The sequence below is a fragment of the Venturia canescens genome, chromosome 10 (genome assembly GCF_019457755.1).
Source record: "Venturia canescens isolate UGA chromosome 10, ASM1945775v1, whole genome shotgun sequence".
NCBI lineage: Eukaryota > Metazoa > Arthropoda > Insecta > Hymenoptera > Ichneumonidae > Venturia > Venturia canescens.
The window spans coordinates 16,456,767-16,600,945 of NC_057430.1; the positions used below are offsets into that span (position 1 = coordinate 16,456,767).

At 48.1% G+C, this 144,179-nt stretch overlaps 1 protein-coding gene across 5 annotated transcripts; it reads right to left on the reverse strand.

Moving 5' to 3' along the window:
- Positions 1 to 7,825: 7,825 nt before the first annotated feature.
- On the reverse strand, positions 7,826 to 86,912 carry LOC122417176 (T-box transcription factor bifid). 5 transcript variants are annotated; one of them, XM_043430497.1, is made up of 7 exons: positions 84,256 to 86,912; positions 78,320 to 78,647; positions 54,631 to 54,744; positions 53,749 to 53,902; positions 19,092 to 19,238; positions 18,036 to 18,112; positions 7,826 to 11,871 (listed from the first exon to the last, which is right to left on the reverse strand). In XM_043430497.1, exons 1-7 carry the CDS (start codon positions 85,124 to 85,126, stop codon positions 11,055 to 11,057), a joined length of 2,508 nt encoding a protein of 835 aa, XP_043286432.1. In that variant the 5' UTR covers positions 85,127 to 86,912; the 3' UTR covers positions 7,826 to 11,054. The 5 variants fall into 5 exon arrangements, with proteins under 5 accessions (XP_043286432.1, XP_043286428.1, XP_043286431.1 ...); XM_043430493.1 differs by having other exon boundaries at positions 53,740 to 53,902; XM_043430496.1 differs by lacking the exon at positions 54,631 to 54,744 and adding an exon at positions 55,121 to 55,234.
- Positions 86,913 to 144,179: the final 57,267 nt, after the last annotated feature.

The window sequence follows — 144,179 nt, forward strand, 5'->3', positions numbered from 1 at the left end:
GATCGACGCGAGAGATACGTACCGCCTGAATAATCACGAGAACAATAATAATAATAATAATAATAATGATGGAAGAGGAGAGGGAGAAGTAGCGTGGAAACTGAGAAAGGGCCTTGGGGCCCGAAACCAGCGAGTTTTACGCCGCGGGGGGCCTCTACTCTCGCCTATACTCAGACCTTTTCGTAGGATGTATAAACGCGTGAGGAGGCGCGCGCGCCCCGCGTCGCGACCATCACCGTTTGCGAGCACACATTCAAGCCCGAAAAACCAACATCGCTGCCGACAAATAACTACCCATATTATCCGATCTTGCAGGCTACCATCTCACCGGGACTCCTTTGTGCGAGGGACTCTCTTCTCGTTTTCTCCGTTCTCGCTCTCTCGCACTCTTCGCCTCTCCTTTTTCATGCTACACGTGAGTATCCGACGAATCTGAGCAGAGAGGGTTGCGCAGACTCGCGAATGGAGATCATTCGAGTGCTGCTGGCGTTTGGAAATAAAGTCGGAAAAATAGCCTCGTTAAAGTCTCGAAAAATCAGCAGCTTTTCTCTCGAGTCAACCAGCTACTTCGTACCGCGACAAATCACTCGATCATCGAAAACAAAATCCCAGGAAGATGGCCGAGTCGAAATTTCGAGCCTGCTTTTATGCTCTTCTGGTATATAAAATAATGTGAAACGAACTAAAAAAGCAACGGAACTTTTTTGCTCTATTCACGATCCAAGGAACGATTAAAATTTATTCTTGCAATTATTCAAATAATGCGTAACTCATTTTTTGAGATTGATCAATTTTTAATATTATGATAGCGGTTTAAGGAAGTTGAGGCTGTACAGTCATTTTTTTTACCCAAAAGTTATGACCTGTACCTTTCAAAAGTTAGGCCAGTTTACAGTTTGGCAATGTTGCATACACTTTAAAGAAAAGTTGGGGGAAAAAAGACGAAAAACTGGTGAAAGCTCAGTCGAAAACACGAACGGTGACGATCCTAGCCTCAAAAAACTGCACGGAAAACAGATTATTATTAATATAATCTCAGAAATTCTCCTAATAAATATGAAAAAATTGACATTGTTCAGCAAGCCTTGCTCACGTTGCCCAAAAAATTTCATATTTTTAGCATCATTTTTAACGGAGATATCACTGAATGTGTCTTGACTTCCATAAGATTACATGTTATTTGGCCCAAATTGTTATTGATTTTTCTCAGCAACAACGCTCCTAAACTGTTTGAAAATTTAACTGATTTTTTTTTACACTTCACTTTATAAGATGCAATCGGTTTAAAAGCGATGACATCAGTTTCATTCTAATGCCTCAACTTCCTTAAATACTTTCGTAGTGAAATCGTCAAGCGAAATGTGACAACAGCCATTTGCTGTTTATATGCGTATGCATATCTATATTTTAAACCAGCTGGCTCGTGGTGTTGTCAAATCTTCCACCGTTTGTGTCGTTATTACTCGTTAACCTCAAATAAGTGTTTTTCTTTTTCCACTCCCAAGTCATCTTCACCGGTAACAAGGCTTTTTCAAGACATCATTCATATCTAAAAACATTTTATTTTATTCTCGTTTTCGGCTCTTTAAAGTTGGGAGGATCCTACTTCAAATCCAAATCGTCGCACGGGAAGTGTGCACGCCATAAGAGCCTGTGTATAACCCTTCAAAAAGCGTGATTTTCATTAATTGTTTTTTCGACAACTATTCTAGCATATTTCCAAATTTCAACTCTTAAAATTGGAATTTTCGATTTCCATTAGATTCGCGTGAACTTCCTTAATTTGCCCCCTTAATACGGGGACAAATATCACTTTTCTCCACTTTCAGGCGCTAAATAGACAACACCACACATCAGTGGAGCCATTTATTAATAATGTGTTTTTATGATGACCGTTGAATTTTATACAATCTCAAACTCGACCTCCGAGCTCGGATACTCTCGTCCGGTTTGTGTGCAACTGGTACTCAGCATTTCTTTATCGTAACGCAATCGGGGCCTCGCAAAAGCGTACTTCGATGAAAAAATGTTGCTTCAGTTGATTTTTGCCACACCAAAATTGCAAAAAATTCCGAATGGAAAAAAATGGCTTGGATTTCAGTCTTAATCGAGTTCTCGTTTCAGAGTACATTTTTCAAACCTAAAACTCGTTCCATCCTCACCGAATGAATAATATACGAATAACCAAGAATTGCAGTGTTTCATAGGAAACGCAACGACAGTGTATAGTACCTTAAAATATATAAAATCGATGCCAAGCGTTGTCCCAGCTCCCCAGCCTCCTGAGCCCGCTCTCAGTGAACGCTTGTCGAATTTTCGTGTCTCTCTGTCTCTCAAATAAAAGTGGAAGACTCGACTGATGCAGGGGATGTCGTAGAGCCTGCGATCTCTCTCGGCCCTGACGGATTTTCGCATTCGCGATCAAACGAGCTGCAATTAACGTTGCGTATTGGCGATGCGTTTGCACAAGTACGAATCCGTGTGTGAGTGTGTGCACGTACAAAGGAGTTTGAAAGGTAATGCGCGTGCGGATGGTGACAAGACGATTAGAGAGACACGTGACGGATGCGCGCATCCACCTTGCGGAATAACTGTTAGCCGTGGCAGCATTTCTGCTCTCGGGTCCCGGTGATACGACGCTGACAAGAGAGGCTATACAACGCGGACTTTTCTCTTAACGAGGCCGCGGCGCGCGGCCGATCTCTCCTCCGCGGAGCGATGCTCGCGCGTGTGCTACGCGCGCATCCCGGTCCTCTTGGTGCTCGGTTGCATTTATAAATGCTACGACACAGGGGCCTCTTCGATGCTTGCGCGTAAGCATATCGGAGGCGTTTTTTTCGACGAAATTTTTACATCGAATGCCGCGAACGGAGGAGCGTAACTGATGCAATTTAGTGGATAAAGTCCGCGGGATTGCGCAATCGCGCTGCTTCCCCAGGACGTGTAAGCATCTCAGCGTGAAAGTACGCTCTTTCCCTTTCATCGTATTCTACTGTGGCGGGTGGACCGATGCGCTCGTGGGTTGATGATTCGTGCGGAGAACGTCGGACGAGCAGGACGAAGCGTCGTCGAGCGAGGAGATCGCGGAATGCCGCGCCAACCCATCGCCGTCGAGGAGTATTGTACTTTGTAGCCAACTAGCGCAGACGGCGGCTCCGCACGTACACGCATCTCGTGAGTAAAGAGCTAAGAGCTTGAGAAAAGATCGCGAGAGGAGAAGATGCTCGCTGCGCTGTGCGCGCAGCTCGCGATTGTAAATCAGGGCAAATTGATCGCAAATCAGTTGGCCTCTCGTGCTCGTCGGCTTTCGCTCGATCCTCCCACACATCTCTACCTGGACACGGGCGAACGTGCCGCTACGTATGCGCATCGGCGCCAGCACTTGTTTGGATTTAGCTTCGCCCTCTTGCTCAGATTTTGTGCAGCTTCGGAGCAGCCTCTCCGGCGCGCACCGGGACCGGAAGATGCTCCGTTTTTGAGCGAACCTCGTCGAACGGGCTCGCAGAAGAACGGAAGATCCTCGCAGTCCCAGGAATTCCGAACTTTTCGAGCTCCCGAGACGCTTCTGGGCCGAGGACGGTCCTCGAGGTTGAGTTTTTCCTCTAAATCATCGTTCGATTTAACCTCACATCAGGAATTATTGAATTAACGCTCGCCTGCTCGGTTAAAGCACTTACGGTAACGACTCTTCTTGTAAAACTTGCTTAGCCGAAGGAGAAGGATTGAGAGAGAGAGAACGAGAGGAGTCTACACCTCGAGGCGGCGGCGTCGGCCCCACAAACGTGCCGACAAACGCTGTCTCACTAGAAATCCCCCCCTCCTCGACTCTCGTACTCTTCCTCCTCCACTCTTCTTCGTACTCCAGCTCTCGCATCTTCCTTTCGTGTTCTTTCTCCACTTCGTCTCCTTCCCGTCGTTCGCCTTCTCTCTCGCTCTCTCCCTTATCTCGTAAAGCTGTGGCTCATTGCAGCTGGGCGTGTGCGATCGCGTCTCATGCTATTATACTTCCCGTCTCAGAATTATGGGCTTTGTAAATATTTCCCTCTCGCTATTTACCTCGATTCATTAGCCGAACACGTCGGACGTGCTATCGACAAAAAATCATTTATTCTACAAACACTTCATTATTGATTTATAACCTTCCATTAAGATGTTCCTTCATCGAGATACACCTGGGGAATCTTCGATGAGGCTCGCTCGAATCGAGCTTCCTACTGCCATAGAAAAGTTTCTTTCCAAATGGATTTTCTGCCGTCGACGCTCACAGCTGTAAGGTTATGCGAATCACTTGAGCGTCCAATGATCCAGGCTCAATCGATCCGCTCAATCGACTCGAAGGGATTTTTTCGTCTTTTTCTAAAAGCGCACAATCGCAGTTTTTTTAATGATCGATTCCACAGCCGAGGGAATTCACAGCTGGATCCGTAGTTTCTGCACAGTCGTAAGTAGAATCAGCCCAACTACGGTCAGACGCGTCGAGCCGTTGGGGTGAGAAGAATTTGGGTAATCGAATGCTCGTGATCCGGACTCGTGTGAATTTTCATTATCCCGGGAGTAAGGAATCTCCGGGAGGTACGAGAGGCTCGGAGAGACGGCGAAGGGAGGACGTGTCAGCGGGCAGGGGGTTATAATAGAAACAGCGCTACTGGTTTAAAGTCCTGGTCGCGATGCTTTCGCGGATATGTATTGCCTCCGAAGTTTCGCATACACGGGGCTCTCGCCCTCGGCGGAGGAGAATATCCGGCTTCCCGGAATGCTAAAGTCGCATGTCCCACTGTTGGCAATGGACGAAGCTCGGAGAGGGAGGCCTTCTGACATTGAGAAGTCGATACAGTCCCCCCGGTGTCCAGAGATGGACAAGGACAGGTCCGCATTGTATTCCACTGCCAGTAAATCCTCACGCGCGCCTGTAAAAGAGGAAGGTGTGCTCCTGGAGCTGAGTGTAAATGAGAGCTCTTTTTCGCTCCTTTCCTTTTCTCACTTTTTTCATGCACGCTCTCGCCCTCTCTGTCGCTTCCTCGCACTCGTTTTTCCCCGAGTTTTTTTTTATCTTCAGCAGTTTGGTGGCACGAGCTAAAAGACGACGAAATCCAGAAGCTGTATTCACCAACGATCTCACCGAGCTTCTGGAGCTTTTAAGCAACGCCGCTTTCCAACATTCTCTCTCAGCATCTTCCTACTCTCTCGCTCTCTTTCTTTCCCGATGTGCTCGATCCTCTCGCCGTGTTGTGGCGCTCACGCCAGCCTGCTCACGAGCGAATCACCGAAAGAGAGAAAGAGAGATTTATCTCTCGGAGACGATAGCACAGCCCTTTGTCGCAAAACCGCTCGGCGAGAACTCGGCATTTTTTCGCATTTTCTTTCTTTTTCTTTTGCTCTTTTTTCCTCTCTCTCTCTCTCGCGTTCTCGCAGTCTCACTCTCTAGCCTCCTATCTGCGTGGCCTCCTGCAGCGAAACACCAGCTTCGTGAAACCTGATCCTTTTTCCTTCCTTTTTTCACTCTCCTCAATCGGTAAATTATTTTTTCGAATTAGTCTCTCGAAATTCACGAGATTTGCTTTTTTCAACGGACTACTCAGCCCCAATGAACATTGAGGCCAAATGAATTACCCTCGATTCCGTTTCCTATCCAATCGATTATACTCCAACATTTTTCCATCCTTTTTCTCACACGACTGTGCGCGAATCGTCCTCGATTCCATCCCCCCTTTCGCTTTATCTTTCCTCTCTTTTCCTCACAATATTTATTGCTTCGACGTAGCCATTTAAAAATCCTTTTTATCTACCAATATCCCCTTATTTCACGAAACTACATTTCCAGAAAACTAAACTTAAACCACGTTCCGCGTTATTCCAATTTTCTCGTCATAATTTCATGGCTTTACCTCCATTCGCTCGACTTCGTCGATTTTTCCGTAGCTAGGATCGATAAAAAATCCATTAGAAAGAAAAGAAAAAATCGAGTCCACATAATTGTGGCCCGAAGCCTGAATTTTCGATGTTCGAGAGCAACGATTTCCACTTAATCTCTAAATTGACCATCGACTCCGATCGAGTTGGAGCCCGGGCTCCAATGATTAGTGAAGCAGCAAAAAAAGGATCGATTTCGAGAGGAATAGTATCGCCTCGAGCTGGACGAACGATTGACTCATTTTTTAATCTCATTGAAACGGTTTGCTGTATTTTGAAAAAAGTGTCGTTCCAAAGTTTCTTTTTAACTCGCGGTCAAGACGTTCTCGGTAGTTTCGAGTGGAAGAATAAGCCGAAGAGGCTAAAGTAGTCGGTCAAGAGAAGCGAGCGTTGGTCGTAGCATTCGTCGTCCACTTTGCATAGTTTAGTGCGACGACACCTACCGGTGTCAATTAAATCCTCGTTCCAATCCTCTTGAGTGTGTCTCGAACGATCCACGCCTCGATGCTCCGAGTCTCCTTTTCCGAAGAGAGACCGCAGCTCCTCTCTCTCCCTCTTTCGATCTTTCTCTCTGTTCCATTCGTGCCATCACCGGAACGAGAGATCTCTCGGGTCGCGTTCAAAGAAAGCCCACGCATTCCTCCAGGAGTTGTAAGTCCTAACGTCAAACTTTCAAAGGGCTTTAACGCCTTTGACCTCTCCAATTTTGCGTCGACTCGTAATTGCCCCAAAGTCTGATTCCTCGTCGGTTAATCAACCGAATTTCACTTACCGATGGCGGTGCAAAAATCATTTCGTTTCATACTATTTCCCATGAACTTGCGTGAGCAGCGCCAGCAGTTTCAGATCGAATCGATATAATAAATCAATCAAAATATCAATCGAATCTCCGAGGAATTGCATTAAAAACCGATTCGGAGTATCGACGCCTGTCATCCTGCCTCGCGATTCATTATTTTCAAATGAATGTTTATATCAAAACGGCGTGAATATCCTTCGCAATAATTTTCCTCTCGATTATAAATTCTCCCGGATTAATGCGACTATTTACGAACAAGTTTATCTCCCGTTTCGATATAACGAATCGAACGATTGAACCAACGGATTTGTATTTATGAAAAACAGTTTGAAAAGCGAAGTCACAGAGGCAAAAGAAAACGAAAAAAATTGGAAATTAGCAGGAAGAAATGAAACAAAAAAGTCGAGGCCCAATTGCTCGCTTCTAATATCGACGGCTCGTGTATTTCGCCTCGTAAGATACCGTTATGCCGCGTGTGCTGCCAACGACGGGTATATAAAAAGAAGAGAAAATGGGAGAAAAAAAACAGTAAGAGAACGAGCTCGAGTGTGTTCATCGCCATAATTATGAGCTCGTTCTTCCGAGGGAACGATCCTACGGACACGTTTCTCAACCACGACGACGAATTGTCTGCCTAATCATTGGAATTAAGCAGCCAACTATTTCCGAGCAGCAAAATAATAAATAAGAAAATAGGCTCGAAAAAATGGGAATTTTGAAATCCGGCGAGCAGTAAAAAATACCGCGTCGACTATTCCACTCGCTCACTGAAAGAGCCTCCGAATCTTCAAACTTTTCATGTTTTCGTTCAGCCTTTCAAAATGAAATAACAAATTCAGCAATAATTTTCATGCTCCCTTCTCTCGATCGAATTAGCAGGCCTTCAACGGTTTTTCATTAGCGTTGCAATCGACGCACTTTCTCGTAAATATAAAGGTCACTTTAGTGGTCGATTGTAAAAGTGATAGTCGACCTCGGACGACGGTTTTCTTCCTTTTTTTAACTGGGACTCCGGGAAGGGAACTGAGGGGGAAAGTCTTAAGAGTTAGCGAATAAATAAAACAATCGATTTTGTATATTTTTAAATTAATATATAATTTTTAGTCGTGTGGGTCATTTTCTTCAAAGGGTGATTTCGATTTTTCTTCTTTTCGTATTTTTTTTTTCTTCTCGAGGACTCGTGGATTGAGAGGAAACGGGGATTCGAAGGAGTCAAGATTTTCTCAGGGGGTGTGTAGTACAATATACAATACAAGCCGTACGCAGGAGGAATTATAATTCACGGAAATGATAAGGCCGCCCAGGGCCGTTTATTGCTTTCTGCTTCTCGTCATATATCGGTCTCGTTTTTATTCGAAATAATTTTCACGTATTTTCTCTTCAATTACTATTTTCTCGACGGACTGATTAATTCGCAGAACGACGGGACTGTTTCGCTTTTCGCGTCGGTTCATCGAGAGCTCGAGGTCGAGGCTTCCCTGATTCATCATTTTTTTTCTACTCTTCACATACACACACTCGACGAGTTGAGCAAAAATTTTCGCGTCCCAGTAACGCGGATAACGAACCGCCACGTCCCCGGGACGCTCTCGATTCTCCGCGAATTTCGATCAATATTTTTCTCACATTTGTCGAAATTTTTTCCCGCGATTCCACGAGGGCTCCTTCCTCCAATTTCATGAAAAAGAGAGTGCAAAATTTGCCATAAAAAACGAGTCGACAGCCTCGAAAAAGAGGCGGAAAAAATGTTGAAATTTCGAGTTTTTGGGATAACTTTTTGTTCCAATTTTTCAAAGGAGCCCTCGCCGATGTTTCCGAAATGACTCGGTAGCCGTATAATGTGACAGTCACGCCGTTGGCTCGTTTCCTCCAGTCAAAAAGACTCCAGCGAGACAAAAATGGTTTGACAATAATTTTTGTTCCCCTGACAGTTTGAAAAAAACTTTCATCTTCGAGATTCTCCGTATTAAATCGCTAATATTTATCTACATAAATTTCTACGGTTTATACAATTCGTTAAAATCGATTTTAACCATAAATCTCATCATACCATTCCATTTTGTCACGTGGTCAAAGGAGCTTCGGCATTTCGATAATTGAGAGAGTGAAATTCGTCCAAGTGTCGCGAATGTGCCGAGCCCCGAGCTCGTTCAACGAGCCAAAATCAGAAACAAAAACAGGAACAAAATGAGAAATTCATGAGTTTTCTTATCTCTCTCGAGGTATCGAAGTATAGCGAGGACAAAAATGTTGAAGAAAACGTGATTCGTAGCAGGAAGGAGTACCGGGAGATTTCCCTTGTTTAAAGAGAAGAGAGAGGATTTCGTATCACGGGAAGGAAACGAGTGAGAGAGTTGAGAAAAAAAAGTGAGCGAAAGTTAAAACTTTACAATAATATTGCGATCAATCGTAACAATTCTTATCACAAAAATCGAGGCTCTGAACAAAAAATAAACAGGAATAAAACAATAATAAAAAATAATAAAACTCGATTTTTACTCCTTTAAATAATTTAATAATTTAGTGTCACGTTGTCGATCGACGATAATACGAAGTTAAATAAAAAGAGAGCAGCGTCCGACGCGAGCGTGCTACGATTCTCATTCGTTCCTTCCTTTCTTGTCTTCCCCCCTTCTTCCCAATCCTCACTTTCTTCATACTTAACATACTTTGGACGAAAAATACTCGATCGAAACGAAATCCTTGCAGATTCGCCAGTCTCGTCGTTCTCGTCGTCTAAACCATCCGAATAATCAGTTTCCTTCACTTTTCCTTTTTTACTTCTCTTTCCATATATTTTCATCCCCTAATGACTCACGGAGAACAAACGCCCTCGGAGGGGCTACGAGAAGCTTGTTTTTCATTCACCACTCCATTTCTTCCTCGACTCTCATTCTTAATCTCTCACTCTCTCACTCTCACGACTCTAATAATCAATTATTATAATTAATATAGTCAATAATTAATACAGAAGGGGGAGGATACTTGTATTTATAAGTATGTATATATTTATATATATTATTATGAATATACATATATATTAATCGATATATATGTATATACACAATATTTATATGATAATAATATTAATATCATTTATGAGTAGGGTACATATTTACAGTTTTCAGGGTCCTGGAGAAAAAATGGGCCACTGGGACCAGGGAAACGACGATTAAAAGCAAAGAAGTGCTGCTTCCGTTTGTTTTTTTTTTTTTTTTTTTTTTTTTTCCTTGGTTTCGGAGTATATTGCAATGTTTCATTGATGAAAATTATGCTGAAATAGAGTTGTTGTTTCATTTGTTTTGTTGTTTCATCGTAAAGCGTTAAAATACGTCGTAGGCGAAAGAAAAAGAAAAAGTAAAACAGTGAGGCTCTCAGCTCGATATATCTGTGGCCACTTTATCACTGTATTCATCGTTGGAGTAATACTCGTGCAATTTACAGGGGAAGGGGATGCACCGACACTTATTCCATGAATTTTTCTTCGTAGCTTCGTGAGAATAATCCAGTTTTTCTCGTGGTTTTAATTTTTCGTCGCTTTTTCTTCAAGTTTTGTTGGTGACTTATTCGCTCTTACCGATTTTGGTCGCTGTGGACGGAGCGAAGGATCTCGGCCGCTCGAAAATCCGAATGGGCACATCGCGTCATCGTTCCCCCCTGTCGAAACAATCGACTTTATGCTCGCATTTTGAACTCTGATTCGTTAAAACCACGCGCACAATTATCTATTTACACGCACGTTTAATTTGGAGATTTAAAATGATCGATCGTTCGCTGTCTCGCGTCGTTCGAACCGCTTTTACGTTTCGTCCGTCTCAATTGTTTTGAGTAATTTTTTAAATTGCACTTTGTAGTTCGGGCGCGTCGGGGGCGCCCGGTTTTCACGAGTCGCTCCAGGAGAAATGCGCTCAGGGCGGGACCGTCGGCCGGATTTTTCAAATCTCGGAGCGACGGGTCTGCGCCCACCCGAGCGGAAAACTTGGTGAGCGTTGACGCCGTTTTCGTTAACGCCACCGAGGTCAACGAGCGAGCTCGTTCGCCATTTTGGTAAAGCTCGCAAACGCCATTTTGGTTTAACGCGCAAGTGTTGGTGGAAGGTTTCGTTTGTCGAGACTCTTCCAGCTTCGTTCTCATGAGAAATGGTTTCTCTGTTGTCTCGTTGTCGCTACTGTTCGGTACGCGCTCCCAAAGATGGGGTCTGGTGGCAGGCCTTCGGCTACGACGGTTCGGAGGTCGAGTCCGGAACGAACTCGCGTTCGTCGATGAGCGACTCCTCGTCGGTGGTCACATCGAGATCCTCGTCTTCGGGATCCTCCTTGGTGCTGGTTACGGGCTCGTTCTCCTGTCACGGACTCACGCCGCCAGCATCGGCCTCGTTGTTTCTATGAGCGGGGGTCAAGCTGGGGCTTCTTCTCCTCTTGATGCCGCGCCTTTCCTGGAGGCCGTTGACCATGTTCTCGATCGATTTGAGCTCGCCGGTCGAGGAGGCGTTCACCGGAGCGCCGCTGCTCGAGTTGAGGGCTCCGCCGATCGGCGTCGGCGAACCAGTCGGCGGCCTCGGAGGGGGCGACCTTGGACTGAGCGTCCGACTTCCCGGGGTGACCGTCTCGAAGGCCGAGCCGTGCGACGGCGCCGGCAGGCTGTAAGGCGCGAACCGGTGTCCCTTCAGCTGATGCAACGGACTCGAAAGCGGATGGGGATAGTGAGCGAACAGCGCCGGATGCTGGGACGCGGCCAACGCGAGCTGCGCGTTCAGGATCATCCCCGGCACCCCGGCGTGCAAGCCCAACGGGCTCGGCGGTATCAGCGGACCCGGACCCGAATACAATCCAGGCACGGACGGATAAAAATATGGTAACAACGGCGGATGCAGCACCGGAGGTCCCACCGATACGTCCGGCCTCGGCCCCTCCGAGCCCGGAGGACCCGCCGATATCCCGCCGCTCTCCGAGCCCGAAGACTCGCTCCCTTCGCCCCGCTCGCTCATCCTGTCGTCCCGATGCGCCGGATGCGGCGTGTCCGGACCAACCACGTCCAGCAGCTTGTCCTCGTCGTCCATCATGTCGTTCACCGAATTCGACGATCTACGCTTCTCCGGCGAAGCTGGCGCACCTGAACTCAGACGGGAACCACCTCCGGACACGGTCAACAGCGCCTGCCTTCTGCAACAACGGCTGTGTGTTAACAATTGTGAAAACTCCTTATTTTTATCAACTATTCCAACATCCAAACTTTCGTCTACTTTGCTTCTTCGTTACTTTCATATCCAAGACCTCGATCCTCCGTCGAATCATCGAAGATTCGACACCAACCCCAAATAAATTCCACCCTTTATTCGAAATCAAGAGAAATTCATCGAAATCAAGGGAATTCGTCAAAAATATTCAATCGAACGAGTACTGCCACCACCCGAACAATGTGGAGCGAGATTTTCGCCGAAACCCACCAAAATTTGAAGCTTCCTTTTCTAACGTTCGTAGCTAAGAACCTCAATTCCCTGTCCCGAGACATCGATTGCTCACAACTGAGCCGTGACTGTTGATTTCGACCACAAGTTCAAGAATATCGTGGCTCATGTCGCAGAACATAAAAATAGGGATGTTCGCCGCAGTCCGCTCGGGGGGTTTGCGTATTTCCCTGGCGTCCGTCTACCGCCGTCGATCGTTGAATCGAGCGTGAGGTATCAAGCCCCAGAACAATAAATACCGAGGAACGAGCTAGAAAAATGTGGTTTTTCCTAATACGAGTGCGACACGATAGGAGAGGAGACGAATAAGCGGGGGCATTTCGCGTGTCAAATATTTTTTACGATAATGTTGTAATATACGGTGCTCGTAGCTTTCCCCGCAATTGACTAATGAAGCTGTTAAACGCCGGGACAGTTACAGGCGAGTTATCGGGACGGTAGGAAAAAAGAGAGCGACAAAAAGCGCGCACAGAGACAGACGTGAGCGCGTGGGGAAAAAAAAGCGGAGGAGAGACGCAGTCGTCGTAGCTGGCGAGCGCGCCAAGACGTCAAAAGCGCTTAAACCTAATTCAGCGATTCATGTACGCACGCAGAAAGAGGAAAGAGCCGACACACACGAGATCGTTTCTCAAGCGTTACTGTCTTTCATAACTCGGACTATCGGGCAACCTGTCCGCACCAATAATAACTCGACATACTTCATTTGCCCTGCTGTTCCCTCTGCTTAGAGCAACTATAGACACGAGAATTTATAAATATTTAGATGCCAAAGTAATAACGATTGCCCCACGGGAGGGCGCCAAGTTATTAAATAAATTACATTAATGCCATGCACATATTCTTCACTTTATTATCGAACGTCTATCCGAGCCCATCCTGCTCGCGCTCTCTCGGCCTTTCTACGTATCAATTCGAACGTTTGCCGCCTGTTTGTCGCTACAAATCTATCGAATTGACTTGGATGAGTCGCCGTTACTTTATTCCGCGAGTATACTCAATAATTGAATCGCATTAATTCTGAGCTCGAGCAATCATTGACTTACAATTCATTTACTGCACGTAGGAATTACAGTTTATCAATTCATTTTATCGATTCTCTCCTTTTGCCACTGTTTTTCATACGGTTTCCTTTACTTTGCTGACAGTTTGTTAATCCTCGTTCTCGAGTGTATCAATTTTCGGAGTTTCTCAAAGATTTTTATCTCCAAAGTACGAAGCTTGACTCAGGCTCGCTCCGGATCGACATTTTTTTCGAATTTTCTGTCCATTTCAGCAATGAATCTCGCGTCGCGCTCATAATCAGCTGGGAGGAGAGCGACGAGCGAAGATTTTTCGTTCGGTTCCATCAGCGAAGGGGCATTCCATTCTGGCAGAGCACAAAGTTTCTCCGACTGTTTGACTCGAGATGATCCCTCCGCCGTCACGAATAGCGGGGGTTTCCGTCGTTATGGAAGATCCACCCTCATCAAAGCCTGGGATTCATCCCCTTCGTGTGGCTGACAAACGCGCGCGTGAGTATGTGTACGCATTCTCGTTTGCATTTGAGGCGTTAAGACCCTGCTAAATCCCTGTGGCCAAAAGCCCTTTCACTATCCTTCTAATCGCGATTTCGCACCTTTCTGTCCATCCTTCCCTGGCGGGGGAGACGCAGCAAAACATGACAAATTGGAGAGTAGTCGTGACGCGTGACGGATACACAAACGATCCTTTCCCCGGCAGCTCGAGCCTTTGTAAACCCGCGTTTTTTTTACTTTTTACTCTCTTCTCCCACTCGCCTCGTCCTCCCTGCCACACAGCCGAATTCACGATCGAAAAAGCGGAGGAAACGAGAACGATACTGTCAAAAGCACGAGCAAAAAACAGAGGTGTTAATCCCAAGCGTTTTTCAACGTCAACGTGGACAACGTAAGCTCCATGTAAGTCTCTTCCTTGCCAGCATCGTCAACGCGATCGAATTCGCGACTATTATAAATATACACTTGTGTATATTTACGGCCTCGTGGAGCTGCCAGACTCGAAGTACATGCAGAAACTCTCGGCTCGCTCGACCGCTGCCTGCCTAGAAGGAGCTTAGCGTTTCCCTAATGCCTTGTAATGCGATCAGTGTGAACCGTTGCACGCGTAGACACTGCCTCTACTTTCTTCCGCGCTTATATCGACGCTCAGTCATACTCCTATCTTTATTTCGTGCTCAATGCTCTCTACGGATTCATACGAAGAGGCGCGAGCATCCATATTTAGCGGTATACCTTTCAAACAGTTTGCTACTTTTATAGCTTTTCGTGTAATTAACTTACACTGTGTCTCATTTTTTCTTCGCTCGATCCCTCAAATCATATGTTCCATAAGTATACCGCAACTTTTCTATTTTTGCATCGGTCGAACCTGCATTCCGGTTTTTTTTTTTTTATCGATCGACACACGCTTTCACGGTTTTGGTGGGGAACATGTGAGTCATTGGCGACTGTCAAAATGCAGCTCCAAAAGTGAAACTCTGTATGCCAAAACTATCGCCTCTTTTTGAGGTGCAATCCTCGATTTCATTTTGTCGGGAGTTTTATCGTTGGAACGATGATGATTTATTGAAAAGGACAAACGAAAGATTTTCCATTGAGGAATTTGGGTTCAACCATTTTTTTTCGTCTCTCGATGCATGAAAAATATTTGGTTATCAAAAGTTTCTTTCTGACAGCAATTTCTGACAAAACGCCAACAGAATTCAGTGAAGAATTATTCGACGAGGAATTCCTGCACAAAAGTGTAACGAAACATTGGCCAGCGATTAAACGTGCTGAGTTTGGAATAAGCGAGTGCAAGTCGAGGAAGTTGAACTAGTTTAATCCTGAGAATGAGGTAGGAAATACGAGTTTGTCCTAAAATCGGCTTAGTTCGGAAACGTGCATACTCTCGTAAACAAGTAACACAGTTCGTACTATAAATATAGACTTCGATAAGAAGCTTCGTGGGCAACATGAGGTAACGACGACAAATCAATAGTTGCACTTCGTGAGCATCGCTCACGAGCACACGAGGGTTCTTGCACTTTCCATTCGGCTTCGTCAACGTTGAATTCCCGTAGGTATGAGTCCCTGGCTATGAGGTTTCGATAACAAGAGCCATGGTCAGTATTCACCGAAGAGTTTTCCGCCTCGTCGTTACTCTTCGCGCAAATCCTCTGTTTCTCATTCATTTTAAGCTCCCCCGAGGGGATATGCAGAGACGAATTTTTGTCTCTTACGTTGACAGTGAATCGAGAACATTTCAAAAAAATTTCGGGAACGAAGGAGCCTTTTCATCTCATCGTCCGAGTCGAAAATTGACTTTTTCGATAGACGCTCATTTCATTTTGAAATTTTTAAATTATATTCTCGGAAATTCTTATCCCGGTGCTGATCCTTCCACAGGAAAGTGAAGTTCGCGTCGAAAATTTCGTGACAACAGTCCGAATGTGAATTTTACAACAAAAGTAGGATTCGAGAGAGTCCCAAAGACGCTCAGAGGTTTGATCTTTTTCTCTCGCTCTCTGCGGGTTCGTGTGCACAAGTTTCGAGTCGAGACTGGTGAGTTAACCTGGTTACATCAAAGTCTTCGTGGACGAAGTGCGCTCGAGGTAGCCCTCTGCCGGGGACCGAATCCCGCAAAGTTCCGTGGCAGGCTACAGTAATAGTTCGCAGTGTATTTCGGTGGGGTTCTCTTCTGCTGGTTAAATCTTCTCTTTGACTCCGGCAGGCTGTTGCTCTCAACGACGAGTTCTTTCGCGAGTGCTCGTTTCGTAGGAGTGTGTTGGCACGACGAGTATGGGAAGCGATTGAGTGATTTCGATGAAGAATAAAAGTGAGGCTGTGCGAGAGCTTGCTCAAGTTCAATCTCGAGAGTAATCCAGCGAGCTGCCCTTGCGTCGTTGGGCAATATTTTTCGCGTGTTTTGCACACGGTTCCCGAGAGTTGCGAGCCGGGAGAGCAACCTATCGGTGGAGATGGGGCCTGATTTTTTCGCCACTGGAGTAAAGGATCGTTTGCCACCGGGGATGCGGCACAAGCTTATTTCGTACCCACAACATTAAAAAGTATAGTAAATAACCGTCGATCTCAAAGCCGTACCGCCAGGAGTTTCTACCGGGAAGCTCCCTGTTTCTTTCTCTCTTTTCTCCGTCCTCTACCACGAGGACTCTTGGTGCTTAAGGAAAGAGAAAGAGAGAAAGAAAAAAGTGGCACCCTCAACATTAGCGATGGCACCGCCCCTGCGCATCAGTATGCTAATCCGATGATTGGCTATGTTCAAACCTCATCCCTTCGAAGTTTCTCCGTCTCTCTTATCTTCACGTTTTCGCTTTTATGGCACTTCTCAGCTCCGCAGGCTTTACACGCGTACAACAAACAAGCGCGCGCACACAGCCACTGAAAAACGCACGCTCACGTTGCCGTGCTTCCGATCCCGTTCGGTCCCGCTCTCTCAACCCTTGTAATCGTAACCGTAAGCCAGAAGCAACCCTCCCTCGCTAATTAGGCGGACTCCTCGACTGCTCCCGTCTCTATCTCTTCTTGGCTTTTACTTCTTCGCCTTCGCTTTAGCCCTCCCCAGCGCAGTCCACATAATGAAATACCCTCCGCGTGGGGTGTCGATCGAATGATTCGCTTTAAAACACGCCGCTGTGTCCCCCCGCCGCGCCCCCGTACCCGTTTCACTCTCGATCCTAACGCGCCGCATCTGCATCATCGTGGCAACGCTGCTCATCGCTCGGAATATCAATTCGCTCAAGGTTAACTCCCGCGATTGATGGACGGCGAGGAGAAAAAATACAGAAATAATGTTACCAACCAGGTTTGTATAGGCTCGTTCCACCTACCGGGTGAGCCCCTCAAATTTTCTTCGCTCCCGATATCCGGAAAATAATCTCCGAGCTAAAATCTTTTTCGTCATTCGATCGTTTATTACAAATCCGACAAATTTACCATCGAGCATTGTCCAATCGCGTCGGAAGGTGAGAAAAATCGATCATTTCTGATTCCCCGGTGATTTTAGAATCATTAGATGACTCGTTGCTTTTATAAATGCGATTTCATCCCGAGGAGGGGAATAATGTTGGTGCAATTGATCGAGTGGTTTCCGTAGCACGAAATTTCTCAGGTGATTTTTTGAGTTTACTCGCTCGTGTGTCGGGCCACCTCAGTAAACAGCCTCACCCTGTATATAAACACGTAAGTGATATATTACGGTGGTATAAGAGTTGAGTATCCGGACATTCGCTCGCTCCAGGGTTTCTATGCATAGGAACTTAACGTCATCAAAATCCACTTGAGCCGTGGCACCCCTGAGCCGGCGAGCTCGGGCGGCCCCACCGCCGTTTTTCCCAAATTGAAATGGGTTTGATCGCGTCGAGCCCGGGCCAACAATGCCGAAAGCCCGAGGGTCCTGCGCCATAAGCCCATAAACTTGCAATATTGAATACAAATGGGAAGCTCGCGCGAGAAGCGACCGCCCTAAAAAAGCCGAAGGCCCTGCGCGCGCGCTCCGATTCCCCTCGGGTCATTCTCCACGGTGCGAATGAGATCCTGATCTCGTTTATACAAAATTAATAAACTCTTCGCGGCTGCGGCGCAGGGTTTAACAAGAGTTTAAAAGGGCGGAATCGAAGCTTTTCGCTCGGGCTATGAAGCCATGCGGGGAAGAGATCGATCGAACGAGGATGATTGGGATTTAAAGTATCACGAAATTATAGCAGCTTCAGGACAAAACGAGAAACTGAATTGATCCTTGGATTCTTTTGAAATTTGGCTCAGCGACGAGTCAGCAAAGTACACAATTCCATTTTCCCCTCAATAATCGATAATCGAGTGAAATTTTGAAAGCGACACTTACTTTTTCTCTCGCTTGCCAGCCCCCGTGTCCCGGAATCCTTTGGCGAATGGATTGTTGTCGATCTTCAGCTGCGTTATCTGCGGACCAAAATAATCGTGCGTGTCAACTTTGTTTATCAGTTTTTTCTTCACTTTTTTCAATCGTTAATTCATTTTATTCATGCAAGTGGTGAGACGACGAAGGGGGAGGGGGGGGGGGGGCGTTACTGGACGCTAATTTCGAAAGACTCCTTTCATGAGATAGCTTTGTAATCTGCCTCGTAACTCAGTCAGGAGTGATATGAACTTTTAATGTCATGCTCGAAAAACAAGAATGTGAAAGAGCCGAGCTGAGGGGAGAGAAAAGTCTCGGGAGATAATCGAAGCCTCTGACAGGAGAATTTATATTGATTGGTGGCAAATAGCTGACATTTTACCCTCGTAAAATCTTATCGATGTTTGTAATCCCCTAATTGGTCTGCGCCAATCGAGAACGACGATTCTGAACAAGTTTTCTTAAAATTGTTGCTAATTAATAGATCATTTCGACATGTCGAGACTAAAAAGAGCGTGGAAAATGAAATTTCTTTGAAAATTTATCGAAATAGTTGAAAAGAAATTTTGGTGTGATGGCAGTCGCGCGATTAGCGAGTTTCATCCTCTCGGTTGATCTGAAACCGATTAGCTCAATTCGAAAAAAGTGCAACGAAAGGAAAAGGCTCTGGAGAAAAGAAAAGATGGAATTTCGGTGGAGTGCTCCATGTTAAAATGGCGTATGCGCTGGGGAACAAGCCCTTGGAACGGGTCCAAGGTGTCTCGTAAAACTTGAGCCCTGCTCTCGAGCGTATCTGTCTCTCTCAGCATTTTATTTTTCTTCATTTTCCTCTTTTATCCTTATCCTCAGGGTGTTTGACTCTTGCCGACAGGTCAATATTGGATTCTACTTGGAGCGTTAAGAGGAAGAGGAAGAAAAAAGGGAGGCTGGCTCTCTTTTTCGCTCTCGCTTATTGCTCGCTCCTGGTGGTTTAAAAGGAAGGCACACACGTCGGCGAGTACGGAGACTCACGGCTCGACTCACCTTCTCGTTTTGATAGGCCGTAACTGCGATGAATTCCGTTTCTTTGAATACGTAACTTCTGAACGTCGAGTAGGGAAGCTTGAGAACGTCGTTGGCCCTGACGAGATGAAACCTCGGCTGGTATTTGTGCATCGAGTTCAATATCGTCTGAAAATATATAAAATCGAGCATATTTCGGACAGACTGTTTCACACTGCTTCGGATATTAAGGGATCCCGACGTACGTTTGTCACCAGTGACGGACGTACGTCAAACATAAAACACGTGCAATTGTAAGACACCAAGAAAAATTCATACTATTCATGAGGAAAATTAAAGAAAAAAGCAAAGAATGAGGAATAAAAAAAAGTGTGGCAGCGAAATGAATTTCTCTGAAGCGTCGACAGCAGTTGCATGCGTCGATAAAATAATCGCGTATATTCCACCGCAGCGACCGATTTCTCGTGGCGTTTTTATTAATGAGAACATTCGATAAAACTGAATCCACTCGCGATTGAGAGTTGCCGGATTCATTCCCATCGAATTTAGCATTTGATTGTCAATAATTCACTCGCTTTATTTCCGACGATTCGATCCAGCTTGTATACGAGATTTTTAAATAACTGTACGCGATAGCGCACGTTTCCACTGCGCAAATACTTTTTAATTGCACGACACATTTGTCCATGCGTCACATCTTAATTGGACTCAATTCGTTTCGACGGTTATTGCTAAATTTCATGGCGAAGCGGATCAACGCGCATTCGAATGGAGCGACGCTCCGCGATCGAATGAATTCACTTCGCTTAGCGTTTCCTATGATCCCCAACGCCAAATCGGATCAAAATTTCGAGCGTATTTCGGTCTGCGACCGACCCCAAGCTCGAATTTTAATATTTCATGAGGCAAAATGCCATAGCTCCGATTCGCTTTCGAAAAAACCTTTATTTCCTGAATCATCGAACAAAATACAAATTCCCCGCAGTCATTTGACATCGTCGGAGCGAAGAATGTCGTTTGATATCGAAATTGCCTTGAAAATATTTCTATTTAATGGCTAAAAATATGCGGCTCGATTTCGATCGATTATCCATCGAATAACCGACCAATTTCCGGCCAATAATTCGCCTCCGAGTTCTTCACGGGTTGGCAAGTCTGAAATGTATAGATCCGAGTATGAAAGGTACGATTGGCACGCGATGAATGCGGAGAATCGTTCGTTTTTGTAGTTCGTTTTTATTCCGATTTTTTGCGGCATCCTTCGTGGCTCTCTCGCAGTTCTTCGGGATTTTTCCCACCCTCGCTATTTCCTTTTTGCCGCATGCAGATACAGTATGCAGTCTCGCTAACAAGATTGCTTCTCGCGACGCATTCTCGCGCGCGCTCCTTCTTCTCCCGCGGCGCGCGTTCTTCCGATAAATCTGTTTATTTGCTACCGTTTCTATATGCCGCGAGGAGAATAGGTTTGTCTCCGTTTCCATCTCGCTCCTGTCCCCTCCGCGCTCGCTCCAGCTTGTTCGTAATTGCCCGCGAGACTCGCTCGCATCTATATTTATTATCACGAGTAAAGTTATTTACTGGCTTCAACCGATTGCTGAAAGCCTGCGTGGAATTGTTCGCTCGCGAGTGATATAAAGTAAATAATAAGAAAATCTTTGTGCGAAAGTATATACACGGGAGGGGGAAAAGGGGGGCAGGAAAAGAGAAAGGTCGACAAAGAAACGGCGCGATATTTGCATTTGTTTTTCAAGCGTAATGTACGCCTCTGTGGATTCGCGTACGGGGAATTCGATGCGGAGTGGCCGAGAGGTCGAGTCGCGTCGATTTATCGACGGGATTTCCGCGGGCATTCGAGCGCATTTTAGGCGATAATAAAAAGTTGCCGGAAAACTCGAAGGAAGTGGGGAGGGGGGCGCGTTTGGGCGGTGGCGGCGGACTCGAAAAAATGGTGGAAAACTTCGTCAATGGGATCGAGAGGCTCGTACGTTGGTCACGACGAAATGTGGAAGGGACGAGACGTCGGGCGGGGAGAGAAATCAACGTCGTATAATATTGAGAGATAAAAATGGAATAAAAAAAGAGTAAAAAACAGAGGAAGGAAAAAATAACGAGGAGCAATAAATATAAAATATAGCGTCGCCATTTGCGCGCGGGTCTCCCTTTCTCCGGGGAGCGTATACGCGCCAAAAGCAGCGGCGGCGGCGGCGGCGGCGGCACTACACAAAGGGGAAATAATTAGTCCCGAGCAGATAGGACTAATCTACGCGTTTGTCATTAGCCTATCGAAGCCGAATGCCCTCCTCCCTGGGCCTCCTCCTCGATCTCGTTCCCCACTCCCGTTCCGTCGGTTTGTTCTCTCGGACGTCGCGGTTTCTTCGTAATATCCCACGAGTGACCTTCCCCCGGCGCGGCTCCTCTGCCGCGCGTATCGGAGCGCGGCTCTCTTTCCAGAATCGCGAAAACTTGTCCGAGGCTTCCCCGTGGCGCAGATGTGGCTCGCGGAATATGCGAGTGCGCTTCGAGCAATTAGTATTTCCTGGGAGAGGGAAAGAGACGGAAGCGATCTTTACATCTCCTCGACCCGGCCTCTCCTTATTTCCTTTTTTTCGCCGCCTCTCTCGCTTCTCCTTATTCTCATCGTCGAAGCGCGAGCCCAAAGAAATCTTAATATCGCATTTCTTCGCTCCGCTCCCCGCGCTCCGGACTCGGAGGTCAACTCGCTCGACGACGGAGCGACCGAGAAAATCTCGGGAGAAATGCTCCCCGGAATATGCAAAGAAGGAAGAGGAAAACTGGGCGTTCGCGACTCCGCTCCGCTCCCCGACGAGCGAGATCCCACCTCGGCTCCAGGGGGAAAAAAAACAAGACATACGAAAACAGCGCGGAGAAGCTGCGGATAATTCATGCCCTCCTCCCGATGCCCACAAACCAACCGCTTTCTCTCTCTCTCACACACACGGAGTCACGGAGACACTCGCATGTGTGCAGAGACACAGAAGCCGACGCGGCTAATGACTCTGTCCGAGGTAATCTCGGGGTGTTATCTGTCCTGCTGGCTACCTGGCGGCCCACCTACTTCGAATCACGAGGAAGAAGCCGAGGCGAGCCGCGAGGAGCGGCGTCCTTCTGCACGGAGCCTTCCGGAGGCTTTTCTCAGCCGCGATTCCTCGATATTCCGATAATCTTTCACGCTCTTTTTACGTTTTCACGAGTCGCCGAAATCTCTCCGATAATAACGAGGCGGTTCTCAATTGGGAATGAAACTCAAGAAAAGTGGCAGAAGCGGCAGGGTCAGTCCGGATAAATAAAAAAAGCTCGCGCGTGTGTCTTTCGAAGACACACGCGCGGAGACAGGTTTTCTGGAGCGAATGCAAGCATATATTGAAGAGCTCGTCTCAGCGAGACGAATAACCTGAAAATCCACGATATCATCCTCGTAAGAAAAGTAGGGAACGTTTCTTCATGGCGATTCAATTAAGGCGGGACATAAAAATAGGATAAACATGAGGAGGCTATCAATAAGTAGCATAAAAGAATACTTGTTCGAGGAGGGAGAGTCATCATCGTTAAACCGTTGGCGAAGGCACCTCCGATCTTGCCAAAGCTTATAATTCCCATTAATAGTGTTATTTTAATACGTCTCGTTCCTTTTGCTCCTTTCGATCGCGATAATTCTTCCCAATTATCGTATTACGGAGGCTAGAGAACCTGCTTGAGAATTCCGAGATAATGAGCGCGAGTGCAAATGCGAGCGAGGAATGAAACGTAAACGCGAGGACGAGAGGACTGCTGGCGCGATGGAAGAGCTTTCGCGGAATAAACTCATCGGGTGGTCGCGCGATTCGCGACTCTTTTTTCCGCGCGTCGGCCCATCGGAAGAGAGAAATTTCACGATACGCGTGTATGCGTAAGATATGGCGAGACATTTGTGTTGGGCGGATCTCGTCACGCGTCGCGACAAACACCATCGGCACGTGGAGGAGTCGCTTGTCTTTTGATCGCTTTTAATGGCTTTAGCACTGAGAGGAGAGATGCGGTGTGCGTTTGCGTTTGTATGTACACACGGAAGAATGTATTCTCGCTCGAGAATAACGCGCGCTCTTGCATATTAATTGGCGAAGTGTACGCTCCGTCTTGAAATACGTACGTTGCGGAGGAAAAAGCCCATAAAACGGGGAAGAAAAAGCAGCATTGAGGTTCGCTGGGACTGCTGTTCCAGCGGGCAGATTCCTTCCCTCAAGAATCATTATACAAAGTCTATGCAGCGCGTGTCTCTTCGCGGTGTTGGCACATGCTTGACGGACAAGAGTTTAAAACTGCGAAGAAAAGCGCTGGGGGAAGAGGAGGAATCTCTCGTGGCTCCGTAAGACACACAGCGAGAACAAAAACTCGGGCTCATCGCGTAGTTTTCAACGTGAGGGCGCATGTACACACGAGACACACGAGCAGAGTGTAGTGTCTCTCCATAGAAGAGGATGGCTTCCGAGCAAGCCAGCTAAAGAGACAACGCTTCTCTCTCCGGCCCGGTATCGCGTTCGAGCTTGAAAAAGTCTGCGAGTTTTCTCCCAGCAGGAAGGGGCTGGCTGCTCTTTTCATCGTTATACTTTTCAGAGTTAAGAAGAGTTGGTTGAACGGTCAAGAAAAGAATCGGGGAGCTCGTGCGGGCGTATAGCAGCAGCTTCGAGACTCTGTTTTCTCACACCGCGTGAGCACACATCAATCTCAGTGTCTCGTCCGCGAGCAAAAGACCAGTCTACTTTCTATGAGCGGAGGATGAGATTGAGGCTGGAGGGAAAGCGGAGGGGAGGCTGGAACGGGGCATGGAAAGCCGAGGCTCCTGAGGCGAGGCGCGCTCCGACGATCGGAAGATCGTCGGAGACTCCCGAGCTCTCGGCGATGGTCGACGACTCGGAGAAGAAGGTTGCTCCGGGAACGACGCCGGAGGTGGCGCCCCCGCTGCGAACAACGTCTGAGCCGTGAAACTCGAAACGAATCCCCTCCTTCAGCGCCGAACGGGCGGCCAACCCTCTCCGGACTTATCAGCACCCTCCACATTCATCTGTGCACACGTAAGCGCGTGTGTGACCGCTTGTATCTCCACGTATTTGCTACTCTCGAGATAGACTCGCGCGTGTGTATGCTGCACACGGAGGATATGCGCCAGGGAAAGAAGAAAAGGCGAGGCGAAGGCCGCGTGCGCCCTCGAGAAACTCCTGCGAACGTCGAAGTAGAAGTGGCAAAAGCAGCACGCGCGTGCGAGAAAAGCGTCTCGGTATCGACCGAGGCCGAAAAAGGGGTGGATTGTCCGGCCGCCACCGCGTCTCCGACACCCACCGCACCGACCAGGGAAAAAGAAATACTTACGCGGGAGCAACGAGGAGCGACGAACGAACGGTGTGTCTCTGCACCTTTTTCTTGCTCCGCTTTCTCTCTCTCAGACTCTCTTTGCCTCTATTTTTTACTTTCTCTCTTCTTGAAGGAAGAAAAATAGCCTAGTAGACTTCGGCATGACTCGATACGGTGACGCCAGAGTCTGGAGTGGCTGGGGGTGCAAAATTCGCGGGATCTGCTCGAGCTTTTTGTTCGGAAAATTAGTGGAGTTCACTTAATTTTGACTATTTCGAGGGTGGGGATTGAAAGGAGCGGAAACGAAGCTTTGGAAGTGGGGAAAGTTTGCTCGTATTTTCGTGAGTTTTCTATTTCAGCGGGTTTTAGGACTGGCAAAGGGATTTGGGATTGTAAATAGAGGCACAAAGGTGCTCGCTCGCACGGGAAAACCGAGGTAATATTTTAATCGCGAGGTGCTCCAACTGAATTTAATTGACTCGAAAATTGTATTCAAGGCCAAGAACGAAAGTCGCTTCGGGGTCGCGGATCGTTTTTTATCGCTCAAGAGAGAAGATCTTGTTTACCGGATGGTTTCGGCACTTTGAAAAGCGGAGAAAAAGAGGCGACCAGCGGCGTATGGAAAAAGGGAAAAACGAGTCGAGAACGCTTTTCTCGATTTTCCCTTCCGCAAAGGGGGCAACTCGCTCTCTCAGTGAAAAGGAAATGTTAAACGGAAATCAGCCTGCTTACATCACGACTCGCTGTGCCGCGGCACAAAGGCTCTCCTCTTTTTTCCTCTCTCTCTCTCTCTCTCACTCCTTGCGGTCTCCCTCGCTTACTTTTCCTCGAGGGAAACTCTTTGAGGCACAGGCCACGCTGCGCGCCCTCTTATTTTCCATACACCCACACACCGGACTGTATGAATATATATTTGCGTGCATGGATAGCGCTCGGGGCGAGAAAAATTAAGTATACACGAGCTGGAAAAGATATTCGAGAGTGTGAAATTGATGCGCGGCAGAGAGGAAATAATTTCGACGACGAGAACCGGAAATGGCTCGTTTTGCCGCAAAAGTGATATAAAAGTGAGTTAAAAACTATGATGAAGGTAAATGCGACGGAGAATTCAACGGATTCGAAGATTATAACGCGCATCGCGTGTTCGTCCAACCTTGGCGATGAGGCGATTCGACGAGATCGCAAATATTTGAACGACCGTAAAATCATAAACGCCAATACTTTTACGATTTTATGATAATTTTTCCATCTCTTCTCGTCGGAATCGTAAAAAAGTGTAGCCCGGTAAGAGGCGATGTAACAGCACCGTTTCCTGGGTCGTTTGAACAAGTTTTTCGATCGCTGTAGCCGAGCGACGATGAATTATCGATCACCCCGCGGCCGACAATGGTCCTGCTGATTGAAGGCGATCCGCTCAACATTTTCATGGCTTTTTTTCCCTTTCAGCATCGCCCGTATTCTTAACGCGAGCCTGGGAGGCCTGACACCCGTCGATCGCACGCTCGGAGCGTCGCGACCCCGTAATTTAGCGACCGCGGGTCAAACGTAAAAAGAGAACGGAGGAGAAAATAAGAGGCGCGCAGCCCTCGACGTCGAACCGCGTCAAAAAATCAGCCCCCGCGCTGCCTAATCTCCCGTACAAATGCCCCGTGGACACGCCGATAAATATTCCTTTTTCCGAGTCCGTTCACGTTTTTTCGAAGCGATTGGCTCTTTTTGTCTTGCAAATTTCGATATTACGACGTCGGACGACTTTCAATCGCAGCATCTCCCACAAGAAACAACGAAAGTAGCCCAAACGAGTTTTTCTAAGATCGCAACGTCCATAAAATCGTTCATTTCGATGTAATTCACGATGAGGAACGAATCGTCGGAGTGTGAAAAAACGAGGAAAATCCTCGTCCAACCTCCAGAAAAAGCTTCCACAGAAATCGCCCCGGAGCTCTTCCCAGCGCTCGACGATACACATAAAAGATAATTTACGTACAGAGACGATTCTATTTTCTCAGCACTCGCTCTTATCGCCCAAACGTCTGTCCCTCTCTTCCCCACTCTCGTTTGCACCGGATCTCACCAGATACAGTTTCACGACGTGACGACGTTTCGTTAGCCAGCCACGGGGAGAATATTTATAAAGCATGAGCCCTCGACCGATAACCCCGAAGTTCGAAGCGTTCTGTCACAATCTGTCTCGCGGACTCGCTCGACTGATGAGCCATCTCGTCTACCCGTTAACCTCCTGAGACCGGGAGACGCAATTAACCGTGACGTTGTACATTTTCTTCCTCGGCTCCGCGAGGAGTCCCGGCGCATCCGAAGCCACTGATTCGTGTGCATATTTATGGGCGATGCGAGAACCCTGACGCGAGTCACCGTCTCCGCCCTTGCGCACCATTTCGCTCGTCTACCTCGACAAAAAACCGAAAATTCCCGATCGATTCGAAGAGGAACAAAAGCATGGGAAAACCGCAGTTTTTACTGTTCGTATCGAACCCTCGTTAATTTGCTGTTCGATTATCGCTTTCATAAAATCATCTGGCCAGAGAAAATTTACGTGAAAAGCAGTGTCCGAGGCGCGTGTGTACGATTAACAACGTTCGCGTTTTTATCGAAAATGCGAATGTTTTATGATCGATTAACTCGCGCACGCGTCCGGAGACCTTTATTAAAGTTAATTGGCCGAGATAATCGCGAGAATGAAGCACTCGAATGAAGAATTGTTAATTTAAAAGAACAAGAGAAAAAAAAAAAGGAAAATAGACATCTTCGTGACGAGCGAGTCGCGTATTTTGTTAGGTTGAGCAATGGAAAAGCCCTCTAATTAGGAGCGTAAGTCGGGACACGAATGCTCGGGATCTTCGGGCCCATCAGCGCCTCGTTAACTGCATGTAAAGTCGATGTTGATGAGTGGAAAAATAATGTTAAAGATCGAGGTGTGCGTTGCGTGTGCGCGATAGGCTGTATATAATCGAGGTGCGATTTACGGAAGTTCTGCCACGATCAGATAACACTGAAATAATAGCTAATCACATCGCGCAGAAGGAAAATAATCTCGGCGAGAAAAACGCGGCGTTATCGTCGAGATTAAATCGGTCTCTAAATGCTCTCGACAGCTCAATATTTCGCGAGGTTTTAATCGGCCGTTAAGAACTTGAGAAAAATGTGAAAAAATCGTCGAAATTTCAGTCGACAAAAAATCCTCATTTTTTCCCATTTTCTGACGTTTCCTACCGCAAGGCGAACCTCGTATTGACAGCTGAAGAGAAAAGACCAATTTCGTAGCGAACAAAAGGCTTTGTTGACGTCCTGAAAACCTAAACTCAGTTTTTATTTCGAGGAAAGTCGTCGAGAAGGAGATAAATTAGTAAAAATAGGTATTTCGAGGCTCGAAAAGGAAGTGAAAGGAATAAGCTCCCGCTGCTGTCGGGGCACCTACAGCGACAGCGCGCAAGGCGGTGGGAAATGTATATTCGTGTGTGTATTTATCCGATGTGCAAATAAAGAGAGCATCGGGGTTTGGTCCTCTGTGTCACCATACAGACAGAGGCAGTAAGTAAGTTGGTTAAACAGAGGTCCTAAAACATTCAAACGACAAACAGTAAAAGGATCGGGAGAGTGAGAGTGAGAGAGCGAGCGGGAATTCAGTCTCGCGTCGAGATTTTTCGTTTTTTTTTTAATTCTTTGGTTAAGAGAGTGTGAGAAAGAGAAGGAGCCGCGAGAGCGTTTCGACGTATATCCCTTTTCGCCTTTTCAACGTGTGTCTTCTCGGTCTCTCGAGGCTCGCGCGCGCGTTTCACTGATGTCCATTAGCGGAGTTTGCGCGGCGGCCTCTCTGATCTTTCTCGGATCACATACACACACGCACACACACACGCACACACACACACGAGGAGGACAGAAACGAGAAACGAGACGAGGCTCGTACACGAAGCAAATAAGCGCTTACCAATTTTTCCTCTCTCACCAGGTTTCCCGCAGGTTCCAACTCCTCTGTGCACATACTCGTGACATAACACTACGAAAATACACGTTCGCATTTACCCAAAGATTTTTGCGGACAGGAATGAATTATCGGATTAATCGGTTCCCAGACCCTCGGGATTTCAGGGAACCATCAAATCGTTCGCGGATTTCGAGCTCTAGTTTCACGCGCATTGTCTCGAGCCCCCGCGAATTCGAGACCGGATGAAAATGACGGGAATAGCTAGGAATTCATCCCAATGTATGGGGACACTCGAAAGTGTGCGTTGCTCCTTGTGGGATCTTCAGACGCGAGCGCCAATCATACGAGTGCCCATTAAACCGAGCTCGTTCGAGGGAGAGCACGCGATTATCGAGGCGGCGTTACTTCGATTCGAAGGCAATCGCGATTCACCTACGAGCTAATTATCACTATTCCCAAGAGCTATAAATAGCGACCTCAATAATAATAGAGTTATCCGTAAAACTGGTCGCAATTAAAATCCGATTATCGATCGATATTTCTTCCAATGAAAAACGAAGCTTCGAGACAGTATTCTGTCACACAACCCCAGCCATCGTTCGAAAAATAGATGAAAAATCTAGCCGAAAATTGGGAATTGAGAAGCGTTCGAAAAAAATGATTCTCATTATTCTGTTCCATGTCAACGATAATCCTCATTTGGTTTGACACACTCAATCGTTTCTACCGGAGCTTCGTATACGCGATGATGAAAAAAAACAGACACACGTGGCTCTCTCTCTCTCTAATTTTCTCGGTAACGTCGGACCACAGGAAGTGAGCAATTTTTTTATTCTCCTTCTCCATCGTCCATTACCACACCGAGAGTGTTATGGCAGCAAATACGAAACACGTGTTAACTCTATATATAGTTTTACGTGGTCATCAGCTCATAATGCACCACGGACGTGTACCAGCCTCGCGTCTATTCTCGCCGAAGCTCCTTCGCGTCGACTCGATCAGAATATCGTCGCTCCACTCGCTTTTCTACCTGCCCAGCAGCCATTCTCGTACATTCGTCTGCTCCACGCACACTCGCATTCTCACAAGCGTATAATATCGCCTTCTGAGTTACATAATCAAGGGTCATTCGTATCGGAATAATCGTTCACTCCTCAAACTCCACACATTATAACGGCGGATGTCGAGGCAATAAAAAACAGCCTGGTGATATCGAATTATAGTGTCTCGCATCACGCAACTTTTGCTCGCTTACACGTCTCTTCTCGCGCTTCCTGTTTATCAACTTTCTTATCGATCCTCGATCTCCCATATATTTCATTGCTTCTTTCTCATGATTTCGAGCCGTGAAAATTTCATTTATTTCATTCATTGGTTGGTGGGAAAAGAAATTAAGGTCACGGTACCGCAGCATCGATGACGTTCGTCCTGGTTGAAAGTCTTCTTGCGCTTTCGATGGGAAGTTACTTGAAGTTACACGTCCGTTGTACGTGATTTTCTTGTGGATTGAAATGCGTGCGTTTTTAAGAATTTATCAACTGTATCCATCTCTATAATTTTGGGGAGGGAAGAGATCGGCGAGCGGGCACAGAAATCCCGAGAAATTGGTGAAGACGAAAGACGGAGAAGGCGAAAAAAGCGGAATTTAAAGAGATCGGCGCTCTTTCATCTCGATATAAAAGAGCCATGCGCAGGACCAGGAAGAGAGAGAAAGGAAGAGAGTTCGAGAGAGCGAAGGGACGCGAGAGGAAACGAGAAGGAGCGGCGGGAGGGATTAAAAAGCCGGAAATCCAGGAAAGCAGCACGAATTCCGTGTAGCAAGGCTTATTCCCGTGGCGCCATGCGCCAGCACCAGAAAAGCTGCTTGCAGCCCTGAGATAAAGAGACGAAAAGCGAGAGCGGAATAAAGAAGGGAGAAGAGTTTCGCTGCGCTGGCGCTTGGCCGCAAACGCAAAGCCGCCGGGCAAGCGAGAGGAGAATAAATATAAGAAGATGAAGAGTCGTTCGGTGCAGGAGAAAAAGAAAACTGGAGAAAGGCGAAACTGGAGGGCAAAAGAGTGAGAGAGAGAGGGGACTGTAAAACATAAGGGATTCCGGGGGTGTCTTGCGACGACTGAATCGCGAAAAAGAAAGATTAAGAGAGACAGAGAGAGAGAGAGAGAGAGTGGGCTCATTATGTTTCGGTAATTAGCCGAATCCAACGGGTGTTTTCAATTTACTCAAAGACGCCGCTTGTACCAACGTTTTGTGCGTATAATGCGATTTCTTTTCCCGCTCTCTCTGTCTTTTTCTCTTGTGCTCTTTCTTTCGAAAGTATGTGTGCGTGTGCATGCACGGATCCCGTAGCGCCAGCGGAACTTTTCTCTCTTCCGCGACTCTCGCCCTTTTTCTCTTTCTCTTGAAGCGTTTCTTTATTTTTCACGTTTTTTCCTCAACTTGTCTCGAGGTTACGAGATTCTCCCATCGTCACGGGCCAAGATAAAGAAATTCAATGTACGTGTTTAAATGTGCGTGTCACTCTAAATATCCTCGCATGCATAACTGTAATAAAAGACGCTGTGGAGGATTGAGAGTAGAAGTCTCGAGCCTCTCTCGTTTTACGCGCGGTTGGGCCAGTTGAAAAGAGGAAGACGTGCGAAAAGAGCTTTCCTCGGTGTCATTTTTTCCTCGCACTAAAGTCCTCAAGAGTCTCTTTTCCTCGAGCTTCTTGTCTGTCTTCAGATATTTGTCGTTCCGCAGCTATGGACTTTGTTGCAGAATCTCAGTAGAAAAGAAGCTCGTGAAATAAAGTGGACGTTCGATTCTTTATCGAAAAATCATGAAAACTCGACGAGTCAAAGAAAAATTAAGCAGCTCCCGAGTAAACTCTCACCCCGAATGGAGTTGGATTCAGGCCAATTTAAAATCTCCCAAAAAAACTAAAATTCACAGTAAAACGCTGATTATTAAAACGGCATTCGTTATCAAGAGGTCTCGCGATAACGTTTGCGTCCACGTTGGTCATTTTTGGGCGTATAAATTCATGCGTCGACCGAGGTTCGAGGGCGTCGGTGAGAGACAAAGAGCGTCCGGCGGGCGGCGGGGGGGGTGGGGGTGGGGGGGGGGGGATTATTAGAGTGGCCCAATGGGACGATTGTCCTCTGGGCACTATCGTCACCCGGAGGTGGCTCTGATAGAAATTATGATTGGTTAGATTGATCGTGCTTGTGAATTGGCCCGGGCGGCCTTCCGAGGGGCTCCACAACGAAGCGCGAGTGTTGTGTCGGGTGTGTCGAGCGTGAATGTGTGCATATCTGTGCGTACGTTGATATTAAAGCTCGAGTGGCAAAGAGATATGGCGACGGTCGCGCGGAGTAACGAGAGAATGAGCGAGGCGAGAGAGCGGACGTGGCGAGTGGTCCGGCGTTAAGCAGGAAGCCGTCCCGACGAAGCGAACCCATTAGCATCCCTTCTTGGACCCGCTCGTCTCTCGTTCTCTCTCCCCCCTCGGACAGCCCGGCTCGGTCGATTGCTCACGCGCATTACGCGCGTTTTATCATTTCAATTCATTTTTCAATATGGCTCTCGAGCCAGCGTCTCTCTCGTTCTCTAGCCTCGTTAATCTCTCGCAAATATTACGATCATTGGCGTCATTAGCCGGGAGATAAATAGAGAGAGTAGTCAGCAAATTGCGAGCAGCACACACCGCACCAGCATCCTCGGAATACTCTTTAATTGCTCGTGATTGCTTCACGAGCAGCGAAGAGAGGCCCCAAGAGAGAATAAAATTACTGCACAGTATTGTCGGGCGTCGAAGGATAATAGAAAGAAATTTGCCTTTCGAACTTGTTCCCTCGACTCGCTCCAGAGTTCATCAACACTTTCCCATCGACCGAAAACCCAAGGAAACTCTCAATAACAACGTTCGATCATCATTCCCCCTTTTTTCTAAGCCCTGAAACAATCCTCGATGCTTTATCTCCCGAGTTTCTCATTGCCGAGGATCATCCGAGCTGCGTCATCTCTTTCTTCGTCTCTCCTGATGCCTATTCAGTATACAGATATATCGTAAGACGAGCGTATCGAAATGACGAGGATGGCGAAGCGCGGAGGTCTCGTAACGCGTACAAGGCCCGCGGCAGCTCGCAAAATACATGCGCCATGGGAAGAAATACATAGATATGTGCTTGCAGCAGCAGGTACAAGAAGAGAGAGAGAGAGAGAGGGAAGAAAAATCGGAGGACTCTGGTAGTTGGGCGAGAGCCTGCGCGAGTTTCGTTGGCTCTCTCTCTCTCTCTCTCCTTCTCGGGGCAATCGTGGGGCAGCGGATATAATGTAGCCAGCTGTATAGGCAGAACGGTAATCACATGTTTGTTTAAACTCCAAAACCCCTCATCCGCAACGAGGCTCCATTTCTCCTTCTCTCTCGCTCGTGGCCTCTCGCTTTTTTCCCTCGTACCTTTCCCCTTTGCCACCCTCGATGGCCGCTGGCCACCGACCACCCCGAGCACTCAGAACTCACGAAACAAAGATACATTCGCGTCTGTGTGTATATGTTTGCGTGTTATTATTCCCACTCTCGTTTTCTCTCTCTCTCTCTCGCGTTCGTTTATTCTCATTCACGTCCCCCTGAGCCTTCCTTCCTTTTGCACTCATAGTCTCTCGTTGCGAGCGTGAGGTGATGGATGACCCGGACCAGGCCGAAAAACCGACTGCACACGCCGGGACGGGACATATTAATGGAGCGAGGAGATTTTACGCGCTTTAAACTCCCATAAAATCTCCGTATTTCACGCATCCCCTTCGCCCCCTCTCTTTTTCTCTCCCATGCACGCTCTCGTTCACGTAACCCATTCATACGTCATCCCGCCGATCTTTTTTCCCCTCTAAAGAATCTTCCGGGCCACAGACTGTTTGAGCGAATGATTATCTCGCATTAACTCCGAGAATAATTGATTACGAAGGAATTCGATCGGGCTCGAGTGCCCGGGGAGGAGAGCTTCGTCGATTTTTCAAACGAGGCTCCTTCTTCGTGCCCGCGGAATCACGAGAACGTCGATGGTCGATGACCCCGAGGAATCCCGGTTATAATTTTCGAGTCGAGCCTCGACGGATGTTCGTTCCCTCGGAGCTCGTATATCGAGCGAGTTTGATTGAACAATTAGTATAAATATTTGTTGTTGCTTCGTCGCAGGGGAGTTTGGACGGTCGAAAAAGCAGCGAGCAGCTTTTACACCACTTTGTTGCACGTATGCGCGCGTGCGCGAGTTTTATGGGGAGAGATCCCAGGGCCATGGTCACTACTGGACACGATACAGAGTTCGTGAGAGTCCGCGGGGTGAGAGGAACTCGAGTAAGGACGAAAGAGGTGAAGAGAGAGAGAGAGAGAGAGAGAGGAGGAGAGAAAGGCGGAGCACCGTGGCGCCATGTCGCGGGGGGTCCGGGTGCCCGACCGGGAGAAACGATCGTCCGCACCAAGACACATCCCCGCGCCAGAGAGCCGTAAGGAAGCTGATGGCTCATCCGAACTCATACATATACATAAATTCTCGTACATTTATAAGCCTCTCGGTGAAGCATTATGGTATCTCCCGTCGAAAGACCGGCTGAGATCGCCCGTGTTCCTGGCACGCTATTCCCTCCACGATTATTAACATCCACAGAGGGATCTCTCTCCTCGAGCCCTTTCTTTCCCTCGCTCGGCTTTCCTGCTCTTCTCCATCTCTCGGATTGCCCAAGGTGTGTCGATCGCGAGCAGGGGCTCCGAAGAGATTTGTGATTTAGATGAGAGACCACGTTATATTTGTATTATATACACGACGATCATTCTCAGGCCGTTTGAGCTACTTTAGAGACGTCGAGCATTTAGAAAGGAAGAAACGTAGAGCCTGCTGGCTGGCCGGGCTTTGTTTTCTCGCAGAAAATCCTCCAGGTCACTGCAAAAACTGGCTCCGTTTCGATTTTTTTGAATTTCCAGTGGATTTAAATCGTCGAAATGATAAATTGGGGGACACCGAGCTCGGGTCGATCGGTTGCTCGAGCCACGGACGACGTGAGATTTTCTTCTGTCGCGCGTACAGTCGTGCACTCTCGACGGATCCTCGTTTATCCGTTCGTTATGGAAGCTAACGAGGAGGAGAGGGACTCGAAGCGATGAATACGAGGTCAAAAATGGCCGAGAAATATGTGACGTCGCTCGAGAATTCGAAGAGATTTATCTCTCGCCGAGGATATGCTGGCTGCAGGATCGAGTCTTTGTTTCAAAGTATCAGAACCCTTCGATCCCAGTTTCCTTCGGTCTGATGGACAGCGAGACAGAATGGAAGGGAGCGGGGAGAGGGGAGGGGGGGGGGGGGGAGGCAAGATGGAAACAGACCTTGGGTCCAGGTACGCATATACGTGTGTATATTTATCCACACAGATGTAGATACAGCGAGCGAGTCTAGAGAGGAAGGCGAGTAGAACATGGAAGTCTCGTCAAACCCCCCGGTCGGGGTCCTAAACGAGGGATCCCTCAACCTTCGTGAATTCCTTCCGTCTGAATTGATTCGTCGTGGGCCAAGCGAAGAGCCACCACCGCATTCTGGAATCGCACGTATCTCATCGAAACATCTTTTAGTGGAGAGATAGAGCGGCGCGGTAGAGGCAGAAGATGGAAGGAACGAAAGCAACGAAATAAAGCGAAAGAGAGGCGAAGACGGAGAGAGCGAGAGGGAGGGCAAAGGCTAGAGCAAAGGCGAATCGAATCAGGCTCCTCGCTAAGAAGGAGAAGCAATCCGCGGCTTCTACTCGGCTCCAGCTACCTCATTTTACGGTAGCCTGTGTACCTTCACGAATCCAGCAACAGTAGTGGATCCACGTACACGAACAGTGTTCTCTCAACGATCACGGAGGTATAAGAAGAACCGAGGTATCTTGGAAAGATAGCGAAGAAAGAGTGGAACGAGACTCCAGCGGAGGCTCTAAAATAGTAGCTAAAGACTGTTGCTGCCAGTGCGGAGATAAGATGGGAGAAAGAGGCATTTAAAAGGTGTCTTTTAGGAGCTACCGATCTCAGGTGACCGTTCCTCCTTCAAGTTCATCTTTCTTTTCCCGAAAGCTGGCAGCGAGCACGCCGGAGTGAGGCACCTGGACGATTAAAACACACGCGCGTCTTACCGTCCCTACCGCGGCTCGAGCTGGACCGACGTCTTCGCTTTGAGCGTCGATCCACGCACTGAGAAACCTCAGAAAACTTGTCAGCGGGGGGAGCCCCGCTATATAAAAGCGATTCGATCGCGGTAGCTCTCTCGCTCTGCTCTCGCGACGAACCAACATAAATAAGATCTATCTCCGTGCTACATGAGAATCCTTTAGCACACTTGTGTGTGTGTGTGTGTGTATGTGTGTTGATGCAAAGTGGAAGATCCCAATATCGTCAGGGTATACGCATCTCTGAGCTCATTGTGGATAAGCCCAGCATCCGTGCTGGAAGATTCCTTTCATGCTCGCCGCGCGACAACGAGATAGATAATGCTCTCTAAATTCACTGTGCGTCCCGCGCGCGCGCGCGCGCGCGGTGACAGAATAGCCACCATCGTCGCTCCCCCCTTAATTCTCGTAATAAATTTATCCACACATTTATATATTCCTGTGTTTGCGTATATTTATGTGGGGCTTCTCGCTTCGATTCGTTTTAGCGACTAAACTTTGTTCTCGAGACATTGATACCAACTCGAGAAAAAATCGATTCGTTCGCGTCGAGATAAACGGACTTGGAGATAATCGTGCAGTCTTGTTATTCTCAGCTCGTTCCTCATCCTCGTTCCAAAGAAATTCTCTGACACTCAGGGGTTTGCAATATTTCCTAATGTCCGAAAGGTTTCTTTCTTTTCGTCGTTTTGTTTCGCAAAATCATTGCGGAAGCATCGTCGATGTTTTCGTTTAAATATTTAAACTCAATTCCAATAGCTATTGAGGCAGACGATCGGAAAAATTGTAATCGCACTAATCTTGTGACAAATCGTCAGATTTTTTCGCACCGGACTCGAGGGAATAAAAAGCGGAATAAAATCTTGAAAAAACGCGTCGAAAGTGTTCCCCAAGTCATTTGAAAGTTTCTCAAATCGATAGCGATACGAAGGTAGATTGGAATGTACGAAAAGAAAATGGTAAAATGTAGTAATGGAGGCGACAGCTCGTTAGTTCGTCGTCAGCATTTATTAGAGGTCATTACGAAAGATCACCGGGGTAGAGAGTAAGATTTAATTTAGTTCCCACGTAGCGTATACATTAGTAAGTAGTGTGGTCGTTGTTCGATCGCCACCCACGGCGAGGTGACTCCGCGCGAGAGGTTGGGATGGGCTCAGGAGGGAATGCGAGGGAGAGGCGAGGGGAGAGCAAGATGGCGTCTGCGAGCCGCGAGAGGTCCAGCAGCAGGAAGGTGAGAGACGTCGCGAGGACGTGTCGGAGACAAGAGCGTTATTCTCTCCAGGTATCCGGGCGCAACTCTGTATCCATGACATTGATATTAGTCGAAGTATGCATAAAACGAGTGCCTTGTTCTCACGAGAGGCTAAGCCCACGCCGGCTTCGGGATCGTTAGAGTTACGCCCCTTTGCGAGTTTAAATTAATCGCTGGAGTAGCTCTTCGGAAGGATTTGGAATCTTGGCACGGTGCTGGGAAGGACGTAAGAAGTCTCAGCGTCTGTCAAAGCGTCGGCTCGAGGTTGCGGCTCGATATATCGCCTCTAAGAACACACGAGGATATCACCGTCTTCGTATTCCGAGGAGCGAGAGAGAGGGAGGGGAGAGTCGTTATGGAAATATGCCGAAGCATAATGACCCCGGCTAATGGGAGTAGTCGGGTGAGGAGGCGCTTGTTAGACTGCGAGGTCTCCACCTATAAGCATATTCCTGCATGCACGAGCGTTTCGAGGTGGTGTATTTGTGTCGGGGAAGGCTAGACGCGAGGCTAGGAGGTCCTGGAACTCTCGCGCGCACTCCGTCCGGGGCGAACCTCGATCGGGCTTCCGAGCGTTAGACTCTGATGTGCGGTGAGAGGAAGCGATCGAAACGTTAACGAGAGTGTACTTCGTACGGCGTCGCTCACGTGTGTGCGGCTTTCTCCGCGCGCGCGTGTCCGTGTGCCGGCTTAATATATGCCCACAGGACCTTCATCGAGGCTCTCCCGTCAGCGGAGTATCGCGAATTCGCGAACAAACGCGCGCGCGAGCAATGGCGGGAGCGCGCGAGCACACGCAAAGCCCCCCGTCTTTGGTCGAGAGAGAGGCGAATATGGAGCGATCGATCGCGCGGGTGCGCGCTCCCGACGCACACACTCACGCGACGAGGACCAGAAGAGCGGTATGTTCCAGCGTGGCCGGGCCGACGTACCGTCCGTACGAACCAATGAAATCATTAAAAATTGGCAAAAACAAACGGAAAACGAGTTTTCCTGACTATTAAACTCAGCCGGGCGGCGCGAATCGTTCGTCTCGAGCGGTTCAAATACCGGTCCTACTATCCGAGACCGCGTCACACCACGCTCAGATAATAAAATCCTTAAAACGACACCGTGGGATACTTATTAATTATCCGAGGAGCAGCACGAGCATAACGCAACGAAGGCACAGCGGGCTACGTTATTAAGACAAAGTCGTTTCGACCTCCATTCCAATTATATTCATCTTCGATACTTTTATTTTCCCAGTTTTTAATTAGATTGAAAATATTAGTACGTTTAATTAACAGCTTATCGCGATCGTCAGTTGTTCGTCGAACGAGTAATACACTCGAGTTTTTATCATTTTTCCTCGATCACCGAGTGCCCTTATCTTGTTAATCGGAATATGTCCTCATTCCAATATATCCATCCCGCCTGATGATTACCGCGACGAAATTCAACATCAATTATCGCATTTGCCCCCCCACGAGAGTGAGAACAAATCTTTCGTCGTACGATTCTACCACGTTCTCCCAATTGGCTCATAAAGTTATTATCCCCTCGAACTACGAGCGTCCCGACAAAGATTCCTAATCGCTGGCCTTCATGCAGAAATAAATATGTGGAACGCGTTCGTAAATGAGCGTTTGAAACTGCGTTAACGTAACGAATTGACTTATAAAAATGCACCTTGACTGCGTGTATAAATTGCGATGATCTCGATCTTCGAATCCATCTATCGGCTCCTCGCACGAGCAGTTGATGCACGTACAATATACGGCTACGTGCGTGAAGAGAAAAGACAGAGAAAGAGACAAAGAGAGAGAGAGAGAGGAGGCTTCGCAGAAGATTGAGACGTCGCTCGCACACCTTTGGTGGTGTGCGCGCGTGAAGGTATGCCGAACGCAGCCTCGCTCTTCTTTCCAACGTTTTGCCACTGCCCGATATATATATATATACGCGTCGAGAGGATCGCTTCTGTTGCCTTAGCTGACTTGTACGACTGCGAGAGTCTCGGAATCATTCCGCGAATGTATTATCCTCGAACTGCTATCATCAATCTGCTGCGATTCCTTCTCCTTTGATCCCCTTAATCAGAGATTTCGTAACCCGAGAGAATACACTTTTGCGGATTACGTAATGCAGTGGCGATGCGGAGAAGGGATAAAAATGTCGAACGATTCCCCGAATCATCCGCTTCCTCCGTGCGTCCATGTACTCGAGTGGGACTAACACGCATCTTCGCCACCCCTCGCGGAACCCCTCGAGCTCTCATGGACCTTAATCCTACCAGGATCGGGAGCGTGGGGATCTAGTCTTAGTGGTTTTTGTATCGCTGCGCGGTACAACGTTTGTTGGGCACGAGTCGCAGCGTTTGTAATCGCGCTCTTCATCTGTGGAGAATACTCGGTGATGAATTTCGGGTTTCAATCAATGGCGGAAGCTTTTTTCGAGGCTTTAGTCGCCGTGGACGACTGGAAGCGTCCGGCAGCTTGACCGGGATCGTTTTTAGTGTCGCGGGAAAAATCATTTTCGAAGTTGCGAATTCGATGGTCAGGTTTTATTTCCGCAACAATTTTACTGTCCGGACTCACAATCGCGATGAACTTTCGACCCTTTATTGCCACATTATGAGAAACTCTGTCTATAAAATGAACTCGTTCGAGATCCCGGGGGCGAGATATAAAAAAAGGGGAAAAGCCTGAAAGTTTTGACGGGCCACAATTCTCGTGGAGAATTGATGAACGCAGCAGCAGCGCGCGGAGGATTATTTTCTGTCCCAAAGTGCAGATAATTTCTGAAGGACCGAGCAGCATGTGAAACGCTTGCCGAAAAATCTACCTGAGCCGGCTTACGACGGAGGTTGGTCAGAAAAAAAAGAGGCGGAGATACGTCATCGTCGTTTCGACCGCGACGAATAAGTCACGGGGAACTGACCGGGACGAAAAGGCCCTTTTCGAAACGTCAAAATACGAAATCGAGCCACAATTTTCCATGAAATTGATGACTCGCCCTGGCGCCAGCGAGCCAAAAATAACCGGGCTTTAAACGCTGCCCTTCTATATAGGAAAACAACGAGAATGGAAGGGTTTTCTCTAGGTTATGAATCTCGCTTCTGGGCCTTCGATATTTTCGTTTTCAATTGCTGGTCTCGCACCCAGAAAAATTCAAACAAATGAAAAAGTATTTTTAAAACCTACGAGCAACTGCCAACTTTTCTGATTCTTCAAATCCCACTGCATACAAACTCCAAACTCTTCGGCACCAATTATTCTTTCGTTCCAGCACACATCGAAGAACCAATAAAGCAGAAGAACTCGTAGGGAAGACCGGGGCTAGTTGGCCAGCGGGGCAAGTTTACTAATAAACGATAACATCCAAACTATTTATGAAGAATTTTCATAAATCCAGTTACAAAACCAAATTTTTACCTCAATCTTATCTTGCTGCTTTGAATTTTTTTCCAATTACTACAATAATCCTCTCCATGAAAATTCACACATTGAACAATTCATTGTGCATAGTATTTTTTCTCAATTATCACTGTAATTGAGAAGAAGGTAGAACGTTTTGTTGGTTAAAAAGTTGGTCGACACCGTCGACGTACACGCGTACTCTAAAAATGAACCCACTCAAGGTGTGTCAGTCAAAACGTAATATTTTATGTGTGTAGAAACTGTATTTCTGATTATGATGACAAGGATGAGAATCGAATATTCTTTTTTCTCACACTTACGAACAAAAATAATCTTAACATTAAATATCAAATCATCAAATAAATAATATTGGTAACTATCCGTTTTTATCAATTTGACTAATACGTAGTCGATTATCAGGTAAAAATGGTACCTCAGTCATCTTGCCTCAATGCTTGTGCCAACTTGAGCCGATCGTGGGGTCGGTTGACACAAAAGCGGCTCGTCAAAAAAGCGATTCAATAGCCCATTTCGTTGTACATTTAAAAATTCAAATTTTTATATCTGTGATAGAGTTGCTTCTATTCGAAACGACCATTTGGTTTTTGAAATCGTTTTTAGTTTCTTGTTTACGAATAATAGTTTGGAGAGTTGGCCGACCAGGCTCAGTCTCCCCTAAAACTTGGAAATTCGCTGAAATAACGAAGAAGGTGAACGACCCCGTGCAGGTCAGAAGCTCGTGATTCGTTTATGCAACTGCGGTTAATTGACGGAACGATCGCGTTTTGGAGTCTTGTGCCGTCTGGAAGAACGGCTGGCGTCTTGCGGTACGATAAACACAGCAAGTTTTCCCATTTGGAAGGAACGAAGTAGGCGAGGAGGCGCGCAGTTGTCCATCTCCAGCGGGAGGGCTTTCGGGTGCCTCTTGGAAAAGCAGCGAACACATGTTTCTCGAACCGTCTAGTTTGCTTGTAACTCCAGTGGCGAGAAATATATCGCGACACGCGTGGCGGGACCACGAACTGTTAGCGGGTCACGCGACCAAGCGACAACTACATGCTTCGTATATTGCAACCTACTCGACTTTACGACCCCAATATAAATACGTGCGCGAACGTATATTCGCACAGTTTATTCCAACGAGGGCCAACGACCATTCGAGGCTAATTCGTAAGCATAAATCGTAGACTTTAATTTATATGGAATGCTTTCTCTCTCTCTCTCTCTTCCATTCTCCGAAACCAGAAAGAGAAATGAACTTTCCAAGTGAGCGAAGTTCCGAGACAATCCCACTGAAGTCGCTGCATCGTTTCGTCGTAATTGGAGTACTTTTTCATCGCTGATGTCACTTAGTTTTTTATCGAAATTCATGAAAAAAGTGAAAACGATTTGGGATTGTTATTTTATCATTATTTCACTCAAACTTCCTTATCCAATTTGACGTCTGTGACAAAAAAACGATTTTACGAACGACTGGATCTTGATTTTAGAATCAAAGTGTTTTTTTTTTTTTAAATGATTTTTTGAAGAGTTTTTTTTTTTTAGTGAGACTCTGATAATCGTATTTTGGATAAAAGTTGGTGAAGCTCGATGGGGAAAGGTAAGCGCGCGATTGCACATATGGAACGGTTCGAAGGAAGGTCCACAGCGAGTTTCTGAGATGTCGCGCCGGGTTAGCAAGAACAAACGACGAATGAGATAGCGAGAGACGGCGCGGTCTTGTCAGTCTCACGCTTCGCTTGGTGAGCCACGTCGATCCAAAGCACACATCACTGTGGGCTTTTATCCATAATAATACCGGCGCGTACCTTTCTCACTTGGCTATATACGCGCGAGCATCGTCTCGTTTCGTCTCGCTCGAACACCCAAAACTGATTTTATTCCTCGCTCTTTACTCCTCGCTCTTCACATCCTTTAATTCATATCGCTGCTTCGATAAGTGACGACTGAACAGCCCCGCGAAATCGCGTCGGGTTAAGCAAACAGACTCGCCGAAATGATTCAACGATGAAAAATGGCGGTGAAGCCAAAGCGATTTAGTCAGAATTATTCATTTTCAAAAAAATTAATAAATAAAACGGACTTTTTGTTCTTCTGTTTTGATGAGAGATTTCAGTAAATGATTGGAATCATTTTTGGGTGTCCGAAGTCACCAAAATGCCGATATTTTGTTCAATTTTTCTTTCAATCTCTTAGATTTTTTAGAATTATAGAAAATGGAATTTTTCCGTTTCAAAGTTTGTTCCGAGGACTTTTTATACTTCGCTTATTTTGTATCGATTCTTCAATGCTCATTCGGAGTAGGATCGAGTAGTTGAAAATTTAGACGAGAGTTTTCATTCTCAGTTTGTAAAAAGGTCGAGCCCTGGCTGATTTACAGCGAGACGAACGATCGTTAAAACACGTTAACGGAGCCGTGAATGGTCGAGGGGAGAGCGCGTGTTTTCGCCCATTTATACTTCTGCATTTATACATTTACGTGTTCGTCGATGCGGTAGGCATTCCTGCGTCGACGTTCGTTGTCCACGCACACCTTCCGAGGCTCGCTGAGTACGCGGTTGATATTATTCCATCGATAAAAAACCTCGACGCGATAATTTTCGTCCAAAGTAGGTGCAAACGATGAGACGAAACGAGCCGGAAGGAGGGCGATGATTGACCAAAAAGTTGGCCGCAATTTCCAGCTCGTTCGATTCCTCCGCTGCTCGATCAAGAGCCAACAATCGATCGAACGAAACTCTAGCCCTTTGGATGAAAAAAAAGAACCCAAAAGCAGGCCAGTGAGGGGTGGCTTGGGCAGGAGGAGGCGAGAGAAAAAAAATGGTGGCGTGCGATCGCGTATATCGAGCGGTCTGGTTCGGCCATATGTACAAAAACACGTAGTTTCGGGAGGGCCGGTATGGCGGGGTATTGAATTATTCGTGAGTGTGGTAGAGCGTTGTGGGTGTACAAAGGTATACGAAAAGTGGGTTGGGGGTGTGTGCGGGTGGGTTTTCTCGCCCCTGAAATCCTCGAAGGTGTGACTGGACTCGGGGAAATGTGTTTATTCGCGTTAACGCCGTTTGGAGCGACGTGCTCCGCCGTCGCTCTGGCACAGTTACCAAACGCGAAAGGCAAACCAACGGGCCGATGGGGGTGGCGGCTCGGGCTTTCGGAGCTTTTGCCGCGCACGCTGCGTCGGTAGAAAACAAACTTCTCTACAGGCTCCGGTGTGTTTGTGCATATAAACATGTTCGCACGTGTTTCGAGCGCGCGTGTGTGCAAAGGGGTAGCATCGGAGCTTGCAGAAACGAAATGAACGCGCCGGCTAATTAATATTTACCCACCGACAACATCACACCGCCATGTTGCCGGCTCCGGAGCAGTTCGCCGTGCAGAGCACACACACACAACGAGAGAAACACGCCGAGGGGGAGAAAGAGGCGCGAAAAGCGCAGGTCGAAATGCCGAGCCGCTGTGGCGGCTGCGGCTGCATTAGGGAGAAGCAATTTTTTTCATCCCCCGAACGCTGCTTTATCCGTTATCGAAATTGTCTGTTCACCGATCCTCTGACGGCTCGCGAGTGCCAGCGATTATTCCAGAATCGTCGATAATCGCGCAGAGTTTTTCTTTCGATGGAAGTTCGTTCGGACCGTGCTCTCTTTTAAGCGGGTTTTCAGGCTTCGACACTTCTTTCGACGGCCCTTGCTCTTTTTCCCTCGCGCGTTCCCAAACGAAATGCCACTTATTTGTTCGGAGATCCCGTAGTCGAGTTCGAATCTGAGGCGAGATAATCGTTTTTTATGAAAAGTGGAAGCAGAAAACTCGTCGATTCGAGTTCCCTCCGTTCCTGGAGGACTGCAGACACGGATGTTGGTCCAAGAAACTTGACCGGACTGCTCGAGAAATAGTGAAAACTATTTCAAAATAATGAACAAGGAGAACAAAACCCTCGGAAATGAAGGAGCACGAAGGAACGAAGAAAGTGAAAAAGAGTGGAGGAAGGAGGGGAGGGAACGAACGAATAAAAATAAGATCGGCGAGTTGGCCCTGCAGGGGAGTCCGATTTCACCGCGCCTACGACGACGCTGAGAAAAATAAATAAAAAAGAGAACCTGAAGGAGCGTATACCGAGCAGAAAAAGATAAAAAAAAACAAAAAACAAAAAACCAGAGAAAAAGTCCGGAGAGCAACGCACACGAAACTTGGTCACAAGATTTATTTTTTTCATCAAGAAATAACGAGAGCTCAGCACCACCGCAGCGTCCTCGCCGTCTCGTCTTGTGCTGTGTGTCGCGAGAACGCGACCGAATGCATAATCATCCCCACCAACGTGGCCAGCGACGTTCATACTTCTCTCTCTCTCCCTTCTTCGTACATCTCCTTCCTCCGTTTCCCCACATCTAGTATAAAAACCTCCATACCCAAATATATCTGTACTTATATATTTGTGAATTGAATGTACGTCGAAATATACATGTATCTATGGTGGACGGTATTAGCTCTATATCTCCAGAGCTCCACCACTTTATGCGCATTTTGTACGGCAAGCAGTGGGGGAGAGACGACCGCCTCCAGAAACGCCCTTCGGCTGAGCTTCCCCTTCGATGCATACACGTATATATTCAATATCGAGAGTGATGAACGGTATAGATATACACCGAGAGTTGAGCCGTGCACACTCACGCATCTGTGTGAAGTAGTAAAAACGAAAGGGGCTCGCATCCCGGCGCAATTGAGCACGAGAAACACCCCGGATACGCCCTTCTCACTTTTCCCTGGATTTTCCATCTTCGATAACTCGCTTCGCGACAGCGGGCAACGTCTCTCCCTCTGTCCTTAGCCTCACACGCCCGAGAGCACGTGTGTTCACCTTTCCTGTCTGTGTTTCACCAGCGCTTCCTTTCACACTTGTATATTTTTATATTTATCGCGGCTCTTGTCGTTGCTCGGCTCTTCACCCCTTTTTTCCCGCTTTTTTTAATGCCAAAAGAGAAATGGAGACCCACGTCAACGTGCGCGCCTGCTACGTACTCCCCGCCAGCCCCTCTGCACACCTTATCGAGCTCGCGGTGTGTACATGGCTCGTATAACCGCGTCGTGTCGTCGACGGCTACGACGAACGAGCACGTCGTGAACCGAGAAACCCGCGCGCGCGCGCGCGCGATAATGTCGTCGTGATTTTTCTCTTTTTTCATACGCTACCCTCACGAGGGTTGATATTCATGAGGAAATCATGCACGGCGGCTCCGCGTAAGGGGATTAAAATCATCAATTTTTAATGATTTCTTGTCGTTTTTATGCTCGTTCTCGTGACTTTGATCGGTTGGTGATTAAATTGCGTTTGGAAGGATTGGATTTTTGAGATTTTGGGGATTTGTCTGGGGATTCGATGATTGTTCGTTGGGTTCTGATGGATCGTGGAAAGCAGCGAACGAATGTTTTTCTCGTGTTTTGACTGACTCTGCTGTGGGGTTTTTGGGAATCGTTACGAACGTTGAGTTTCTTCATATACGTTCATGAAGCATCTCGGCGTGTGGAGCTTCGGGAGAATTCCGGACTCGGATTTTGCTTTTGAAACTATTCGAGAGAAGCGAGCGCGAGTTGATGGGGTTTCATGGGAATTTTCAATTTTTCGTTCCGTTCGACGGTAGCATGATCCAATCTGGCTATTTCGACATTCGCGGAAATCGAGTGGCTCGAGGGCCGGGAGGCTGCGACGGACGAGAGGAAAGAAATTATTCTCGTGCGCCCAATTTTTCCGTTCGCTACTCGCCTCAAGGGACTTGAACGTGAATTCGTCCGTTAGCAATTTGCAGTTTTGATAATTCTCACCGACTGATAGTCGAGCGGAAATCGCCGAGACGAGCCAGCCTGTTGTTCTTCCGCATTCGCTTCATAATTCTCCGCGCCCAAAAGCACGAAAAACAGTTTCCCCCTCGATCCATTCCCGTTCCCCAACGGATTCTAACCCGAAGTAAGAATCTGCAAAAAAAAACTCTGCGAGGAGGGAAATTCCGCCATCACTTATTGAGATCGAGTGCGCGGTTGGTGAGCAACCGAGCAGGAATCCATTACTTTCGGGGTGAAAGACGTTCGCCATCCCTCGAACTTGTGTACACATCGAAGCAACGCTTGTATACACGTTTCGCTTTTATTTAGTGTGCGTGTGTGTGGGTTTTTTTTTCATGTTGCAGAACGCACACGCGATATGGCGAGAGCCTCGTACAGGGGCTGTTTATAAATGTTCGAGGGAGTCGTCGGATCAAGCATGTACAGGGCGATGCGCGGAGGCACAAAAGAGGGAGGAGGATCTCAATTGGACCGTTCAGGAGTGAAAGATAGATCGTCCGGGATCGCCTTACGTACGTGTACGACGACGGCTGTTCGATTCTATTAAGGCGAGCGCAGTTAGGTAAGCAGTCGTAGGACAAGTTCTCCTGCCCAATCCCCTCTATCAACCCCTATAAATAAATATATATAGAGCGACGAGCGCGTGGTATAACAGCCCAAGGGCCAAACCCCAAAAGAGGCTTTTCCCATGATCTTCTAACGTTTCTACGGGCTCCTTCTCTTTCTCTCCCTCCCCTGGCCATTTGTTCACGTTTTCATCCCTGTCTCGCTCTTTCCACGATCTTGCGCGACGAGCTCCCTCGCTCTCGTGGTGTCGCGTACACTCGAATTACAGAATGGGCAAATCCTCGTCGGGGTTTCCACAGCTTTTTTCCTTAATGGACTCATCATACAAATGGAATAAAAAATCACGTCGCCACATTGATTCAGGGGGATGGAGAGCAGCGAATCAACATCACGTTGATCGAGTCGAGTGGGTTCGGTTGCGAGGATCCAATGGAGCAGGGAAATCGAGGCGCTTTTGTATCGATTTTTTTTCGAGGAGCCCGCGCACCGCCTCGGGAAAAAATGTGTCCGAGCGATTCTCAACGACGCTACAATTTATTAAAGCCCAATAAAATTTGTGGCGCCATAAAACGCGACTTGCGGAGCTAATAAAATCGGCGAGCGAACGAAAATAGTTTGGGCAGGTCTTTTTTCCGCGCTGCTTCCTCCTCCGGGAATCATCGATCATTGATCAGAGTGCAAACGGCAGAGGACGAGGACGGACACGGCTCGCGTTAACGAGGCATATTTATTGTTCGAAAAATGCGAATTCTCCCCGCGTCCGCGTCTCCGGGAGTCGAGGAATTCGGCGCTTTTGATCATTCAATTAGAAGTTTGAGGCAAGAAGTGCGCGCGAGCACGTGGTCGTCTGTGTCCCTCCCGAAATCTTCCGCGTCTCGGAGATAAACGAAAGAGAGAAAGGGACGGAACGACGGAGAAGGAAGGCTGCGATTAATTAGCCGATGAAATATATTTCTGGGAGAGTTTACTCGCACCGTCGCAGCAACGCGTCCACCATTCGCACGTACACACGCAAGCGCGCGAGTGAATATACCGGTTGAAATAAATAAAATATGATACACGGCGGTGAGAAGGGAGATCTCGCGTCGGCGATCTTCCCGGGGATCAAAGAACCGTCAACGTATCGCTGAAGAGCGCGATGATTCTGGTTTCGCGGGATGCGATTTCGACGTCTCGGGGACGCGACAAACACGCGCGGAAAGGAACGTTTTATTTTTTCTTATTTATTTCAGCATTTCATCCTGCTTTTTTCTCCCCCGGGGCCCCGAGATTGCTTTTTTTCTTACCTCGAGCGATATGATTTATGAAAGGATTCTCCTTCGTAAATTATCTCACGCTAAATACCGTCAAATTTCCGATTTCTCGGGCGCTCCTTCTCGAGATGATAACCGCTCGACAGAAATCGTCGTACCCGCTCAAACACTATCTCAATCTCCTCTCAACTCGCGCACGCGATTAGCTTATAAAAGCTTTCGACTGTCTCGGATTTTATGCACGTCGGACTTTGTTGTGAGAGTCACCAGTTTCGGGGAAACGATTCATTTATATATGGGCTACGATAAATCCATGAAGAGAGTCTCTTATTTCGATCGGGGAGTGAGAAAAATTGTGAGAAAAGTCACGTTTTTATATTTCTCGTTCACAAGTCCGCTGAAGTATGATTATGACGTTAAATTCCGTTACGAGGTTCATTACTTTCCTTGAAAATCGTGGCGTTTCGGTGCGTCGAATCACTTCTCGCGAACGGTCGTGTGAACTTTCGAGTCCGATGGATCTTTTCGAAATAAATTTTCATCCCAAGCTCAATTTCTAGTCTACAGCCTTTTACACCGTTTGGGAATACCAATTCAATTCGTTCGTAGCGATTCCTCGGGGGGGTTTTGCGTCTAGCTGAGGTTCGTTCGATTTGATCGCTCGGTACAAATTTTCAAATCGTTCGACTCGTTCAAGCGGCATGGAGAAAGCTTCAGACCGAATATTTACAGATTTATATTTTTTTATTTACAGAATTAATGTGCCAACAGTGTCAGGATCGTTAAGCATTTTCGCCCTTCAAAATGTTGGTAGTAAAAAAGCTCGGAAGCAGCGAGAATCGAGCGAATACTTCGAACCAAAACGGCGATGTTTCAGCATCGGAAATGTCCCAGAAAAATATTCATTCGAAGCTATTTCTTTGTATCGATATCCAAATAGCTGCAGCTCCAAATTTTCGCTATTAGAGGACACCAAACGTTCATTTTTAATAATGTGGGACTGGGAGTCTAGCAGAGATCTACCAAAGTTACTTCTAACTACAAAAACCATCATTTCTATCTCGAGTTGCGCGTCTATTCGACCCTGAGGATCTCCCAAAACTTAAAAAGCAACATCGACCGTGTGCTCCAATCGCAATTTCAAAGGATCAACTCACCAAAATGATCAACTCCCAAAAATCAACGATTTTCCAGTATTTATTTTTCGGAATCATTTCGTCCCCGTGCGAAGTCTACTTTCTCGAAAAATCACAAAAAATCATAAATTCCACGATTTCTAGAGAATTTTAAAGCCTGTGAAGCCTCCCGTCGTAAGAGACCTTCAGAAGCAGGGTTTAAACGGCAACAAAGTTGTTAACACTCCTCATATTCTCGAGCATGAAGTACAAGTTGCGTAAAGGTAGACGAGGTTATCTCTTTCGCACCTTTTTCTCGGGGCCCGTACTCGTTATGAGTAGCAATGTGAAGCAGGCTTCCCTGTCGGTATAGAAAGGCTGGTTTCCCGTTCGCTAGGATGTCGGACACGATGATGTCTTGATAGGGAGCTCATCGTTAATCGAGCTTTTAATCCCGAAGCATAATATAGCGTGCGCGACGACCACGCCATGATACTCTTCCGTGTAATATTCACGCACGTACGTAAAGGCAGACACGTATGATAAAAATGGAGAGAGAGAGAGAGAGAGAGAGAGAGAGAGAGAGAGAGAGAGGGATAGCGAGATGAATATGGACAAAGTGACTCGGATGTGTTAGGCCATCACACACGCTCACGTGTGCGACGCCCTCACGCGAGGTAGCGCGAAAGAGAGATGATAATCGAGGATACTCGGGATCGGGAGCAGCGGCGAAAACTCGTTAGTCCCCGACACAAGTCCGCATTAACGTGTACGTTGGTACGTGCACGAAGCAAACTCGCGATTATCTCTAAACGTCGATGCTGTCCGTTCCGAGACGTATATTATTATATTATACATAATTTTTGCTCATACAGCCACTCTGTAACGCGTACACACGTCGGCCAGAGGGATTAAACAAAAAGGAAAGAAGGAAAAGTCCTTGCCGAGACTGGAAACGATCGTAAAACGTGTGAATCTCGTTCGCAGCCGGAAGTCTTCGGGCAAAATGGACCCTCCGCGACGCACATCCAGAATCAAGCCTATAAAACGCCTTTTTCACCTCGTTTCTATTCTTTTTTCGGCGGACGAGTTTAGAGAGTGGTAATTCCGTGTTTGACGTCTCGCTCGGGTGCTCCGGCGAACGCTTTCCATTTATCGAGTGCGGTTTACCATTTTTTTCAGCCGCACGACCGATGGAGAGTCAGGCTCGATTGGGAGCGGAGGGAAAATTTGTTGGGGACGAGCCTGTGCGAGATTTTTCAATGGATTTCATAATTGAGATGCGAGCTTGAGGTTCGCTCGAAAGTTTTTCCTGGTGAATTTATCCCTCGAGCAGGGGATTCCCGGAGTGCGTTAATAAAGGAGAGACGCGTTGGTGTAAGAAAATGGGCCGCAGGAAGCGAAAAAGGGGCCGGTTTCGGGTGGCTCTCGGAGCGATATTTGCCCAAGTTTAGTCGGGGTTTGCCCCGGAGGGGATGTTTTTTGGAGATGTAATCCAGGCCGAGTCGACTCAAGTGGTGGTTTGTCTTACGACAAAAAGGGACGCGGCGGGTCAATACTATTTAGAAATTCCCCCAAGAATTAGCAGCAAAATGGATGAAACGTCGAGGAATTTCTTGCTGAGAGGAAATCGATGAAGAGGGAAGAAAATAAACAGAGAACGAGAGAGAGAGAGAGAAACGACGGAGGGACGAAGAGTCCGATGTTTGAGGGTGCAACGAAAGTGGCGCCTCGGCGGTCTCGCCGTCGTACGAGGATCGAGGAAGCCGAGGCCCGCTCTCGTGTGCGCGTTATTCTCACATTCGAGGAGCTCCAGTTCGAATTGGCGATGCTGTAGGGAAGCGGGGGAGGCGGAGAGGGGCACGAGGGAAAGAAAAATAGAGCGAAGGGCAGGAAGGGTGGGGGGCGAAGGGGAGGCTTTTTCTCGTAGGTGACCTTTTTCCAAAGGGGAGCAGCTGTACTTGTTTTTTTGCCTTCCTTTTATTTTTTCATCTCTTTCTCGACGCGCGGCATTCTTCTTCCTTCGGTATTTGCTCGTTACTATATCCCGGTCGGTCGTCCGTTGGACGGGCACGAGGCACGATTCCCCGAGCCAACCTCCAAGTTGAACTACCCTCGAAACTGCACTCTGCGGCCCCCGAGCCTACGCTACACTTCTCCTTCCCGTTCGCTCGTCCTCCACGCCACTTTTTACCTCTTTCACATTCCAAGTTTGAGAATGGGCGCGAGTGTGTTTGTCGTCCTCGACCCATCCTCGATCTCCGTGTTTGTACCTCGAGTGTGTTTACCAACCTGCTGCAAGCCGAGTGCGCTTCCCAAGCTTTCCTCGGACAAGTTTAACGCGGAATTATCGACCTCGCTAGCTCGGGCTCTATAGTTTCACCTATCGAGCAATTTGCCTCTCGTCTCTCGTTGTGTATAGCGTAGCTTCAGCGTCGGATCGTGGCACGTCGAATGAAAAAAAAAAAAAAAAAGGAAAAAAAAAAAGAAGCAACTCTCTCGAGGAAGCTAACAGGAATCAATTACCGCGACGGGAAAAGATACAAAATCGTTTACACCGATCCTCCGATTGTGCAATGACTGCAGCCGAGTGCGCATTTGAGGGATTTTCTACCAGGAATCCGAGCGAGGATGTCGCCCTAGGGAAGAGCGATCATGAAAGCCCGTCTTGACTCGAGTACTCGAGTTTTCCATGATTCTTCATTCATTTTCGGCAAGATTTAATCTCTCCGGGTTAAGATCATCGGGAGATAGAGTTGCGGTTGAGACTTGAACTTGAGAAGAGAGAGAGAGAGAGAGAGCAAGCAAGATCTCAGAGGGATAAGCACCGATGCGAGATAATAAAGAGAGTCTTTGCTCATGAATGGATCCATTGCGCCAGTGAGCCTCCCTAATACGATCTTCCCCGTGGATGTATTACCTTTCTGAAAGTAGGTTCATGGTCGCCGAAAAAACATAGAGACGGGAGAGAAGGAGAGGAGGAGGCCAGGTGAAGAAAAAAAGCGGAGAAACGTGTCTCGGGCAAACGCGTCGATTAGCCGGCAGAAGGGTTTTTGTCGAGGCACTCGTTGGACATTTTCTGGGCTCGTGAGCAGCCTCGATCGAGGTACGAATAAGGGGCCAAGAGGCGAAAGATTTTTCGACGGTGTGCATGTAGGTTAGTTTATTGGAGAGGAGGCCCTTGAATACGGGATCGGGAGGGGGCGAGGAGCTCGTGCGGATCGAAGAAGACTGCTCTTGCTTGTCTCGACGGGCATTTCGCGTTCGGGAGGAGGCTGATCGTTCGAAATGTGAGCGTCGACATTATCGTTTGCAAAGTGAGCCACGAGTCGGGCGAGGTTTTCAATAAAGAGGAGGCCGCATGAGGAAGAAGGAGAAAGAGAGAAAGGGAAGTGGCTGCGAGCTAGTACAGCTAAAAGGGAAATGCGCAAGGGAGTTTCGAGAGAGGAATGGCAGGGAAAAATAGAGCACGAGACGACGAGGCGACCACAACGGAACCTCTTCTGTGGCCGAGGGAATAATCGTCGAGGAAGACGAAAAGGGAACGAGGAAGGAGCCGATGCGCGTGGGAGCGAGAGAGAGCAGGTAACTCTTGTGAGTTGAAGCTACTGGGCCAAAGGGAACTCAAGCCAGGGCTCTGGGACCGCGCCCGCTAGTGCGCGCTTGTATTCGTATAGAACCTAAGAAAAAGAGAGTGGCCTGACAAAGGTCGAGCTGCTGCCACGCACACATACCGTTCCACAACAGCCACCAAGCAGCAGCAGCAGCAGCAGCCAGCCATTGACATCGAGGCTGAAGCAAAGGAGGACTAGATTTCACGAGCCAGCGGTGCAGGATCCATCAAAGGACGCCGACCGGGCCGCAAAAGGGATTCGCGGGGACCCAGAAGAGAAAGAGAGCCCCCCGAGAGAAAGAGCAAGAGCGAGGCAGAGGGTTAACCGTGAGCAGGGAGGTTTGTACCGGAGCTCAAAATCTCTCGCGGGGTTGACGTGGATCCCGGCATATCGCGCAATGGGGGTGGGTTATTCCGCCGACTCTGCGAGCGAGTGAATCGAGACTCGGGCACAGACGTCTCCTGATGGCGATAGAAAGACCCCTTAACCGAGAACACTCGGGGCCTAAAAAATCAACAACAAAACACACACACACACACACACACCATTCTTCTCAAGGAGCCTAATAAAGTAAGGAAATAAGGGAAAAAAAAAACACAAGCTCGACGAGCATCCTAATATACTCCTTCATGGAATAACATTTAGTGCGACCGATCCAAGCGAATATCTTCGTACAGCTTTTGTACACTCAATATCCTTGTCGGAGGCATACAAGCCGCCGCGGCAATTCCTCTCGTTTAATTACTTCCTGTCATCCTCGCCGCGACTGCTCCATCAATTTTTACTACTTCTGTCCACTCTCGCTTCGATCGAATGCCTTTTTTCATCTACACTGTTGTCCGTTTTTTTCTGTTTTCTGACATTTTTCAAAACTGAATACCGAGCACTTTTAACGATCTTCGAGTCCGGACCGTTGGAGCAAAACGAAATGACTTTTTAAGCCACGCGAGCTCGGGACCGAGCTGCAACTTTTGACGTTAAAATAGCCACGAAAATATCATCGACGCGACAACTGCTGCGCGGCCATTCAAACATTTAGAAATTGAAAGTATCGATCGATCGAGATTTCTAAAGGTTAAAATATTGTTAATATTTCATAAAAAGCCAGGAAAATGAGAAACACACGACAAAGACTTAAGAGCTAAGTAGTAAGTGATTGTTTGGTTTTGCGTTACGTACAGTACTTACATAGCCGTGCTTGTCGCTCATGTTGTTGGTGAGTTTGAGCTTGTGAAAGCTGACGACTTTCTGCATCCACTGTTCGCCGCTGCTGGGTGAGTCCGGATGGATGTACATTCTTTTGGGCATTTCAGGGTCCGCTTTACCGGCGACCATCCACCTACTACGAGCCGATGGAACAGAAAACGTTGTCAAGTTTAGTGAGGCCGTATGATCGCGTGGAGTTTGGCGTCTTCTGTTTTGTTTTTTGGTTTCTTTTGTTTTTTTTTTTTTGTTTTTTTGTTTTTTCAAGCGAAGAGTGAAGGCTTGCGATGCCCCATACAAGTCGAAATAATTGATCCTCGGATGATCGCGAGGAGATAACGAGCCGACCGAGAGGAGAGGCACCTCGCGTCCTGGCAGCGACAAACCGAAGGAGTTGACTCAAAGTATTTCCGAGCGAGAGAGAGAGCCCACCGGAACGAGCGCTCGGGCAAACGAATTCGCGACAAAAAGATTTTACGAGCTTGCGTTATCCTCCTCGCTCCCCCCCCTCGACGCAGTCCCTGTCTTTCATCGTCTTTGTGAAAAATGATTAAACAAATGGATTCTGCGAGGAGAATCGCGAGCCTCTTCCGACCCCGCGGATCGAGACTCCTCGAAATTCGTCTCTCCTCTCCTCTCGCGGTCCGATCGCTCCGCGACGTAAACTTTCGTGTGCTTCGTACCCGAATCGACAAAAGATGATTAATTATTTCGACGAGTATGAGGAATTGTTCGCAGCGCACGCTCCACACTTTTATTTCAGAGATGGCAAAAGGATCGAGGCGGAAAGAGAGAACGGCGAGAGCTCACCGCCCCCTCCTCCCACCTGCCTCACGTGTGCTTAACCAAATTCGTCAGGATAATCACCTGTTGTGAAACTTATATCGGTAATCGTCCGTTGCCGCGATGTCCATGAGCAGTATGTAGCTAGCCTGTCTGTCTAACCCGGACACCCTCACTTTATAAGCGGGGAACATGCGTCTGCGAACAATTTGCAACAGCAAGGGCAAAACACAGCCGATTAGTTCATTACTTTCGTTCACAGCCTCGTGTCTCGTTCGATCATTTTCATCAACGCTTTAACCACTTAATCATAGTCGCATATTCAAAGGACAGCAATAACCCATCAACTCGACATTCGTCTCGGCCTTGTGTACGAAACGAACTGTGTGTCCCGCCACTATATACATGGAAAGATGGAAAAACCGAGATAAATTTTCCCTCAAAATCGTACATGTTTGCTGAGACTTCTTCACTCTTTGCTCTCCCACTTCCTCTCATCCTCAAACCTCTGCGACTGAGAGTCTGAGAGGAAAGAAAAACGAGAAGATCCTCCCTGAAACTTTTTCTTTTCTACCTGTTGTGAAACTTGTATCTGTAGTCGTCAGCCGCAACGATGTCCAGCAGAAGAATATACTTCGCCTTGGCGTCCAGACCGGAAACCCGAAATTTCATCTGAGGAAACATCTGCCTAGACCCCCCCGATCAACATTAACATACCCATTAGATCGTTGTTTTGCTTTCACAGCCGTCGATATAATGCCATTTATAATCCGCACTATCCGCAGGCTCTACTAATGAGCCTCAACGTACAATATACCACGTGAAACATAATCAAACGCACTTTTTCACAGCCACAGACGTTCACCGCTCCATACTCATGCACACGGAAGCTTCTAGTCATTTATTCGCTTGTTACGAGCTACTTGGCATTGATTAATATTCTCTCTACAACGATTTATCGATTAATACGTTACGCTCGTCAATGTCAGAACTGATAAAGATCGTAAATCACGCGAGATTATCGAGTACGAAGGGCTTGCTCAAGGTTTCGTCGCAGTTTTGTTCTATCAAAGTAAACACTCTTCCTGCTTTCTTTTTTTTCGGGATTCCGAAGAACTGGGATGGAGAATTGTAAAAGGCGACTTCGAGGGGGATCGGGAAAATTTGAGGTTCGATGGAATGTAAATGCACTTGAAAACGTTGCGAAGTACAATCAAGTTCGGAGGTTCGTTTTCGACTTCTTTGACGTATTTATGTTGGGGTCTCAATGTGGATTCGGCGGAAATCGTCACTCGGGGTTTATTGTACTTTCGAATTTTATAGGATTACGGAGGCTCTCGTATTCGGGAAGACCGTAAAGTAATAAAAGACAGTTGCGAGACTCAATGGCTCTCGGAATTTGAGATGTTGATCATAATTAGTAATAAAAATGAAATTTTCACGCTCGTCCCTATTCCGAGAGTAGGCGCGCAGAGTATTTTTCCTAGTTTATCGTTTCTACGGATGGCGGGAGAAAGTTGGAGTGGTTCGAATGACGCGGATTTGACGGTGAGTGACCTCCTCCGCGGTATTTTCAATCGATCGGGATTTAACACTTGGAGTAAAAGATTTGGAGTGTACGGAGCATCTGCCTACTGTGCATTCGTCGATGCTCTACATATTTCGATGTAGAATAATGGGCAGAAGCGTTAGAGGGATCGTTCGCACGATCTCTCTCGTGGCTCAGTGTCCGCGAAACGTTACTTTTTCTCGAGTGTATTCATCATGCGCTTCGGGGAGTCTCGAGGATCTTTAAGCCGGATTATCCGGTGTATCGCTGTCTGCGAGTCGGCAAAGGAAGAAGAATGAGGAGGAAAGGAAAAAAAATGGAAAACAGCGTTTACGAAACTTTGGCTCAGGTGTTGGAGCGCGTCGGTCGAAGGAATCGACGTCGACGGGGATGAGGAAAGCCGATGGGAGAAGGCCGCTTCCTTGCTCGCGACGTAGAATTCCGTAATTCGTTAAAACACCCGCAGCGAGTTTTTATTCTTCGTGCCTCTTATCTAAGGGCCAATTGCCTCGACCGTATAATTATACCGACAGTGTAAACGTGTGAGAAAAATAAAAGATCGTTTCGGGCCGAGCGCCGTAATTCCTCGTGAAAAAAAGTCGTTTTTTCCGGCTTTTTTTCTCCGTCTCATTTTCTTCCACTTATTAGAAAATCATAAACCGCTCAACGGGGCTCTTCGGCTTCGTGTCGTATCGTAGTTTTATGAGCACGCGCGCGCTCGCTACAGCAGCGGTTCTCGAGGATCTCGGGGGAACGGAGAGGCGCCGGGACATCACATAAGATCGGCCATATAAGGCTCTCCCTTCGCCTGCCTTTCGATCTCTGTGCCAGCGTCGCCCTTTTTTCTCTCTGCATACCGAACGTTCCATTCCCAGAGCTCACGCGCTTCTTCTTTTAATGGCTCGAGGCGCGCGCAGATTAGGAGGGCGCGATATGACGAAAAACTCATCCGAGATATGTTCTCGCTCTCTTGCTCGCGATGAAAAAGGAAATTTTGAAATAGACCCAATTGCCTCGAACGGTCGCGGTCGCTCGAGCGTCCTTCGACTCCTCCTTCTTTATTAGCTCGATTATTATTCTCACTCCTCTCAAAAGCGCGTCTCTGTTATAAGTGCGATCGTAAATATAATCTCCCTCCGAGTTTAATATTTAATAAGTGCAGCGATAAAAGCGTGGTGGAGCTTGGAAAACGGTTCATTTGATTCGGTCATTAAAGTAGAATTTAATCTCCTGTCCGATTACATTGTTGAACGACTTCTTTGTGCTCAATATCCTGCTCGAGGAGCCGGGGCTTTACGAGTGATTTTTAAATAATTATCGCATCGCTCGCGGTCCGATGAAACTTCCTGGAAGCTCGGGGACGTTGATTGAAACACAGAAATCTTCTGAAGACTCCTAGAAACGGGGATCGAAGAATTATCGCGCGCGAGGCATGGGAAAAAGTATTAAAAATGGGTAAAAATTGGGCACGTTGCTCTTCGGAGAAGCTAAACGTTTGAGGAGAGTCGCGTTGGGAATTCGAACGTCGTCGTTCGTCGAGCCGCACTTCCGGGACACCCCGTACGGATTCCACACACATAAGACGCTTCTCATGGCTGCTCGATGAGTCTTAGAACTTGAGGTTTCGTACAGGCTGGTGCGTTGCGCCGTTGGCAGGTGAAAGAAAGATCGCTTCCACGAAACTCGTCGGTTTTTCGTTCAGTTTCTTCGTTCCCGATCGCGCGGTGTCGCGGTAGCCGAAGTTTTCAAGCGAATTGATAATCGCTTGCGATTGATAAAGCGCTGGGGTTTTTGTCCCGGTGCAAACTTTTCTCCGATTCGTCCTTACGTCACGATTTTTAAGTCCCGAGTCCCTCTGATTTCCATATTTGTGGAATCCAGCGGGGAATAGAGAGAGGCGCGCGAGAGCGTGTTTTTCGCCGAGTCAGTATGACGATCTCGTTGCGATTATTGGCCGAGGGTACACACGAGCATAGAGCACGCGGAAGAGGGAATGAAACAAGGCCCGAGCGAGCCCCCATCAGCCGCGAGTTTTATGTCCGGGAGCCGCGCGGCGCGGGAGTTTAAAGCAAGAGCGTTAAAATCAGCGTCTCTCCGCGCGGACAATGCGGTTTATGCGGTACAAAGATAGCGCTCGTATATACATAGTTGCGCTCTAGAAGTGAAGGATATAATATATAAACGAGTGGAGAGCGAAAGCCGCCAGAAGAGTACGCGACCAAGACGTTGCGCCCGCGAGAGATCGACGATCGTTTCTCCACGTCGGAGCGCCAACTTTGCCGATAAATCGAAGCCTGCTCGTTATTTACGGCGCGTCATTAAGTATCGAGAAACAGAGAGAAACGAGAAAGAGAGAAACGAGGTGACCACGAGGCTGAGTAAAGAATTCCGCAACCCGGTAGCATCGCGGCTTAATTTATTTTATCGCCCCGTGCGCGAGCTCTCGTATTTGCTTCTCGATGTAACCTTCCACCATTTCCTCTCCTCTGACCCCCCCGCTCGCACTGTCTCGTTCGATGCGTGTGCAGGATAGACCAGCCTCGTTTTATATCCGACATATTTTACGTCACATATCTCGAGCCTCGACACATTCGATTGTTTACCAGAGAAACTCATGTTCTTTCACGATAAATGATAAATTTACGTTCGAAGAATTCATTGCTCTTTGGATTGAGTAGACGAAAAATTTTGCCGAAGAATCACGATTTCGAATGGTTTCGTAAGGAAGATCCATCTGCCGGGAATTTTTGGGGAAAAAGTGAAAAAGGCGAACTTGGCTCGCACGGGCACAGATTTCTACAAGGATAAATCGTCAAGTTTTCGGGGGACGAAATTCGGGGTTTGCGAATTAGAAGATCGAAGCTTCGTCGAAGTACGCGACGAGACATAATCGTCGTAACTTTGGCACCTCGAATCGAGGAAATTGAGGGCTTTTATAAATGAGGAAGCGAATAAACGGATGCTAAGGTGTGTGTAAATAGTGGGGAAAGAGGGAACGAAAAGTTGAGGGCGAAGAGAGAAGAAATGGGCGCGCGTTTCTTTCGCCCTTCGCCCTTCTCTCGGCTGGCCGGTCGCTCGCTCGGCGGACTCTTGTCGAACAAATCGGTACAAACGATCGTCGTAAAGCAGTTAAGGCCTTCAGTTTATATGCGGCTTTAGTTTCTCTCGCTCTTTCTTCCTTTCTTTCTCTTTCTGCTGCCTCGTGTGCTACTCGTAAAAAGGAGAGGATGCAGCGGACATGTGTGCGAGCGTGTGTTCGAGAGGGGCCCAACGACGAGGTCCCGAGGAGAGATGAGCAAGCTGATAGGGAAACCGATAGCCGCAACGCGCGCTCGCGCGTCTTTCTCCTCTCAAACGTTTCTCTTTCTATTCTCCGCTGCTTTCGCGATTCTCTACCGTTTTCTTTCGTTTCTTCATCTGTCTCTCGCAAATCTCCTTCTCTGCTCCCCCTCGAATATATATTTTTTGTTTTATCGTACCGAAAGTTCTCCGTGTCGCGTCGTGGACCCCCGCAGCGAGAGTGGCTCCGCAATCGTTGAACGCGCGGAATTCTCAAAGTCTTTTGCCCTCTCGCTCTTTCTCTTTGGCTCCGATCCTCGCGCCTTTTCGTCACGACAGTTTTCCCTCTCGTCGTTTCGCGTTTCGTTTCAAAACTTTTTGCTTTCCTCTTCCCCCCTGGCCCCGGCCGATTTTTTGTCCCCGTTCTCTTGGGAGACTCTCGAGCAGCGATACTTTTCTCTTCGTTTTTCTCTTTATTTTCTTTTTCCCCCCATCGTGCTTTCGTGTTTTCGCTCGTGCGTACCTCATCACCGCGGACTCTTCTTTTCACTCTTCTTACCACACACACGTTTTTTGCCTCTTTCCCTTTCCGCTAAGACGTTAGCGCGCGAGCACGCGGCGTCTCTTTGTTGCGGAAGATGGTCTCAAGCGACGAGGCTGTACGTGCGAAAGAAGAGACTCTCCGCGTACGTACACAGCCAAGGGACTCTCTCCTCGCGCATGCGAGAAACGATTTAATCTCGCGAGCTGCTCCGCTTCAATGTAAACGCGGGGTGGACAGCTCGCGGACAGTTGTCTCGTTGTTAAACTCGGTCAGCGGGGCCAAAGAAACTTGGGGAAAAAAGGGTGCTCAGCACCGGCGGAGAGTTACGAGAGTGTTAGACAGCGTCGTTTAACGCGAGAATGAGTAATCGTAAGAGCATGCAAGGAGCTCACTTTAACGGCGCTCCCGGGAGCGGCACGGTATTAATTATCAATTACGAAAACACTTGATATTGTTGATGAATTTCTCGCGGGCGCGAATGTTCAAAAGTTTTTTTACATCGTATCCAAGGTCGAAAATGCTCTCCAACGATAATCGACTGAAAAAAGAGGCTCCCAGGAACGCCCTGGGAAAATGGAAAGTCGAGGAAAAGCGACGGGCGATCCGCTCGTCGCGAGAGCAGGTAGCTACAAATTTCGTAACAGCTATTTCACGAGCTTGCACACTTGTCGTCTCGTGGACGATTTGGTCAAGTACTAACGAGCTTCACAGTCCTCCGCAATTAGTGGGTCAGGTATAAGACGGATATTCCGTGACCGGAGTTACGAAAACTCGTAGGTTTTTGAGAAAAAAGAATAAAAAAGGTCTTCCATGTATAGTACACAGATACGTCGAGGGCCGAGCTCTCTCGACGTGTCTCAAGACCGGAGAAGCCTCAGAGTTCCTCATCCCGCGGGCTGCTCTCTTTTTATTTTCTCTTGCACATTTCTTCAGCACGATTTTCGCGGGGCGATGTACTAGTGCGGCGAAGCAGAGTGTCACGTACGTGGCACGAACGGCCACGACTTGGAATCCGCCTTGGAGTCGTTACAATTACGTAGCTATACGGCATCGTCCACGACGAATGCTACGAAACACACGTGGCAGTACTGCACCTCTTTTTCTATATTTCTCTACCTTTCTCTCGGCCTGCGCGAATTCACACACGGTTAAGTTACCGGTCGTTAATGCCAGGAGCACGAAACAGACTGCGCAGACTCGAGTATATGAGCTCGCGTTATTGTTTTCCATGGTGAATTCACGGAAATCGTGTTCCCTCGAGACAACGGCTAGAGAACAAACTACGTACTTGGCTATCTCGAGCATACTTTATCTGCGAATAATCGAGCAAAAAGTGCCCAATGCCCTTCCTCGTTCCATCCACTTTTCTTTCGAATCGATTCTCATACGCCAACGGAAATTGAAATCTTGTTAAGTGTTACGCCGCGCGTTTATATGAGACCCTTTATCAGGCCAGCAGTCGCTAATATATTAAGGCACTCGTAACGGGCCAATAGCGGAACTGTCAGACCACTGGAAATTAAAGGGTTGCGACGACCAAGAGCGGAATTCCGACGACGCACTCGAGATCGGAATTTCGTAATTTTCCAGACGAAATCCGATCGACGAGTTCCGAACGTTTCCAAGTTAAATTCGATGCTTTCTGCGATCCAGCAAAACTGGAAATTTTCCCCTCGATTCTGGACAATCCTCTGGAATTTCGACTCCTGATAAAAGTCACTCAACAAAACAGAGGACTTCCCAGTGTATCGAAGTCGCGACGCGAACGAGCCTGGAACCGTGGCTCGCCATCAGCGTTCATCAAGTTCATTAATTGGTTGGATGAGCGTCGAAGAATTTGTTCCGCCACACGTAAGAATCTGATGCAAGTTAACTAGAAAGCCTTTGTAGACGAAATTCTCCGGTCGATTTTTCTTGCAGTCGCAGAGTCCCTTAACGGAATATAATATTTGAATAATCATGCATCGGTGGAGGAGAGCGAGCGATTAATCAGTCCAGAAGAGAATTTTAATAGGCGGGTATAAACACAAGTGTACAAAACTCGTGTACGTACGTGGACGCGAGCGGGTTGTATGTGTTTGACCATCTGCCAGAGGCAGCACGCCCAGAGTTGCCCAACCATGAGACCGTGTAATCGCGGCCTGTGTATCCTTCATTCCGGATTAATTAAAAATCTATATGCGTCCTACGACGACGTGTGTATGTGCGCGTACACAGCGACGATCGCGTCCGAGTATTTTTATTCCTCGAGAAGTTCGCTCTTATGCGGAGGGGCCACCCGGTATACGTGTAAAATGATTGCCGGTTGTTTGTATCGCGGGTTCTCGAGCGAGAGGGCTTAATATTGTGGTTTCTCACACCTTTATTCAGCTCGCGAAGTCTGCGGACGTTAAGGATATTAATTTTGAACGGAAAAGCGTGCAGAAAGGATGAAAGTTTTTGAGATTCGAATCGCTGGAACGCGGCTAAATTTCGAGAAAATTCGGCTCTCGCTTTAAGGGGGAAATAAGCTGTCGACGGTCGAAGGGAACGAGGCCACGAAAAAATTGGGCTCGAATCTTGCTTTGCGAGTGTGTAAATGTGATGATGATGATTCGATGGGTTAAAAAGATTGAAAAAAGTTGCAGTAAGGAGGAAACGTGCACGGTTTTTTCACAGCTGGCTCAAAGACATGCATGCTTCCTCGGCGGTATTGGTGCAGGGGGGAATAAAGTCGTGTTAAGGTATTGGAGAAACGCCATAACGCAACACACACCCGCGGTGGAGCGAAGTTTGGCTGGCGCCACTCGTTATTTATACGAGCATTGGACAGGGGCCGGGGATCGGTCCGAGGATCGTGAAGACGTGAGAGGGCTGCTGCGAGAGGAAGAGCAAGAGGGACGGAGAGATTGAGCCTGAAGGGGGTGGCGAGAGACGCCGAGACGCCCACTAAATTATTATTTGTTCTTGGCGAGCCATAAACGCCTAAATTATAGCGTGGCTACCTTCGGAGAGGCCCGGAGGGCCCCGCAGCGCCGGAGAGGATCCGGCCACGGTTGTTCTCTTTTCCTCTCTGTCCCGCTCTCTCCTCTCCGTGTTTCGAGGGTGCCTCAGGTGCCCCGAAGTATTATTCCTCTCTCGAGTATCCTCGCGCGACAAAATGCGGTTTGTTAAGGCGAGGAAAATTAGTCGAACGCGTGATCGAGTGCTCGATTGTGTTTTGACTCTCGGAGGATTGAGATTAAAAGAATATTCAGAGTCCTTAATAGAAAGCTTCGGATCCGGTTCCGCAGCCGTGAAAAACCGATATCGGAAGGTTTCTTCTTCCTTTATTACAACGCCGAGTATCGATGGAGTATCGAGGGCTCTTTGAAGCAAGAATCCCTCGCCTTGACATCTCACCTCGCGCGAGCGTAAACACCGCTGAAAGCTCGGCAAAGAAACTCATTTTTTTTTCGTCGAAATAAGAAAGAGAGAAAATTCTGCGGAGTGAGAAAAGCGAGGAGAGTGGGAAAAAAAGCACTCGCGTTGTAGACACAGGGAGGGTAGCCTCGTTCTCGTCGGAGTGAATGAAAACGTTCGCGGACTCGAATGAATGCTCGCGCGTCGAAATAGCCGGGCAGCATTCTGCACGTGTATAGATCTCATACCGACTACTCGGCTTCTCTCGGCTTCTCACGTCTGGCATAATAAGTCCATAGACTCGGTACACTCATCCTCAACCAAGAGGACAACACCTCTCCGCATATCTCTATATATCTTTACACTTTCTCTCTATCTCCCGCGCTATTTCTCGGGCATTTCGCATTGAATTCACGTTTATTCCTCCGCGGCGGCTCTTACACAGACCCGGGTTTCTCCGGATGCTGCGGGCGCCGGGCGAGAGGGGTTGGGCCACCGTTTGTCAATGTGTACTTTTCACCGTGAAGTAAGCACTGACTGAGACAGAAATACGTATGCGCGCATCCATGGGAACTTCCTATAATGAAAATCCTCAGCATCCTCGGCCGAATTTCGTCCTGGGGAGCCGAGAATATTGAGAGGCCGGAAACTCTTGTGTTTTGCTGCTCGATCGAACAACTCTGGATCGAAAAACAATTACGTTGGCATCATCATTCGAATTCGAGAAGAAAAAAAGGATCAGAGGGAGGTCATCAAATGAGGGGATCGAATCGAATTAATCGATTTCTTAATCCTCGGCGCTCCCTTCACCAGAGAACAGAGTTCATCTCTCCTCCAGAAAAGCTCGAAAATAGTGCAAAAGTCTTGAAACTTCGAGTTAAAAAACGGAGCGTCGCGAGTGCGCCAGTCGATTCGTTATGAAATGCCTCGTGCACTCGAAAACGGTGTGCAAAAGCCCGAGCCATGGATATGCCACAGTGTGCAAGGTTTACCCGAGTGATGTTATCTATCCAGCGCGCTGGTTCTCCCAGCGATCTCGTAGGAGAGTGTGCAAGGGCGAAAACGCGAGAGGGTGGAAGCGCGAGAGCGTGCACGTATTTATTTGTCTGTGTGTGCGCGTACTTTGCGTACAAAGGTGGGAGTCTGTTGAATATGATAAGAGAAAGAGAGAGAGAGAGAGAGGAAGAAGAGGAAGGGGGGGGGGGGGCGAGTAGAAGGAGATCTCTGGCGTAACAGCTTTCTATTTGCATACTACCCCCTTTTCAGCCTCGCCCTTCGACACCAACGGTATTTGCATTGAGAAATTGGCCGCCAACTACGCCACGGCTACCTCGCTTTGCTCGCCTCCTCGTTTTCCCTCCATCTTTTCCTCGCGTTCACCATCTCCTCCATTTCGACTGATTTTATCCGTAGACGAATATATCGCAGTGAAAATGAACACTAAACTCCCAGCACGAGGGTTTCTTCTCACTTTCTTACACCTTTCGAGTCTGACTCGTACAAAAAGACGAGCTTTTTCTCGATCATTTTGGACTCCCGGTCACAGAGGCTGAGGAACCGGAATTTCGAAGCACCGGAAAATCTGGATTGCTTGGGAATTTCCTTGCCAGAAATTCGAAGCAACTTGACCTTCGTCACCTGGGATATTTCCATGGTGAGTACGCAGACAAGATGCTGAAAATGCAGGCTGCAACGAACGTGCGAGTGTCGATGAATTTGCTCTCGGGCCAAAGGCTTATTTGCGCGCATACGCAGCGAGAGAGCGAGAGGGATAGACGCGGATGCATGCCCATAAGCGGTAGCCACACGGAGGTAAGTCGCGGTGGGAGCGCGGAGGAAGGAAGAGAACGAAGAGGGATTAAGTGCATGCCTGCGAGAGATAGGAGAGAAAAGAAAGGAAAGGGTGAAGAAGGGATTCTCGTTGGAGGAAGGAGCTCGCGTATGAATACACATAGAGGTGTACGGATTGGGGGTTAAGGGGGGTGCGAGAGAAAGGATGGAAGATGGAGCGAGAGAGGCGAAGAGAGAAAAGAAAAGAGCTGGGCGAGCGGAGGCGCACACGAAGGAGGAAGAAGAGGGGCCCTGCTGGCAGCGTGCAGCAACCCTTTGATTATCACACTCACACGACGACTAGCTGCTGTTCGTCTCTCCTTTTCTCTCCTCCCTTCTTTCCTCGCGTTTTCTCTCTCCGCGCTCGACAACACGGGCATTGAATAAAAGAGGAGCGGAGAAGCTCACGACGTCACGTCTTCATCGCGTCCGTTCGAGTTCACCAGCGTTTCTGGCCCACCGAAAAACGCACGCAGACCTTTTTTCTCCCTCGCTCTCGCTCCTTTTCTCCCAGCAACGTGTTATTTCGATGCTCCGTACACAACGAGATTTGCCTCCCGATAATCAGCCGAAATTAGCCTGCGCTGGGCAGCCTGGGCTTGATCGATTAATCAAATCCAGTGTCGCTAGCATTTTCTTCATCTTCCAATCCCGGAAATAATGAATCGGCTTTTGCGGATCCGGGATCGCGAACCCCCTTGATGGATTCCCCTCGAAAAATCAGCGACCGCAATCGCCGCGACTAAAACCCATTCGTCCATTCGAATGTTGCAAGCAGCTCCACGGACGTGCCCCTGGGAAGAAGCGCTTCGATCTCGCTCAAATGACCCCCGCGCTGCGCGCGCGACCACAATCATTTTTTCGATTTCGTGCGCGTGTGTCCCCGCGGCTCGCGCAGTTCCCATCGTTCGTGCCAAAAAGCATTGCTGGGAGCCCTTCGATACAAAATGATACGAAAAGCGTAAACGAAACTGGCAGCTCTCTCGCACTCGCCTGTGCGTGCGTGCTCTCTCTCTTCTATATAGCCAATTTTCGTAACGATCCAATTGCACGCTCTTTTCTATTTCGATACACAAGGATCGCTCGCATTTAATACACCAGGCCAGACAGAGCGGGCAAAACATACGTTTATGAATATAGTATTCACGTGTGCGTGCGAGCCTCCGAGTATTTTCACGAGTGTGAATACGTGTGTGGTTGAAAACTGACCAGATAGATGGTGAGCTCGTAATCGGTCATTATCTATTCACGCCAGTGGCACACACCAATATAAATGCTAAGTGGCAGCCGTCGTACGTGCTTGATAGGTGGTCGCTTCGACTCCGTGCATGCGGAGGCAAGAAAAAATACACGAGACGTTTTCATCGACGGAGAATTTCATAAAAAGGGTGTCTACCGGCCTCGATCCTCGGGATGGATCGTGAAGCTTCTCTGGCCGGCCCTCGTCAGGAAAAATGCCACATCGCGATTCCATATGCTTTTTATACGTGAAAAATACCGTTTTTTCGAGAATAAAAATGTATCAGCGACGCTTATACTTGCAACGAACGATATCGGGGCGTTTGATAATAGCTTTTTACTCGACGGCCACTTTTTTACATAATGGATCTGTTGGACATCGAAAACTGCCTTTGAAAAAGGTGTACATATGTATTACGCGCTCTCCGGCTCGTACATCACGCCTCTCTTATCTTCGGGCTCCGATTATCGGTGCGAAGGAACATGTGCGTTAACGAATTGCGGAGAAACTGGTCTGAGGATTACTGTATTCGTGCGGGGACTCCGATGAGTCTTTGGTCGATCGGCGATCGAATTTTATCATTTTGTTTTCTGTTTTTTTCTTGTTCAGGAAAAGTCGATTGGTTTATTGGCTTTTTTTTTGAGGTGACTCGTGAAAATTTGGACTCGCGCACGCGCTCGACTCTCTCCGAAGGCTAACGAATTCATTGGCGTTTCGTGTCCGGAACTCGATCTCGATTAACGAGGGACAGAGGAAGAGAAAAGGCCTGAAGTGGGCCGAGCTCATGCACCATTCTTTTTCTTCGACTCTCCTTCCCTCCCGCAAGAGTTGCTCGATCATCCGGAGCTCCTCTCGCCCTCCGGGATCTCCCGCGGTCCCCAATTTCGATCGAAACTCTACGAAGAGACAGAGACTTTGCGAGAGCGCAAAAAATTTGCTCTGGGATTTTTCGATCCTAAGAATCGAGGGGGAGTGAAACTTATAAAGGAACCGAGACGAAGGACAAAACGAAAAAAAAATTTGAATATGAAAACTTCGACGATTTGCTGCGATACGAACTTGCACAAATTCATCGTGCAACGAGAAGAGAGAGGGTCGAACGTCATCTCGTGACGATCGATCCACGAGCGTCCACGCCCGGTTGTTGAGCGCTTCTCTCTTTTTGTTCTGCCTCCTCCCTCTCTTTCCCTCCCGACGAAGAGAGTCGAGCCAAACGCCTATTGCCACTTTTGGTGCAGCTTGTTCGAGTAAAATTATGAATACAGATATATCGGTGCGGGCCTCTGTACATTGCATTTATGGACGAGGAACGAGAGCAAGCAATTGCATGCATGAAACGCCAAGCAACTTCGCAAATAACGCCCCACGATCTCACACCTTGTTCTCTCACTCCTTCGTACCTCGTTCTCGTCCCTCTCTCTCTCTCTCTCTCTCCTTCTCTCTTCCTCTACCATCTCGCATACACAAGTATCGGAATTACATATCCGCGCGATCAGTTAAGCACAGTGAAGAAGAGCCCACCAAACATACACGTGTCTCTCCTTAATAATACCAGCAGAAAGTATTAATAATAGGTGCGTCGTAACCGTCAGTTCGAACAAACTGCTCCGATAAATACGTTTGGAAATATCGCAAATAAACAAACAGAAAACGTACGAGAAATGCGACGAGTTTGAACGAAGTGGCAGGGGGGAAAGAGTCCGAAAAGTGCGATGGAAAGAGCTGCGATTATTCAACGATTCGTCAAAATGTGTTTATGCATCGAGGATGAATAGACGTTTCGAAAAAGCACGTACAGAATAACAGATTCTCGAGCGTGTTTATACCGATAAATTGTCACTTGAGCGTGAGAAAAATGTGGAAAAAGTCTCGATGATGTAATAATTTAATGACGGTAATGAAATAGCCAGTGACAAGGGATAATGTGAATCGGAAATATTTGATATTTTATCAGTTTTTCATTCTATTATATAAAACAGAGCGCGACAAAAGAACGTAATGAATTTGCCTCGAAAGCCGCATCTGTAAATCGCGTGTGCATTGTACGTATAATCGAACGACTGGTAGGTGTCGTACCCCGCGACTATAGAACATAAAGAAATATTGAAACACTCGTGTGTATGTCCGGAAGAGCTGGTTCATCGTATAATTAATTGCCGCACCGGAGCTCACCGGTGTCCGCAATAATTAGCACCCCATTATTTACTTCACGCACTCGCTGAACACGTGGCTCGAGTACATTGCGTTGAGAATCTATTTATACAGCGCAGCTTTACGATACAACGAACAAATGAATAACGAGTAGTTATATTTCCATGAAAATATCATTTTTCAACAAATTTACATCGACTTTCGATCTTCTTTTTGTTTTTCGTTTAAAACTAATGTCATTGAACTTGCATGTTTTCCAACGATAGAAACGGGTACTTTTTCAGTACTTTTTCGATCGCAGCGTTTCGTTAAGGTACGACGAGCGACGATGAATGAGAGATTGACAGCTGGTTCTCATTCTTTTTATTTCATTTCACATTTCAACTAATTTACTTTCGATCTGCTTTTTGTTTTTCGCTTTAAACGAACGTCATTGAACTTCTTTATTCAAAGATAATTTGATATTTACAATCGAAAGGTTCATTGGAAAAAATACTTTCGGTGCTTTCTCGATCGCAGGGAGCGAAGAACACGCGGTTTGAGGAAGGTACAACGAGCGATGATAAACGAGAGATTGATACTCGGTTCTCAAGGCACGAGAAGGCATACACGCACAAAGGAAAAGCGTGTACAGGGCGTTGTTGAATATAAACATTGAGAGGCTTATTCGCGGGTGTGCACAAGCTCGTGTTACGTATTACTCGCGTTCGTCTACTCGAGACACGACGCGAGAGAAGCCTTTACTTGGCTACTGGTCGACGAGCGCTCACGGATTACTCGAGCGGCTCGCGCACATACGATAATTTTCTACGTACGTGTACGCGGGGCGAGGAGCGAGGCGGACGGACATGTGTGGGGAGGAGAGAGAAAAAGCGAGCGGCGAGTCTCGTGGATGTCGTGAGTGGTGCGCGGGGGGTTAACGAGTATTGGGTGAGAATGAATTAAAAGGCGTTCAGGGATAAAGAGTACACGATAGGACGTGATGTGCAGGTTTGATTTGCAGCGGGTTGACGATAGCTTAATGCACGCTTATTGCGTATGAGAAGTGAAAGGCCATTTGAAAGCGTCGTCGAGAATTTTTATTCGATTAAAAACAGCCCTTGTGTTTCGAAGGATTCGCCACATATTATAATCTCGAGCTAATCGACGGAGAGACGTAAACCGCGCAACACCTTAAGCTCGACGAGTCCGATTCCCGCCCTTCTCATCCTCGGAGATCGATTCGTTCGTATATGAATTCGTTATGCTCTCGCGTGCTCCGAAACGCTGATAGTAAAACACACACACGCGCGCGCGCGCGCGCGCGCGGCCTTGTCTGCACCCGGGAACGATCCATGGAACGGAAAAAATGGGGAGCCCCAAGAAGGAGGATAAAAAAGGAGAGCGAACGAGGGACGGAGAAAACGTTGTGGACAGCAGGAGCATTCGGTGTGTGTCTACTTTGTACCTATCACTCTCGAAAGTCCGATGCGCTCCGGCTCGAAAGAAAAACTTATCGTACGTGTGCACATTTATTTATGTATATACACACGGGATGTGAGCGCCTGATGGGCTGGGCGAGAGCGCCTTGCGTGCGACTCGGATCCGATGCGCTATCTCGTAATCGCGTGCGAGTGCAATTTTTTCATTTTTTTCCGTAGCCTTGGACGCGTGTAGTATATTTTTCGATGCATGCATTTTTTCACGTATATAAATACGGGCTCGAGCCCGTATTTATATTCAGGGGGATTATGCGGTTTGTGTAGGTGGAAGGGCGCCCAAAAAGCGCTGCTGCGGGGAGAGAGATTCGCAGCTCTGGTGGTTCGTGCGCGAGCAATGAAAATTTCGACGCGAAACACAGCCAACGAACTTATTAAAGCGCGGTGAAAGTGAGGAAAATTAGTGACGCACCCGAAGAAGAGTAACGAGAACGTTGCACTCTCGAAACTTGCCAGTTCCAACGAAACATTGCACGTTCCAAGCGATAAGGAATCCCGGGATGATTTTTAGAACGCGGCGTCGTTACGCAAGAGCGAAGCAGACTTCGAACTGGGTAAAACGTCGGCTGATGATACGTGAGATCTCGATCATGTTTTTACCTGCGACGATATTAATCGTCTTTTTAATGACGATGTGTACCAAGAAAAATATGATTAATCAACGAAAATGCAGATAAGAAGCTTTTTCAGAGTGTCTCGAGCACTCGTTCGCCGTGGCGAAAATGAGGTATCGCGATAATGTCACTTCCTGAGTAGAATCGTGAAGTTTAACACGAGCAAAGAAAATAGTAGAGTGTCCGCGCGCGCGCGCGTGTGTGTGTGTGTGTGCTACGACACGCGTATTATAACAGGAGGGAAAAGAAGTTTTCTCGCGAAAAGCATTAGCTGACGACGCTGAGAACGGAGCTGTTGGGCTCCGGGGCGAGAAAACCTTCAAGAGAGGAAGCAAAAAGAAAGAGGTGAAGGAGGTGGCGATGGAGAGTCGCGAGAAGAAAAGTAAGAGTTCAAGAGAGAGAGAGAAAGACAGAGAAGGGGCAGGGGAGAGAGAAAAAAGTGATGCTTGTATGTGATATGCCGAGAGAAGCGAAAAGAATGTGAGAAGCAGAAGTCGTCGACGAGAGACGTTCTTCTGAATCTCCGCGCGCGGTGTCGAACCCGAGAGATGCGGTCGTGTGGTTGTGTTTGCGTGCTTTTCTGGATGCTGGCTTTGAAAGCCTCGAATCTCGGGTGCTCTCTCACCCGTCTTTCTTCTCTCTTGCTCTTCCTCGTCGTAAAATCCTACCAATACTATTACGAAACTTGAAAACGGATGGAATACGCGAAGCTCTCTGTGCGTCGACGCTGTAAGAACGTGGACTGGTTGGATTTAAGCAGGAGGGAGGGAGAGAAAGAATGAGAAAGGAGGAGAGAGAGAGAGAGGAAGGAGGAAGAGTGACGTGTATATGCGAATGTACTACAATCGCAAAACGCGATTTTCAGAATCACACGCGCGTGCACAGAGAGCAAGGGCGAGGGTTAAAGTTGTGGGGTGAAATCTAGAGGGCCGCGCGTATACGTATATGATGCGGAGGGAGGGAGAGAGAAAAGGCGCTGGAAAAATGAAGAAGTTTTGCGGTGTGATAACGACGGAGAGAGAAAAGGAGAGGAGAAATGGAAAGAGAGAAAAAAGGGAGTTTGACGGAGGAGGCGTACGGCACTACAGCTAATTACCGTACCCGGGACACCACATACCTCTCTCCTCGACCCTGGGGAACTCGTCGAGCGCGACAGAGAGCCGAGAATTTATATTCTATACATCTATACAAACGTCCATGTGGTTTTTCTCTGTAAAGCAACGAAAAAAACGCGCGCGTGTGAGCCAAGTAGCGAAAGAAGAGAACAAGGGTCGTTGGATGCATATGCATCGCGCCCGAGGACATTAAGGGCGCAAGCGACGTCATTGAAGCTTTGGAATAATGGAACTCGCGACTTTTTCGTTACGAGCATTCCAATTTTCGATCTACGTGCATTCTTACAGTGGCAAAAACGTTGAAGGGGCGACTGGGGTTATTCGAGGTAATTTTCACACTTTTTTCCTTTCGTAGCTCCCCCCCCCCCCCCCCCCACCCGCCCGCCGAGCTTTCTTTTTCTCTCGAAGGCAGAAAATTAATCGAAGACTCTGCACTAAAAATCACCGATTGTTTCAGTCCACCGAAAACTTCGATTCGATCACGTTTCTACGACACTCGATGCTTTTCTTAAGCTTCGATTTTTTATGAGCCAAGTTTATTGCCACTGTGTGAAACAACCCCTGCGACAAATAACCCCAATCTTTCTTACATTTGCCCCGGATGAGATTGGCTCGCGAGTGCGAGCGAGATGACGCGATATGACCGCGCACATAATGCGCTCGGTGCACACCGCCTGCGCCTGTGTGCAGCATGCCGAGGGTGGTTTTCTCGCTCCCATCGTCAGCGGAGCAAAAGTAAGAGGAAGGGAACCGCAGAGGAAGACAGAGAGAAGGGAAAATTGGCAGATTCATCGCACTCCCTGCACGGCCAGCGAGCACGTGGTGGATGCTGATGCTGCTGGTGTGATGCTCTCCACGACGAGGGGAACGTGGGAGGGAGTGTGCGAGCTGAGGCGGTATAGAGTAACGTACTCGGCCGCCTGAACTCTCAAGAGCCTCAAAGAAATAAAGGCGAAGGAAAAAAGCAATATGGAAAAGTATAACAGCGAATAAAAAAATTACTTTGCGGGGACACGCACCCCCCTCGATCCTCTCCACTCGAACTTGACAAATATTACGTGCGCTATTAGTATTTTTGAAACATTCTACCAAAAGCGTGAGCTTGACGAGAGGATTTTCTTCAAGATGCTGCTGGAGTCGTCCAGGAGATAAAAAAATACTTCGAGCTTCCTCGGTGTTTTTGTTTTGCACCCAAAGCTGATGCCACGGCTTTCTGAACTCTTGTGCATCCGAAAATGTCGTTCCGACTCCCCTGGTTGATCGAGTATTTAAAAAAATCCGGAATTTTACCGCGGTAACGAAAAATATGAAAATTTGATAAATATGACAGAATTGAAGTTAAACAAGTAGGAAATCTCCAAAGTTACACGCGCAGCGAATGACAACTCGTTGATCTTAAGATGTGGACGAAAACTAGTTTGCTCGGGGGATCCAGCTTGTTTCACACATTGTGTGGGTCGAGAGAAACTGCGGGCGCGTGTTTTACGATTTGTTTGCTCGCGGCCTATCTGCGTCGATCTCTCGGTCTCTCTGATGTGTATGTTGGATGTTTGATTTGAGAATCAGAGGCGAGTGAAGTGAGCGAGGAGCTTCTGGAAGGTTTTAGAGAGTGACGAGCCCCCGCAACTTGGTGTGGGCTCTTTATTGGTTTGCTCGCGTGACGCAAAGTGGATTGTCACAGAGATAGAACGAGCAGCTACCGGAGTCAGTGGGTTTTATTTTCGAATGGATTTCACGATCTTGATTTCGTATTTTTGTCCTCGAGATTTATTATTCCGGGGAAATAACAATGAGCCGTGTATATCGACGCGGTCGTCGTTACAAAAGGTGTTGGAAAAACAGTATTTTTTCGCTCTTCCAAAGTAGAACAAGTAATTTGAAAAGTTTAGCGTGTTCCTACCCGGAAAACGAAGTTTCCAAGTACGAAAGCAACTTTTTCAATGACTCCCGTTTAGTTATAGCCATCGAGAGTTCCTCGTACATATACCTGCGCGTCCGCGGCGCGTTCGATGCGTAAATCCGTGCAGTTCCCCCATTACAAATATGAATATATAACCAGCGAGGAAAATTCTAGTGAAACTCGTAAAGTACAAGCGACTAAGAATAATTTTCGAGCGGTAGTAATTTGGTGGTATGCCACCCAAGCGGTCGCGGCGCGGTGCCGATTATGTGAGTTGCGGAATAGCGAGAACGAGAAATTCCGGATAGTCGCATAAAAAATGTTTGGGTACGAGTCACGCGAAAGAGAGCGATCGGGTAGTGAATTCGGAGCGGAGTAAGTGCGCGCGAATGAGAAAAATGATGGATAAGAATCCGGAGAGTTTAGTCGGTGGCTCGAGCTAGGCCGTGAATGAAAATCGGTGAGCGTCGCCGGTTCCCGGCGCGTTGTATATTTTGCGTTAACGTTCGCGCGCTTCAGCGATATCCCCGTGCCCGTCGGAGCCGTCGACGGGAAGATGTGGGTGCCCCGAGGGCCCCGCGGGGGTCCGTGAATGGCCGGGCAATTTGAGATGCAGCTGAGAGGAGAGGAGCGAGGATGCTGGGCCGCGCGGGGAGCTGAGCGAGGGAGCGACGATGATTGTGCGGAATGAGGGTGTAAGAGAGCGCGAGAAGGCGGGGGGAAGCCTGTGGCTCGCACGGAAGGAAGGGGAGCGAGCAATTTTGGGCCCAAGGCCCTCGATCTCTCCCCCTCCCTCCCCGGCCTTCTATCGTGAGCACGAAACGGAGGAGTCTCGCGGCTGACGCCAGCAGGACCAGCTCTTTCGTGAACAGAGTTGCAGACCGAGAGATCCACCAACAAAGCTTCACACGTACGCATCGACACACGCAGGAGAATTGGAGTGTGCGCACGTGTATATTCGTACGAAGATGTATTTCGTGCACAAGCTTACCGGATGATGGCGCGAGGGAGAGGAGAGGAAGAAGGCCAATATAGGAGACGAGCGCGCGGGGCGATGACGAGAGAGGAAAGGACGAACGTGTATAGATGCGATATATACACAGATATAAATGTTTGCATGAAATATACGAAGAGGCTTGGAGAGAGGCTCCGAGCCTCGGTCTCTCTCTCTCTCTCTCTCTCCTCCTCCTTCCTCCGGTATAATATCTCGTTTAGAAAGATTACAGGTTCGAAGAGGCTGCCAATGTATAAAACAAACATCGTTAACCAAGGCCTATACTTAAGATCTCTCGGTGTGTATATATATATATAGTTTAACTTCTTGAGATATAGCTATAGGTCTATCGACACGATTTTCTTTCTTTTTCTTCGATCCTCCGGGTCCATCTCGCTCGCATTATTTGCTCTCTTCTACGCGTGTATAGAGTTCTCTTGCTCCGTGGCGCGAGTTCGTCTCCTCGTCTCAGTTCTGTCTCGTCATTCTCGCGTCCATCTCCCTTCTTCTTCTTCTTCTTCTTCTTCGCGAGGATGATGCTCGGTCACTTTTACTACGTGGAGTATACAGAGACGAAATTTACAACTGGAGCGCTCTGGAAGCGCGAGGGGAGCGCGGGAGCCAGAAAATATAAGTTTTTATCACTCATTCTTCGAGGCTGCTCGACGGGGAGGGAGGACTCGAGGGGGGGAAGGAGCCAAGAGTTTTCGCGTGGACCCCGTTTCCATCCCCGGAGGTCCGATTGCCTCCTTCGCGGTTTCTTCTTCTTCTTTTTCTCCCTCCCTTTCTTCTCCTCTCTCTCTCTCGTCCGTAATACTCTACGAGGCGGGCGATCCAGCCGAGATATGCATTTAGCAACATCCTCGTGTGGGATAGCTCGAGAAACGTGTACGTACAAATGTACGTACGAACGTATACACGGACAAATGTATCGTGAGATTCCTCACGTGTTCTCGAGCTCGTTTCAGGTGGACCAACTCTCGTTTCTCTCTCTCTCTCTCGTTCTTACACCGAAGAAGCAGAGCCGAGGGCCAGGAGTGTTTGTAATTCGTGTGCCTCGAGGAATACGCGCTTGTAAACACATGCACAAAGTTGTTGCATCTCCTCTCCTCCATACGTATATTCACTCGGCGTATGTGTGCGCTCGAACAAATGTTTGAGTGCGAAAGGGCTGTTTGAGAATGTATTCGCCACATGATGATCGTCGAGAGCGCAGAGGGGCAAGTATCTCTCGGCTCTCGCGTATTGAGACGTATAAAGACCACACGACGGGCCTTTCTCGCCCTTCCCTTTCTCTCTCTCTCTCTCTCTCTCTCTCTTTCTCGCTCTCGAGGATGCGGACACACCGGTCCTCGGCCGATCTCTCGCCAGGTTTCGCGTAATTTCCAACCTGTGTAATTATCGACCACCGCGTTTGTTTTACGTTCGCAGCAGCACAACTCTCTTTTATATATACGCTGCACACTTTCAATGTGTGTGCTCATCGCTCTATCTCTGTGTTTAGCCACGTACACGTACTTTGGATTTTAGCGTAGTGTGAGAAATCGAGAGCTGCTACGAAAGCAAGAAAGTATCGTGTATCCGCGTTGCAGCTCGCTCTCTCTCTCTCTCTCTCTCTCTCTCTCTATCTATCTATTTCACGAGGATTTAACCACCGTTCTGCTCCTGCTGGCTCTATTGGCCCAGGCTCCGGGCTCTGAATTCTCGTGCTCTTTCCCTCTCTCTTTCTTCTTTCTCTAGGTAGATATTAGCTTATAGTCGTAAAATGACGTGCTGCATCGCGCTCGCGTGTGCTACAACAGCGGAGCAAAAGAAAGAGCGAGTGAGGGATCGAACGATTTATCGATGCAGATTGATTTAGAGCGAACCTCAGAGTGCCCAGATCTCGGAGAGATTATTGCGCCAACGAGGCGACATCGAGATCGGATAAACGCGTCGTTGACGAGCGATAAATTTGCCGCGTTCTTTTTTTTATGGTTTCGATTCGTGAACTCGAGTGGCCCGTAATTTAAGGCGGAAAATTTCGATAACGTTCGTTCGGTTCGGAGGAGAAATTTATTTGAATATCTTACTCGATAGGAACAATTGAAATTAATTTTTAACTTAATTCATCACAGATAACAAGTTTTGGCCTGAAAATCTACATTTCAAAGATCCGTGGAAGGAAAATTTGGAGGACAAATTCGGGGTAGATAAAAATAGTAAGCAAGCAATTGTCGAGCTCGAATATAAGCGAGAGAAAAGAAAAGCGCGACGGCGATTCACGATTGTCCACTCGAGTAATACGCACCTGTCTTTTGTACACGTTAAATATTCAATGCTCGTGCGAAAGCGCTCGCTTCGTGTATAATACTCGCGCTTCAACGAAGCCCCACCATTATCGCTTATCCCTTCTCCATATTTGCACGCTAATCTGAGATACGCCATAGCATTTCCTTGCTTTTTATAAAACAAATATCTTCAATATCATTATTAATTTATTCCGAATTGCTTCACTTTTTCCCAATTATCTCAATCCCATTTCAATCGAGCCTTCACGAGTTTTTATCGAAAGAAAGAACAATAATGAACGTCGCTCATTGAATTCGAATGTATTCGAATCCAGCTAAAATCATTGCTGCAATTCGAGGAAAAGGGAGAAGAAAATAATTGAAAATCACTTGAAAACGATCTTCGCGCGTACATTGAATTCTCGATATTCAACTGATATTAATGCAGCCCCGAATACTCGAGTATCGTTGCCCCGAACACCTGCGTGTGCACAGGAAAAGCTGTCTCGCCCTTGTTGCGCGACACCCACCCACACACAGAGAGAGAGCGTTGAAGCTTCGACAAAAGACTTGCCTTATTCGAGTAAATTATAGAGAAAGAGGCACGACTAGGAGTTGCTGGCGTTCTCGTTCGCCACCTACGGAAGACTATAGTCGGGAGGGGAGCGAGGCGGAGCGGGGGGGGGGGGGCGGGGGTGTGAGAAACGTGTTGATAAAAAAGAAAATTTGCAAAGCTTTGGCGTTGCGTGGGTCTCCGTGTTCGTTTTGCCATATTTCTTTAGTTCCTTACTCGTTTGTTTTGGCTCGACGAATTGGTCGTGCTTCGATCGCGGTGGACGGGAGAGGGCCGCGGAGGAAAGCAACAGCGGCTGCACGGTGGAGAAGTACAAGTGTGTAACGAGCGAACGGGTTGCTCGCGGTGGGCTCTGACACCGAATGAATAATAGAACGGTATCGAAGCACACATAAGACCTCGAGTGCGCCGCGCGAGTTCGGTTTGGGTTTGTTGTAAACTCATGTGAGGATTCGCGCGCGATACGAGAGAAAGAGGAAATGAAAAGAAACGGAGAAAGGGAGAGGGGCTTAACTGAGGGAATGCATAACGAGGCTCGAGAGCGTAGTTCGGGGGCGACACGCGAAATTGGCTGCCAAATGTGTTTGATTAAATGGGCCGAGCGCGACGGGGCGAATTCGCGGATCTCAAGCCCCGGGGATCGGGCGATGATTATATTTTCGCCTTACTCTCAACGACGAGCCTCCGCAACCTCGGCTTTGTTTGAAGCGAAGGTGCGACGAAACCATTGAGCCTTGTGAACCCGATTATCTCGCTTGTTCTGACATTCAGGAACGAACTGATGACAGTCGAATCGATGGAAAAATCATCGTTTTTATAGAGTCAGGAAACTGTGATTAATCATGCAATCTTACCGTCCGCTCTTCGTGATCACCATCTCCGTTCCAAGCTTGTGAAACTTTTCCCACAACTCTTTACCCTCCAACGTCACCTTCGGATCGTCCACCACCCCATCCTCCTCCGGATGATGAGGTGGCACGAGATGATGCGACGTCGCCAGGGGATGATGCGGCGCCATCGGCAATGGCGACGAATGCATCATCCCCGGTGGCAATGGAAGCCTCAACGGTCGCATCCCCGGACCACCAGGCCCGCCCTGGTGATGGTGGTGGAGTGCCGCCGCTGCTGCTGCCAGCACGGCAGCGTTCGCCTCCTCCGGCGTGTGAGGACCGAGTCCCAACCCTTGAAAACAAACAGGAAACGACAGATTTCCTTCGGTTAATTACATCGATTAAATATTCCAGTTTTTATTTCATTTACAGATCCGTCGTCAAAGTTATCGACGTTTCAATACACTTGGTTGGCATTACGTTTAGAAATTTTTGTTTTGTTTTGTTTTGTTTTTCACAGTAAAAATATCATTGAGAAAGGCAAAAATAATGCAAATTACAAACAACCGATAATCGATTAATTCGACATGGATGAATCGATTTTACTTTCCAAGAAACTTTGAATTCTGCTTGTCCGGGAAATAAGTTTTCTATAGGCTGACGGATAAATGTCAAGAGAAGCGAGAAAAAGTGCAGATAAAATTTATGTTCCGGTGCAACGTTAAACTCGATTAGATTGCACTGCTGTTGAGAAAAAATGTGATGCGTTAAGGGCCGATGAAAGAGCAAAATCTTTTGCATGCGGAAACCGTTTGATGGAACGAACGAAAGTTTGGAGTTGAGTTTGTTGAACTCCGTCCGGTGAAAAAAGCTGCATTACTCAAACACCCGATGAACCATCGAAATGAATTTTCGCAGAGTGTGAAACCGAGAAAAAATTCAAATGAAAAGTTCAAATAAAAAAGAAGGATGCGGAAAAGTAGAAAACTCGAATAACCGACGCCTAACTCGTGCCCCCCCGCCTCCTCGTTAGCCCATTGAACTTCTTTGGGAAGCAACAAGTAGAGAACTTCACGAAATGCTAAAAAAAGGAATTATTCAGGGGGGAAAAATGGTTGGATTACACACAACCGCGAAAAGCACCCAAGATATTGAGGCACGAATTTTTTTCCTCTTCACTCGAACCTCATCGTCGAATATTGTATACGTAACTGGTAAAGCAGCGTTTTACACGGAGTAAACACGAGGCTCTGGCGATCCTTCTTGCAGGAGAAGAGCTCGCGCGAGCGGTTATCAATTTTATGAGAACGAACGCAGGGTGACGTGAAATCAAAAAAGGGAGAAAAAGAGAGAGAAGCAAGCTCGCATTTTTCTCGTTGACGTAAAACACCGAGTTACAACTACGATTTTTTCCTTTCACAATATTTTCTTTCCCTTTCTGTCCTACACTCTGAGAAAATGAGAAAATGATATTTCACCGAGTTGTCCGGTGGCTCAGGGCTATACATAGAATCGAGCCGGTACTTACACACCGAAGGGCACAATCATCTCTGTAAAGTATGGAGAAACAAAACCAATAGGGACAAATACATCGACGGGGGCCGGGCACGAGTGTCCACGTCGAGCATAATCGCACTCCCGCGCGCCTATAAGTATGTAAAACTTTTTCGCTCTACACACAAAACGAGATTAGCATTCCACGGGCTCGCGATTTCTTCGATCGGGACGCGAGAAAACGCTTTTTTCATTGCATTTTTTTACCGATACTATAATAAGAATCTCGAAATGAATTTCTCATTAATTGTTTTCCAATAATTAATCGTGACGCCTCCCATGACATTTTTATGGACAAACAAAAATCGAAGCGATCGATAGCAAGTACAAATTAATGGCTCGAACAGCAGCGAGGTTTTTTTCAAATATTTTTATTTTTCTCTCGACATATGCACACAAGATCGCAGGGTCCTTCGATCGGCATCGTTCATCATGTTTATCGATGTAATATGCTCGATTCGAGGAGCGAATGTTCGTCAAGTTTAATAAACGATGACAACGAGACACACTCAATCGAGCGATAATCGTTTATCGGAAAATAAAATGAAATCAATTAAGCGGTTGCTCAAGCGCGAAATAAACGGAACGTACTAATGGCTTTCGTCATATTCCCGGGGACATTATATTTTAACTCGCGGTTTGCTGAATTTGTGCTCTCTCGCGATGACGTTTATGAAACTGATTTGCTTAACGCCTCGCGCTTCTCTTGTTTCGCTGCTTTCGTTTTTATTCCCGGCGCTCGTCCCGCTCTCTCGCTCGCGATTCACGCTCTTCTGTCGATAACCGCTGCGCGCCTCGTTGCGCAATTCGTATACGAAAACATACGTTTTTTCTAGCACGCTAATATTCGAGGATGTGGCTCGAGAGCGCGGAGAACGCGAGAAAGAAAACGTCGATCTGTGCAGACGTCGAATTAAGGGCAAACGAGTCACGAGGACGTGCCAATACACACTCGCAGAAATGATGCATTCAAGAACCAACTACGAATATGTGAAACGTCGCATATCTTTTGATCTACTCGTTATTTTATTGCACGATCGAACCCCTCCCCACTCTTCTTCGTGATCCACTGAATTATCTTCGATTCCAAAGACACTCGAAAACGATAAACAAATAGGAGGATGAATAAAATTCTACGAGAATGAGAAGGCATCGTTTGCACTGGGTACGAGCCTCTTGTCACGGAAGCCTCAATTCGCCAATCCAAAATGACCGCCAACACAAATATCCGGACAAGTGGAATTTCGTACTGCGGATTGATCAACAGAATTCACTTTTTTTCACTTCCACCAGCCTGCGGTTGGGTTTTAAATCAATGGCAATTCGTTCGATTATAAATTCGATGAAATTCGATATTTTCGTATTATTGAGGCTCGAAAAACAAAAATCATTTTGATCCGTTCCTCGAACGTTCTTTTTTTTCCGGATATTAGAGAAAAAAAAATGGAAAGTTGTGAAACGAGCGACGATCGCGTTTGACAATTGCAAGAATTTAGCTAAGATTCTGCAGTCAATTGTGGACAAAGCGACGTGAAATGTTCTCTCAAAGCAGTTATTTGTGTGAGCTTGCTTTGTCCGATGGTGGCTCGATTCGTACGATTTTGTTTCAATATTTCCCAAGGCGTAGTACGTCATCATTTCTCAAGCGCGATTACGCGAGTACGAAATTTCGAATGCAAGCGGCGTGAGCCCAGAGTGCCCTTGGCAAAGATTAATCACCGGAGAGTAAAGACGGAACAGCGTCGTGGACGAGACGACTGTCATGAGAGGAGGAAGACGAAGACGAGGGCGAATGCGAGAGAGAGAGAGAGAGAGAGAGAGAGAGAGAGAAGAGAAGGAAAGATAAATAAGCGAGTATCTTTTGGCTACGATTCTATCTGAGCGCGTTACGCGTCGCTCGACAAAATTAATATCCCGCATAGCTCCTGAGCAAGTGAAATATCGTTGATTCTCCTGTTTTCCTCCTTCTTTTTGTATTCCGTCTTTGGCCTCGCTCATCGGATGATTCGTGTTTGAAGATGATATTCTCTCGTGACAGGCGAATGCAAGGCGACCTCTATTACAGCGAATTAAGGAGTCCGAGAGACAGAATCATCGGGTCGTCGGGAAGGCAGGTAAAAACGCATGCACGGAAAAGGTGAAGCGACTTTTTCCTTTATTATTTTCCTGCGATTTAACACTCAACCATTTTTCGAGTCCCGTTAAACCCTCTTTGGGTCTCGAACAACGAAAAGAATCTCGGAAATGCAGAGAGTGTGGTTTCCGGGAAGAAAACGAGCAGCAAAGTGCGAACAAGTTTTACACTCGTTTCGAGTTTTGCTCGGGGCAACGAAGATCGCGTGCAAATTTTCTGACAAGTTGTTCTCTCTTTTCTTGTACGTACAGCAGTACACAATAATTCCTATCAAGCTGTCCGTGGGTCTCGAGCCGAGGGAGAGCAGCATTGTAAACCAACGCTCTTAAAACTCCTGCTGAATTCCTTATCCCCGAAATAATGAATTCGAAAAAGCTGCTCATTTCATTGACCTCGCGAATAGAGCGAATTTCTCACGTAACGTAAAAAAACAGCAGAAAAATAAAAAAAACACTTTTGCCCACAACTTTCATCGACGATGGAAAAATTTGAGGGAATTTCATCATTCCTCAATGAAAGCCCTGACGCAGACTCAATAAAGCAACCACGATGATGAATCTAATGAATTTTAATGCTCATCCTATTATGAAGCTAGAAACGAGCACTAACTTTGATTTACTGCAGAAAAAGGTACTTTTACCCTCTCATCGATATCGAGAAGGCTGCACATCGACAGTGGTCATATCGTTCACGATATTACTATGAGATATGGAGACTCCTTTGCTCGATGCATGAGAGGGGCGTCGACGTCGTAAAGAACGTCTAGACTCGTCGAGGCACCACGAAGCCTCTCGGCACCTCGCAACACCCTGAGTATTCCATCGCGTCACACATACAGAGAAAGGAGGCCCATAATTCGCATTTCACGAAGAAACAAAACATGCACGTATTTGACTTACGTGCAGCTTATGTGTGGCTAATGTACACGAAACGAATGTTGATGGTGTAAAAAAGGTACGGAGCCGAATAAAAAGAAACGAGAGTTTAAACACGAAAGAGAAAACCGAGTGCGAAAACTTTTCGTTTAACTCTTACGTCGTCGACTCTGTTACATTTTATTTGTGTGTTGTCTGATGCTAATTTGTTCTCGTGTATAAAACTGAGGTCACGAAGGTGCTTCAGGCCTAGACGCAGAAATCCTTAGCCTCGGTTATTAAATATTTCAAGTAAACGCAACAGCCCCTGGGCCTAAAGTCCACTACGACGAAAAAGCGCCCAGAGCAATTGACATTTTTTGGCGTCATTAAAACTTTGCGTCTCGCTTGATTTTTAAGTGTCCGAGCAGTACTCCCGTACTCGTTGAGCGATTAGTTATTTTTGTGGAGTGGCAAAAAATTGGTATTTCTTCAGCAGGCTCTGCTCGATCGAAGAATATTTTTTGGTTGATGGAAGCTAACGAGCAATGAAGTTTTGAGGAGCGACCTTCCAAAGGATGGAAATATTTTTATTTTCAATATAACTAAAATACTCTGGGATCCAGTTACAGAAAAATCACTTCCCCTGTGTCAAAATAAGATGCGAGAAATAATTGTGCTCGATATTTTCAAAGCAGAGTCTAAAATAAATCATCGATTTTGATGAACGACCGCTCGTCCGGTGGTTTTGTGGAATGATGCGCCACGGTGAGCCTGTCAGACATTCATCATAATACGAATCCTTTACAAATTACGCTCATTTGTTCACCGAGCAATATTTAAAACGTCAAAATCATCGTAACGGATTTTCTAATTGAAGAGCTAAACGAAGAATGCTACTTCGGGTACTCGCGGAGACTCATCGTTTCTCCAACGAAACGAGGTGTCACTTACCGTAGAAAAAAAACCCGAGATTTTATTGTGAAAAAAAAAAACAACACCAGACGAAGAATGATTAGCGAATAATTAGCAAAAACGAGCTCTTTTTACCGTGTCAATCGTTATCACGAAATGGAGTTGTGACTTTGCGACTCAATTCCGTCATAAATTCGAATCGAATCCTCACAAAATAACAATTTAGAAGTGAGAGCCTCGAACGAGGCTTCAGCAGTCTCGTTTGTCGAATTCCGAATGTGTTTAGTCCATCAACATCGATCGTAGCATGGACCGGACTACGAGCAATTGAGCAGGTTTTCCAAGATGATGATTTCTGCGTAAATAAGTGAAACTGACAGCCCCGATTCGACGGTTTTCTCCGCGGAAGTCCTTAAAACTAATATAATACCCGGGAGATCACTGCGAGAACTGATAGAAAGAAGAAAGGAAGCGATGAGGAGCCAGCAATAAAATCGGCTCACCTTGTGGCGTGAGGCCGTGTAGATTAAACTGCGGATGATGATGAGGGCTGGTGAGTATGCTTTTGGCCTGTAGATGATGAGCGTTGGGTGAGCTGTTGGGTGGCAAATGTCCGCCGGGATTGCAAAATCCAGCAACGGCAAGAGCGTTGAAATAATTAGCGGCGGCAGCTTCGGCGGAGGAGGGATGCGAGAGTTCGCGCTGATTGTTCAAAGGTGGTGGAGTTTCTGGTGCAGCTGCCGGACTGCCAGGACCACCGGGGGGTGGCGAGGCGCTACCCTGAGAAGAGGAGCCACCGAGGAGAGGTGGGTGCGTGTTTGCGGCGGTGAGCAACGAAGATACGCTAAAATCAGTTGGCCGAGGAGCCGCCGGAGCTGGCAAATGACTGCCGGCTAAGTGACTGTTACCGTTGCCTGTGCCACCGGAACCGGAGGTATTGTTAGCGCTGATGCTCGAGAATGGCGAGTGCTGATTGAGAGCGGCTGCTGGAGCGGGGTACGCCATCCCAGGCCCCCCCGCCACCCCCCTCAGCCCCGTTTTGGCACCCTCGATATCGCTTATCTCGGACTCCCCGTTTCCTGGATTTTGGTTCAAATTGTGCGGATAATGATGATGCAGCTGATGGCAGAGGTCGGGGTAACGCCTCGACGAAGCCGCCCCGTGGCTGTTGAAAAAGCTGTGATTGTTGTTTATGTTTATGCTGTTGTTGTTCCTCTTGGACAAACTATCCTCCCCCTCGACCTCCTCCTCCTGATCTTCCTCCCTTTTGCTCGGCCTCGCACGCTCCTCCGCTACTGTCGCTGCTGCTGGAGCCGGTAATGGAGTGCTGGCGCAGTGGGTACCCCTGCACGACAAGTCTTGTTCGAATCTCATCGAGATTTAGCGATTTTACCGAGTCGCGCGAGATTACTCTTCGAGTGACTCAATACACGCGCCTTGCCTCGAATTCTCCTCGCGTCTCTTCCTCCAGTCTCACCGGAGATACGCCTCTTCGCTTATGCCACTTTTGCCAAGATTATCAACTGCCTTAAACAAACAGCCCGCGGGCTCTTGCCCGTCTAATATTCTCCTTCAGACTCAAACGACGATTTCTCACGAGATTTAATCCTTTTCTCTTGCTGCTTCTCTCGAATGTGCCTCGCGCACGTATCACGTTATCATCCTCGAACTTGAACGCCGACTTCTCAGGACTCGAGACACCTTCTTTTGGTACGCTGTCGCGACTGTCCGCGCAGCGATATCTCGATCTTTCTACCGCGAATCGGTGAAGATCTTAAGCCCGGAAAATTCGACATGTTTCCTCCAGCCTGCCAGATCGACGACTCGTTGTCGCGCGAGCCGGCGATTTCGACTACGTTTCGCACCGGTCTTTATCGTAATTAGTCACTTTACGATCGATCTTGCTGATTCTTGCGTTTATCTATTTATCACAAATCGACGAATCCTCGAAACAAACACTTATTCCGGGTTACACGATATTTCACTGGTTTATTTGTCGCGTTGGATCGGCCGCGTTTGCGGGATCGTCGATCATTGATTCTCTCAGAGGGTTCAACTGTCAGAAGTAACGCGTGAAAAGAGCGTCGATATTTTTCACTCAACGCGATCACCGGATTCGAGTCAGCAGAGCACTGCTGTTAACAACACTCGAGAATAAAACGGCACTCGGCGCAGAGTTAAAGATCGAAGGAAAAGGAAATTGGCACTCGCGGCTGAGGACTCCGGCTGGTAAATCACTGATCACGAAAGTCGTTGGGGCAGTTTGTGTTGCCGTAATCCGGTGAATCGTCGCGGGATCCTTCTCGACGTAGGAGCGAGAGCGGACTAACGAGAGGCTCCGAAAGTCGTCGAAGAGCGGCGAAAGAGTGACGGAAAATCATGAGGGACTCCTCTCGAAGGGTTCGAGTTGTGTAAAAGAGAAGGAAAAGGTAAGAGGCAGCGAGGAAGAGCGGCCTCCGTTTCGTCCTCGTCTCTTTTCTCTCTTTCCCTGGCAACGTGCCGGCTGAACACGTTTGCCGACGGCCGGCAGACCGAGCAGTCAATCTCGTCGGCGCAGCTCGACCTCTCGCACCTTCATTCTTCGCCTTATTTATTTCGCTCCGTTTTTAATATTCTGCGCTCGTTTTTAAAACTTGTCTCGATACGAGGCAACGAAACAGCCGCGATGGGAGGCTCACACATAAACCACAGGCACAGATACACATAGGCACGCTTACGTCAAATGTACACTTGTTTGTCGGAGCAAAATAACCGACGACGAGTAGCGTTTGAGCTGAAAGAACTTGAGCTTTAACGAGCACTGTAATGCGGCACTTGAGTTGACGACGAGGCTGCTTCTTTCGTCGTTTAATTCAGGGAAAAAAAAAGGAAAATTATCGTAGCGATGTGAAATGAAAAATCGTCGTCTCTCGCGATCGTTCGTCGGAGACCGTGCCGCAGCGAGATCAGCGGAACTGTTACTGAGAATCTGCGGCTCGCCGAGAGACCGAGGTAACTCGAAAAAAACTGAATTCGCCACAGTTATTTGTTTTTATTGAGCGGATCGTGAGATCCGGGGATATATCGCGCGCGCGAGTGTGCCAAGCTTATTCTCATTCGGCGGATGAGGCTTTTCAGCGTGTGTGCCCGCTAGTAGAGAGCAAGGTGTTACTTGGGTGGCGCCGCGATGGTCACTGAGCAGCGCTAGGATTGACACCTCCTCCGGGGCTCACCCCCACACCTCCCGCGCGCTCTCGCACCGAGGTGTTGGTGTGCTAAAGTCCCTGGCGCGGGGCGACTATAGCGTTATATCGAACGTCAAGTAAGAGGGAGAAGAGACAAGTTGGAAGTAGCGACGCCCCAGTGGGGGATGAAGAAAAAAGAAGCCGGACGAGGAGACCGAGCGAGCGTGGGAAAGAGAGAGAGGCGAAAAGATTAAGGGAGAAGTCCCCGTTGGAGCGAGTGGGAAGAGGAATCCTCGAGAGAGAAAGAGAGCCAGGAGCGCGGCAAAGTGAATAAGAGAGAGAGAAAGGGAGCCGGCTTCGAAACGCGGTAGGCGTGAATGCTGGAGGGCAGCAACGCGAAGACTGAGATCACGCGGGGCTCCTCCTCTCCTTTCCCCTGTTGCCAGATCGCGCCGTCGACCGGTTTACTGCCTACAACAACGAGCGCACAACTACTAAGGGACCGGAGCACGAGAGTGCTCGTTTGGCTTCATCGCCATCTATCCCCGAGGTGGCGGGAGTCGTATCCCAGCGTTGAGCAATGTTCCGCGATCTCGCGTGGAGGGGTGGGGGGGGGGGGGGGGAGGCAAACTCGGCGTTGTAGTGTTGGAGATGCGCGGGGTCCCCTGTCCCATATCCTCGGACGATCGAGGTTCGTGGTGGGAGAGCAGAGTTGCTCGGTGGAGCGACGGCGAGGAAGGGGAATTCGGAGCGCGACGGCGAGGCCTTCGGGTCGACACTCTTCCGCGCTCTCCCTACCCCCGGGTAAAGCTTCGGTTGGGCGATAATGAGAAACTCGCCTCCCGGATTGGCGACGGAACGCCAATCCGGGTGGCGTTGAACGCGACGCCTTTTCCGACGCTCCGACTCACTCTCCCCCCACCAAATATTCCCTTCTCCCTTCAACCCCCCGCTTCCTCCGGCGCTCGCCTCTTTCTCATTTTTTCCCTCCCTCGCCGCCGCTCCCGCTCATCCGACAAACTCCACTCTCCGTATAACCTGTACAAACGGCTTCGCACTCCCCCACCATCCAACACTCGCAGCTCCAAGGGTGTTAACCGCGAGTACGCCCATTAACACCACCAGCCACCCACCGTTGTTAATCCTCGACCTCCCCCCCCCCCCCATCTCATCAGCTTACGCGCTTGCCCCGTTTACACTCCGTCGAATCCAGGCTTACGGGGAGAGCGAACAGTATCGCACGGCCTTTCGTCATCTCCGAAACTCCTTCCGATTACCAATCCCAATGACATCGAGCCCAAAACGAGATTCTATTTTGCCCTGTTTTTAATCCTTTTTCACAACGAAATATTGTTGACTCTAGAAAGTGGAGAATGTGGAAACTTTCTTAGCAGAGCGTTGACGTTTTTTGCGCTAAGATTCCTCCGCGCGGACAAGTTTCTTCGTCCCCAAACGAACGCCACCCTGAAACAGCGTATAGGCAGTACGATTCCGAGGAGCGCTCGATCGCAGCGGATTCGAGGAGGGTGAGAAAGCATCGTCTGTCCTCCGGAAGGTTTATCGGTCATGGTGTACGTGGCTGTACACTCGAGCCAAGGGCGAGAGGGGCACGGGTTCGTACGGCAAAAGTAGACGGTAAACTTTCCGGGCGATTCGTGGCAAAATTCGCGCTTCGAGGCGACAGGGCTTCTCTCCCTCTCGCGCTTTGACGCGCCGCGGTTTGCTCTCCTCGCGGAATAGCGCCGTAGGGGAAGCCGCTCGTGGAAGAGCCGCCGCCGCCGCCGCCGCCGCGGCCGCACACTCGCCGCTTTTCTCTCCTCCAAACTCCGCCCATCGGCCGATCCCCACTTCGTCAGCCTCGCACCACCTCCTCCACCCCGGAGACCTGTGGCGACCTCACGATCCCTCCCTTCCAGCCTCCCCCACTCCCACGAACACCCACTCGCAGCCGCTACCCCGCGCTCGCGAGTACACTTCCAACACGTCCCGACGTCCGTGTGCACATCCACCCTCGAATCCTTGCGCGCCTCTCTCTCTCTCTCGCTCTCTTTATACCAACTCGCTCGTCCTTCGCGCCGATAGTGTCACTACAACGCCCCGGAGCGTCCGTGCGAGCTGAGAGCGAGAGGCACGCGCGCGCGTGTCTCTCTTCCATCATAAGTGCACTTTTTTTCTCTCCCTCTTTTCCTCCGCATCCCTATCTTTTCCCGAATTAACTGCATCGGGCTTTCCACACTATCGCACATCGCGACTTTTCATACTCAACGTTTCGCACCGATTCGCTGCTTTTACTTTGCAATAATTGGACCTAAATTACCTCTACGGACGTTGAGACGCTCGAGGGAAACTGTCCGATTCCACGAATCCTTGTTGATTCCGAATTAGTGCTTTTTCATCGGGATTCCTCGGGGGAATGAATTTCTGTTTTTATTCTGATGTGAAGAATCATATAAATTTTTCGGACCCCTCGATTTCCTCGAGTCTAAATATCATTTTGGGGAAAAATCGACTCCGATTATGTCAGAATTTTGCTAGGGAATCGGAGAAGCAACGCCGATTCTTTCTGTGCGATTATGCAACGTAGCCAGTGGAGTTAGTGCGTCCAATGCGAAAGTTTTGTGCTTTGGATTTTTCTGTACATTCGATCCTATGAAGAGACTGAGTAAAATGTGAAATTGATCAATTATGAGGTCGAAATTTACTTTCCGCTTTGTTGATTCGTGTCTTGTTCTCCTCCGCGTATTTGCTCGAGTATTTCATCAACGCATTCCCCCGCGTATTCAACAATCTACGTAAAACTGATTATACACGTTAATTCTCGTTCGGCTGACCATTAGAATATTTTAATGAACGATTAATCCGAAATGCGAATGGAGTCCGGAGCATTTGGAATACTACAACTAATTTTAAATACAAAGCTTTCTCGTTTACAGATTCCAAGCGACCTGCAATATTCCAAATATCCTTTACTTTCAGCTCGACGATTGCTAACCCCACAAATGCAAATCCCGACTGAATCTAGTTTTATCATGATATAAATTACAGTGGATTTACATTGAACAATGAAATTCCACGAAATTCGGCGCTGGGATGCAGATCGAGGGAGATAATTGAACTGTAAATTAACATCAAAAGCTTCGGAGCTTTCGTGTGATGCGGGGTTGAAATAGTCAAAAAAATTGAATGAAATTCGAAACGATCGTGAACTCAGCCAAGGTCAGAGGTCACAAAAAGTTGCTACTTTTCACGTTGTTTTCACGATGAATGAAAAGAAGCGAAAAAAGTGACGGAGGACGTGAGAACTGAGAAAAACTGAGGACCCAATGGGCATGAGTGGAGAGTTCGATCGATGGGAAAGATCGAGAGCAAGAGGAAAAAAGGTGTTCCATAGGAGTACGTGGGCTATCGAGGTTGGCAGGAGAGGCGAGGAAAGCGGATGAAAAAAGTGAAAAGCCATTGGAGAAGGGGAGAAAGAGTGAAAAAAGAGGCTTCGCCAACGCACGAGATGCAGAGGCAGCTGAAGCCAGCAGGCCGTGCAGGAGCCCGGAGCGACGGGATGAAGCGCGAGAGCAAACGGAACGAAGAAACGGCGGAGCGGGTGGAAAGGCGCAGCGGAAGGACGCGAAGAAAGAGTAGGAGTAGGCAAGGGGGAGCAAAAAATATGAGGCGAAGAGGTAAAAAAGTGGAGAGACGAGTACGAGGAACGAGAGGAGAGAAGAGCGAGACGGAGACGAAGCAGGGGAAGGAGCAGAGCGAAGGAGGCAAGAAAAATAGAGAGAAACCGAAGAGAAAAAAGTGTACTCGGTGTGCGGTACGTTAATACGTAGTCCAGAGTATACAGACACAGTGCGCACATGGCACGGAGTGCGAGGGAGCGAGGGAAAGACGTAGGAGGGTGAGCGCGAGAGAGAGGGCGACTCGGCGGTGGTCATAATCGCGCAGTCCGCGTCATAATCCGCGGCGAAAAACATTTGATGAGCCACGACGACGAGGACGACGACGACGACGACGACGACGAAGGACGGTGGAGCTGAGCTGGGAAAAGGCAACGAGGGCCAGCTCCGAGAGAGCATTTTTCCCTTTCTCTCTCTCTCTCTCCTTTTCTCTCAGCATCTCCATCCTCCTCGCTCATCGCAGCGGTGGCGCTGAAACCGAGAGAGGCGTGCCCTCCCATCGGCGATGGCCACGCCCGAGAACCCTGCCTTTTCTCCCCACCCGCGATCCGCACTCCGCTTGCTCTCTCGCTCGCTCTCCCTCGCGAGAGAGTACGAGCACCGAGAACCTTCCGAGGCTCCACAGGAGGGAGATCGCACGACCGGGCTCGCGAGAAAACTACTGCGGGAGATGGAGCAGCCACGATAGCGAATTTCGCTCCTCCGCGGAGGGGAAAAAAGCTTCCCTCGGACGCGTACCACGCTCCGACGTTTCTACTACTTATGTACCCTCGCCTTTGTCCTCCTACCGACTTACTCTTCCCCCAGGACAGACACAAGTCGTCGCACGTTGACGAAAAGTCCCTTCGACTCTCTATGTTGGCCAACATTCTCGATACTACCATTCCTATCAATGTATATAGAAAACTCACTCTCCTTGACGACGAGAGCTCTAACATCGTGTGCCGGAATACCTACGAGAACGAGAGGGAAAACTCTCGCAGTGGGGAAAACTCCATCCTCGACGCAAACGACAGGGGGATGAGTGTGTGAGTCGAGGATCCAGACCAACGGCTAACGACCAAAGTGTACACTTCGCATTCAACTACTTAAAGCATGTGTTTAACCTTGATATTTATTCTCCCTGTAATATCGCATTAATAAGCACTTTTTCTGTACCGAATTTCAGCGAGTCTGATCTGACACCAGTGTTATCCACTCCTCGCCGAAGAGCTTTTCGTCGCTCGGTTATTTTGAGTTTCGTGTGCGACGTGGGAATAAAGTCGTCGAGGCATATGCGCTTGTGCTGAAAAATTACTGTGACTGTTGGAGCCAACGTGACGCTTGGCGACCGAAGCATGACAATAAACTCAACGATTATTTAACGTGGAAAGAAATTCATTCGGTCTGATCGAATTTGGGGAGCGAAATAGTTGCAGGTGTCGAAACTCTTTCGTTGAAAATGATTCGTGCAGATGAAATTAAACTGAAGGAGATTCGGGCCTGGTTAAATGAAACTCTGCTGCTGCTGCTGCTGCTGCTGCTCTCTTTACAAGTGAATCGCGATAGTTTTTGATCGAAAAGATTTTCCCACAGTGTTTCGCCCGGTGAGTTCGACTCATTAATTCAGATTAATTGTGACGAATTTCCGTTCGAGGTAAACAGACCGGCTTATGAAAAAAATCCAATGAAATTGCATCAGCGTTGCGAAATTTCGGTCCGTTTTGAGCGCGATTCGCGCAATTATCGTCTAACCGGGGCTTCTACAATATCATGAATATCACAATCTGGAAGTTTAGGATCGCATGTGCACGACGCGCCGGGCGTATAAATCATGCATTAATTCACAACAAACTGTTCGGTAAACTCGCACATGGAATAATTATCGTAGTTGAACAAGAGCGTATCTATAGCTATACGAAAAGGAGGTTTCAGCTCGGAGCTTCGACAATGGAATATAGTTGGTAAGCGGCGTTAACGATGATTGAGTCGCGGATAGAGAGAGGAGAGCGAAGGCGATACAGCGATCGTAATTCACCCAGAGGGAGAGAGCTCTTTGAAAAATTAATTTTCTTCGACGTTGCCTCTCGATATAGCACAGATCTCGAGCTGTGCGCGCACAAATAAAGTACTCGAGTCCCGAGCAAAAAGGAAGATAGGGAAGGAGAGGGGGAGACGAGAAGGAAGAAAAAATAGTGAGAGAGCGAATCGGCTGTTCTCACTGGCTTGTGTTCTGCAAGACCATAAATCTCCTCGGCTCATAAACAAAGCTTTTGATGCAAAAGGTCGTCGTACACACAACATACGTAGATTACGTTTGGAGCATGTGCGTGACGCCGACGGGTAAACAGAGAGAGAGAGAGAGAACACGATAGAGAAACGAAGAGAGGAGGGAAAAAGAGAGACCGAGAGAATATGTGCGATCCTATGTCCCATCAGACTCTCTTGTACTGAAAGCGTAGGTGGAGGATATAAGGACGTAGAAAGCGATGAATATAGTGACGAGTCTCGGCCTCTCTGCTGTCGCGCAAGAAACGCCAAATGTCTCGACAGCACGATCGCGAAACGTTTCGAGACATGAGGTAGCACATACGCGGCCCGAGATAAGCGTCGATGGGCCAAACTCTCGTTTACACGATCTTCGAGGTACCGCTCTCAAACGCCCGCCTATCGAGTGACGTTTTCATCCAATCGTCCCGTTTATCTTTAGCCTAAAATATCGTAATGGCATCACGCGGCCAATTATCAGCCGTATGCGCTCTCGCGATGATCCATCGGGGACGGCGAGATACGAGTTTTTTCTGGAACTTCATTTTTTCTGGAAAACGCGGGAATTTCGAAGAGGCGTCGATTGAACTTTTATATTCGATTGCAGAGAGTTTTCTGGTTGATTTTTTGAGTTGCACGAGGAGCTCTGCTGAATGTCCTCGGCGAAATAAAATAGTTAGACGCCCCCTTTTCTTTTCCGAGACGCGGCGCGTGGATGGCGAAAGCACCGAATTATATTTTCAGGAATCCAAAGTTCCATCGAAGAATTGGTTTCTTCGACAATTTCCCATCACACAAGACTATTAATAAACCGCAAGAAAATTTCTTCAGCGAGCGACAACGTGAAGAGGCTTTTGAAAAAGCGTGCGAGAATCGTTGTCTCTCGGCTCGGCTGAGCCACATTCGGCGTTACGATTCGCCTGCACTCGACAACAAGACGAAGTAGACGGTAAGAAAGGGAAAGAAAAAAGGAAGAAGAAGAAGAAGAAGAAGCCACAGATTCAGTCATAAGGTGCTTTGTACGCGCTGAGGAAACTCGAGTAGCTTTTCTTCGGCACTCGGATTCCTCCCTCACGCTGAGCTTTCTCTCTGCTCGAATCCGCAGTTATATACACTCCCTCGCACACTACATTATCCGATTTATCTTGCTCGTACCGGAGAGCTAATACTGTAAAACGACGTGCGTCTCGCTCTCTTCCTCGTTAACGACGCGCGAATGACATACGACAGCACAAAAGTCATTTCGCCTAACTATACGTATCTGTAAAACACAGCCTCAAATAATGTACGTACATATTATTAACATACGCGTAAATATATCATTTCGTGGGAGCAGATAAAGCAAGTGTGCCGAGAGGTTGGAGAATTTAGTAGCCCTCCGAAATGTTCGTGGCGTGTGTTTTCATCCATAATTATGCTCGGGAACAGTTCAAATCTTCCAGATTACAATCCGCGGGCGCATCGCTTTTCGAAACTCGTATTTTCACGTAATTTTTAATTAACCTGCCAGCTTCATTCGAATTCCTTTCTCTCGGTCGATATAGGCTCGCCGAAATGCGATATTTGACGGAGCTCCAAGGAGCGTTGACCTCCGGGCTAAAAAAGCCGAGGTTCTCAATGGAAGCACAATGCGACTGGCAAAAAAGCGCGTCGGAAAGTTTGCGAGTAGAATCCTTCGAGGCGAGCGGATCAGAGTTTATTGATATTCGAATGCAACGAAACGTGATTTCACTAATTTCAAGCCTTTCGAAGGCTCTTTCCCCGGGTTACGACGCATCTGGACATGCGTCACTGAAAATTCGTAAAACGGGGAAATTCAGTTAACGCGTCATTAGCCGCGGCATCGACGGTCCGGGTGCATTGTTTCCGATAATTAGGGAAAAGGGGAGAGACTCGGAAGGGCGATGTAGTACGAGAGGATCGGTGAGCGATGGATCGTCGGGAGAGCGTAGGAGTCGCTCCGGATGTGCGTGTCGAGGTAGTAAAAGTTTGAGCGCGACAAAGCAATTAGGTAGTTTTAATGGTGATAGGTAAAACCGCGGCAGGTTGTAACAATGGAGGGAAACAATTGGATGCGGAGGTCGGTCGAGGCGAGTCGTGAGTTTGTTGGAACACGAGAGCGGCCGCGGAGTTTCGTTGTGTCGATTGCGACGAAGAGGGGAAGGGGACCGATGCGATGGGCAAAGCTTGCGGGGGATGAGCGCCGAGAGAGGCGCGCGTACGTACGTGTACTCGGCGCGCAGGGTTAACGAGTACCGGACACAATGTGGGAGAGTTGATGGCCAGGGAGGTACATTGGAAAAACGAAAACGTTTCGCCACCGCGATACCGAGGGGGATGAGGAGGATCGAAGCGAAATTGGAGCGAACGGGAGAGGAAGAGGAGAAGCGAGTGTGAGAGAGAGGCAGCGTTTAAATTTGTGTGAATTGATCTAACTGCGACTGGCTCTGCTCGCGTACTTGATGATCCTGTAGCCGAGCATGTACGTCCATTGCGCCATCGCCGGGGTTGGATATAGCGAGGAGAAGTCAAGTGGCTCTGTCCGCCGAGGAAGAGTATAGAAAAACGAGGAGAAAGCGTCGGGGAGTGGGCGGCTCTCAAGTGAGAGAAAGTATGGAAAAGATGAGAGAAACGAGAGAGAGAGAGAGAGAGAGAGAGAGAGGAAACGGCAACGTGAAAGGGGATGGCGAGGGAGGGTGGGGTTACGGAGAGCGGATACGAGAGCGCGAGGATGTTGCGGGAGAGGAGAAGCAAAAACGGCGAACGGCGTCGTCTCCTCGGCGCCTTGGCTCTCCTCCTATCTTCTGGGTCGGCTGCGATCACCAAACTCTCTCTTCTTTCCGAACCCTCCGAAGAGTACACACGCGCGCAAGCACGCAGATACACTGGAAGAGTACACACGCAGGGGAGTAAATAGACTGGCGCGTCCCTAGCTCGCGACGAAATAATTTCGTTGGAGAATTTCCTGCCTGCGTTGCGGAGTATCGTCGTACATCAACGGCGGGGGCCAAGAACAGAAGGACGTAACTGCGCGGGGAACGAGTGGCGAGTGGAGCCGCTGACTCCGCCAGAAACTCGCGGGCTCGCACGACGCTTGTTCAGAGCTTCCGGGAAACGAGCGCGCGCGAGATATCCGGAAGCGGAGTCTCGTCCTGGCGATAAAGAAGGAGAGCGTGACCTCCCCATCCAATCTCGAGTTGCCTCGAGTCAAATATAATAATTCGGAAAAAAAAAGCAAAGCATTTGGCTCTTACGCCGCGGCTGCTTGAAACGAGAGACAATATTTTTCCACGCGGATTATAAGCAACGAGAGTGTCTCCGAGACGAAACAATAATTAGATCCCGCTCACCGCGAAACTCGAGCAACAAATTTTCGCCACGTACAAAGTACCCGGCGCATAATACAGAGGAAAAAACAGCGAGAGCGAACCCCGGCGATAGAACTTTACCGCCAATAATACAACGCCCTGGGATGAGAGCTCTCTCGAGTTTGTCGTCTGGCCCTCGATCCTCGCCGCACATATTTCGTGCATAGATATAGATTCCTTTATTTTTTCTCGTTCGCACCGGGGCTTGCGTCGCGGCTATAGAAAAGGTTGTAGTACGAGCAGATATCGTGGGATCGTGGACTTTATTGATGCTGAAAAAGTTGGAGGATATCATACGGATCGTCGAGTCGTTTTTTAGTCTGCAAATAAACCGCGAAGCAGAGAAGCAGCGCAGCTTCCACGTCGGAAATGGTGCGGGCCCTTTCGGCACCGGGCGTCGATCTCCCTCGGGCTATAACTTTCGTATTTTTTATTTTCATTATTATTATTATTTTGTACCTACGGTTCGGATCATACGCGGCACAACATCTATATAAGCAACGGGGCTTGCCTTCGTACACACTCGCTCGCGCTTCCTCCCATGAAACCGACTCAATAATCTAGCAGCCCGCGCGCTCTCCCCTTTTTTCACTCTTTCTCCCTCTCTCCTCGCTCTCCTCGGATTCATCTTGGCCGATCTGAAAAAGGCGACGCCGTCGCCGCTATCCTCTAGCGGCCGCGGCACATTGAGGCCAGAAAAGCCCTCGCGGGGACCCGACGAAAAGGAATCGTGGATATCGCATTGCGCGTCCGGACTGACGGGACAAAACACTCCGGCGACAATAGGCCGCGCCAAACACCGCCGATCTTGCATACTCTCCACGCTCCGTATCCGCGCGTTTATAAGACCGAGCAGCCCGACAGCCTCGATACGTGTCTCTCTCGATGCCTCTGCGAAGCCCCGAATTCACGAGAGAGAAAGGGAGAGCGACCGGAAGGGTTGTTCGTGCCAAAGGGCCTCGCGCAGCCTTCGGGGGAGACTCTTCGCTCTCGCGTGCCGATCCATTAATTAACCATCGCTATTTCACTCTCCAAACCCCTCTTCTAATCTCTACTCGCGATTCAAAAGCACCACTAAAAAGTCCAACTAAAAACATTCGCCTGTGACGCGGGAAGCTCCGGTGCGGGGAAGATGCCCGAGAAACCGATCGAACGACGAGCTCGAAGCTGCCAATTTGCGCAATATTTTTATTCGGAATTCTTAAAATACTTAAAGGGAAGTCAAACAGCGAGGGATTCGAACACGAAACTGGTACTTTCGCGGACATAAATCTTACCCTCCGTTCTATAGACGCTATCGTGTTTACTGCCATTAGGAGAAAAAGAATCGAGCAAATCTACAGATAACCGGAGAATGAGAAATCGAAGCATCTCGAGCACGCTTTTGCAAATATATTGTAAGAGAGCTTATTACAGTGTTCGAGTATGCTATTTACGAGCTTGCACAAATGCTCGTACGTACTTGTATATACGCGTAATTTTCGAAAGGAGGGTGCTTTCAACTTGGCATGTGCGTTTCACCGTAAATTCTCTCCGCGCACGTAGCACCACGAGCGTACACATACTTACGTATACATGCAGCGATTCACAAACGAATGCATCGCCCTTACAGATCGATACGAAAGTAATCGCAAATGTGAGCAGGGCGCGATGTGCGTTTTACCCACGAGAAATAGCACCCCTTCGAAATCCACGCGCTTCCATAAATATCACTGTGCAGATTCGCGTACTCGTGCGCTTAGATCGAACCTCCGTGAATCCCTGCCCCGCATTGTCGTTACACCCCTTTAATTATGTAACGGCAATCAGCTTCGGCCCAATTATTTCGCTGATTAATCGTAAGCTTTGGTGCTCGTAAGAAAATAACCTCGACGTCCCAGAAGTGCTTCGTTCGTTGCAACCTTTCAGTGGAACGTCACGAAAAATGAATTTTTTCGAACCATAACAGAGTGGAATAATGAGCCTGATTTGCGATAAAAAGTTACAATCGCCTGGGAACGTTCATGATTGGCTCGCGATCTGACGTCGAATCGAATTGGGTTCCAACCATCCGCGAACGACGGGAGCGGGAGCTTCTTGATAAATTTCGAAAAAAGGAAAAGTTTTCTCGGATCTTTCGAGTAAGTAAATTTAAAAATGATCCTTCGCGTGCGCTCATATCCGAAGAATCCGTTTCAAAGATATATCGATAAATCCAGAATTCATTTTACACACAAAAACAACATCCGGAATTCCATTGAGAAAAGGAAGTAAGCACATTTCCATGGAAAAAGAAAGAACAGATAATGAGTGAGAACGAAAAGGGGGAAGGAGAAATAAAACTACCTTTAAACATCCCCCCCCAAAGCGAGCGTCCCGTTTGTCCAAACTATCAATCGATTCTGCGGGGGAGCGCTCAAATGCTTACGATACTCGTACGACATATATAGATTTCGTTCACGTTAATGTTCCTCTATATCGACGCACGACCGAGAGTCGCACACGAAATAGCAGCTGGGTCGATACCCACCCCCGTGCGTCCGTGTGCGTATGTGTTTCGAGAGACACTGAAATCCAAACAGAGCGTCACGGGAGAGGAAAAACGAGAGAAGCAACCCGCGGGACACACGCGAGACGAAAAGTACGAGAGAGAGAGAGAGAGAGAGAGAGAGAGAGAGATGAGCGACATCTGTACATCTGTCGTTGCGTGTAACGGAACACCAACTAATAGTATTAGAAATATATACTATTCGGCGCTATTCTCCATCGCTCGCTCCCGGATTTCGTGCGCATACGTGTTCAATGAGTACAAGCGCATTTGCGGTGGTGTGTGTACACATGGATCTTGTGTTTTATACGCACGTACGAGTTTTCTGTGTACTCGAAGGCTTTTCATCCTTCGGTTCGAACTCGATGATATATTTTAGTCGCTTCTAAACAGTGCATCGATCATTGTCGAAGCGGTTCTCATTTTTTTAATACACTTTTGTAATTTTTTGCTTCGGGAAATGAGGGGCTTGTTAATCGGGGGAAGAATCGGCCACTTTTTTGTGGGTAGAAAGACTCGATGGAGTCTTTCGTCGATCGTGTGTCGAGGGGCGCGACTGCGGGGACGTGGAAATAGAGGTTGATTTCATTTAATGGATTCTCGAATCTTTTTTTTTTTTTTTGGGTTTTGAGCTAATTTTGGTTGCGAGAAAGGAAGAAAAGGGGTTGGAAATTCGTGGGTAGGGGGAAATAGAAAATGCAGGAATTTCGATCCCGAAAACGTTTGAAAATGAGAGAATGTCGTTGAAACGCGACATGGAGAAAGGTGGTAATTGAACTGCGTTGAATCAAAAGTCCAAAACAGAGTGCTGTCGAATCTCGGGGCGAGAGAACGCGGCTGAAGAAACGAATGTGGTCGAATCGAGAGCTGATGTTGCGATTCTCTTTGTGCACGTATTCCGGAAGCTAGAAAAAGGTAAAGAGAAATAGGGGAAAAAAGCAACGAGAAGAAAAGCGTAAAAAAGAAAAGGAGAGAGAAACGTGCACGGATTTAGTGGAAAAGTTGAGAAAGGACGAGGCGGAGGCGGATGACTTGTGGAGATGCGAAGGAGGTCCCGGGGTCGATTCGATCGTTGTGTACAGAAAAGAAAATTGCGAAGAGAGAGAAAGGAGAGTGCAAGCGAGAAATTTGGATCGAGCAATTGTATCGTTTCACCTTGTTTTGTATGCGATACGAACAGAGAAAGAGAGAGAGAGAGCCATGAATTATCGATTACCGAAAGAGGGAAGAAAAAGAAGAACGAAATAAAGTATAAACAAGCGAGCGACACACGCGTCGCGTTGACGGACGACCCTCGACCCTCCTCTCCGTCATCCTCGTGGCGTCGTCGTCGCGCTAGATCGTAGAAGAAAAAACGAAGAGCTCGAGTGAAAAAAGAAGCGAAAGAAAATGGGAGAGAAAGAAAAACGAACGCGAGCTCTCGGAGGGCCATCGATAATTCAAAGTCTTGGCGCGATGGAACGTCCTCGGAATAGGACTTTGGTAGGAGCTCCCGTTTTCCACCTGGGACGCGCGGCGAAATTATACACTTTTGTAATGACGCCGCAATGACATATTAACGTTTTACCTTCACAAATATCATTTGCCACACAAACACACGCGAAGACGCAGTTATAGACGGAATGGGTTAGGCTCAGAGCCAGTGGGGTGTGGACTCGTGAAAATTTAATCTACCACGAAGTTTTCTCGGTGCGCGGCGATTTTCATTCGTTGCGGAAGAGGCTCTCATATTTATAGAGACAAACACGTACAAATAACGCGATGCCGTACACGCGTATACACACACCTCTTTACGTTCGCTCGACGACGAATCGCATTACACTTGTGACGAACGTTAATACGCAAATCGATCCGTCATACGGATAAGTCGACGATGAAAACTCGCCCCCGCAAAGACTCGCTTTGCCACGAGAACCTGTGTAAAGTCGCGTGGAAATATGCGTACGTTTACGATCCTCACCGCGCAGATTCGAAAAGAGAGACAATGTTTTATACGAGAATGAGGAAAAAATCGACTAAATGACAAAGAAGCTTTCCAGACGTTTATACACCGGGGGGTATTGATGAAGAAAACGATTCTGGTATTCTCGTCGCACATCAAATGGCTCGCGAGTATGCTCGCGTGTAATTTTAGAAATACGTGTGTACGCTGCTCTCAAAGACAATGGAAAAAAGTGGCTGGCTTATTCGCTCCCCCGTCCTCCTCCATTTTTTGTTGCTGTCATTTTCAAGCGGGGGTTGGAAAAAAGTGTGCGAGGGAAAACGATGACCCCGCGAGCCCCCTTTCCGCCCTCATGAATATTCACGCTCATGTACTTACGTCCAGTGACATTTACCGAGGAAACGAAACCGCGGCGAACGACTGCGCCGCGATTCTTACCGTCGAAGCCCCCGGAAAGTAGGATTTTTACAAAGATCAAATGCCACGGAAAAAAACGCGCTTCCAAGGGACTCGCGAAGCAGAGATTTTCGGCTCTAACGAAAACGGAAGTGGCTCGGTCCACTTCGATTTTCCTCCTGCTGCTCCAATTGCGAGAATATCATTCCGCAATCGGAGCGATAAACAGGCGCAAGTTTGTTACGCCTGAGCCGAGATTCTCCCACTTTCATTCCCGTCATTATAGCGCGTAGAGTTCATAAATTATTAGCTTCGTGCTTACGTGGTGTGCCCGGCAAGTACAGCCCGCAAAAATACTGCGAACATAGAGCATACGCGAAGCGAGAGGCGCGCACGTAACTCGGAAAATGCTGAGAGGCGGCGGGGGTCGCGGAAGTCGCGCGATCCTCCTCCTCCTCCTCCTCGTTCCTCTTCTTGCAGCCCCGACGCTTCTTATTCTATATAATACTTAGAGCCTGGATCGTTGCCAGAGGGCCAGCAGAAGCAACAAAGTTCAACGTGTACGAGCTCACGTACGTAGGCCCGGGAGTAACGTGTCTGAAATATGTGTGTGGCGCGCAGGCAATGTGGGAGTGCACGAATGCACCTAAAATATTTCGCCATCGCTGTGAGACTTCGCGACACGAACGGGCTTCCGGTATCGCGAAAGAGTGGCAAGGCGAGAGCGGTGAAGAGTAAAAAGGAAGAGGAAAAACGCGAGGGAAAGGAAGCGGTTGGGGGGGGGCGGCGGAATTCCGAGGCTCGGCGGGTTGCTCGAGCTCCGGCTTTTCTCACGTTTCACTCGATCGCGCCTGGCCTCGCGGTATACGTTTCGATGCACGTGCAGGGAGTGTTTTTCGGCTCGGATTCCTCGACACTCTCGCGCGGCCGCGAGAGGCACAGGAGGGAGGATTTTCCTCGGCGTAGTCCGCGCTCGAATGGGAAGAGGGAGCGACGGAGGTGCGGATAAAAGATCGTTGGAGGTGCAACCCGATACGACCACGCGCCTCGCACCTTTTCCTCGCGTTCCTCTTCTTTATTCTCGCATTGAATAAAAAACGCGATCTCGGGGAGGAAAAGCGAGGGTGACGCCCGCTCGGGAAGTGAAAATTCCAAAGGAACCCGCGGAGACGCGATACTCCCCCCGGGGCCTCTGCGGTGAACTCCGGGAAATTTCGTTCCAGCGCAAGAAGCACGGGGCTTGACAATGGGACGAAATTTTTTGAAAATTCCCAATGGACGCCCGACTCGATACGCGCACGTTTTCACCAATGGCTCTCTGCGTGTGCGTGAATGTGTGGTACGGCGCTGCGGAGCAACCCCCCGATTTCCATTATGCGCTGCGTTCTCGCTCCTTTTCTTCCCATTTCTCTTTCTCCCTTTTTCCAAGGGTGGTTCCTTCGTCGCATACACACGCTCCCTCTTTCAAGCGCATGTACAAATGAGTGTACCGGCCGAGGACCAACGAACGACAGAGATGCACGCCCGGCTCCACATGTTTGTGTGTTTTTCTCATCTCTATATATATTTTAAGTGTACACATATATTCCCTTTTCTTCGAGTTAGTTGAAGTAAAAACCACCCCTAAGGTACAAGGGCACCAATAAAACCAACCAGTCTCACGACCCCCTCTTTTGCTTCCTCCCTTTCCTCTCCTCCTCATCCTATTTCCCTCGCTCTTCTACTTATTTTATGCCACTGCCGCGTTCGCTCTCGGTGCACCAACAAAACGCGCCTTGTATATCCCACCCTCTGTACTATATGCCGCAGCAGCAGCAGCAGCAGCAGCCCCGCCATGAAATATATCCGCGTCCGGACTCCAAGGGAGAGATGAAAAAGGAAAAAGGTACGAGGAAGCAAAAAAATACAAGCGTCTACACGCTGAAAGCGAGACACCGAGATGAGAGAGAAAAAAAACACGAAAAGGGATGCAAACAAAAAGTGATATTCGCTCTCCGAGGCTTTCGCTTCTCTTCATCTTTCTTCTCTCTCTCTCTCTCGAAAATATATCGAGGTCTACTCGATTTCTATTGCTAGACGATATTACAGTGGACTTCGGAGCCAGGAGGGTCGCACGAGAATCGGATATTTCACGAGACACGAGAGTTATTCTTTTTTTACTTTCTCATTTCGTCTGGGTGCGCGCGTCTTTGGTTGAAAGGACGGTTGTGCGTGAAAAGCGCTGAAAATGTGGTCAGAAGGACTGTTTTTTCACGAGTGGAAAAAAAAACGTGAATCCGATCGCGACTCGAGATCGAAGTGCTCCGCTTATAAAACTGCTCAACAATCCTCATTACCGCGGTTTATTCCTAATCGAATTATTCGCTTCTTTACCCTCGAACGAAGAAGTTATAATTGAAACGTTTTCATGACTGTTATTTGCAATTATTGAGCCATAAAATCATTACGAATGATGACTCTTTTTTTCACCTCCCCGAGCGATCGCCTCGTAATGATGTTCGAAGACACGAAAGAGAGAAAAGGAGATATCGCGAGGAGAAAATCGGAGAAGACATTAAACGGTTCTCCGGAGGCCGATGAACCTCGAGGAAGAAGTGTCTCTTCGTTATAATGGCACACCATATAACTCGGTTATTAAAACGTGATGTATAACATCCACAAAAAATGAGACGATCAGGGAAAATAAAACAATCGGTGAAGGCATCATCGTCGTCATAACGAGTGTACAATCCATCTGTCCAAGAGTTCGTAGAAATTATCGTTATTCGAGCTCTATCTGCTGTATAACTTCGTCCTCTTAATATATAATAATATGGGAGCTCGCGAGGTGGAGAACGCGCCGCCGGCGACAGCGAGATGATGGCCGATCCGGCAAGAGATCTTTATATTTCTTGTCGCCCTGGCTCGAGCTACGACAGCGCTTTTATTCCTTTATTTACTCGTATATAAACTCGCTCACAGACGTCGCTCATTTTTCTCGATTATTCTTCCAATCGAAGCCGATTTTTCATTGATTTATTAACCCCCCGCTATCCGCGAGGCTGCTTCACATTTTATTTCCATTGATTTATATATTCGATCTTCTCACAAGAATCTAATTAAAAGTGCGGACATTCCTCTAGTTTTTTCGCACGACAGACTCAACCCCGGTGCCCCAGACCGCGAGGAAATATCGAGAAAATCACACCGCTCGTGACTCCTCGCTTTCCAAAATTCCCGAACCAATGGCGAATCCTGCGCGCGGCTCCAACGTTCTTCGGCGCATTTCAACTTTCAGAAAATTCCGAAGAAGCTACTAACGAGCGATTCTCGTGCATTGACGCACGAATTTACTTAGTAAAACTTGACGAATTTTCTTCGTTCGCTTACGTCCCTCAATCTTGCTGTCTTAAAATAAATCACGCCAAAGAAGCCCTGCTCGCTGTGCAGACACGACGCGAATAACTTGACGAGACTGAGTTAGAAAAATCGAGTTTACGCGACCCTTCGCGATTAGACTGCATTTGCGAACGTTCATTTCGAAGAATTCTCAAGAGAAAAATGAAAATGAAAAACTTGTTTATCAATTGAAATATACTGCTGCAGTTTGACATGCTCATTTCACCCTCAACTCCCCCCAAAACTTGGATGAATTTCATGGGACGATTTCCTCGCGGTTTTCCGCTGTGTGATCTCTCATATTAGAAGCCTGCTCTATTATTTCCAGCCCATGGAGACATAGATATACGTCCATGAGCTCGTCCACCCTCGCCTCGAGCTTCTGTTTCTTTCCGACCCAAAACTAACCCCTTTTGTCATCACTACGTGGCAGAAGCGACGTCGAGCTAAACTTTTGTCAAAGAGCGACCAAGTGTTTTCCCGGCTCGAGTTAAATATAGTTATGGATGAGCATATATACAGTTATATGAAAGTGATTGTGAGAGTGGGCAAGAACCGAGCAGAAGGTCTTTCAAACGAGGATTTCCGGCTTTCGTAAAGTTCAGGCTCGGCTTCTCTTCTTTTCCCTGTCTTATTACCCTCTTGCTCAACTTCTGTTTGCGAATAATTGAGGTGCTCGAGAGTCAACTCGTAACAATTAGAAAATACAATTGCACATTATAGAAACGTCGGATACAGCGAGACCCCAGTGGAATTGTCCCGACACTTTTTTTCTTCGAGAAACTTTACCGCGGTGCTGTGTAACGAGTCGATTGGAAAATTTGCGTCTCCTATTGCAGGGTTCGCGTTACACTCTGGGACGAAAATCGTTCCACGAATTTGATTATAATCGTAATCGTTTTCTGTCTACAACTGTATCGAGTGTAGCAGAAATTCAAGGAAATTTTTCTTGCTACGAGGAAAGTGTTTTCGATGCCGTTTTGAACCGAGACCAGATATTAGCAGCAAATTTTTTTGTCGGATCTACAAATCGTGGCAACTCGCAATTCTCGAATTTTGGGACACGATAACAGAGAAATGTCGCTCTGGGAGGGAAACTACTGCACCGAAAATTTTTCAGAGGTTGGAGTTGAAAATTTGCGAATACAGTGGAAATGGGAAGATGTTGGAGAGCAGTTGCCTGTTCGAAATTAGCAGCAGCTCGTGTTCGCGATGATGCAAAAGATGAAAAGTCGAGGATAAGAATGATAGAGAGGTCTTTGGTGGGAGGGCGATAGTGGTGGATCTCGGTGGAAGGAAGAGTCTCGCGAAGGGTGAAAAGAAAGGGGGAAAAATGATTTTAACGCACGAACTGGCCACGGAGAAACAAGAGAGCTCACCGATAAGGAGGGAGCGCGGAGGAGACGAGGGTGAAGGAAGGGAAAAGTCGACAAGAAATCGATCCTCTTTTGGCGTGTGTGCGAGTCCGCCGCGCTCAAACTTACACATTTTCTCGTCTCTGGTTGTTTCCCTTGTTTCACGCAAGGGGCCTTACGCACGCACGAGCAGGAGTAAGAGAAAAAGTAAGAGCAAGAGTGCGAGAGAAAAATGAAAGAGAAACGTACCAGAACACGCGTGGACGAGCATTTTGGGGAGAAAATCGAAAGGATCAGAGCTTGTACGAGTACCGCAGGGAAAGCACACATAAAAGGGGACCGAAGTCTTGAGGGATGAGACGAAGGAGGATCGCGTCTTTATGGGAGACCGTATCGCGGCTTCTTTCTCGCTGTCTCCTCTCTTCCTGTCGCTCAAAAAATTCCTCAGTTTTCCGCCAATCGATCTCTCGCTTTATCTCCAATCGTCACGCAATTTTCCGAACCTCGAACGCCCGCGTTTCATCCTTTTTTAACGTCGAAACTGCGAAAAGATTCTGTCAAAAATTCATTCGTTCAAAGTTCCTCATCCGACGATGACGACGCTCGAGTTTCCGAGTTATCTCGAAACTTCAAAAACTCCTCGAAATTTCAATCTCGACTAAATATTCACCAATGAAATTCGCACTATCCGATGACTTTTCTCCAGATTCTTCCTCCCCCGCGATCACCCACTTTTACACTTCCAGAAGTCAAGAATTATCGCGGAACCCGGCAACTTCGATTCGCGCGTACCTCCTCGAGCGTCGTCCGATTCTTCATCGTTGGAGCGAGCGTTTTGTTGGAGTAGGAAAATTGGAGGGAACTTTAGCGAATGAATAAAGAATCAATTCGAATATATGTACAGCGCTGTACAGTGAGAGAATATAAATGTGCATAAAATACATGAAATGATAGGCGAGAGAAACGCGCGTTCATCTTTTATTCCGGCTCGTCTTTGCCTCGCTTTCGATTGTCCCAATCTAGCTCTCTCCCTCACATGGCCAACGAGAAATATCCTTTTGCCTTTGGCTCACTCGGACTCTCTCTTTCTCTTCGCCGCGTGGTTCGCTCTCATGGGCGGTCCAGAGCTCTTAGCCGTGGCGCCAGAGCACACATAACCCGCCACCATGCGTATATATACATATAATGTAAGTTCTCTCGTGGGGCCCCCGCCAAACTTGCGCCCGAGGAGAGGAAATATATATTACCCATGGCTCGAGCGCGTTATTTTACTCCGAAAAATCTCTCGCTCTTCCACGGAGCAGTTTCGCTGTGTATAATGCACAACCAAAGTCCTTTGACTCTCTTTCTTCCTCCTGCGCTTTCTTTTTCTCCCTCTGCTTTATTCATTCTGCTGCGCCGACGATCCTGAATAATTGTCCGCGAGCGGATAAATGTGTCCGGGCGCGCGGGCGCGCGCGAGGCAAGAATCGTCGGGAGAAAATCTCGTTTGCTAATGCCGCGTCGAGATGAAGGATGCGAGCTGGCATGTTAATATTCCGAATCGGCAATCCTCCGGCTTCTCGCTATGAATCCGATAATCAATCGGAGCCGGAGAAAAGCAGCCGCGGGAGGGGGCTCGCGTCGTGGATACTTTCTCGTGAGACGAAAGTTTTATTGATCGAATGAAGCTTTGCTCGGTTCGTGGGCTTTTTTCAATGGCGTTTTCTTCGGATTTGTTGAAAAGTAACGCGGAAATGTGAGGCTGTTTTCCGAGATTTTCATTACCCCTCATCGCGGGCCGAATGGCTTTTTGGGTTCGACCACGGGTATCCTCGATGCGAGGAACGAGCGAGCGGAAACACCCAAACGCTTATAAACGGAAACCCGATTTTTTGGACTCCCATCGAATAAAATGGCAGCCAAACGCGGCCTCTGCTAAGATGCTCTCCGGACGAGAGCGGATCGAAGTCGCGGTGGTAAGGCAGCAGCGAGAAGGAGAACGGGAGGGATGAGCGTAGGGCTCGGAAGGGCGGGAAGAGAGATCGAAGAAACTGAAAGCGAGCGAGGAGCCGAAGAGACGAGGAGCGAAGATGGAAGCTGTGCGAAGGTGCCCGAGAAGAAGACCACCGGAGAACCGTTCTACGATTAGACTCACAAAACAAACGGCTGAGGGGAACTCCGCAGCGCGGACAACGAGAGCGCGAGAGAGAAAAGCTCCATCTCCCTCTCGCGGTATTCGACCAATGGCGCTCGACGCCGCTCCCGACAGAGGGACATGAGATAATTGGATCAAGAAAGGAAGAGCGAGAAGTCCGTATCTAGAGAAGTGCTCTGGATCCTCTTTCGACGAGTTGACCAAGATCCTCTCCTCCGCGAAAAGAGTTACAGACAAAAGAGCATAAACGCGAAGACAGAAAAGCACGAGTATGAGAAGCAGGAACGCGATCAACTTTTGCCGTACTCCCACTGCGCTGCGGATCATATCCTGCTGGTAATTCAGCGAGGTCCGAGGTTGACCAATCTCTTTGGATCCCAGACTCATTTCACGAGGATGCATTTTATGCTTAAATCAAATTACGAATCGTCTTCTCGAGTTTGCAATTATATGCGATTGGCCTCACTTCGTTGCACTTGAATCATGCTCTTGGATCGTGACATTACGGAGAGGGCCGGAGTAGAATGCGTCTGCCTCGGAAAATCGAAGGGCGAGATTCGGAAATCGTGGAAAACTCGACAAAATAGTACAACTCTGAAGCGTTCGTATGGCTTTTTAAATCTCGAAATCTTGAGTACTAAAAGTAAGATTGGAGCGAGTTGCAAATTCTCCACCGCTGGGATTGCTTTTCTTCGGAGTCCTTCGAAGCGCCGTTGAGCGAAAAAAATGTGGATGAAAACTCGCAAAAAGTTCCGTTCCCAGTCGCATGGAATGGTCGTTGACTCGATTTGAAAAAACGTCGAAGCCCCAAAATCTTGAGAGTCGATAGAAAATTATGTGGCGTTCGGCAACATTTTTATTGGTCCTTCGCGACGTGAAATTCGCCTGCTTCTCTTCGCTGATTTCCTGCTCCTCGCGAAGGTGAGCGTTACAAGCTCCCAGGATTCGTGGATACGGAAGAAATTTTGTTCGCATTTATAGGACGAAGATTGTTCGAGCGTGTGTGAAGGAGAAGGAGCAAAATGGAAAGAGAAAGAGAGGAAAACGAATAGACAGCGATGCTGTTGAAGGTGGTTGGTGGTGCGGCGACTCTCTCGTCGTGTCCACCTCCTAGGAAACCCATATAGCCTCTCTACCCTCTATTGATCGAACTGGCTGTGCCCTGGGCTCCAGTCGAGTGGACTGGACACACGAGCGAGACCCAACTAACCCTCGCACGATTTCTCATCCCTTCTTCCACCCTCCTTCCTTCCTTCCATATATACAAGGAGCACATATGTACAAACACGAGTACAGGGAGAGACGTAAAATCGGTGGATGTGTGGGTCCACGGATATGTGCGCGGAGTCGTTCGTATACGACGATTATCCACGAGAGTGAGAGAGAGAGAGAGAGAGAGAAGGAAGCAGCTTTTCATCTCCCTCCGCGTCATAGCCTTATCAATGTACCTCGCTGGGTGTGCCGAGCTTGCTCAACGTAGTGGTATTATGTACACACACGTGGAAAACGAGTGAGATCCTCTCTCGGGCTGCTAAAAGACGCGCCCAAAATGCTTTGCCTCTCGGTGGTGTGTGCATTGGGCTTTAGTTTACTCTCTCGCTCTCTCTTCCTATTTCTCTCTCTCTTTCCCACGCACACGTACACTCACTCGCTCTTTTTGGAGCTGATGCTGCTTTTGGTCTTGGTCAACGCGGAAAATGTCCGAGCAGGCGAGAATACACGTTTTTCCCCTTTTTTCTTCACTCTCTCAAAGTAATCCACCGGGAAGAGCTGCGACTGATGAATCAGCGCGAAAATCATCGAATGGAGGGAGGACTTTATGAAAATGAAGTTCGATAACTTTGAATTAATTCTGCTGTGGGTTGACTTTTTGCAGTCGCAGAGAGCATCGAAGTCGATGCGGTGGTACACGGCTTCGTTTCAGGTTCGTTTTGGTGCACTATCGAATTGCATTATTCCACAAGTCTCCGGTAGCAAAAGCGATCTAATATCGATGGAGCAATATTTGTTTTTTTTATTTCCTCAATTTTCTCCGAACCCGCATGAATGCGAGTGCTCCGAGCTGAATTTTGCGATGAGAATCGACCTCATCGATTTTCCGATGTTCCAGAGTGTCTACAATGTCGAGCAAATCCGTTTTTCCAAAGCGTTTCCCTCTCCGAATCTCAGTACTGCGTAAAAAAGAGCTCGAGCCCTTCGAAAAGCGGTCGATATAAAAATCCACGATGCGATGAAGCGATCAAATTATTTTCACTAAAGTTAAAACGCATGGTGCTCGTAAGTGAAGAAAGTTCGTTGAGTTTACACACGAAATTACTGGTTACTACGTACTTGTGGACAGAATTCAGACAACTGCGGTTTGGACTGCGCCTGGAAACATCGGTTTATGGATATGGCGAACCAGCTTTTTTCTACCCTCACAACAAAGGTTCATCAATTTTTGAGTCGAGCGAACGAAAAAAAGGCGAAAGAAGCTTCGGGGCTGTAGATGCGAGAAGAAATCGTACGCTTCGCTCAGAAATTCGCTGACCCTTAGCTGCCATCGTGGCGTTCAACCCGCTCACTCTCTCTCACTTTATTTTCTTTTTTCACCCTCTCCTGATGCGCGCTCGCGCCTCATGCAAGCGGCCACCTCGTTCCCTGTCCATATCGTTTTCCTTATGCAAACACGCAAGACCGAAATACCCTTCGGACGATTTGCCGAGAAAATAATAGGTTTTACTTGGCGTGTGCGCGCGCGATGGTGCTCGCTTATGGGCTTTTGCGAGCTCTAACTCCCCATTTGTTAAGCCCTCTACTTTCATTACCCCTCAAAAAGGTGCGATTGCCTAAATCAAATTTTCAATCCTTTTCGCAATTAGTTCAAGCCTCGTTTCAAAAGTACGAGCACAGTACGCAAGTGTGAGAAAAGTGGTTGAAACGCGGTTGTGTAACGCTTGCGGAAGGGAATATTTACGAAGGAGGTTTCGGTGCATCGTGACGCCCGGTGACGTCACGGTTCCGTTTCTCAACATTTCGTCGTCGCAGTTCTCCACCTTGATGCACTCCCATTAAAATTTCATGCCTCCAACCCTTTTACCATGGACAGTAGTGTAAAAACGGAATTGTAACGAAAAAAAAAAAAAAAAAACGAATGAAAAAAACCAACATTCAACGTCGTCGTTCATTGCCCCAGCGATATTTTCGAATTGCTTGTAAAACTCGGATCGACGCTGGGAGTTTTCCTTGAGAGGGTGAATCGCCTTTCGCCCTCGCCCACGTTTTAAAACTTGGTTGGATCGCGAAGAGCGAGAGAGAAAGAGGAAATGAAAAAAGCGAGGGAGAGGGAGAGAGAGAGAGAGAATAATCGGAAAGTTTCTTGGCGAAAGTGGGACTGTGGAAAAGTGGGGTCGTGAGTGAGTAAGCGTGAGCGATGGAAAAGGGTTATAAATATGAGTTTATGTGTAAGGAAAAATGTGCGGGAAGGAGAAAAAATGAAAAAGAAGAAAGTCAAATCGGACTCGCACGAGCGGTGGTGGCGGGCGCTCGCGTCGAATTCTTGGGCCACCTAACACGCGAGACGACGATATCGTCGAAGATTTTTGTCCACCGTTTTACGAGCTCCGCAAGTGAATCAAGACAGAAAGAGAAAGAGGAGAAGCCTCGATCGAGAATTCCCTCTCTCTCCCTGCAGCGTCGTTTCGCGATCGATCAATTTTCTTGGAAGCGCGTCGTCTCTTGCTCGCCGCGAAGAGAGCCCGGCGTGAGCAAAGATTACCAACACGGCTCACGAACTCGTTGGTCGTTGCGTCGTGATCGCGTGTATACGACTTTTAGCGTGTCTCATCTCTGCTCTCTTTTTGCCCCTTTCCTTTCCTCCTCCCTCCTCCAAATAAATATCGTACCTCCATATACATACATATTTATCTTTCCATACCAATTTACTCACCGGATTGTCGCAGCAAGTGGAAGGGGATCGTATATCACTCGTTTTATAGTTCAATCGAATTGCCGAATAATATCGCCGAGTATTAATTTGGAATATTTGACCCTCGCCTCAATTTTCGTCAATAGAGCTTCATCGTATATCGACAGAAATGCGAGAGTATCGACTAAATTGATAGGAAATTATCGAGCCGGTTCGTGATGGTACGCATAAATGTATGCGACTTGAAAAAAAGGAGGAGCATTCTCCACTCTGTAAATAAAGTAATCCATCAAGCCAGCATTTGTTTTCGAATCCTCCATTTTTCTCGAATTTCGATCCAATCCTCTGCTCCACTTATTGAGTCATCAAATAATTATCTTTACAGATTAAAATCAAAGGAACGATCGAAACTAATTCGATCACGAGCTCATCATCCTCTCAGAATACGAGCACAGCGATCGTTCGCATCATTTCAAATAATATATAATCACGATAACGCAGAGTCCCACGCGGATGCACGTATTACAATTTCCAGATAAATCAGCGTCGCGTCAATTATTATTTCTCTCGGAATCTCATCAACGCTCATAAACTGTACGGAAACGCGTATGCTATAATTTCCAGCACGAGAGAGTCCCATGACAAAGGGTTAAACAGATTGTTATCTTTATCACGAGTGAGGAGATACGTCTATGCATGGAAGGGGGGAGGGTGGTCTATCGTATTCTTGTGTGCTAAAGCGAATGGATAAAGAAGTGTACGGACGAGGAGAGGCAGGCATGCAGATATGAAATCGCCAGAACCCAAGGGATGAATCTTCTCTCTCTCTCTCTCTCTCTCTCTCTCTTGTCTCATAGAAGAGGCTATAACCCATGATATAATATGACGAGTATTCAGTTATATATATAGGGATGTATATTCATCTAGGATTTCTATGGTTCTGCTCCTCGTGGCTGTCCGGCGTTGGTGATATAGCTGCAAGTCTCGGCGCCAGAACACACAGAGAGAAGAGCACCAGGAGAAGCATAAGCGAGTGAGCAGAGAGAGCAGCATTGTCCTGCAGGCGACACCGGCATTATTGAATCGCTGCCCCCGCGTTTCTCTTCGTTTCTCTCTCTCTCTCTCTCTCTTTCTCTTTCTCTTTCACGATGTCTGTAGAGTTATGCGAGATCGTCGAGCGTTATAAACGGGAGTTGAAGACACACACACACACACACGTTCGCGTACACACGGTTGAAATGCTCCAATCACGGGCGTGTGTTCGCACGTTTACGTGGACGAGCATTACGAGCTTATGGTAAATATATTATCTGCGAGAGCTGTCTTTTCGCTTTTTTTAGTCTTCCGGCTACTCGTTCGCCCACTATCTCGGGGGGCAACGTGTGTATTGGAATCGTAAAGAAGAAAAATGTATTTAAGTGGAAATAGTTTTATTGGTGCTTCGCGGTTAAATAATAACTCGCGATTTAGCACAACTGGGCGCGTCGTTGGGACGCATTTTTCTCAGTTCTCAAGCTCGTGGTTTTTCTATTCGAAATTTCATTTCGCGTCGCGCGGCCATCGCCGCGATAAATTTTCATCAACGACTGAAAATTTCGTGAGGGATGAAAGTAATAAAAAAAAGCGGGATACTTTTTGTGGCATTTTCATTCAAAAATGTTTGACGTATGCCGGGAGGGTGGTTAGGAATGCGCTCATGCGAGCGATTGTGTCTGCCGAGGAGCAGCGGCACGAGCAGTTTTTTAGCATATGAAACATCGCGCTGGAAATGTTTTTCCGGCAAAAGGGTGGCTATTTCTTGGGAAAAGGATCTCTCCTTTATTTTTTCTCCTCCAGAGACCTCCCCCAGGGATGAAAAGAGCAAGATGTTAACGTTTTCTTTTTGCACGATCCCGAGAGCGGGCTGCCACTCGAGGATACACGAAATACGTTCTACACATGTTTTTACCGAATATGTAATATGGGGAGGAAGTTTATGGGGCACCGGAGCTCCACCGAGGAGGAAAACATTCTTGCTCGGGGTGTGAGATACCCAAAAATAAGAGAGAGAGAGAGACCGTCTGAGACGCACATCTCCCAGGGCTCTTTGGCGAGTTGCTTTGCATCGTGGTCGTGATTCTCTCGGGCGTATAATACTCAGACGTCGTACGCAAAACTCTGGATATTATATACCTATGAGGCATTCCAACTCGAGCTACCAAAATACCCTGGCAATTTATCCGATTTATTCGAACCATGGAAATTCGAGGACGGAGCTCGCGTGAGCTGGCCTACGCTACGGATCTCTGCAGCTAATTTTCAAATCGGAATTATGACGAAAATTCCTTCGAACGTCCTCGGGGTCGTCTTCCCTCGGCCCAGCGATCATTTTCGTCTCGAATTTCTCGTCACAATGGCGCAGGAAGCCGCTTTTAAAAAGTCTAAAAACCCAAAATTTCATATTCACCGTTTCGCGTTGTGATTCCCCCTCGTTGAGCCAGCATGCTGATCGAAGTATTCGAATCCGTATAATTCCGAAGATGAAAATTAAGTATCAGCAGCCCCATCAGCTCGTCCGAATCCCGAGCCCTCTCTCGCGAGCCAGTTTTCCCAATAACTTCGCTGACTTTGCCTACATTTTTATTCTTCCCAGCCCCGATTAGGTTTTCCCTCGTACTATTTGTCGGAGCAGATAAAAGAAGAAGGAAAATGGAGTAGATTTCGTTTCACTTATTAAAGCGAGCACGGAAGGTCCTCTGTAGAAATAAATAGGCAGGCGAGCGGCTCCATAATTCCGACGCACGTGAGCCGCCCCCGTGTATGCGACGCGGAGCAAAATATATAATGCAAAAGATAGAAGGAGAAAGGCGAAGAGATAAACGAAGAGAGAGAGAGAGAGAGAGAGAAAGCAAGAGAAATGGAGAGGCAGAGGGGAGAGAAAAGGTTGGAATTCTCTGTTATATATAACACAACTGCGGGTTAACTTTCTGTCACGGACAGGGACTACGGTAACGCCGGAGGGACGGAGGAAACTCAACGTCCCGTTAACGTTGAAACTCCCTCTGTTTCCAGTGCTATAACCAACACGAACACGCGTGCACATACAAATTCTCGGTAGCATACTCGTCCGTAGTGTTTTCTGTAAGGAGTTCAAACAGCCAAGAAGCGGCGTATCGTTGTTGCGGAGTCCGTAGTTCCGGAGCGCGAGATCTGCACGAAGTTATGTGAATAAAGGGCTGAAGCCTCCCTCGCAGTAATGTGTTCGGCGCGTAATGCAAAGACGCGGGAGGGGCGCGGGTGGCGCATTAGAGAGGGCACGAGTCGTCGTCGTTGGCATCGTATCCAGGGAACCTCGCGCCGTGCCAGGGCGGAATAAGGAAACGACGACGCGGATCTCTCGAGAGCTCGCGGGGAACGGGGCGATAGCGTTGCAACAAAAGAAAGGAGGATTGTAAAAAGGTTGGAAAGGGGGGGAAATGCGGGGCGAAGAAGCGAGAGGGAGTGGGTCCGAATACGCGTATACAGGTCTGTATGTTATAAAGTTTATGTACGCAAGGAGAGAAGGCGCGGGAGTCCGAGAAGATCGGGAGCGGGGAACGATACTTTTGCTCTACGCTGCGAAGAGGAGAAGCAAAAAGCGAAATGGGCTCTCGAGTCTCCTTTTTCTGCTCGTCCTCCCTCCCCCTCGCGCTCTCTTTGCTCGCTCTTTCCTCGCGGTCAATGTTTAAACAAACGAGCAATTATCTTAACTCGATCTCGAATCTCTCTGGCTGCTCCCGGGGTGTTCGAAGCGCCTTCTGGCGAGGAGCGCTCTTTCTCCGGCTACACCGTCCGCGATTTCCTCTCTTCCTTTATTGTTCTCGCTCTCCCTTGCGAGCCCCGTCCTCTGCCTCCTTCTTCCTCATCTTCCTCTTCCTCTTCTTCTCCTTTTACTTGTCAGCTGCTCTTGCTACTGTTCGCGCTCGCGAAAAGAAAAAGAGAGAGCGCGGCTCCTGCGGATCGCGGCGAGGATGCACTCCCGGCCAGAGGGCGCTCTCTCTCGCTTATTCCCTCCTGCCAACTCACCCTCCAAACCTCCGCGGCAAAAAGCACGAGACACGCATTTCATTTGCTGCTCGTGTTGAGCCGTGTTCTGCTTTATGTTCTCTCATCTCTTCGAACTAAACCACGCGCTGCTCTCTCCCTCCCTCTCGCTCGGTCCCTTCACCTTCTTCGTACTCACTCGCCCACAGCATTCTCCTTCCTTTTCCTCCGTCCCTGGACCCGCGGATACACGTGTCTCCAGCTCAAAGTCTGCGGTCAAAAGCAGTTATACATAATCGATGGAGAGGACGAGATTCGGGCAAAACCACTATCATTTTCGGGCTCTCATGAGAAATCCTGAAATACGCGTATTTCGACGGAATCCTCGGCACCCTCGTCCACTTCCGTTGAATCTCGACGGAAATTTCTTTCTTGCAGCAGCGACTCTTCGATCCTCTGACAAAAATCAGGAAAAATTCCGGGCCCTGATTCGGGTGAAAAAAATGTCAAGAGTTGCCCTGAAAGGAATGGCGCGTGTCAGCTTTTCGGAGAAGTTTTTTTCAACGAGATATATCCGGGCGACTCGAAGCATGGGAGAGGTTTCATTTCCACGTGAAATCCGTTGGTCCAAGTTCTCGATGTTAATCGAGCATTAGCTCATCGCGTATGACGAGTGAATACACTCGGAGCGTATGTTTTGACAAACAACCTGAGCCGGCGTGGTCGAATCAACATTTCCGATGGCAGGTAAAATGAACGGAAACGAAAACATGTTTACGGTCCTCGATACGTCGACTCGCTCGTATGTTTTTTTCGTTGCTGAGAGAAGAAAAAAAGGAGGACGGAAAAAATCTGTAGAAATTAAATTGATCTCTCGAGAGTGAATTGTGAACAATCTGTTGTCCAAATAGAGATTGTACTGTCGCAACGGTTTATCATGTGGCTCGTTGAGCAGAGGTAATAGCAAAACAAACTGTGTTCCGTGTGCATGCCCGTGTGTGTGTCTACGCCGTAGGAATTGTGCTACAATAACAGACGCACCGAGAGATGAGCAAGGATAATAGTTGGAGGATGAGAGTATTGAGAAAGAGAGAAAAATAAAGAGGAAGAGCGAGAGGGCGGGCGGGGGAGGGCAGCAGCGGGGACGCGAAGATGGTACGTGCGGTCGAGCGTGGAGTCCCAGAAACCATTTGGCTCTATGTCGGCTGATAAAAAGAAGAAAGCAAAAAAAAAGAAGAAGAAAAAGGAGAAGTGGGATGATGAAAATACATAAAGAGAGAAAGAGCTACGCGCGGAAACGAGGAACGGTGGAAAAACAGCCGAGACACGCTAGTATTCGTCGAGAAGGACTCACTCTGACGGAGCGAAAGAGAAACCGAAGTGAGGAATTAAGCGGAGATGATGTCGAGCGAGAAAGAGAAAACGGATCCGTTTAACGGGATGATCCGGGCTTCGGGAAGTAAAGAGAGACCGACGCTGGGGAAGAAGTCTCGGGTTGTCTAGCGAGCATGAATGTACTCGAATATATAGCGAGAGAGCGAGGGAGAGATAACACAAGAGTTGGAGAAATAAGCGCGAGACCCTCAGGATTATCTTCCTGGCATTTCAGGGCTAATTTCATTCGGACAATGGACACGGTAGTTCAGGCCCTACTTTTTCTTCCCCTCTCTCTCTCTCGCTCCTTGTTCTCCCAGCATCCAGCTTAAGGTCTCTCGCCCCAGCGAGAGCAGAAGTAGCTGCGGAAAACTTTTTCTCATTCTCTACCCTCGTATCTTCGTTCCTGTCTTTCCTTTTATTTCTTTATTTCGCGTTTTTCTCTCTCTCTCTCTTTCTGGCTCGTCGTTTTTTTCTCTTGGTTTTTTACTCCCGTACGGTGGCATACGTCGCTGCTGTGGATCTTGGGCCGCGTTTACGAGGACCGCTCTCATTGCTCGACGAGGCGCGAGCCCAAAGCACCTTTATTCCTTATGATGTTTCGAGTTCTTCTGCCTCCAAATACAAATGTGTAAATATAAGTCGTCGCCCCGATCGCCTCACGGTTTCGGAGGTGCCGGCCGAGCTGGGCTCTCCATTCTCAAACGTTCCATTCCATTTTTCATCCCTTACGAAAAAATACTTAAAGTCCATATGAACATAACGCCGGAGACAATGTTCCGAGGCTTCCTCAAAAAGTAGTCCGACACCCAAAACCCACATTTTCTGAATAAAAACAAACTCTCGCTTTGACCTCGACATCGTCGAGTCTCAAATTCTACTGGCAGATCGAAAAAATGAATATTTGGATATTGTCAAGTGTCGATCGCCACAGGAGAGCAAAGCTCGTTAAGGACGACGATTACACAGAGAAAGAAAGCATCAACGGTAAACGGTTTAACGCCGATAATCCTCGTTGACAAGCGGCTCCTTTTCCCTCCGATCTTAGAGCCCTCGTCCGGGGAATAAACGAGAAAAATGTCTGGACAATACTTGAGGGATGAGCGAGCCAAAGACTCGTCCCGACAATGGGTAATGGATACGTTTAATCCAATTGGTGTTGTCACGATGCGTACGTTTCGGTACAGAGGTAAAGGGAGTCCTGGAAAATTTCGTGTTTTCTTACGAGACCGTGATTTTTCTCCATTGTTCCATCGGACGCATAAATACGCGACACGAATGTGGCTACCTGAGAAAAACCGAGAGGTCTCTTGACCCGGGGCAGTCCGTCAATGCCGAAATATTGGATAAGCGTGACGGCGGAGCGAGAGAGAGAGAGAGAAGGAGCTCGACAGAAATATAATGGTCAACTTTGTCGAATGGAAATGGATATACACGCGCCGCGGGGTTCCAGCGCTTAGGAGGCGTGCGCTGAGCAAAATCTCCGCAGGTATAATGCACAACAACGTGTGTATGAAAAACGCATAAGAAGAGAACGCTTAACCAATTTCGGAATAGAATGGGCCACAAATTTGCTTAAAATTAGGCCTTCTCCTGAGACGTTTGATGTGGTTCTCTCTTGTGCAAATAAACCTCGGGGCATATCTGCGCTCCATGTTTTTCTTTACTTTTTTTCCCCATTCTTGCTTCCACCATTTTTTTTTCTCACTCGATCAACCGAAAATTTTGTACCTTTGAGCATGCTCGACCACTTGGATGGATCGTGGATTGAGATGTTTCAACCGAGTTTTAGCGTCGCGGATGATCCAATTTTGAAGAATCTTTACGGTACACGTCAATGTACCGCCGTCACAGAGACGAATCGTGGTTTTCGAACTGCACCAACTTCGTCTTATTCATAACGCAAATGAAAATTTTTATTTTTTTCTACTCAATCAAGTTGTAAAATGTGACCCAAGTATAACGATTGAGGTCAACGTGATTGCACAAACTCGAGTTTTCAATTTCTCAAAAATCATTCTTCGATTGCAAACAACTTGAGATTTGATTTTTTCCTGCAAAAATCCTGTTCTGGGATCGTTGGCTGCTTGAATACTCCATTATTCTCGATGCTGCACCGTCAACTGTATTCCCGGTCCATGGCATAAATCGTAGCCCTTCTTAATACATCGCCAAGAATAAGCGATCGTTTTTAAAGGTAGGATTGCGATAAAGAGATAAATACGCGAGCATAAATATAGTAAAAGTAGAAGTAAAAGCACGCGCATAAGAGAGAAGTGCAAAGCGTTTGGCAGAGGTCGACAGGATCATAAAGATCCATCAAGTTCGCACCGTAGTTAAAGTGTATATACGAGGCAGAATGAGAGAGTAGGATCGAGGAGGAGGGGGGGGGGGGGGGGAGGAATCGTTTCGTTTTTGCGCGACAGTTGCATTGTAGCGATCGTTTGGTCTCCATTGTAGAGCGAGGATCGCGTTGATCCAGGGCTGGGTGAATGGTCCGCGTATTATTATCTCAAACTATATTAAACTCGTACAAATAGGAATCGAGTATAAAAGGGGGGGTTGTAAGTTGGTGCTGAGATGGTAGAACGTTGAATAAGAAAGCCGAGGAATCCGAGGTCCTCGTGGACGATTGCGGGCATCTCGGATCTCGCGAAATTCTTGGAAAGAGCGAAATAGCGTGTAAGATGAAGAAAAAGAGAGTCGTCGATCTATCAAGAGAGAGAAAGAGGGAGATCGATGAATAAAAAAAGAGAAGAGCATAGAAATATAAGTCAGCGAAAGAAGCAGGGGACGAAAGTGGCGGTGGCCGATTCGTTCTCGGCCCGGTTTCCCCGTAAAACCGGCGGCGTCGGTTTCTGCAATAGCTCTACACGTATAAGCCCTGTTTCTTGGCATCTATACAAGCCTCGAGTTGGACTTGTATCCCGGAGTTATCCACCATTTCGCGGCGTACACGGGGAGGCGCATGCGGCAGCAGAAAGGGGCACCCTCGCGGTTCTCTTTTCTTCGTGAAATTTGGTGCTTTACGCCCTTTCGTCTCGGAGGATACGAGCACCGTATATGAATACATAGATGAATATATATATTCGCATGTGTGAGAGCGCGCGCGCCTGGGCTAACAAGAGGATTCACCATTCACCTGTCACTACGAACCGAGGGCGGTTAGTTATAGTTTATTTATCGTTTCCACGTAGGTAGAGTGCCGGTTCGTTATCTCGCTCGCACTTTCGCTCTCTTTCCTTATTCATTTCTCGTCCGTACGATCGCACACAGACCCGGCGCGTCCGTGGAAATGTACGAATATCTGCCGGTTGGCTCCTCCACACTCCGAAAGCAGACTCTCTGTTTTACCTGGGCGCATACAGACTCGAAGTTCTTACAGGCAGACGCCGTTCATCGAACGTAATATGCACACATAAGCCGAACTTATGTGTACTCAGGCAAGAGAGCGAGCGAGAGGATCTTGGCGAAGCTCACAGCCTCTCGCTCCTCTTATTCCCGAGCTCCTTCTTCTCTCGTCCATCGCGAGAGCACAAGTGGTGTGGGTATGGCGCCGGCGTGTGTGGTCCGGCGCATACCACCTCGGACGAAAAACTATCGTCCGACTTTCGTGTTACGCTATTGGCACATTACGCAGGACAATATATTCGCAACGTGTGTATACACTGTAGACGTCACGAGCGTAAACTCCCGAAGGTATGTCTATAGGGACGGGGAGTGTTGCGAGAGAAATATACGGTACGAAGAGCAGGGCGCGGGCTCGAACGATCGCGTCCTCCGCTCGCTCCGATCTCGCGCTCTTTCTCACTGTCCTTTAAGCGTGGTCCAGCATGAGGCGCGCGAGAGGAGCACGTTACGCTGCTGCTGCTGCTGCTGCTGCTGCCGCTAGATGTCTTAACCAGATTGCTAAACGGCGCATGTGCCGGGGCGAACGAACGAGAACGAGCTGTAGATAGCCCTGAGCGAGTGTGTCGAACACCGACGAGGCCGCTGGGAGTTGGGTGGATACCTGGCTAGCGTAGGGACTCCGCGGACTTTGGGCTGAAGCCTCGAGTCATTGGAGTCGAGCCCTTCTGCCTCCTCGAACATTCGTACCCGCCAGAGCCCGATGGAAACGTAATTTTCGTAGATTTCAGCAGCACGCGGGTGGCCGACGAACGAGCAACATATTATCCGGAGGAAATGCGGCAGGGCGGATGGCAAAGAAGGCCGCGTATTACGAGAGCCCCGGGATCTCGCGTAGTTAAACACGCGCGCGCGGCAACTCTGTACGAACTCTTGCTACTCTCTCGTATGTCCGAGTCCGCATGGACTTGCTTCGAGATTATACAAAGTGGCTGAGACGAGATTGCTGTGATAATGCTATCCCGGAGACGTATCCCCTTAATCCCTGCTCTCCGTTGCCCTCGTGGGATCCATGGCGGAGCCACCTGGCGCACGTTTTATCTTTCACGTGTGCCTCATCAGTCCACCCACGCGGTCGGGCATCGCGGCAAGCTCCGAGTCTCTCCCGCGCTGGTCCCGACTATCGTTGGATTCTTCGTTCGAGGAAGAAAATCATGGAAACGCCTGAAAAAGGATGCTGGAAAAAGTGGAGTCCGGTGGATGATTAATAATGACGTCTTCGCCTCGGTATGCGACGAGGGACCGAGGAAAAGGTTCGCGTCCTCTCGGCCCGTGGACTCGAACCCGTTCGAGTTTACGTTGCTGATTTCAACGGAGTTACCGCGTGCGCCAACGGGCTCAATGCCTCGTTTGTTCCCGGCACGGGGTCTCCCGTTTCCCTCGTTCCGTCACCTCGTCGCGAGCTTTCCAAAGGGGTTGAAGACCATTAGACTCTAGCCGGGAAGCACGCGAAGCACTGAGAAAATCGTTCTGTCACGCGGAGCTCGAGGCGAGGCTCTGGTGTCCGAATCCATACCTGGATATCACAGTCCAAGGCTTCCTTCGACACGTGATGACAGCTCGTGGCGCCAGCAACCCCCCGCAGTTTGCCAGCGCGACGGGAGGCCTCCACGGATTTATACCGCACGCGGGGTCCTGTCTGCCCGGAGAACAAACTCGACCGTTACATCGAGTGAGAAAGAGATCCGAAACGGGGGAAGGAGTGAGAGAGCGAGAAAGCCGAGAGTAATACTGCGGGGATGAGAAGACCGAACGATCCTTTTGTTTCAGGCTCATTAACGTGTTGCCAAACCCCCTCGCGGCGGCGACCACGACCCAGGAAACTTTTGGCCCTCGGACCAACCTCCTCACCCCGAGCGCCACCACCACGCGAGCACCGTACGGAACACGCTTTCGCATTCCACCTTTTTTTGGCTATGTTATTATACCCGCTGCGAGCACAGAATTTTCCAATATCGTTTTGCATAAGCCCCCATCATCCCCCTCGTCTGGCTCTCCTCTTTTCGATAATTACTCCAATCTTCCTTTTTTCAGGCTGGTAGCTGCTAAAAGTCAGCCTCGATATTGGGTTAAGGGATAAATAAACGTGCTGGAATTTTCGGCACTCGTTGTACCAGACCCATAACCGCATGATCGATTCGATAACTAAGCAACGGGAAATCCCTCGGGGCCGCCACTAACTTTACGGGCAATAATTTTCCAGCCCTTTGCGATCTCAAGCTCGAGAAATTCCATGCCAAATGACTCACGAATGCTCGACGATTCGTCGTAGTCGAAGAGAAAGCCGCTTTGATCGAGAGGAAATCATATCGTGTGAATAACACAAAAATGTGTTATTCCGAGCTGTGGGAGAGGCGGACCAAGCGAAAGAGGCGACCGAGAGATCGCCTCCACGTCAAAAATGGGCGGGTGTGAGTTAATAGGCAGTCGGAGAAAGAGGACGAGCGGCTCCGAGGTAAAAAGAGAAGGAGCAAGGTTCACATGGCTCGCGCGTGTTTAACATATTTCCGAGGCGTTTTAACAGGTTGTATGATTTTCGAGAGGGCTAACGCTCTCGCTGGCGCCAGCAGGGCACGAGGACCACGAAGAAATAGAGGAGTTCCCCGACCTCCAATGATGAGGCGCGCCTCGTCCGTGTGCGGACAGACGTTCTCCGCGTCAGTCTCGATACGTTTGAGAATAAACGTAAAACAGGGGGGAAGCTGGGGCAGCGACGGGGAGGGGGAGTTATGCGGTTAAACGCGTATTCGTTTGATCGGACGGAATATGCTCGAAAATAGTAATCGAATGGGAGAGATTCTTCCACGTCTAGAGAAGAAAATTCAAAGCGGCGCGGTTCCCGACATACGGAGCAGGATCCGATGCGACAGTTTTTTTTCGTTTTATCAGAAATCTTCTTATTACCCTCAACTGCCATTTTCGATCGCTGTCTCGAGAGTCAAATAACGACAACAAAAACAACGAGGAGGCTAAAAAAAGTCGGTTCGAAGAGTCAAAAAAACGCGTTCGTCGCGTCCTTGCCTCGGTTTATTCAGTGACGGATACAGACACAGCTGTGGGCCGATGTGTATACGAGCTTATTGTAAACAGCGTACAGTCAACAGAAGCACCAACTGCGCGAGCGAGCACCGAGAGAGGGCTAATCAGCGTAACTTTGGCTGTCAGGGGATCCGGACATGCGATTCTCCCGGTCAAGGAAGAAATACGCTCACACTCGCACAAAGAGATACACGTATACGAATATACGCGGAGCCTGGGAGACGCTCAGTTCGAGAGAAGTGTTTATTGGTACAAGTGCTTCGGGAACGCAGCCTCGAGCTTCCATCTCCGTCCGGTCGCGTCTCCCTCTCGATCTTTCTCTTCGTCTCTCTTATTGTAACGTTTACTGAGAGTTACTGCAACACGGAACTACCTACTGTTTGTGCTTATGTGTTGTTCCGTGGGGCGCACTCGACGAGAGATGCACTCGCTCCAAACGCGCAGAGCGAATTGTCGTCTCTCGATTATTCCCTCTCTTTCTCTGCTGCGCTCTGTTCTGGAATTCTTGATATTCCGTTGACCACGAACTCGAATACCACTGGAGAAAGAGGGAGAGGGAGAGAGAGAGAGAGCCGTAATCCGAGAGACCGAATTCTCTTACTCTCGTATTCGTGAAGTATAAGCTTCTGGTCTACGCTCCCCGGGGAATTCTCGATGTCACGGAATAAGCGAATTTCACGAGAGCTTCCTCCTCCTCCTCGAGGACTCTTACTATTTTGATCGCGTACACTATGCGCTGCGCTCACAACGCATCGGACGAATAGAATTATCCTCTTTTTCTCTCTCGAAACGTCAGAGAGCGTTGTGTCCGATCGCGATCCTCGGATAATTAAAACTGTTCGATCGAAATTCAACTTGGTTGCTGACGAGAGTCTCTATGCTTTAAAATTACGATCATTATCAATGTTTTTATTCCTTGTCTAATGCTCGATCAAAGTGTTCCGAAGATCTCTCTCGGAATAATCGAGCCTCAGCTACGGTGGTCCAATAATAAAACAATAAGTTAGATCTGTATGTGCCTCCTCTCGCTCTCCGTCTCTCTTTCTCTCTCTCTTTCGTTTCACTCTCATGGACCGGCGACCTCGAGCGTTCGAGCTCGACTCTTTTCGTATCAGTGTGGGATCGAAATGCGCGGTGGATATACCACACGAGGGTAAAAAAACAAAAGAGAGAGAGGAAGAAAGAGGACTGAGAAGATGAGAGCGTATGCGAGTGAACTTTAGCTGCTGCTGGTCCTCGCGATCGTGAACCTCCTTCTGCGTCCGAAAGCAAACGGTATTCGCCACGAGTGGCGCCAGTATGCAGCCTCTCTCTCTCTCTCTCTCTCAGTCTCTTGAAATATAAAAAAGAAATATTCTCTCTCCCTCTTTATCTCTCAACTTGATCCCGTACTTAGACTTGTCCCTCTTGCCATCATTCAAAAAGGAAATTTGGAAGTCTGCCATTAATGCAGCCTCCTCGCTCGTTCGATTCGAACGAAATTATTGGTTATTCATGCTCCACCGGTCATTTATTTCACCGTTTCGATAACAATCGGCTCAGGATTGTTCGTTTTTTTCGTACAATCCGCTTGCTTCTTAATCACTCGATCCAACTATCGCTAGGAACGTGTTTCTTCGAGATTTTTTTAATCTCCCTTCGAAACGGTACTCGCTCTACTGGCCGATCCTAGATTCATCGAACGCACGCGTTCCTTGCCTCGACTTCTCGCTTCCTCTTTCGAAAATTAATAATCTCTCAGACGAATGGTCCTTGAGGCATTCCTCTCGCCCTCTCTTTCTGTCATTCCCCCTTTTTCTACATACATCTCGTCAGTCGGTGCTCGGACATCGCGTCCGTTCAACGTTACACCCGGGGAACGCGGACTATGCGCCAGAGCACGATACACCTATACAGGGAAGACTGAATAGTGGCGAAGAAACGTCGAGACGGACAGACGCACACGGGGTGCTGCTGAGAAATTCCTCTCCTAGACGACGCGAACCGGAGACACAGCACGGATCACTACTTTTCCCTTCGCTTCTTTCATCAACGATGAACGCTCAACTAATTAAGGATGTACCGGCCGCGTACACTCGGCCCAAAAAATCATTCGAATTTTCTAAAAAAATATTTCCCCGACGTTTTTTACCTGGGAATGTCTTTGACGCGAAGCCAGAAAAGTCGATCGTTGGTCAGATAAAAAAAAAAATACCAAATTGACACAATTCTTTTGATTTTTCAAGACCCGAATCCGAGAGAATCGAAAATAAACGATAGTTCTTGACGAAATGGGGAGCAGCTCAGAAAATTACTGCATTCCGAGAGAATTTCGACGGGGGAATTCTCCCAGTTTCGTGCTTTCGAATCCGACTGTACAACGGTGATGAACAGTTCTCATGAGAAATAGTCCGAGGAGGCGATCCGCGGCGACGGGGACACGTTTACGAGGCGTATAATATTATCATTTCCCAAAAACGTTTCTCACGCATTAACACGAGTAGATCGATACGAATGCTTGGGATGAGTGAGAAAAGGAAGAGCGAGAGAGAGAGCGAGAAATAAAAAAGGTCGACGGTGACGCCACACACCGAGTCAGGTATATATGAGAGGAGCGAAGATGCTGCTGTTCCCGTGGCTCCGAATCCGGCCAGAAGATCCCGATCGATCAGTGGCTTATCTCGCCCGAGCAATTTCGTCGATCGGCGATCAATTAGCGATCAATAATTACACGAGGACCGCGGCGTTTGGTCACGCGCGAAAAGATCGACCGAACGCGAGGAGAGACGACAGTTAAGGATACAATTTAATTCGACGTAAGAATATGCGCGTCGGGCGAGAACGAGAAGGGAAAAATGCGCGTGCATACGCGAGCAGGACTCTGGTGAGACAGAAACTCGAAATATAGATCAGCTAGAGAGATTTTTCGAAACTCGTCCAACTGGAACTCGAGCTCGATCGAGAGAGAGAGAGAGAGAGAGAATACGCGCGATGAAAAAAAGGCGAGATTTCCTCGAGCTTATTACCATCAGCCAATGGAGAAACGGAGAGCGATCGTCCGGAGGATTATGCGACGGGACACATTTCGGGCATTTTTACGAAAGGAGAGACGCCCAGGAACGCGTGTTCTATTTAGCTAAGACAAAAGAGCGGCGCCTAGACGTCCCAGCGATCCCGGTTCCCTCAAAGTTTCTGCGCCCGCTCTCCGTTTCTATTCCTTCTCATCCCGCTGTCATTACGTACGTTTTTTCGGACTCTACGAGACAGCGACACGTCCGAATGTCTGCGTATCGACTCCTGTCGTTTCTTCGCCCGCTCCGTCCACTCAAGCCTTTTATTTATGCGGCCAACTGCGGAAAAAGATGTAAGTCCTCGGAGCCACCCGAGGGCCGCATTCCTCATACCCGAACCGAGTCGAGAAAGAGGTGGGCAATCATCGAATATCAACCAACGGTGTCCTCGAAACTGCGCTTTCAATCGCTGCCCAAAAATCTAGCAGCGGGTCAGCGAGAAACCATCGTTGAGCAAACTTCAATTTCGATCAAAGTCGAATCAAAATTTCTTAGCGATCGAATGTCACGATTGAATTTTTCCCAGATTTCAGATTTCAGAATTTAATAAAATTCTATGTGAACGATTGCAAAAAAAATCATATTTTTCGCGATTATTCGAGTCTTGAGTCAATAACTTATAAACGTCGTGAGAAAATGATTATTTATGTAGGTGGCTGGGCATTATCAGCGGACCAAATCTAGCAAGGAAACGTCCGTACAAAATTTGACCGTCCGATTCTGGTTGGTGCCAAAATATGGTAAGATTCGTGCCAAAAGCATGAAGGATCGTTTGCCCCTGAGCAATCTCGAGGCTCATTTTTCTTCGTTTGAGGAAATCCCTGTGCGCGCGGTGAAAGATTCAAGCTATGCACCGCGATACATCAGGTGTCAAGTTATCGATCATTGCCTCATTCTCCAACTTCAAATTTCAAACAATGAAATAACAAGAAATCCGAAAATGTCAAAATCCTGCAAGTTTGAGCCCAAATGCGAGGAAAGATTGACGCGGAATCCGCGTCGTTTCGCAGCATTCCTAAATCGAGATGAAAACCCCGCGTCGAAAAAGAGTTTCGCAATAAGATTCGCAGGCGACAAGCTCGCGTGATCCACTCCGAGGACGCACGTCGTTCGGTCAAATTCCGTTTGTTCGAGTTTCCATGTGTACGATGAACAGACAGCGAGAGAGAGAGAGAGAGAGGGATGAGGAGTGCGAGGAGAGCGCGATGGATTATTAATGACGTTGTGCGTTGCACAAGAAGAACGCGGGCGCGCCTCCGCGATTATTCGTGCTCTCGCGGACCTCTTGGCTCCCGCGACACCAAGAAGGAGACGAGAAGATGGAGAGACAAGAAGAGAAAGATAGTGGGGAAAGAGAGGCAGCGTGCGTCCCCGAAGATTTAAACGACGGAGATGTCGAGACGTCGCGAGCCAGCCGCGGACGAAGCAGTTGGACTGCATCTTTCGCTGGGATACGCATGTGTTAAAATATATTCGCGATATAATGTATTCGTCGTTTTTTTCTCGCTGCGCGCGGAGGGAGATCGGGCGGGAGTTTGGTCAGCGTCGAGTAGAGTTTTTCGGCTCTTGATAGATCGAGGCAATTCAGATCACGCAGATGACGCCCTCGAATTCCCTGCGCAGTAAAATGACGAGGAACTCTGATTCCGCTGGCCTTTTTTCAACCCCCCTCACTCCCTCGTTCCTCTTTAATGTCGATTAATTTATCAAATCTGCCGCGCGGAGGAGATAAGATTGGAGAGCGTGTAGCGCGGGAGGACCGGTCCGGTGTATCGCGTACATATATTTACAAGCGGCGAAGGTGCTCGCTCGCGATAGAGATAACGCCCGTTCGTCCTTCTCTCCCTCGGGAGCCCGAGAGACTCTCGCGCTGAGGATCAAATAAAGTTAATAAAAATGGAGAGAAATGCGCGCTCGGAGAGTCCGCGGTACGTTCGCAGGCCGCGTAATTCTCGCGTAATTGAACGACTCCGATTCATACCGAGAGGCACAACGACGCGAGAACCAGCTCGAGCGACGAATAAAAAGGGGCGAAAGAGAAATCTCCAACTGCAGTGACGCCGACGCGCGTGTGAATTCATTTAATGACTCATTAAATTTGCTCCTTTTAACTCGCGCCGCGCGCTCCCTCCGGATTCAACTCGTTCCGAAGCTTTTTTTATTCTCCTCTTTCGCGTTCGATTCATTTTATGGGATATTGTTGAGATTAGCTGAGATTCTCCGCTCGTTTCGTCGCGGCTCAAACAAAGTCGCCAATGTTATTCCAACGACCTCGCTCAAGAGTTTCTTAACGCGTGATTCCGTTAATGGATTTTTCGTAGCATTTCTCTGATTTATCAACGCATTTTCCACACGCCGCGTAAAACTGATCGAACGAAAAGGAATTAAGAGACTCGGACAAGCAGGTTGAAATTGCACCTGCACACGAGGGAACTACGTTTCTTTCCAATCCCTCAGCCCCTGAGGATGCTTCCATCATAAAAAAAACGTTTTTCGAACACCGAACAGACAAATGCATGTTATTCGGCCGTAGGGTTCATGGGAATCGAGTAAATAACCCTCGCTCATCCGAAGATATTCAACAATTTATAGTTGAAGTGATAAATTTCGAGTATTCTGTATTTCCGGTGTATTTGCGGGTATAAAATCGGAGGAAAAGTATACGCTTAGTACGCGTATCGTAGGAAAGGAGCGCGGCTTTAGCGAGAAATAAAGTGCGTTCGTACGTAGAAAGAGAGAAAGCGAGTGAAAGAAAAAAGGGGTAGAAGAGCGGGCGCGGACGGAGATAAAATATATTTAACGAGCCCGTAAATTCGTTTGGGATTTTCAAAAGGCGAGCGTAAAAATTATATGGGGCATGGATCGAGGCCGGGGTATATTGCATGCTCTCCGGTGGACAGTCGACACGAATGGAACAGAGGATCGTCAGGCAGGACTACCACACGTGAGGCTCGACACTCGTCGATCGAGGAAAATGGTGAGAAAGGGCGAACAGAGGCAGTCGACTTTAAGGTGCGTCCGGGCGAAGTACGCCCTTCAACGTTTCCTCGGGCGAGAGTATGTCTATGGACGGAGAAGAGAGTCCTCGAGGCGATGCTCGCGCAAGTATCTCGACTCGGCGACGGGTTAACAAGCAATAAATACGCGGTGCTGGCTTGCTACGAAAAGTTAACGTCTCCTTGCCGGCCGGAGATCCTCCCCTCGAGGAGGCGAGAGCATGCGGCTCTCGGAGGTTTCCCCGCGCGGAGTATAACGAGCTTTATAACGTAACGTAAAATTAATAGAGCTTATCGTACTCCGGGTAATCTCTCCTGCCGTACGCCAATAATTCATCGAAGAATAGCGCGCGTCCAAGTTACGGAAAAACGAAAAACAAAAGGAAATAAGGAGCGAGAGCTAATCCGTTTACGACGATATATTCATCTCGCTCGAGTTTCTCCTCTCGGAGGCGCGAGAATAGACGAGCCGCAGGACGAAGCGAGCCCTTGGAACAAAACAATCGACCGAGGACCCGCACCGGAACCCGCCAGGACCCTCTGTTTCGTCTTTTTTTTTCTCGAATGACACGGAGACCGAGAGCTGCCGAACGAGGGGAATGGCCCGTTTTATAACGCAAAATTAATAGAGCTTATCTTGCTTCGCGGCCATTTCGTAATTTATCATGGGATTACGGTGCAAATACGAGAAAACAGAGAGAAAGGGAGCGGGGAAAGCAGCGAGAAAAGGAGAGACGAAGGAGCCATGCGAGCCCCATGAACGAGTGCTCCCCTGTGGGCGAGCGTGACCCCCTCCGCGCTTATTCTCCTTCCCCGGCCCACCGACACAGCAATCACTTCCTGTGTCAATAAACATGGATTCCCCACTGCCTTGCGCGCAACCCCCGAGAAGAAACGGAGCGTTCCCTCGCACTGGGGATGCTGCGCTCTCTCATATATAAATACACACAAGAATCAGTAGCTCCAGAGATCGTAGCTAAGCTCAACTCTCGACGGTACGTATACCGTCGGGATATAGAGAGATCTCGTTCGCTCGCTCGTACAAACGAGGCATACACCACTCTCGAAATCGACCCTTCCCGACATCGATACCCGTCTCGTCTCTCTCCCTCGCGATCTCTCACTTCCATGCGGAGAAGCCCCTCGCTCGCGCAACCCGTGTTCGTATCGACGGCTTTTTTCCTCCTCTTCTTCGAGCAGCATTTCCTAGAAAATATTGATTCTCGAATTAACGACACGAGAGTCGGTGAAACGAGAGGAAAGTAAAAAAGGATGCGTTTCCAGGGCTTTGAGGATCGCTGATTTTTTTCCTTTCCTCGCGGCCTCCGATCCTTCCGGGGTGACGGGTCACCGAGGCGCTGTGAGTCACGATTCGGCATAATTGACCGAGTTTCCCGACACGAGTACGCGATTTTCAATTCACCATAACAAGCGCGCGATCCGAGCGCTTCTCGTAAACGCTCCGGCGAATAATCATCCCGGAATGACTTGGACGTTAATTTACATTCGGCGGGTGCGCGACGTGACGGAATCGCTGGGACAAGACGCCTCGCCAGATCGAGGCCGGGCGGAATTTCGCTCGCGGGAGGATGCGTTCCGACCCACGCTCCCGCACGCACAGATTAACAGAGAAGAGACAAAGACCGAGAAGCGTAAAAAACACGCACGGACATTCACAGACACGAGCTCGCATTATCCGTCATTCCCGGAGCTCGAGAAATTACAATGACAATGACCGCAATAACGATCGCTCCGTATTAGTATTTGTTAGCTGTTGCGTCCTCGACTCTCCACCGCGTACGTAAGTGAAGAAGCCAACGGCAGAGCGAGCGAGAGAAAAAAGAGAGGAAGGAAAGAATCGAACGGCACGCGGCTCCTGCCGCACAGATATATGCGTCGACAGCTTGGAAAATTGCTAACAAATAATGATACAAAAGGGTCCGCTACGCCGGGCCTTCAATATATTTATATAGACGCGTGGAAGGGGAGAAATTCTCTCGCGAACCGGACGAGCTAGACACTATCTGAAGGGTGTCGAGCAACCCCTCTCGATTTCGCTCCTCGTTCTATTTATATATGACGTACAACTGTGTACGAGCATTAGGCCAATACACGCGTTATTTATTGGCTCCAATCAAATTCGTCCCGAATTTATTTCGTCGTATCTATTACCCCTGCAATTACACACGTTTATCTCATCCTCGTAAATATACTTTTGTCCTGTTTTCATCCCCGGAGTCGTAAAATCGATGAATTTCTGATGAAAATGTCGACGCAGATACAATTCGATGGACAAAAGACGTTTAAGCGTCGAGGACTTTTGGTCCTGGGGCCCGAGAAGCCCGCGTCGGACCCGAAATTTCGAGAAACTGAGCTCCTCCGAGGTGCGAGAGTGACTCCGAGAGTCGAACGACTCGAAAAGTTCGAGTTCCTGCATCCGTCGACAAAGATCCAAGTCGCGGAACGAAGAGAGAGAGAAAAACGCATTCGGGAGAATAGTCGGAGAATAACTCAGCAGTGTTCGAAGCCGCAGTGAAAAAGCTTGGTCTTCGGTCTCGCGTCTCTAGTTCAAATATCCTCGAGAATGACGGGGCGCCGTTGAAACCCCGGGAAGCGAGTGAAGTACGAGGATACGGAGGCATCGTTGAAAAACAATAGGGCCTTAAATCGTGACAATTGAGAAGGAAAAGTGTCGCGAGTTGAGCCTCGCCGATCGGGAGCTCCGGAAACGCGCACGCCACCGCGACCATAATTCCCACAGATATTCCCATACACATTTGTAGGAGATACAAAGTGCAGCGCAGGGAGAGCCCTGCTACCTGAGCTACCCGGGAGTCCCCTTTACGGCGTTCCGTGGGGTAACGGCCGTCTAAAACACGAGAGCAGGCAAATAAATAAATGCGCGAGGAGTCCGAGTTTGGACGTTGTTCGTTGCGGCTTCCATACTTCAAGAAGCAGCAGCAGCAGCAGCAGCAGCTCACACAGAGACACACGCGGGCCTGTGCTCACATGCGCGCAATGCACATTCTCCGATATCCCATGAACCATGCGACCAGCAACGTGTATCAACGTACAGCTTGTACGTATAATGTACTGTGCAGAAAGTCTCGATTCATCGAGTGCAGTCGCCCTGCTGCGGAGAAGAGCGACGTACGCTCGCGAGCTTCATTTCCCCTCTCGGTCCCTCGCGCTCCATCTTTCTCCGTGTATCTCTCATCGTAAGCGACGCGCGATCCGTCACGAGGGCATAAATCAATGCTATACATATTCCGTAGCGAGCATGCAACCAAGCCAGAAGCAACCCCCGTGTCTTCCCGCACAGTTGCATTCGCCGCCGCGCGAGCAGGACGGAGCGAGATTCGCTCTTCCCTGCTCACTGCTCTCCCACCGAAAGCCATGCACACGAGCAGACAGCCCTGTGCATCTTTCGCTCCACATATTTATACACACGTGTCACTGTAAACGTATTCGCATCGCTCCGCAGCCGCGTTTCTCCGTGTGGCCAAAGTCTTCCCGTATTCAAATATCTCCGCACACACGCGTCAGCTTCCCGCCTGCACGTAGAATCCGGTAATGGTAACTGCGGCGCGTAGTAGCGTAACGCGCTACCGCACTTTCGACGCTGCCAACCGACGCGCCTCGACGTACGAACGGGAGACACGAATTCCGTTTGGCTGACTTTTTCAGCACGGGCGAGACTGCTTAAGACATTCAGCTTTTTGGTCGAATAAGCAACGGGGGGTTTGGATCCACGAATTCGTAGATTTGAGGACGGCTTCTAGGGACTGGAGGACCCGAAAAGTAGTTTCTGCGAGTCCCAGCGACGAGGAAATCGAGGCTTCGATCAATGAGCTCAAACTAGGAAATTGGCTGCGACGATGCGATCGCATGATTGACTGGATTTTGACAGGGATCAAATCCATCCTTAGTTGGGATAGAAAACAGGAGATAATCGCTCAACTCTAACGGGGAGTGCAAGTGCATTAACGCATAAATTTGGCGACGTGGCTCGCGTGCTCGGTATTACGAACACCCGGAGATGAGCGCCGGGTCTACTCGAGGCACAAGTAAAACAGTGGCTAATGTAATAATGCGGAGAGACGAAGACGGAGCGACACTTAAACGGGGAGACGTGGGAGGAGAAGCGGATGGTTCTAATCGGGCCAAGAATGGGGAATCTCTGGCTACACAGAGCCATAATGTCAGAGGACATTACGGAGCGTAGAGAGATGCGAATGGGTCGTATATGTTGAGTAGCTTGTCGAGGATATGCTACGGCAAAGCTATGCTTTATTATGCCGGACACAATTGCGTGTTGGCTAAGCCACGTGACCGGGCTACTTCCGGCCGACGTTCGGGTTCCGCTCGGTGACGTTCGCATCTTCCCTGCGGATTCACGTGTCTCTCTCTCTCTCTCATCCCTCAACGGACTCGCACACTTTCGTCCGCGCGCACACACACGCGCTCGGAGCTCCAACATCAGCCGATCCATCGCTGCTCTCTCCAGCTTCCCTTCTCGGTCTGTAACATCGGCTCCCGTCGTCCCTATTAGTCGAGCAGGGATCATCGTGCGAGAGATGAACGATGAAGCTGGACAGAGGGGCACCGAGAGTCGCTTTACAAAGCGAAATATCATTCTGAAATCGCTTAATCTTCCGTGTTGTGTCTGTCTGTGTGTTCTACGATTTTGCGCTCGCACCCTTCGCAGCAGCCTCGGATCGGAAGACCCCGAACGAGCGAGCGAGAGCCCAAGATGATTGACTCTTTCGGCTCCTCCCTCTCGACCTCCCTTTCCCTCTTTGTATCCATTCGCGAATCCACGTGTCAGCCACGTTTACCAAAATTTCTCTCATACGCTCGCACTTTCAGCTATGACAATGGCCAGAGTTCCACTGTCATTGTCGCCACTACCGCAGTGCCAAGTCATCGGAACGAAAAACTATACAGGATCGCTATCCTCACTTCCGGATTCCGGGCTTTCGGGGCTCCTAACCCTGTCGCGTGTGCCTATCGACCCACCCCCGATATCGGGAGGAAGATTGATTCTTCGGAAATGACAATATTTTGTCAGCTCTGGGACTTTGCAGTCTTTCAAATCACTGCCCCCCCCCCCCCCCCCACCCCACCCCTCCGCCCTCCATCCTTTTGGAACGCGTATGAACGACGACATTCCAAAAAACTCAATTATTCGACCCACTCGTGCGAACGAGAGAAAAGAGCTTGGCGAATTGACCAACGTTTTCGTAAAATTCGTCGAATGAAATATTTTGTTCATTTGAAGGGGATCCTGCTTTAAGAAACTCGAAAAAATTGCGAAATTCTATATTTACAGTACGTTAAAGTGACATTATTTTTCTTTAGAAGCGTTTTTTTTCAAACTCGCTAAAAATATTCGCAATTTTTTCGGATTTTTATAGGTTCGTATGGAAAGGAAATACATGAGAATGGAAAGAAATGTGGAATTTTTGTTGGAGCCAATAATCACGATCTCCCCATTGTACGCAGCTGAGAAACTTCGACAGACTTGACGTATGCGTAATTACGATTTCTCACATTAAACAAATGTTTTCATACTTTTTAAATATCCTTGAAACTATATAAAAACGTTAAAAAAAAACCGTCAAGTCGTACGGAGTTCATCAAACTACTCTCTTTTCTCAGCGTACGAGAAAATCAATTTGACCAAAACCAGTGGAGACACAGTCAGAAAGTCATTGACTAGTGACCAGCCGAAACATCGCCCCTGAAAACATGAGCAGAAAAATAAGGCAAGAAAGCTCCCCAAAAAGCACTGCTCATCGTGGATCACTAGGAATGAGAGGCTTCAGAGAAAAAGGGAGGAAAAAAAATAAGTTGAACACGTATACAAACGTAATAGAGAGATCGAGGAGGATCCGGTGGATCGAAAGGATCCGTCACGCTCTTCTTACGTTAATACCTGAATCGGATCGGCCGTGAATAGCTCGTGCTCTCGGATATACTCGGCATATCCCAGGAGTCGAGATAGGGAGCCACGCATTTGGAGATGTTGCGGTCGTGTGAGCGATCGAAAACTCCCATATACGTTGATGCTCGTGTGTGTGTATGCGTGGTCGACGAAATACTCGAATCGAAGTTACGTCGTAACATGTGCAGGGACGCACGAAGACAGGGGGGCTGCGCGTACAACCATCGAAAGCGAGGGGTGCCTGATCCCTGGCTCTCGTGCTGGTCGGCTCGAGGAGGATGGAAGGACCAGCGTGGCGAATCTCGCTAGTGGCGCGGGAGTTTATCGCGGGGGTGTGTAGCCACTGTAACCACTAAAACGGTCTCACGATATACGCAGTCGTACGAGCGTCCCCGTCAATATCTATACACACATATTCATGGCCCTAACAGCATCCACTTTGGCTCGCGAGGCTTCTCTGTATACGCGCATAGCTCACGCGCTATGGGAACCATAAAATCGCTGGAACAACCCCTTATAAATAATGAAATAACGGAGCGCGAGGGCCACTAAATTTACAGGAAGCTTCCGCACCGTGGAGCCACCAGCGGCCCACTAATTAACTGCTTCTTTTCTTCAATCCACGAAAGAATTTATTCAACTAATTAAAAAGTTTGTTCGCTCGCGAAAAAGCAAGTGGAGATAGAGTCGTTTCTTTGCCTCTTGCTTGTTTCTTCTTTGCCACGAGGAATATTTATTGTCATTTTTTCGTCACGAGGAGCAACAACACTCGGAAAAACGTGGCTCCGGGGGTCTCGAAGAAATGGACAAAAGTCCTACCGCGCGAGTGAGAGGCAAGGGGACGCTGAAATTCTCTCGCGAATCATCCTGCCGATCCAATTAACGAATATATCTCGATCAATGCGCGATTCCGAGCCGCATTAAGAGTGGATTCAGAGTTGTTTTAATAATGCAGATTGAAGCTCGTGTGGGCTAATCGTAAATGAGATAAAAGCTCTGCTGAGAAGAGTAGTACGAGTCAACGCGCAGAGGCGAATGATCGAATCGGTCCAAGCGATCAAGCAGTCGGTACATCGCATCCACCGACCGGAAGTCATCAATGTACGTAACGTCTACGGATAGATGTAATTGGCAAAGAGAATAAAAAAAAAAAAGGAGCGAGGAATGAAAAAATTGAAAGAAGAAAAAATAAGGCTGTTACGAAGGCGTTTATCCTCGTAGATCAGACACGCGAGAAACGACAGTAATAAAAGTATCGTTACATGCCTCGGTAAATAGTGAATACATTAATCGTGTGTATACAGGAGAGAAAGCCTCGAGATTATCGGACCTTCGCTCTCCGTACATCGCTACACATTCGATCGCAGAAACTCACTACCGCTTTTATACTCTCTCTCGTGCTCGTGTACGATGATAGACAAGAGCTAATGTAACAAACGTGCTGTTCGCCTGTTCTCACTGCTTAGGTGGTCTCCTCCGCGACGAGGTCGGGCGCTCGCTCGCGCGAGCGCGCCCGTCCGGATCTCTGCAAATCATAATCGTGCCTACGAGACTTTCATGCGGTAACGAGACGAGCTGCAACACTCATCAAGTCTCATTCTCTCTTCTCAATCTCATTACGAATGTTGGCTGCTGTTTTCACTATTTTAACGTGGCTTTGCGAGCTCCGATCCGCGGAAGTGCGCTGGGACTGCTTTTGGCGCGGGTGAACGTTGCTGTTTTCAGGATTTTCGTGGACAAACTCACTGGTTTCTGGGGGAGCGAAAAGTTTCGTGATTTTCGAGAATATTCGATTGATAAACCTGATTCCTGAGGGAAAACAAACCTTGTAAATTATTCAAATTCGATCGAAAAAGCCTTCGAAATTCCGTGGATTTTTCGATCGATCGATACCTCGCCGTGTAAAACAGCCTGGAAGGAAGCTCGTGCTCGTGGTTATTAATTTTGGTATCAACTCGCGAGAGAGAGAGAGAGAGAGAGAGAGAGCTGATTATGTCGAGAGAAGAAAATCACTCATTCCGGGGGTAATCCAATTAGAGTCAGCCGGGATTGAGGCGGAGGATATTTCACCGAGTATTTGCCGAGCGGAGGTTGTTCCCAGTCTTTTCTCCAATCGTAAAAAAAGTCTGGTCGAAGGATAAATAATGGAACTAACCGATCGGTAGTATCGAGTCAATAAAAAGTCGAGTTTTCAATTCTCGTTTCGAGAGAACAAAAGCAACGTGCGCCCGGATCGACGGAAATGAATTATTGGCCGATGGCCTAAACGCGGATAAAATGAGGCAAAAAACGAGATAAATGGTGAATGAAATAGGAGCAACACAAGTTTGGACTAGACTGTCGGCAGATGGTGGAACTGTCTTATTAGCCATGCATACGCCCCGAGGACAACTGCGATTCTCCGGTTAACCTCAATCGAGCCTGTATATGCGTGTATCCAGCCACATTTGGTGCTATCTCACAGATTTATCTTAATTTCTGATCATATTATTTGAACGAAAACCGGCGGCGGTCCGACGGATGCTAACGAGACGTCTGTATCATTATGTTATTCCGTAAAACGCATGGCTATTGGATGAATCTATCTCTCTTGGTAGTTAGCTCGCCGATGCATCGAAGATTTGAGCAGGCGCACGAAATAAGGGAGGATACGAACGGTCCCGGATATTAAGGCCCCGGGGTCTGCTCGCACGTATCATCCGGGGGTCTGGGCTCCGCTCTCTCTCTCTCTCTCTCTCTCTCGCTGGGAGGAACGAGCTCATGGCGTTGGCTCCGAAGGTTCTTCTGGCGAGTATAGAAGCGTCCGAGTTCGCTCGGGACCACTCTCCGCGTTCACGTACGGTGTGTAGAAAGCACGAGATGAAGAAGGAGCAAAAGAAAGTCGGAACGAGGGGGAGAGAGAGAGAGAGAGAGAGAGAGAGAGCAAGGGAATAATACATGGCCGAGGGAGCGAAGTAAGAACCATGGACCACCGTGAAGGACGCGAGAGACTGCAGCCCATCTTTTCCTCTCCCGCCCTCTTCTCAGACTCTCTCTCTCTCTCTTTCTCTTTCTCTTTCTCCTCGTCGACTTGTCCGCGCTCTACCGCCATTTTATCCTCGTTTTTTGTTGCTCTATTACCTTCCTATGTTCCTCTCTTTCTCTCGTTCGTCTGCACACCCTCCTCGCGATCTACCTCATCGTCCTTTTCCTTCCTCTACCAGTTTATGAGCCAACTGCCAATAACCGGGAACACGTGATGATTCTCCACCGATGTATGCCATCAGCGCACACTTCGTCTTCGTCCTCGTCTTCCGTACATGCGATCCTCGCTTTTTTACCACTTTTTCCCCACGCTTTTTTGCCCCCTCGCTCTCTCTCTTGCGCTCTTTGCTGCTGTTAAATACTCCCGATTCTGGGATTCTCACAGACCTCGCTTCGCGCGTTACCCCTCCTCCGCCCGACGAATTTATTATCGGACCTACTGATTTTTCGGTAACTACCGCGAGCGAGCCTCCTCCGTCAGGGAATATTAATCGACGTTTCGACGATCGTTTCGAAAAAGACCACACCTGCCGCGGCAGGTGGCTCTTCCTCTAAAATACATCTTCATGAATACCTTTTTTTCTTTCTATATTTGTTACTAATTCTTGTGTATACACGAGGAATCCTCGTTCAACGATTTATTACGATTGTTACACTCGGCAAAATCACTTTATTAGATTATCCCCGAAGCTTCGACACTGACGTAGGATTATTACGGAGCCGCGGAGCCCACCGGATTCTCGACATGCGACAGACTTTTCAGAGCAGACCGCGAATTTGAATAAACGGAGGATTAAACGAATGTATTCGCGTCGCAGAAGCGAGGCGAAGATACAAAATTCTATTTCACCGCCAATTTACACAAACGTAACGTCAGTTAATGGCGTAAAAACATGTTTTCGTTTCGATAATTAATGGTCTGGAATTTCGCCGATTTTCACGCATTAATGCCTCGCTCGCTCCAGGCCCAAAGCGCTCAATCATCCTCCATTTTTTCCCGGAGACCATTTTTTGTCGCACGCCGAACGAAACGATTGGCATTGCCGCCGATCGAAATGTTCGCCTGCGAAAAATGACATTTCGATTTTAAAACTCGGACCGAATTTGGGCGAATTTCGGGCCTTTATATTGGCCCAAAATATCGAATAAATAGAGCTTCTTTCAAACACATGAAATTCCTGCTTCAAAGGAGCTCTCGACGAAGCGCGAATGAATCCAAATCTCAGTGAATTGTTGCACGAGCTTTGTGCACAGGATAAATGAAAATGAGACGAGTAAGAAGACGAGCATGTTGCGTCATACGATGAAGAGAAGATGAATAAATTGTTCCGATTCTTGCTTCTTAGCGACGAAGCAGGTGGGACAATTCTCGTTCTTGCAGCGAAGCGCGCTGTCTCTTTTCTCGTTTTCTTCCCCCGATCCCAACAACCTTTCTCGCTCCCTTCGCCGCGTCTTTCTCTCTCGCTTCACGGGGAGCGAGTCTCAGTCTTATGTTTTAATTGTTCTCCGCCGCCGCGTAAATCCTAATTAAGACTGAATTATTTAACTGGCGCACTGTCGACGCGCGGCTGCCAACGTACAAGCAAAGGGAAATAAAGAGAAAGAGACGGGAACTCTCTCCCTCGACGTCTTCTTTCGCGTTCGCGCGATCATCCGCGTTCGTTCAATCCAACAAAAAGATATTTTGTACACAAGCCTGTATCCAAGCAACGAAACTATTCAATGAAAACGCGGAAATTCGTCCTGTCGAAAACGCGAGCGTCAAAAGCCTCTGATAAATAATTATCCAAAACTTTGGCGTAGTTTCGGAAAAAATTAATCGCTCTCCGCGAGCGTCGATGAAAGCAGTCGAAACAGCTGCCACAATTTTCAAATAACGAGCCACTCTTTTCACGGAGTCCCGACTCCAAAGAACCTTCCACCAAGGCATAAAACGTCCTGACAAGGGAACAGCGCACGCGGCATTGAGCCGTCGACTGAAATAATTGAAAATCAAGAGTTTCCTTTGGGTTTCGATATCTGCGAGAGACACGCGGAGGTTCGAATCTGTCGATGAGAAAACGACGTACGACGGAGGGATGACTCGACGATATCGGGGAGACATGCCACGGGATTTCCGTGTCTCGGGGCTCGAATAAGCCTCGAAGTCCTCTAACCGAAAGGAGAGGAATTCTCTCTCGATTTTGTACAGGTTGCCCCGAGACTACTCATCGTTTTACCGCGACAGAAACCAAAAGAGAGAGACGGAGCGAGAGAGATTAAACTCCTGTCGTCGGGCGTCGATATAGTGATAGTCGGATGACAGTAAATCGTGATTTTGCAAATGATTCCAACCCCCATGGAGTGTGCGAACGATGTCGGGGAGTGTTATATTATAGAGTTGAGAAATCCCGAGAGAAGCTATATGCTTAACGCCCAGCGGGAACGACGATAGATTTCCCCAACTAACTCATCAACTCCTCCCCGAGCGTTCTGTGTGGCCAAACCCTTCCCCTCCGCCCCCAACCCCCTAAACCCATAAATATTTAACATACATGAGAGCCCGCGTTCGGAGCTACAGCAGTGAACGTACCGCAATGAAATACTGAAATACTCCTTCTCTCGCTCGCTCTCTCGCGCTCTCTCTCTCTCTCCCCCGTTCCATCGTTTTCCGAACGACGTTCGCTTACGAATTGCATATCATCGCATACCGATGTCACGGACATCCTGATTAAATCTTCATTAACTTCCTTCATCATCTCCCAGACCTCCGAGTTACATAATATTCGGGTACCAGACAGATTTACTGCGATATTGAAATTCGCTTCGACGGTGCTCTCGCGAGGATCAATCCTTCTTCTTGCTCCTGCTCGATTAACTTTCTGTTGATTTTTCAACATTTTTTATTCCATCGTCAACATATTTTAATGGAACAATCTTCGAGATTGTCTTGGTCAAAAATTAGACTGCAATAAGTAACGAAGAATCAGGTGGACTAATATTGGTTTGATTGAAACATAAAATACGAAGGCGAATGTGTGGGGAATGAAAGCTGGTTGAAAATCAATTTGATTGAAACGTAACCAATGGGGCTGTCGCAGAGAATTTTCCCATTATTTGTTTCTGGCTACGAAAGAAAAAAGGTCGAATTCGTTCTATAGTCGGGAGAGTAAAAATGTAAATAAATTTCTATTTCCGTGCGGTTGTACGCGAGGCTCCGACTCCATGAAGTTTGATTGTCAGTGAGTTTCGTACAAAATATCACTTTTTCCACACTGTAGAGCCGGGAGTAAAACAAAAAATGAAAAAATGCATATTTTCATGCGGTCGGGCGTGCACAGTCGACGCGAGAATTCGAACACACGAAGTTTGATTGCGGACGAGCTTCGAGCGAAACGTACACCGGCGGGTTTGTTACGCGGACGCGATTGTCTCGTAACTTTTTCGCTCTGCATGTCGTCTCTCTGGCAACTTGGATGTACGTAACCTCTCGCTCTCTCAATATGTATGTGCGAACGCTCGTCTATAGAAGAAACGCACATGTCCAGTTGAAGCGCACACCGGAGCGCAACGACCCAACTAATTGCCGCATCGGTCACGCCATTTATTCTCTCTTTTCCTCTGCGCTTTTCCCCCAATTATTCTCATTCTTCAACGAATATGAAACCCATTTTTTGCATTTTTTTCAGGAGCATCACGAGAGAAGCTGCATTTCCGCGAGCCGGTGAACGACGCGGAAAAAACTGAGCCCTGGAGATTTTCAAAACTGCCGAAACCCCCTTGAACCAGACCTCCGGAAATGTTCACCGAAACCGCTTTCCGCGTTCCTCCGAGCCGCCGAAGGAGCGTTGGATCCGGATGGAGAAAAGGCCATCAAAACCGATCGATTTCGAGCTTCCTGGTGTGAATCTTTTTCCGAAAACCATCCCAAATTATCGAGTCGACGAATCGGAATGAAATGTGCAAAAAAAATGATTTATTCACTGCGGCGATGAGTATCTCGGGGCAGGGACCAACGGGTCCAAAATGGAGGCTCGAAAACGCACAAACCGTTGGATATACGACGTGTAATAATGGAATGACGATTGTGAACGTGTGGTATGCGATACGGCGAGCCGAAGAGCGACGGTATATAAGCGCGTGTCGTTAATTCGATTCGATCGTTCAGCATACAGTAAGAGCGAGAGGGAGAGAAAAAGAGAGCGAGAGCGAGTCAGAGAGAGAGAGAGGAAGCCTCGTGCCACACCGGGACGCGGTGAGCTTATATCGTAAATAGGCTCGACGTACCAACACGAAGGCGACGTACACGTCCGTAAAGTATAGAGGAATAATACAGAAGGGATTCTCTGTACTGTGAGCTCGCTCCTCGGCGTAGACAGAGGGCTATAGAACATCGAGTTATATTTTCCAGTAGCTGGTACACGACGAATCAGGCTATATTCGCTCCTATTCATATTTATGTACGCATAAGTATGCACTTGGATGCATATTTATTGAAGAATGTGAATAAACACTCTTGTAATGAGGAATCGAACGAGGAGGATCCCAGAAAACGTTTTTTTCCACCTCCGAACGTCTATTTTCGACTTCCCTTAAAATTGGGGTCGCTTGGAACCAAGTTTTTTTATTCCCCGTTTCCGGAAATATTCAGATCGGTGATTGATCGATCGAACCGTAAAAATTGAAGGTTTCAGTCCAAAAGAATCGGGCGAAACGTTAAAATTTCGTATGAGCTGGCCTCCGCGGTCACAGAATTTTGGAAAAAGGTATCAAAATCGTTGATCCCTCCGTTGGTCTTTCGAGTAAAAAACCGTTGGCCGGAATGAAGGAAGAAAAATAGTTGTATGGAACCGGCTCTCGTGACTCTGGCGCGTAGGTAAGTTGCACGAAACGATCCGGAGCTTTATTTTAGGGTGAGGAGAAAGAGATGGGGGAGGGCGAGTGGGCTTGTTTCTCCGTAAAATGTGGAAAAATGTGAGCTAAAAAAGGTAGAAAAAGAGAGTCGCAGGAGGGGAGGAAGAGAGATGGAAAATGATATCCAACTGTATGCGATTACGCGGAGGAGAAAGCTGCGTGTTGTTGGGGGGTTGAACTCTGCATAAGAGTAAAGGCGGCAGGGGGGCGAGAGAGAGAGAGAGGGGGGGGGGGCGCAGAGGTTTGTACAGGGCGAAAGCGAGCCAGAGGGAGTTAGCAACGACCCCGCAAATCCACCCCCTGGTACAAGTAACGGAATCAAATTAAATTCAAATATAATCAAATGAAATTTAAATTTCAAATGCTCCTTGGGCTTGCCACATTTTGCGGCTCAGAGTCCCCGGGCCGCGGTAGGGAGGGTCAAAACAGCTCGGGGAGGGTGCAGGGGAGGACTCGGGAGACGGAAAACAGGGTGGACTACATCATGCTCCGTTGGGATATCGTATACATCTTCGTGGGAGCGGCAGATTTAGTATTTTATCTTTTGCTTGCTTTTTATCTCTTTAGCATCCCTTAAACGCGCGGAGCGATCATCTCTG

Excerpts from the sequence above, each read along its gene's own strand:
- LOC122417176 (XM_043430493.1), bottom strand. The coding sequence starts at position 85,126 with ATGAGATTCGAACAAGACTTGTCGTGCAGGGGTACCCACTGCGCCAGC. Across the intron at positions 78,648-84,255 it reads ACACGGCCTCACGCCACAAG|GGTTGGGACTCGGTCCTCAC; the intron begins GTGAGCCGATTT and ends TTTGTTTTCAAG. Across the intron at positions 19,239-53,739 it reads AGCACGGCTATGTAAGTACT|ACGATATTGAACTCGATGCA; the intron begins GTACGTAACGCA and ends ATATATTTTCAG.